The sequence below is a fragment of the Ptychodera flava genome, chromosome 4 (genome assembly GCF_041260155.1).
Source record: "Ptychodera flava strain L36383 chromosome 4, AS_Pfla_20210202, whole genome shotgun sequence".
In the NCBI taxonomy this organism is placed as follows: domain Eukaryota; kingdom Metazoa; phylum Hemichordata; class Enteropneusta; family Ptychoderidae; genus Ptychodera; species Ptychodera flava.
The window spans coordinates 24,394,026-24,538,204 of record NC_091931.1 but is presented as its reverse complement, the minus strand read 5'-3'; the positions used below and the strand labels follow the sequence as shown (position 1 = coordinate 24,538,204).

General features: G+C 39.1%; 6 protein-coding genes and 1 long non-coding RNA gene across 10 annotated transcripts in view; 4 read left to right on the top strand and 3 right to left on the bottom strand.

Annotated features, from left to right (window-relative positions):
- Positions 1–35,034, top strand: part of LOC139131254 (uncharacterized) — a 283,792-nt gene extending 248,758 nt beyond the window's left edge. The window contains exons 2-6 of the mRNA XM_070697240.1: positions 29,698–30,250; positions 30,577–30,720; positions 31,644–32,276; positions 33,439–33,552; positions 34,253–35,034. Coding sequence (XP_070553341.1) covers positions 29,833–30,250; positions 30,577–30,720; positions 31,644–32,276; positions 33,439–33,552; positions 34,253–34,917 — 1,974 coding nt within the window. The 5' untranslated portion in view covers positions 29,698–29,832 and the 3' untranslated portion in view covers positions 34,918–35,034. The remainder of the gene's footprint in view (positions 1–29,697; positions 30,251–30,576; positions 30,721–31,643; positions 32,277–33,438; positions 33,553–34,252) is intronic.
- Positions 1,529–3,543, top strand: LOC139130463 (uncharacterized). The gene is made up of 4 exons (XR_011551863.1): positions 1,529–1,597; positions 2,094–2,165; positions 2,851–2,922; positions 3,470–3,543. It is a non-coding gene; the product is annotated as an uncharacterized lncRNA (long non-coding RNA).
- On the top strand, positions 4,084–8,619 carry LOC139132174 (G-protein coupled receptor GRL101-like). The gene is made up of 3 exons (XM_070698565.1): positions 4,084–4,151; positions 4,714–5,747; positions 8,534–8,619. Exons 1-3 carry the CDS (start codon positions 4,084–4,086, stop codon positions 8,617–8,619), a joined length of 1,188 nt encoding a protein of 395 aa, XP_070554666.1.
- A 19,936-nt stretch (positions 35,035–54,970) lies between the features above and the next one.
- LOC139131250 (sushi, von Willebrand factor type A, EGF and pentraxin domain-containing protein 1-like) lies at positions 54,971–69,994 on the top strand. Of its 3 annotated transcripts, none has more exons than XM_070697237.1 (7): positions 54,975–55,137; positions 59,284–60,404; positions 61,160–61,252; positions 61,777–61,801; positions 62,163–62,267; positions 65,251–65,379; positions 65,656–69,994. In XM_070697237.1, the coding sequence occupies exons 3-7, from the start codon at positions 61,181–61,183 to the stop codon at positions 66,315–66,317; spliced, it is 993 nt and encodes a 330-aa protein (XP_070553338.1). In that variant the 5' UTR covers positions 54,975–55,137; positions 59,284–60,404; positions 61,160–61,180; the 3' UTR covers positions 66,318–69,994. The 3 variants fall into 3 exon arrangements, with proteins under 3 accessions (XP_070553340.1, XP_070553338.1, XP_070553339.1); XM_070697238.1 differs by having other exon boundaries at positions 61,164–61,252; positions 65,656–66,643; XM_070697239.1 differs by lacking the exon at positions 65,251–65,379 and having other exon boundaries at positions 54,971–55,137; positions 65,656–66,643.
- Positions 69,995–70,969: 975 nt separating this feature from the next.
- Positions 70,970–128,658, bottom strand: LOC139131249 (uncharacterized). 2 transcript variants are annotated; one of them, XM_070697234.1, is made up of 7 exons: positions 127,090–128,658; positions 88,845–89,487; positions 88,047–88,148; positions 83,587–87,479; positions 78,284–78,927; positions 77,401–77,520; positions 70,970–72,671 (listed from the first exon to the last, which is right to left on the bottom strand). In XM_070697234.1, the coding sequence occupies exons 5-7, from the start codon at positions 78,831–78,833 to the stop codon at positions 72,181–72,183; spliced, it is 1,161 nt and encodes a 386-aa protein (XP_070553335.1). In that variant the 5' UTR covers positions 78,834–78,927; positions 83,587–87,479; positions 88,047–88,148; positions 88,845–89,487; positions 127,090–128,658; the 3' UTR covers positions 70,970–72,180. Both variants share the same exon structure in this region, with proteins under 2 accessions (XP_070553335.1, XP_070553336.1).
- Positions 100,927–108,649, bottom strand: LOC139132173 (uncharacterized). The gene is made up of 4 exons (XM_070698564.1): positions 108,208–108,649; positions 103,031–103,450; positions 102,261–102,362; positions 100,927–101,703 (listed from the first exon to the last, which is right to left on the bottom strand). Exons 1-4 carry the CDS (start codon positions 108,647–108,649, stop codon positions 101,408–101,410), a joined length of 1,260 nt encoding a protein of 419 aa, XP_070554665.1. The 3' UTR covers positions 100,927–101,407.
- Positions 128,659–136,499: 7,841 nt separating the features above from the next.
- LOC139131248 (uncharacterized) lies at positions 136,500–141,957 on the bottom strand. Its single transcript, XM_070697233.1, has 4 exons — positions 141,355–141,957; positions 139,613–140,260; positions 138,300–138,419; positions 136,500–137,679 (listed from the first exon to the last, which is right to left on the bottom strand). Exons 1-4 carry the CDS (start codon positions 141,791–141,793, stop codon positions 137,027–137,029), a joined length of 1,860 nt encoding a protein of 619 aa, XP_070553334.1. The 5' UTR covers positions 141,794–141,957; the 3' UTR covers positions 136,500–137,026.
- Positions 141,958–144,179: the final 2,222 nt, after the last annotated feature.

Below are 144,179 nucleotides of genomic sequence, written 5' to 3'. Positions count from 1 at the left end.
ACTGTCTATTTCAAAATGCAAGAAGAACACATGATTTGAAGCAAAACGATTGCCTAGAAAAATAAATTGCATATTATTCTTTACCATTGTTTTTCAGAACTTTTTAATTGTCCTAATGACATGTTTAAGTGTCCTGATGCCTACTGTATACCGCTCTATAGGCGATGTGACGGTGTTTTTGACTGTCCACGTGGCTCTGATGAAGAGTACTGCGGTAAGTGATGTAAAGTTGAAGTGGAAAACACGAAATCCTTTGCATTGTGTCATTACGGAGAGCGATTTCCGTCGACCAAAATACCACAAATTATTTGATGCAATGGCGACAACTTTTCAGTATGATTTCATTCGTTTATCAGCTGAGATTTCTTATCTTCCCTGTGAGACGTATATCAGCAGTTGATTTACTGTTTCATTCCCCGGAGAGATTACAATTCTGGCAATCTTTGTTGAAGCGTACATTTAACTTTCTGGTTTAAGTTTTTTATTTCTTCTTTCTACTTCAACCTTCTACTGATAATTAATATATGATGAACCTATTGAATATCAATGGTCCCATTGTCATAATTCTTGCCCCCTTATATTAATTTCTAACTATGAAAATAGATGAATTGTTCCGAGAGATGAGCTGCAACAAAGTAAGTTATTTCACGACAAAAAAGAATGGAAATTGATAAGCATTGTAAGACGTCATCTTAAACAGAGCACGAAGCGCGGGAATTGATGACGTAGTAATCATGTCATTATTCCGTCATCTAAGCCATTTCAAAATATACAGTCGCACAAGCCTTGACGAGTTTGTTTTTCATTATGAACGCAGGAGTTTACCAGTGCCCAGGACATTATCGTTGTCATGGGGAGCAAAACTGTATACTGGTATCTCAGAAATGTGATGGCGTCACACAGTGTCGGCATGGAGATGATGAGCTGCTATGTGGTAAGGCGGTGTAAACTTTGTCTTATCGAAGGGAAGGGGCTGGAGTAGGCCAGACACGAGAAGTGGTCTTATCAAGGGAACTTAGAGCAGCGCAGAAGCTCATATGCCCAATCTGGGGAGTTTCCGTACATTACAATGTCACAACATCTTTCACTTTTCCATTAAAAATGTGACATTTTCCCTTTTCTACCAGGTCTAATCTGCCCCTCGGATTGTACTTGTCATGGATCTGCCATTGATTGTGCGTACCAATCGATGAGTTCCTTTCCGCTGATTACTGGTCAGGACATCAAGAAACTGTGAGTTACCATACCCGTGCACCGTTTTTCTCGGCAGAATTAGTTCAACGCTATTGTTAATTCACTAATTACTTTAGCCCCTTTTTCGACGGATGAATTTTGACTCTCTTTGTGAAATAATCAGCTTAACTTGAACTAATGTTTTGTAAAAACAAATAGCTAATGAGTGAGGTAATGGGTATACTATTCCCACAACGTGCGCTCATGCTGTGTCACAACCAACAAATCTGATCATTGACGCAAAGTTACATCATTAAATTATCATACACTCAGATGCACCGTCTTTTGCCAACAGGAATATGGCCGGAAATGACGTTGAGGTTACGGAAGTCGAGTTCCGCCATTTTCAATTACTGGGAGAACTGTAAGTAGTGGATAGTCTACTCATTACATTTATATTTCATCCCCTCATATTTTCAGATCACCATGTTTTCGAATCACCTTGTCTTCAAATTCCTATGATTTAGAATCGTCTTGTTTTCGAGGCACCATGTTCATGTTTTCAAGTCACTATGTTCTCAAGTTACCATATTTTCATGTTGCCATGTTTTCAAATCACTATATCTTGATGTCACCATGTTGTCAACTCAACAGGATTTCGAATAATTATATTTTCAAGTGGCCATGTGTTAAAGTCATCATGTTTTCAAATCACAACTTTTTCAAGTCACCATCTTTTTAACCATCAATATACTTTTATTCTACTGCTTGTGAATTACTCCAACCAAAGCGTGACATACACTAATTTGCCACGAAACGGAAATGATGACTATTTGACTGGAGCAAAGTAATAACGAATACGTAGGGTATAATTATTTCTGTTTAATGTATAAGTTGTGTCTTTCTAAACTTTTTTTCAGAGATCTTTCAAATAATTCAATAATTGAGATACGCCCAAGACAATTTGAATTCCTGAAAAACCTGTACTTGTTGTAAGTATGCCCATTAATAGGTAGCAGAGCATTTGCACTTCTGAAAAGCTAACTTTAGCTAAATAAGTGTTTATTAAGTGACAAAAGTGGTAACTTTTTAGGACATTCTCATCACTTTTTAGCTTTATCAAATAGATGCATGCTCTCATTGCTTTCCCTAAAATATGTTTAAGTAAACAGTATTAGTATGACAAACCTGCTTCATTGTGTACAGCATGCTCTGTTATTGTCAACACATAAATTCTAGTCCCTACTTTACAGACACACGGACTATGTTGAAAGTTAAATCCACTATATTGTTAAACACTTTGGAGGCGAACAAGATAGCATACATAACAAACAGAACATAAAATGCTAAAGGTACATCGTGACTTACATACCATAAATGGTGAAAAAGAAGGACATTAAAGATATATTTCCTTGTTTCTGTTGGTATGGATTAATCTAAATTTAGGTCACTTCCGTCAAGGATTTTCCCTTGTGGATAATTTCGCGTGAGGTGTTATAGTAATGAATGTTAGAGCAAATTATCGTCAATGGTGTAGCTCAATCTACAATTCTTCTTTGTGTAAATTTTGAACATCAAGACGTGATTTATGGGTTAGGCATCACAAACAACAATACCAACTTTGATTTCAATTAACCACTGTTTGCTAGCTCTGTCCTTAATTTTTATTAATTTTAGAAACCTTGGAGCTAACAAAATATATACTATCGAAGCAAATACATTTTACGGACTGCAAAATCTTCGAATGCTGTAAGTATAAGTCGTCTCGTTTTCAATAAATTTAGATTTTAGCCTTAAGTTAAAGACGTCAACTAGCCGGATTTAAAGATAACTTTGTGATTGAAAACCTGGTTTTCTTGAAGGAATTGTAGGAGCTTACATCAGGCGCCACTTATCAAAGGTCAAATTCTATAAACATCCCTGGCAATAATTATTTGAATGAGAAATAGAATACGATTAACTGATGGAGAATTTTTAGCCAAAAGCCTTCTGAGAAAATTTTACCCGTTTTCTTTAGTAACAAAGAATACAAATTTAGTCAGCCCAAACAGCAGGTCAGCAAAGTGTTGTAGAAATTTTACTTTCTCAGTACTTGTCCCCTGGGCAAATTCTGCCCAGTAGGCATTGGCAGGGTGGCGTTGTCTCAGAACTCTGAGTGTTTATCATTGCTATGAAGCAAACAAATGGCACGAATGTGAGGCCCTTGATATAAACGACATACTTGAATCATTACATCATCCACTATGGCAAATGGCAACAGAACATCTAATTATACATAATTGCATTTTCTTCGCAGAATCTTAACCGGAAACAACATTGCTTTTATTAACGATGGTGCGTTTACAGATCTATATAATCTTCATGCACTGTGAGTAAAAAGATCATCATGTATACTGTTTCTTCAAAATATACTTTAGGGCATCACTACACTATTTTCTTGTCAATAGTTAAATAAACATTAGTATCGGTTTTAATACTAATTCTTAACATGTGCGAATGAGAGTCTTAAATATCAAGCAATCCTACACTCTCATAATAAGTAGTTCATCGTTTTTATTGCGACATTTCAAAAAGTAAAGTGTAACATAACATAACATTTGATTGTATCCTTTTGTTTTGATTTGTTTTCAATTAATCGTTCCCAAACGTTCTCAACGTTTGTAGTACAACATTCTATTCAGAGAATTTGTTGTTCTCAGTCTGGAAGACATGCCTATATTCGAATAAACCACGTGAAACTTAGATCGGATATTTGCTTCGTAAAGATGTTGATTCAAATAAGTAAGGAACTACACATCGGCAAATGCCATGTATCAATTTTCAAATGATAATGTCAAGTTGTAAACTGGTAATTTAATATTTTCAGAGCATTAAAGTTCACACATCTACAATTCTCCCTTCTGCAGGTATATGGCAGGAAATTTGTTCCAGTCTGAAAGTTCTGAGCTGTTTGTACCGTTGACTGGACTCGCTGAACTGTGAGTGTCATGCCACTACTCTCAATGCAGTCATGCTGCCATTATCCTTGGTTTTTAATTGTTTTTATTGAAAGTCAGTAAGAATAAAGGACTGGTATCAATTTCGGGCAATGACTCAATTTCAGTTTCTTGACAATAATAATAATTGTTTTTGTAAAATGGTTTCACACATAGTCTTGGTTACTCAGTCGCCATTCTAAGGTCAAAATCACATTAAAAATCATTAACCGCGTTCTGATAAAAACCTTCACCACCAAACTCTCAACCTAGAATAATTGATCGCATTTTCCTGTAGCTAAAAACACGGAGCATACAATAGAACTGTGCAATCTGCGAAACTAAATGTTAGAAGTGACGTGAACTCTTCAGGTGCGCCGCCGCTGCTTTAGTACAGACTTGGTACTGTTTCTACCATAATAGCCTAATTTTGAGTCTTGGTGGCGTCTCTCTTTAGGTAACCTTTATCACCTCCATATCATATATTGTTTGTTTTGAACTGTTCATTCGCCATCTCTTTCTCATGCGATACTTTTATTATTTGCATACTTTTGTACATTTTCAGATTTACCGATGCTTATAAATACTGCTGCATGGTCAGAAAACATCAAGAAGTGCAAATATGCTCACCGCCTGCTGATGCATTCTCATCATGTGAAGACCTCATGGCCAATCAAGTTTTAAGATGGTCTATCTGGATGCTTGGAATAGCGGCCTTTTTCGGCAACCTCTTCGTCATCGTTTGGCGAATCAAAGAGAAAGACTTGGGAAAAGTTCACACCTTCCTCATTTGGAACCTGGCTGTAGCTGATTTCATGATGGGGATATACATGTTGATAATCGCATCAGTTGACATGAATTACCGCGGTGTTTACGTCACCTATGACGCCTCATGGAGAAGCAGCCCGTTGTGTAGTTTTGCTGGTTTCCTTGCATCGCTGTCGAGTGAGATGTCCGTCTTTTCCCTGACAGTTATTACCTTTGACCGCTTTCTCTTGATAGTTTTTCCTCTGAAGTTCATTCGGATACACCTGAAAACTGCCATCGTAATTGCGGTTGTTGGTTGGATAGCCGTAGCATTCCTTAGCTTTCTGCCTCTTGTAGGTATTCCGTACTTTGGCAATAACTTCTACAGTCGTTCGCCAGTCTGCCTATCTCTCCACCTTACCAACGAACAAACACCCGGATGGATATACTCAGTCGTCATTTTCATCTTCCTTAACTTCCTGTCCTTCATTGCTATATCAATTCTGTATCTGACCATGTACTTGTCTATACGGCGCACAACTTTAGCCACTGGTGTTCAGCTACAGCAGAAAGCCAGAGAAACCGCGGCCATCGCAAAACGAATGACGCTGATAGTGCTGACTGACTTCTTCTGCTGGGTTCCAATCGCTGTGATGGGTATGCTGGCAATGACTGATATAGTCACAATTCCAGGGTCTGTTTATGCTTGGACAGCGGTCTTTATCTTGCCTATTAATTCAGCCATTAACCCGTTCCTTTACACCATATCAGTCATAAAACTGAAGAAAAAGTCACAGCGATCGGTGGTCAATGCAAATCTAGACCTCAGTAATTCGACGAAATATCAAATGGGTGAGTACATTTTATAACTAATTTTTAGTCATATTACATAATTTAGTGAGTATTTGATGAAGAGTAAGTAATCACACCTTTAAAATCCTGGTGTGCCAAACTAGGTTATCGTCGGTTACCTCATGATGGTTGAAAAAAGGTGAAACAAACAAAATGAAATTCAAAGTGACAACAAAATACTGATGTAAAGATCATACTATAACTGGTATCCAACCACATGCATTGTTTAATTTGGATGAGTATCATGACAGGGTTTTTACGAGGATATCTGACTGGGCAATATTTGAAAGTACAGGGAGAGAACACGATGATAAGGGTAAAATTGTCAGAGGGGCTGTCCCCTATCTATGTATGCAATGGTGCAGCCTGGTGCAATCTGAGAGATGTTTTTAATTTTTTACTAAGTAGCGCTGTTAGAACACCCTAAGGGGGGAGCACGAGAGGGGGTCCTTTCTCGTATCGAAATTGTTAGAAATTGATGTGTGCAATGGTGCAATCTGAGAGGTGTTTTAATTTAATTTGCACTCTGTAAACTGTTTGAAAATTACATTGAACACTGATATTTTATTACATTTTTGCATGATCAGTGACAGTGTTTAAGTCATAATATTCAACAACCAAACAATGACAATACATTTTGTAAAAAAGGTTCCCAATTTGCCAGAGATTGGACCAAAGAATATACAGGAAAGGAAAATATGCGACCTTCTTGTGTCATTTCTCCAGCTGCCAGCGTCTGATGATAAGCCTGAATATGTAATGGTTAAATGTAAAAATGATTATTGAACTGACGTTAATTAAAATATATGTTTCTGTGATAATAAAGGATGAATTCACAACAGTTTGGTTTTGTCTTAGATCTTGTAAAAAAATTGAGAAATTGATGTTTGCAATGGTGCAGCCTGGTGTATTCTGAGAGGTGTTCTCATTTTGACTTGTACTAGTAAAACTGTTAGAAGACCAAAAGAGGAGAGCACGAAAGGGGTGTCCCGCTCTCGCATTCAGAATTTTGAGAAATTGATATGTGGAATCTTGCGGCCTGAGAAGTGTTTAAATCTATTTAGTACAAAAAATTAAGTGACCCGCCTTCTTCCTCTCCACATTTTTAGCAAAGCCCCGTAAATAATGACGGCTCCCTTAAAGATAGCCTCTCTCATACATATACCGCGGTATGGAAACAGTTCCCCGAAAGTCATTTGAAATTAAATTCAGTGAAAACAGCTTTGATGTATAACCTAATTACATGTGATATGCAAATGGAGTGATAATCGGTACGTCCTACTCGTCAACTTTTCGCTATAAGAAACACTAATCATGACAAAATTATGTACCCGGAAAGTTCGATCAAATTTAGCGTACTCAGCTTTCATATATGATCTACTTACAAAAGTTAATTAACTATACAAATGAGCTAACTGTCAAACTCAACACAAACTTTCCACAGATCCACAAATAATGACGAAGCTTCCTAAGAAGTCCGATCAAATTATGTGCATTAAGCGTTAATATAAAGTCCCATTACTGAAGTTGTTACATATGCTAATGAGCTAATAATCATTATAATACTTATCAAACTTTTGACATGCATAACACTATGTAGTACACTTTACGTTAAAAGTGCGTTCAATTGCAGTATTTCAGTACACGCAGTTTTTTTGTCAATGAGTAAATCATCAGTATTACACTCATATGATTAGTGTACCTCAAAGTCATATTGGATGAAATGCAGTGCATTCAGTTTTGATATATATTGCCTAAATGATCTCATTTCATGCTGTGGCATTACTGTTGAGTCTAAGCATTATTGCAAAGTCGCATTCGATTTCAACCATTAATTCTTAAGATATCGATTGTATGCCCATAGAATTATATATGAAAATTTGTCTTTGTTTGACAAAGCCTTCAGGGAACTTTTCATGCCAGGTCAATTCACGAACCTACCACAAAAAAAATCTTCGAGTTTCCGTTTGAACGTTTTAGTTATGTGTAGAACAAATATTTATAGTCACAGTAACATACACAAATACTGCAACATGAGTATTTTAGACAAGAGTCATAACATTGACCAACCTAATATCATGCACATGGGCCAAAAATGGTACACTCTTATTTTTAGCTCAAGTGTTCACACACGTTAGCTAATGTTGCAAGGATGTATGTCTACCTGTACTGGATGTACTGGAGCAAAGGTGGTGAAATTTGCTGTATCATCTCTTTAGCAATTTGTATATGTAATGAACTTTTCAAATTAGTGATAACTGGCGAATTTGACCTAACTTGATGAAAGTGCTATGTATACTGATGATAAGGTTATATAAAAGTAATGAAAGACATTTTATTTTCGCGTGAGCTTATTAATGCTTATCATATTCAATAATCTTTCATAGTTTTACATGTAAAGTTCGAAGGGCTTGACCGAAAGCATTTACAGTCACAATATAAAGTGGTGATACAATGACAGCAGTCAAAGAAATGTTGTATTTTCATTTTACCTCATTACATATTCGTATACCTAATGATTTTTTGGAATTTACGTACGGTGATTACTGCTCGTGATGTTGATCATAACAATTTCAGTGAAGTTGCAAACCTGTGGCAAAAGATTCAATTCACAGACAACTTCATTATATATTGGAACAAAGGAGCATCTTTAGTTCATATCTGGTCTATGATGAAATATGACCTCTATACATGAAAATGAGGCCGATCGGATTAAACTGCGTCATCTTGTGAATCATATTTTTAACAATTTACATCGTCTGTTTTTTCCCATTTTGTCTTTCCAGTTTTATTTACATACGAAAAGATGAAAGAAAGAGGACTCATTCCGGATGATTTACGTGTGACGTCATTAGAAAATGGACAGACATGATGTCAATTTATATAAGACTGACAATCAGAGAATGTCGTGTTTGCAAGACCCATGATTATCCGCTCGGGTGACTCTTGCAAGAACTGTTCAATGGCGTTATTACTCGCATTCGGCGGACTCTGAATACATGAGAAGGACATCGTCGGAGGCGTTGTGATCCAAAGTCTCGAATATTTTTGAGACGCCATGTAATTTCCTCTTATTTCCTGGTTGCACAGATCGTTTGTGAACATAAGACAATCCAAGCGTTAGTTCCTTATAAAAAGAAGAAGAAAATCGCAGTCATTTTATATTTATTATTCATATTTGTCAATGTTTAGCATTTTACTACATTTAATATCCGAAACTCCCAAGAGAACAAAGTCTCTGGAGTCACATTATGGGTAAAGGATTTATAATTGTATGACATATTATTGTTTAGTTGCTCGGTTTATCTTAAAGAGAGATATCGACAGCATATTGGCTAACTCTAGACGTTTTTCTCCCGATAATGGTATGCCTTTAAACGAGATTTGATAATGACTCTTGCAAAGCAAAGTTTTCAACGAAGTACACTAACAACGTCAAATCTTTTGAATTCTTCATTAAGTTATTACTAGGTAAGCCTTGCATATTCAGTGAAAAGAACCGTATACTATTCACAAAGTGGTTTCTTGACTTGACCATATCTTGGACAGTCGTAGTCTTCTCTGGCCACATCACCTGTCATTTCACCATGTCTACAAATACCTTGGCTATAATGCATAGGCCATAGGTGTCTTGTAACTTACAAACTTTTAAAGCTTTTTATTTCCTCTTGATCACCTCTTGACGCTTATCGAAACGTTTCTTAAAAGTGAAACTTTAACGAAAATTCCTGATGAACATAAATCGCGCATTGGCCACCGTCAAACGCAGCTTATTGATCAAATGGTAAATTTAGATTGATGAGATTGTAAGTCGATTGATGAGGTTGTGAGTTTAGGCGAGCGGCAGACACACCCATTTTTCACACTTAATGTACCCACCTTACATACGGCCACATCATACATCATTTGAAAGCTTATTATCTCTACTTCAAGAAAATTGACGATGTGGAGCTGCCAAGTAGGGCCATAACCCCCTAATTTGCATAATTCACATGGGTACCCAATTTGCATAAATGTGATATAAAATTAGGAAATCATTGTTAACTACTCTAAACATACTTTTAAACTATTGAGTGATATATCAAATGAAAGGTATTTGCATGTAAAATACAAAATTGATATCCAAAAAGATATTTAAAATGGTTTACTGAAATATTTCATATTAATACTGAAAAAAATATTTAACCCTTTTGAATAACAATATCTTAAAAATTTGAACACATACAGCCACATCATACAGCCACATTATACATCATTTGAAAGCTTAATATCTCTACTTGAAGAAAATAGACAACATTTAGTTGTCAAGTACGGCCGTAGCCCCTAATTTGCATAAGTCCCACGGGTACCCAATTTGCATAAATGCGATTAATATTAGATATTTATTATTCACTACTCGAAAAATACTTTTAAACTATCGAGTGATATATCAAATGAAAGGTATTTGCATGTAGAATACTAAAAAGACATCCAAAATTATATTTAAATTCATTTTACTGAAATATTGTCATATTTATATTGAAAAAATATTTTCCCCTTTTCAATAACAATATTTAAAAAAATTTAATACAAAAAGCCAAATCTTACAGCATCATCATACGTTATTTAAAAGCTTACTATCTCTACTTCAAGAAAATTGACAATGTGGAGCTGTCAGGTACGGACGTGGCCCTTAATTTGCATAATTTACATGGGTACCCTATTTGCATAAATGCGATATAAAATTAGAAATGTATTAACTACTATAAACATTCTTTAAACTATCGAGTGATATATCAAATGAAAGGTATTTGCACGGAGAATACAAAATGGATATCCAAAGAGATATTAAAATGATTTTACTAAAAATTTTTCGTACTAATGTATAACAATATACTTTCCCCTTTTTGATAACGATATTATAATAATTTTAACACATAGAACCGCATCACACAACCACATCAAACGTTATTTGAAAGCATATTATCTCTGCCTCATGATAAAAGACGATATGCAGCTGACAAATAGGGCTGTAATGATTTAATTTGCATAATGCAAACGGGTACCTAATTTTCATGAATACAATATAAAATTACAAAAATCAATTGTAAAGTACTCTAAACTTACTTTTCAACTATCAAGTGATATATCAAATGATAGGTATTTGCATGTAGAATAGAATCATGAACTCCAAACGTGTATTCAAAATATTCTTATTGAATATTTTCAATTAAATCGTAAACGTTTTGACTAGTTTATAATATTCAAAATATTGTGTACTAATAACGAATAATGCTTAAGTTTTGGGGATAAATATCTGAATTTGTTTTGCAATTGATTTTTGTTTATTAAGGATACGAAAACTGGAATATTTTCCTGTCTAATTCCCTAATAGCTGAACAACAAGAATACATAAAACCAATTGGAACTAATTTGGGATAATTGGGTCTTCATATTTTGCAAATTTTCTAAAGCGTGTTTTGTGCTCTATAGTTGAGTGTTGAAATATAACAAGTTACTCTTAAAAACATTAAAGTAAAAAGAAAAGCAGATGAGCTTAAATTTGCAAATTAAACCGACATTACTTCACCATCCAATTATCCCAAATTAGTTCCAATCTTGTTATAAATAGCTGTGTGTTGAATGACCCTTTTGTATTATTGATGTCATTTTTGTTTCAATTTCTCTAGAAATCTTGTTTGATGGAGACATCATTGGTTACTACATCTATTAGACTATATGTTACATCTGTATTTTCAGTTCAGTTATGTGGAATATGTAGACGGAAGGCACCATATTTCATTTATCGTATTTATTGTCATATAATGAAGGAAAAGCAACTCAACACACCGTTCATATCTTCGTTGTTTGCATTTTGTGTATGATATTGTGTATATTGTCAGTGTATATTATGTTTGGCTGTTTTATATTAAGTGTTAATTAGCCATGGCGATTATTCTAGTTAAGAGTAAAACACTAGCACCACTTACAAGTTGGTACATTATGCTAAAAATACAAGTGAACAAAATGACGCCCACCAGGAAAGTTCGTGGGCCGCCCAATTATAAGTGGATGATCCAGTCCAACCTTTCACAGATCAGAATTCACTGACTATTTTCTCAAATAAATCGTGAAGAAATAAACAACATACATCAAAGATACGACTGATTTTACACGGAAAATTGAGACAATAAAAGTTCCGGCCAATGCGACATTGGTAACACTAGACATTGTTTCAATGTACACTAATACAACGCACAATGAACCAATGGAATCAGTCGACAGAGCATTAAATCAGGAAAGATCATCAAATGATTGCATAATCAAACAACAAACAACAAAATACATGATGGCTATGCTGAAAATAATCTTGAAAAACAACACTTTCAAGTCAACAGTGAATTTTACCGTCATGTATTTGGGTGCGGTACGAGATCTCCAGTTTTACCAGAAATTCCCGATATTACATTTCACAAGACAAAATGAGAATAATTCAGCAACACACTGAACAAATATCGCTCTGACTGAGATTCAGAAATGATGTATGATTTTCATTGGAACTCAACACGAGCTTAATGAATTCATATCAAACATGAAAAAATGCATCATACTTTCAAATTTTCGAAAGCTCTTCTCAAGAAATCATATCGTTAGACCTCATTATCTATAAAGGTCATCGGTGGAACAAAGAGGACATTCTCGACTGCAAAACACACACAAAACAAACAGATACATTGCGGTTCACGAAACCAAACGGCAACATTCAAGGGCCTTGTTAAACGCGAAACATTACGATACATTAGAACAATCATGCAACAACAAGGCAATAGAGAATACAAGATATTTTCGAGATAAAAGTAATGAAATGCGACCAAACGATTCTAAATCTTGTTAAATTATTACTAACTTTGGACAATCGGATGACATTTAAATGTTATTAAATTTTCATTAAATTAATTTCAAATTTCCTTGGAATCGTAAATAGTAAAAGGGAACCAAAACATTTTCAGGTCCCCTATATGCTGATCAAAATCTCCAAGTACCCCTCTACAATCTCCCAAAATTTTCGAATTCAACCCGAATTCCTCTGCCTCTCACCGTTATTTCTGAGCGTAGCCTAATCACATACATAAGAAACTGAAATTAAGCGTTACGATGATGCCAAACTTCACAAAACCTACAACAGTCCGATCTCCGATTCAAATGAGCGTACACAAATACAGCCTGAAAGAACAGTAGACATCCTAGCTTCCGTACTTGAACAAACTGAACTTTCACTGGAACAACTCGATTGGTAACACCTACAATCATTCAATCAGTGCACATGTTCCACCAAAAGAAAATGAAGTGCTGATGAAGACAACTCAGTACTCTCAAAAAGTAGCATCAAAGGATCGCAGTGTCACATTAGTCTTGCTACCCCATAGGGCAGAACACGTAGATTAGGGTTGCGTCTCGCCATGGCAAATCAACACTATACATAAAACGGCCAAACATAACATAATATACACTTACAATATACACATGTACCGTACACAAAATTCAAACAACTAAGATATGAACGATTTGCGGAGCTGCTTTCTCTTATTACATGTCACCAATTGTGTCTGCTGTCGAATTAATCTTCCCTGCACAGACCTTTGTTCCTGCCAAGGCAGCAATAACTGTGGCAACCCTTTTACTCATGACAATGCTGGTGAAGAAGAGGATGATGAATTCCTACAATTACTAGATTTACGGGAAATGACATGAATGATTTGGATCATTAATCATGCCATTACTTTGACTGTAGCTTACTCTGACACATTGTTTCAGCTACAAAGCTATATTTCAACAACTACAATAGTGTCTTTCGTGTGGATCTTTTTGTTGCATTGATACTTAAATTAAGTTTTTTAAATACCATTATTAAAAAGAGGAAATATTTATTTCGACAGAAATATGAAAATATTTCCGTAAATTAATTTAAATATCACTTTTGATATCAATTTTGTGTTTTACATGCAAATACCATCACCACAGACCATATATCACTCGATAGTGTAAAAGTGTGTTTAGAATAGTTAACAATGAATTTTCTAATTTCATATCTCATTTCTGCAAATTGCTTACCAGTGTAATTTATGGACATAAAGGGGTACGGCCTTCCTTGATAGCTCCACATTGTCAATTTTCTTCAAGTAGATATAATAAACTTTCAAATGACGTATGATGTGGCTGTATGATAGGACTCTATGTGTTAACATTTTTAAAATACTGTTATTCTAAAGGGGAAAATATTTTTTCCATATAAATATGAAAATATTTCAGTGAAATCAATTTCAATATCTCTTTGAATATTCATTTTGTATTCTACATGTAACTACCTTTCATTAGATATATCACTCGATAGTTTAAACGTATGTTTAGAAAAGTTAACTATAAATCTATAATACTATATCGCATTTATGCAAATTGGGTATGCGTGTTTATTATGCAAATTAGGGGGTTATGGCCCGATTTGGTAGCTCCAAATTGTCAATTTTCGTGAAGTAGAGATAATGAGCTTTCAAATGACGTATGGTGTGGCTGTGTGTTGTTGCTGTATGTGTTAAAATTTTTAAAATATTGTTATTCAATAGGGGAAAATATTGTTTTCCATATAAACATGAAAATATTCCAGTATAATCAATTTCAATATCTCTTTGAATATCCATTTTGTATTCTACATGGAAAGACCTTTTATATCACTCGATAGTTTAAACGTATCGTCAGAGAAGTTAACAATAAATTTCAAATATTATATCGCATTTATGCAAATTGGGTACCCTAGTTAATTATGCAAATTAGGAGGTTATGGCCCTACTTGGCAGCTCCACATCGTCAATTTTCTTAAAGTAGAGATAATAAGCTTTCAAATGACGTATGATGTGGCCGTATGTAAGGTGGTACATTAAACTCCTAAAATAAGGCCCTTTTTGTGGATTCGCCGCTCGCCTAGTTGTTTTCTTGAATGATGACCATTGTCCTATCTTGGATGGTATTTTAATCAAATCATTAAATTAATTTGGTCCAGTGCTTATAAGCCACAAGAATCTTGTAATTTACAAACTTTTAAGGCTTTTGTCACTTTTACCAGTTCTTTACACTAACCGAAAACATTTCTGCTTGATGCTACTTGTATGAATGCTTTCGGTGGAACATGAATCAGGGAATGACTTCTTACACGGCATCTCATTAATCGGGTGTAGTTTTCACTCATTATTTATTATTATTATTCGATGTCACCCTCCAAAGACTTTTGCACAAAAGACACCATGTACAGGCTGAGAAGATCAAGTTTTGTTGATTTCTTTCCTCTCTGTACGTCACCACAAGGAGAAAGTCAAAGTTTTAAAAATCACACATTTGTGGTTGCTTTTATTGTTTCTTATATTATAGAAAATAGATTTGGTAATATCGTTTCAAAAAACGTTAATACACAGTACTGTAAAGGCTGTCTTTTACATTTCCGTTAAATTGAAACGCATCTAATTGCTATTCATTTGTTTTCTCCAATAATGGTCATTTTACCGAGCTCTTCAGAGCTCGATATAAAGAATACTTACAATTAAATGTACTCATTGAGCGAAATGATTAAAACTACGTTTTTGGGGATATTTTCAACATTGACTGAAAAGATTTTCTGTAAACCCACTGTCGGCACGAGATATTTGGTGCCACTTAGCAAATTTCGTTGTGAAATGTATTGGAAAGGGTAACCACTGTGTCCATTGATATATGGTAATTCTTTCAAACACGAGGAACATCTCTGTACGGTCTTTGCCCTGGCTTCACGTGAACATGGAGAAAAAGAAGCTAAAATAATTAGGAGGGTACTTCAAAACAGTTTGTACAATAATAAATCTTCCATCCTTTACGTCGTCAATGTTTCCCTTGAAGCTCTTCGGTGTTACAGCAAGTTCTCTGAATCAGAAGATCACAAATGTCATATATAGAATTTTTACATTGATATTATACATTCTTTCAGCGGGTCATTTTGAGAATGTTTTGTTAATAAGAAGATACACTCGGGTAGCGTGATTCCTGCAAGGAACGCTTGTGTTGGGAGTTTCAAAATGATGCATGAAATGCTATCAAATCATGGGTATATATGGGTAAGCCACGCCATTGCCCAGTCTACGTGACTATGAGCACAGCGCGTGCCTTATTTAAGCACGATCTACGTGCGTATCGACGTCGTGAAAAAGGATTGGCTGGTCCGCCTCAGTGACAAGCACAAAAAGGCAGGTAATGGGAAACCGCCATGTATCGAATCCCGAAATCTGATTGGTTGAACCATGGGACGCTGTCATTGGTTGTTAAATTTTACTTGGAAGTAAAGCTAAAATTATCAGAGTTTCATGTGGCTAGAATTTTACCAAAGATTTAATAATCACACTTACAAGTTTTGAAATATTGGCAGCTACCAGACTAAACTAAAAAGCACGCGACAAAAAAGGACGTACTATGTGCGGACATGCGCAATTAACAACTTCCGGGAGACCAAAAAGTAGCACATTTCAATCGCAATTGGAAATCGCAAAACAACTCACGCAAAATGTAATAAGGGTATCAGCATCCTGTAATAAAATGGTCTACGCATTTTGTTATAAGGATATCAGCATTTTGTAATAAATATTGTTTACGCGATTTGTAATAAGGGTATCAGCGTTTGTAATAAAACGCGTTTTGTAACATTAGTTAACGCATTTGGTAACAATTATAAACACCCACTGATATTGTAGGTATTTCAAAATGCTTTGTGGTTTCTGAATACGTAAAAATGTAATAGCATATAATGATGTCGAGATTATATCTCACTACCAGTGCTAGGTTATCATAATAACGCCAGATAAGGTGTTCTGAGTTCAACTGATTCCCACTATTAGTCCAACAATTATGAGTGTAATTGTTAGTAAAATAATTGTTGACCACTTGCGTTGGTTTCCTTATTTCAAGAGTCAATTCAACTTTCGACACTGTTGCGAAGGGTTCAGAACAAGTGATCACGTACTTCTACCAAATCAACCTCAGCGGGCGTTGTTCGGACAAATATTAAGTCAGTTTAACTTTTTGTGAAACCAAATGTCAGGCAGCTGGAACTACATTAAGGTAACGACTCTGCTCTTTCCCTAAAACACCTTTCAACCCATATTGCCCAGTCAAGACAACAAGGTCACCCCTAAGTGTATTTTTACTTTCAAATACGTGTAGCTGAAAGTTATTCCTATATGTATCTTTACTTGTAAACCAGAAATGGATCGCTTCTGGGCAAATAAATCCATATGTAAATATAACGTGTAAATTGATATAGGTACATCAGTCACATTTACTTTTTCAGATTCTTTATTTTATTCAAGATATCAGCTTACTAGGGAAAACAGGTTCAAACTGTCTTCCATATTAGCTGTCGATCATGATTGGCAATTCTCTACAGATTTATGTTTTATAAAACTGATCGAGTAACGTGATTGCTCATAGCACTGTTCTAACTCTGCACAGTTTATCACTCGTACACATTTTCTATAAAGAGCAGCTGAATATTTTAGACACAATTACCACGCACAGCCGAGTATATTCTTTAAATTTATTTGCACGTCAAAATTAAGGCCGAGATGCACTTTTGTGACAGGAAACTGCATTCTCATTGATCATGCTCTTCATAATCGGACTACCGCTAACTGAAGACATGCTTTACTAGTACCATTTTCACATATATAAAGCGAAATGTCATGACATTTTGTTAGAAAAAGTGAATTTGATATAAAACGGCCGATTAAAGTGGAAAATAAACGTACGAAAGGTTAGTATTCTAAGCAACTTCTATATGTAAGATATGTGTTTCTCTAAAGTTGAATGATAATTTACGGCAATAAGAGGAGAGAAGCACGTTAATAGTCAATGCTGACAGCTGATATTAAAAACATCTACTGAAATAAACACTTACGTGAAGCAGCCAATTAAAATACTGAATGATAATTTATTTTAATCATCTCATAGACAAGGACGAAATAAAGCTCTATCGACAGACCTGCCACTTTTCTTTGTATGTACAAGGTGACAATTCATATCTACTGAGTCATGGTTTTATTTTCTCAGATATATGTCTTTCCCATTGTGTCCTCCTTTGAATCTACGCTATCGCCCAATGGTAAAATTTGTCTAGCCAACGAGCTAGGATAAGCTGCCCTGCAATACTATGATTAAGCTAAATTTGACTCGCTATCCTACTGGTTATACCTGCCAAATATCTGCCATTATGATTAAATTATAACAACCATAGAAAGATAGATAGACAGAGAGACAGACTGACAGACAGACAGACAGATAGATAGATAGATAGATAGATAGATAGATAGATAGATAGATAGATAGATAGATAGATAGATAGATAGATAGATAGATAGATAGATACACAGATATACTCAGGCACACTTTCCTCCCTCCCTCCCTCCCTACCTACCTACAAAGATGCAGAGATACATACATAGGCCTACATACATGAGGGAAAATGCCAAGAGGTTTGACCGGTTAAGAAGGGCTTGACTACGCAGTTTCTGCGTAGTGAAGCGTCATTACGTATTCATGGTGACCCCTGGCCAGCTGTCAATATCTTTGGGGGCTTTTGTCTTTTGGCCTGCTTTGCATATGCGTCGTTGGACACGACCTGCCAATCACCCAGGTAGTCAATTAAACTATTAATTGACTGTTTACCGACCCAATTAACACTATCCAGCAGTATCAGTCATATTTTAATCGCGTGGCCAGGGTGGGCACAACGTAGGAACGCGTGTATTTCTATGTGTACGTTTCACTTGTGGTGTTGTTTGTACCATCGTGCGTTTGAAGTCCTTCTTTCACCTACAGCATTACCTTCAAGGTGACAGGCTTACTATTAATGTTCAGTATCATTGCACCGAGTTCTGCCCACGATGAAAACCACCTGTTTTGCCTACTAATTACTGCCCGTCGCTGCCCGTCCTGAATGTAGCCTATCTATAGCTACAGTAATCACATAAATCATTTATCAGTTTTGATATATACTCCTAAATTGTAAGTTTGATCAAAATCGAGACCACATTCAAGGGCTATGCAGACTGTCCATGTAAGCACACACAGTGACAAGAAGGCGGCAAACACCTACTCACCAAGTACATCGAATCGGCGAAAAGAAGCATAAAAAGCTAGGCTCATCGCCAAAACAAACGCGCCAAGCGCTAACAAAAACCCTTACCAAGCGGCCCTTTTCAGGGCCACCAAATACTCCAAAAAGAGAACTACCAAAAAATACGATAAAATGACATAGAACACACAAACACTTAAAAGAAATAACAAAAATCGTACACATAACAAACAACTGAAACACAACATTAAATACACAATAAACAATCACAGTAACGTAACAGAAAACATGGCCGTGGAAATAAATCAGCTATTTCCAAAGAAAAGCCGACAACTACATGAAATTCAACAACAACCTACCATCGCTCAAACTATGAAACTCTGAAAAATAGTACTAGGCAAAACCTTAAAATTCATTCGGACACCAACAAAACCAAACAGAATAAAACCACCTCAGGATTTCAACAAATAAAGTCGTATAATGTGACTATGCTACATCGTGAGACACAAACAATCGCAACACCAATTCAAAGAAAAGTCAAATTGGACTCCACGAACAACAAAAAAAAACAAAAACTTGAAAGCTATCTGAAGCTGCTAAACTCGCACTTCTAGAGATACCCTTTCAAACAAGGAAACAAAACATGTCGCGTGCCAAAAGAATCGCGATAAACCAGCTTGCAAACAATGGACAAATTTTGGGAATATAACCCTTCGACAAGGGTCGGTTTTTCGTTATTGTCAACACAAACGATTACGTACTCGAATGCGAAAGGCAATTACGTAACACTCAGTATTATACACAACAAGCTAGAACAAACAGTAAACAAAGTAAACGAACTATTAATTAAAATGTACGAGAACAAGCACATCAACCAGGATACTTGTAAGTATCTTGATCCAATAAACATAAAATCCGTACCCCGCAGTGGTACTTATTGCCTAAAAATTCACAAACCTCCGCAAAAATCTAAAAGACACACCAGTCAAAACAAAATTTACCGAAGTAAAGAAATATAGAACAAACAAACCGAACCACCAAACGGACTCACAACGTGACCAAAATTAATATACTTGCCTCGCTAATCGGAAAGCAAGACCACTAAAATGCATTAAAATAAATTTTCACAAACACAAACTAAGGAAAGAATCTACACTGCGACTGATGAGAAACCACACTCGGGTTTCGAAACGCAAGCGTCAAAGGGCGACTCTATCAACTTTGTAACAACATAGGTCCGGCTGCGTCTCGCCATAAGCTTTCCCCACACAAACAAAACATTACCGTACACACTAATCCAAACTTCTCTACAAATATCCAAAGCGAAACAAACATTTCATTAACACAAACAATCGGATAAGAATGTAGGAACACATTTTCGAAACGAATCAAACACAAACTCGACACAAAAACATTTAGGATAGTTAGGTGGGGAGCCTCTTTCACATTTTTTACATCTCGCTATATTGTCTATGATTCTAAAAATAAAGTCATCTGCCACTTTTTCTGTATACGCGGTTTGGCAAAACTCATCTCTTCAATCGAAAGTCGGGCGATTTCATGGTTCTTTGGGGCACTTAAGTGTACGTCGAGCTTAAGGAATGTAGTTACATTCGCGATGTTTATTCGAAAATTATTTATTTCTTCAAGGGCAAATGCACATAATTTATGCTGTTGGAAATACTGGCCGCTCATAAACAAGACAATAAACTCAATATATGTGCATCTTTACTCATATTGTCAAAGTACCACCGACACCCACAAAAACCAAATGGTTCAGTCCAGGTATTTGCAACTCTGCCATCCGACTGGTCAACAGGAAATCAACCATAGGTGTCTTTTGGCACGCGTATACGCCGGTCACCTAGGCGACGGTAATCTGCACCACTTATCACCATCGGGAAGGTACTCCTCCCCATATACCACTGGCGATCCCACCCTCAAGGCACTGCGTCATTCGACCAAGCATTGTTATTGTAATTTCCTGCATAAAATTAACAGCGAGGTCAACCGGTCAAAATCTCTTGGGATTTCCTGGCATGTACATACATAGGCTTACATACATACATACATACATACATACATACATACATACATACATACATACATACATACATACATACATACATACATACATACATACATACATACATACATACATACATACATACATACATACTCAACAGGTCAGACATACTTCCGCTTTAGTAGCTAAACAAGTCAAATCACTAAAAACATCACATTATTCTGACCTTTTTTTCGAGCTAATGGGCTGGAATGTCATGCCTTCCTATAATTTTTCATGAGGAAGGAGAGAGAGACAGAGCGAGAGACAGAGACAGAGAGGGAGAGAGACGGGGGAGTTAAAAAACCCTAAAATTTGAGACAAAATCTCCAAAGGTTTTATTTTCTTCTATTGTCGATCATACATAAACGTACACGAACTTGAGTAGCGTTTACAAAGGCCAAAGAAAGTGTATTCCATATTTTGCGTCCGCGCATAGGGTTTTGTAGATTTCTATCAAATACAAACTAACACGATTGGAACTAATTTGGAATTGGATCTTTATATTTTTCAAATTTCTCAAAAGTGTTGAGTGCAATACAGCTGAATGTTACAATATTGCAAATTACTCATAAAGACAAGTACAGATGAGCTTACATTTGCAGACTAAACCGACAATAGTTTGCTATCCAATTGTCCTTAATTAGTTCCAATCGTGTTAACTCAATATTTTTCAGAATAACGTCAATCAACAGCAATTTCTGATGGCCAAACTTTGCGAGATATTAAAAGAGATAAATGTACAATTGACAAGACCACGCCAAACTATGACTAATTACCAGAAATCAGGTCTATCTTCTTTGTGTATCATATAACACAAGTAGATGGTTGCAGTGTATCATATTGTCACATACACATCGACAAATTATATCAGATATTCATCAAATGAAGGAATATCTGAGTTTATGTTAAATTGTGTGTGGGGGTATCATATTGTCACATATACATCGACAAATTATTTCAAATATTCATCAAATGAAGGAATATCTGAGTTTATGTTAAATTGTGTGGGGGGGTGTATGCGTGTGTGTTTAACCGTTTACCCACCCATCTTTCAGAATTTTTAGGGGACGTGAAACTTGGAATTTAATTACTTTGGCCTTACACCGCTCAACTATAAAAACAGCTACGAAACTACGTGTCCGGATACAACTACTTTCTGTCTCTAGACAGAGATACTGAGTCGATCAGGTGTTCGTCTTTAACGGTTTTTAACCATAAGTTTATAACATCAAAACACACAAAATTTTATATTCGTTCACCTACACGGCAAATCGTCGAAATAATACTTGTAGTTGAAATCGCAAACCTGAAAGAACACTGAAAGAATTCACTGTCAATTTTGAAAACGTTTAAATCAATTTGCGAAGAGCCCAACAACATATTCGCGAAATATGATGGTAAGATAACTTGTCTGACTTAAATTTGTTAAATTATTTGCAAAAGTTTCAGGTCAATTTTAGATAAAACGCTATGAATAACGAATTGCAATGATTTGAATCATCTTGTCTTTTACATTCTATTTACGCCAAAATATGTTTCTGATGATAAACCATCCAAACTTACTAGGAACCAGATCTAACCAAGCATAAACCCAACGTCTATTACTAATAAGACGCTTTATCTCGAGAATCAAACCACTTCCGGTACCATTTTCTACGACGAGACGTCGTACACTGACTATTCCAGGTTTCCCATTGGGATTATAGTTACTTGGTAAGATGTTCATCTGTTTATCTACACACTCGCGGAAACTATACGAAACGTCCCCCAGTCTCTGATAACCGAGACGTATAATATTTTATTTTATGTTATTATATTTATTTTATCTGAGTATCTACATGTTGATTGCTGGTTGTCTACAATACATCAGAAACAATGTCGTTAACCTCTTTAATAAATCAACCGAGTGTGTATACCAATGATTCTTTCAAATATATGACAAAAACCAGTCAAAATCTAGTAGTTACCTGCCTCAGATGATCAGTTAGTAAAAATATGATTCACAGCTATCTAAAATTAAGTCTTTCTAATTTCAAATGGAAGTCAGGGAACGATCAAGTTTTTGTACTTACAGAGTAAACACACACTTTGTAATACAATTCCAAAGTCAATAAAATATCTGTTAATGAAAAATTATTACAAAATGCGTTAACTGTTATTACAAAGTGCGAATTATTACAAATGCTGATACCCTTGTTACATTTTGCGTAGACAATTTTATTACAAAATGCTGATACCCTTGTTACAAAAAAGCGTAGACTGATTTATTACAAAATACTGCAGACGTTATTACAAAATGCGTTAGTTATTACAAAATGCTGATACCCTTATTCCATTTTGCGTAAGTTATTACAAAACACGCCAGTATTACAAAATGCCGCAGCACATCTGTCTTCAACGAAACGCTAAAGATTGGTGAAGTTATGCCTGGTCAGTTAGTAGGAAAGTAAGTACTGCTAGTGAATACTGGTCACTTTACTGGGTGAAGTGTACTTAAAAAGGTATGGAAATCGATCCCAGGGCCTAGGAGTGGCACATGTAAAACAGTGTGTATCTTTGCGTCAGAGGCGGAATAAATCTATTATCCAGGAAATCTTCATGCCAGAAAATCCCGAGAGAGTTTGACCGGTTGACCTCGCTGTTAATTTTATGCAGGAAATTACAATAACGATGCTTGGTCGAATGACGCAGTGCCTTGAGGGTGGGATCGCCAGTGGTATAGGGGGAGGAGTACCTTCCCGATGGTGATAAGTGGTGCGGATTACCGTCGCCTAGGTGACTGGCGTTGCAAATACCTGGACTGAACCCACGCGTGGACTGAACCATTTGGTTTTCTTTGGGTGTCGATGGTACTTTGACAATAAAGTAAAGATGCACAGATATCGAGTTTATTGTCTTGTTTATGAGCGGCCAGTATTTCCAACAGCATAAATTATGTGCATTTGCCCTTGAAGAAATAAATAATTTCGAATAAAACATCGCGAATGTAACCACATTCCTTAAGCTCGACGTACCCCAAAGAACCATGAAATCGCCCGACTTTCGATTGAAGAGATGAGTTTTGCCAAACCGCGTATACAGAAAAAGTGGCAGATGACTTTATTTTTAGAATCATAGACAGTATAGCGAGATGTAAAAAATGTGAAAGAGGCTCCCCATCTAACTATCCTAAATGTTTTTGTGTCGAGTTTGTGTTTGATTCGTTTCGAAAATGTGTTCCTACATTCTTATCCGATTGTGTGTGTTAATAAAAATGTTTGTTTCGCTTTGGATATTTGTAGAGAAGTTTGGATTAGTGTGTACGGTAATGTTTTGTTTGTGTGGGGAAAGCTTATGGCGAGACGCAGCCGGACCTATGTTGTTACAAAAGTTGATAGAGTCGCCCTTTGACGCTTGCGTTTCGAAACCCGGGTGTGGTTTCTCATCAATCGCGGTGTAGATTCTTTCCTTAGTTTGTGTTTGTGAAAATTTATTTTAATGCATTTTAGTGGTCTTGCTTTTCGATTAGCGAGGCAAGTATATTAATTTTTGGTCACGTTGTGTCAGTTGTGAGTCCGTTTGGTGGTTCGGTTTGTTTGTTCTATGTTTCTTTACTTCGGTAAATTTTGTTTTGACTGGTGTGTCTTTTAGATTTTTGCGGAGGTTTGTGAATTTTTAGGCAATAAGTACCACTGGGGGTACGGATTTTATGTTTATTGGATCAAGATACTCACAAGTATCCTGGTTGATGTGCTTGTTCTCGTACATTTTGATTCATAGTTCGTTTACTTTGTTTACTGTTTGTTCTGGCTTGTTGTGTATAATACTGAGTGTTGCGTAATTGCCTTTCGCATTCGAGTACGTAATCGTTTGTGTTGACAATGATGAAAACCCGACCCTTGTCGAGGGTTTTTTTCCCCGAAATTTGTCTATTGTTTGCAAGCTGGTTTATCGCGATTCTTTTAGCACGCGACATGTTTTGTTTCCTTGTTTGAAAGGGTATCTCTAGAAGTGCGAGTTTAGCAGCTTCAGATAGCTTTCAAGTTTTTGGTGTTTGTTGTTTGTGGAGCCCAATTTGACTTTTCTTTGAATTTGTGTTGTTGCGATTGTTTGTGTCTCACGATGTAGCGTAGTCACATTTTACGACTTTATTTGTTGAAATCCTGAGGTGGTTTTATTCTGTTTGGTTTTGTTGGCGTCCGAATTAATTTTAAGGCCTTTGCCTAGTACTATTTTTCGGAGTTTCATAGTTTGAGCGATGATAGGTTGTTGTTGAATTTCATGTTGTTGTCGGCTTTTCTTTGGAAATAGCTGATTTATTCCACGGCCATTTTTTCTGTCACGTTATTTTTATGTGTACGATTTTTGTTATTTCTTTTAAGTGTTTGTGTGTTCTATGTCATTTTATGGGGTTTTTTTTGGTAGTTCTCTTTTGGAGTGTTTGGTGGCCCTGAAAAGGGTCGCTCGGTATGGGTTTTTGTTAGCGCTTGGCGCGTTTGTTTTGGCGATGAGCCTATAGCTTTTTTATGCTTCTTTTCGCCGATTCGATGTGCTTGGTAAATAGGTGTTTGCCGCCTTCTTGTCACTGTGTGCGTACATGGACAGACTGCATAGCCCTTGAATGTGGTCTCGATTTTGATCAAACCATGGAGGTACCTCCATGATCAAACTTACAATTTAGGAGTATATATCAAAACTGATAAATGATTTATGTTTCACATGGGTTCACAAAAAGTTTCGCCCCGGTGTTCATTTTTGCCCAGGAATTCCATCTACCCACCCTTTACAGAGTAGTAAGCTTATGGGGCAAGTAAATATGGATGCGCCGGTGCGATTCAACGATCAACCTGTATATCGCATCGAAAGTCAACAATTTTACGGCACGGACTATGATTTTATAAGTTTATACACAGTCCCTCGTGGATAGAGAGACTGTGGTTTATATAAAAATTATAAGGCGCGGGGTATTATATATTGACTGATTACTGTAGCTATAGATAGGCTACATTCAGGACGGGCAGCGACGGGCAGTAATTAGTAGGCAAAACCACGGTCCCTCCACAGAGGGACCGTGGCAAAACAGGTGGTTTTCACCGTGGGCAGAACTCGGTGCAATGATACTGAACAATAATAGTAAGCCTGTCACCTTGAAGGTAATGCTGTAGGTGAAACAAGTAAGCTTACTTCAAACGCACGATGGTACAAACATTCCTACCTCCATGGTACAAACAACACCATAAGTGAAACGTACACATAGAAATACACGCGTTCCTACGTTGTGCCCACCCGGGCCACGCGATTAAAATATGACTGATACTGCTGGATAGTGTTAATTGGGTCGGTAAACAGTCAATTAATTGTTTAATTGACTACCTGGGTGATTGGCAGGTCGTGTCCAACGACGCATATGCAAAGCAGGCCAAAAGACAAAAGCCCCCAAAGATATTGACAGCTGGCCAGAGGTCACCATGAATACGTAATGACGCTTCACTACGCAGAATCTGCGTAGTCAAGCCCTTCTTAACCGGTCAAACTCTCTCGGCATTTTCCCTCATGTTAATCCCGACTGCTATGTTTGTACGCACATAGAGCCTGTCGACGTTAGGGACACAAAAAACAACACGAGGAACAAACAGGCAGTGGTTTTGAACAAAATCAATGTACCCGGTACTTCACCGATGTCTGTAACTCAGTACATGAAAATATCCGTAGCTTGACGCACTTTGAACATAGCTCGTAACAAGTGACAGCGGAAAGCCCACAGAACTACGTGTACAACTATAACAGCCACTCATGTAGTTGGCGCTCGGTGAAGATTTTTCGATCAACAACTTTGACGGATGATGGACTGACCTTTTCTACTGCAATTGTTATCTCCCTCGATTCAGCACAAAATTTTCGTATGGACTATGATGCTGTGTTTACAGTTGTTACGTAGTGGTAAATCCTAGTCGTATTTACGACTGCTGCGTAAACAGTCACTGAATAAATTTTGCACGCATTTACGAGCACTGGATATTACTACTGTTTTTAATCGAAAACCGTCCGTATACGCACATGACAGTTGTGACAAAAACAACACAAAAAATCTTGCGTAAATTGTTACTGCATTACTTTGACCAAAAAATCACCCAAATGCCGAACGGTGATCATATGAACTCTGCTGCAGGTTTCTGGACTAAACGACCCCAAACCGACCGGGTCCCAGTCAACTGTGCCGGGCTCGACGTCTACTCTATCAGTGTCAACTCAAACTTTCACTCCAGAAAACTTTACCCCACAAACTGGGAATATACTAAATTTACCTTGAAAAAATTTCAAACTTTGTATCGTATTGAAAAAATCTTACCGGGGCCACGGAGCAAATTAAAAAACCAACAAACCCCAACAGAAACAGTGGAATGATCATTAGTGTGCAAGGTCGCTGTATTATATGTCAGGGTGAAAAAATCTAGCTTTGAAATTTCTGGACTGTACAAACGGCGGGGCAGAATTAGACAAGATTACGACCAATGTGTTACCGCCGATGGTACATAACGTACTGTTGATAGCAGGTAGTTCGGTGTCCAGTGAGAACACGATTCCGAATATATCACGGCTGTTGATTTGAGCTGCCTCCGATCGAAAATTTTCAACACAAAGACATGATATCAATAATTTTGCGAGATTATAAGTACCCGCTGTCTTCTCGCCAAATAGCTGTCATCAAGATCATTATGATAGAAGCAATCGACCGCCGAACACCTGCTTGCTGATCTTATACACAACGTGTAAAAATTGATTATTCCTGCTGAGAAATACGACAGCAAATATTGCAATGTGAATTTCTTACTATCTTCCTCGCAATGGTTTTGCATCTGTGTTTATTTTATCACGGTCACTGGACCATTTCTGACGATTTTTACTAACAAAGAATCAGGTCACACTCATCGTGGGAACACATTGCAAAGACGTTCACAAAATTTTCATCACATTCATCACATTACCGTAATCCCCGTTTCAAAGACGTAGGAAATGTATAATGATTTGTTTATCTTGAAAAATCCCGAACTGAAGCCTCTAAATACAAAATGATTTTTCTTCTGAACAACTTCCCGACAACTTTACAATCACACTCTGGTCATCACATGGCGGTTGTAACCGTACATGTGCTGCTGCCAATGGAGAATCAAAAGACTTCAAATCAACAGTCAAAACGTACGGAAAAAGTATCAATATCCAAGCAATGTAAAACAATAATTTTGATAAGGTCAATTTATTGTATATTATAAAAAATCTCCAGACCACTCGGAACAGCGTAAGATTATGATCTCACATATCGAATACTACACTCACACGGTAGGGTAAAAATATGGGAACTCAGATCGTTATATACTGCTTCCGTCAAACGAGTCCGCTTATCTAAAGACGGCAAAAATGGTAAAAAAGACGGTAAAATGACCATAATTATTATTGCTTGTCTCTGTAAATTTTGCAGACTATTCGTTAGTAGCGATATGGAGATAGCAAAATCAGTCACAGACAATCGAGGAAGAACATAAGAGTCTATTAATCTGCGATTTAATTCATCCTAGGTTACCATGAAAGTAAAAAAGGTAATGTTGTGCCCTGGTTGGGAAAGAAAAGTTGATTAAGTTTTCAAAAAAACGTCAGCTAATACTCGAACAATTTAGTAAAAAAAATAGCTCAGAAAAACGTATAGAGAAGAACGACATCACCGATCACGGCGATCTTCAGATCTTTTATCATGTTTCAGTCTGAACGGTCAACATTTGATGCTATAATCTATGTCAAGTGTCTCTTTTTGGTCAAATCCGACAGAGATGAATCAATCACGATTTAGTTTCATCGCCCCGACCCGACAGGAAATAATGAAGCTCATGGGCACCTGTATACATGTAATCGTGGCATGAACGTATACAATGCCCGTCCACTGCATGAGCCATTGACCGTGCATCGCGAGCAAACAACGGTTTTGGATGTCACGAGAGCATTTTTTTCGCAGTCTGTAAGCGGTTGAGTGGTTTGGGTAGGCTGCATACATGTAGATCGGAATCGAGTTGATTTCGGCAGAAAACAGTTAGAAAGTAGTTTTTCGTGCTCCGTCCAAATTGGATCCGCATGTTGCCGGTTTTGTCCATGGTAATCAGCAGAGCTGTGGTGGGAGGCCGTATAACGCCGGGAATACACGTCATCGTACGCAGGGCTATGCCACAACATACTTCTAAAGGCGATCTATCGTAAAATATCGTACTGCAGGTCAACAAAAACATCACCCATTCATAGGCCTACAGGTACACATATCAATGAACAAAAAGGGAGAGGCAATCTGCTTGAAACCATGAAGTAGTCCGTTTGTGTCTGAATTCATTGAGGCGCGTGTTCAATAACCGTTGGTCAAGTTTTTTCGTTCAGTAGTAAGAATCGTTTATTCATTGTTGACATCGTAATCGATCCGATGTACACAACAAATGTTTGATCGTTTGCACCTTTGCGCGTCCCCTCGTGATTGGCAGCTGTTTGAATGCTTTCATCTATTGTTCGTTGGACGCTTCGAACACAGCATCGAAGCAGTTTTGGCATAAAAAATCAACTTAAAATGGAAAAAATGAGAGAATTTCGCCAACAGGGTGATGCCAGAAGTATTCACAAAACGTAATATGTTGGAACAGTGCTTTAATTTACACCATGGTTGTTGAAAGATCCAGATTTTCGGGAGCATTCGTTGACGTTGTTACCATGTGCCACTCATGTTGGATTATGAATCCCCAGGGAGATAGGGGGTATTTATAGACTCCCCCTGCCTTTGTTTCACGCAGTCAGCGATTTCCCAGTTCTGGTGGAAGTCAGTCCACTGCGTGATTTCTCGGTGGAAACGGAGAGTTAATACACTGCCAAAGGCGAAATATTCAAAAATGAGGGACAAGTGCGTAATCTCATACTTGCTTGCAGTGTGGACCATATCTTGGATTAACGTGTCGGGTCAGGAAAACGGTGACCTTTCTTGCTCTCCCGGTTACGGGCTCTGTGAGCAGGAAAACCGCTGTTCGTATACACTCCTCCTGCCGCCCTGGGATGGCCGCCGCTGCTTGCCGACGGGCGAAGCTCTGCAGACGATCTGCACTTCCAGCGGCGGTGGAGAAGAGTGTTCGGAGACGAGGCGGCAGTTACAGGAGGAACTGGCGAAAACTGACAACTTCCAAGGGATTATGGTTGGTCTGCTCTCGCGAATCGATGACTTACAGTATCAGAAACACATCCTGGAACAGGAAGTCGAGAGACAGCGCAATCAGATCTCTGAACTAATCAACAACGGCTGTCAGGCCGGAGAAGGTAAGGTCAATATAACAGACTCGTTTGCTCAAATTTCAAGGTCAACCCCGCAGTATGCACCACACAACTTCCTTGGCCTTCTCACTTGTTGCAGGGATTACTTTCATTCGTATTTTTGTTAACTTGGCCTTTATCAGTAGGAATACATATTAGTCCACGGATATACCATTGCGTGGATAAGAAAGCCCTTCTTACACGTAGATTCCAGTTTGCCCTCACACCACAGTTAGAGTGTACTAGTATTTGGTATTAAACCTCATTACTTTTTGTCATGGGTAGGGAAATAAATCATAACAGGCCAGTGTGTTTGCTCCTTTCTATTTCAGACGTCGCCATAACAGAGGCACCGCATTCTCCTTGTGTGCCCTTTCCGTGTGAAAACGACGCAACTTGCATCGTAGTGGGCGCTGCAGCGTACTCGTGTCTGTGTCCGCAGGATTATACCGGAACGCACTGCGAATCTCCAATCGGTAAGACATAAAGGATTTCTCTGAACCCATCTAGATACGAAGGATCTTTTAATCCGAGAATCAGTCCAAATGCGTCTGACTGATTGTCACAAGGCTGTTTACAAATGAAAGTGTGATTACACAAACGACCTGACAAATATTTATCCCTTGGAGAATGGGTCAGTTCGAGAAATAGCATGAATTTGCGAACACTAGTATCTTGATACACATATTTCCTCATCTTGGCTGTACCGATCATCCATTGATACTTGGGAGTCGAAATACCAAATACCCTAGACGTGTGTTGCCACTGACATGCTTCTGACACGAGATAAATCTGCATTTTTTTTTACAACGTGTAAGCCAAGGGCAATTGGGACGTTTCGAACATTTATGCATCCATCCTTTTCGGAGGAGGTAAAAGTGTTTCTTATCCCAGTGTGTGGCTTGAACAGAAACAGAAATAGCTCTATTATGAATAATGCACGTATGGTTTTGTGTAAACTTGGAAACATTAAGGCAGTATGCGCCTCGAAAGTGAAAGACTTAAGCATTTGCTCAAACTTTCCTCAAGAAATATTTCAGCCATTCTCTTTCAAAATCAAGAATGAAAATCGGGGGTCACAGTGCAAATTTTGATACTAGAGTGACAAATTACTCAAGATTTACCAATATTTGAAGTTCAAATTGGCCGCCGTCCCTGTGTTAACTCTATGGAGAAAAAATATAATATTAGATTTTCGAAAAACTAAGACGGTGAAATTTTTAAAAGTATTTTTCTTACATCAAGTGGTGGATCAGAAAAGAATTTTAAAAGTTTGAGAGTCCAAATATCTGTCCACGAGGCGCATTTTACCCTAATGTAACAGTGATAGCATTAACGTATGCCTCCCAAGTTTTTGACAAAGAATGCCAACATGAAAATTTGATTATTAATATTTCAGACCCGAAGTTTATTTTCAACGGCACTTCGTCAGTCATTGTCAGGGCACAACAACAAGCGGCACAACTTTCAGAGTTCACGTTCTGCCTTTGGATTAAAACCCGAAGTGACGTCACTTATGATGGATACACGGCCCTGGTGCATTATCAAGCCGAGGCCACGGTACCAACGTCGAGAAAGCTGGCCAGTGCAGTTTCGCTGTTCATCGGGCATGCGTGGCAGTACCATGAGAGGGGAGCGGGAGGGGGCTCGTTCCCTGGTAGGATCCCGACCGACGGGGCGTGGCACCACGTTTGCCTCGCCTGGGTCGGGCGTATCGGAACCGGCCGTCGCTGGCTCTACGTCGACGGCACGGGCGTCATTCTCGGCGACGGTCACTTCGAGCACATGCTCGGAGGAGGCGTGGTGTACCTCGGGCATGCGCCGTCCTCCGCTCGAAGGAGCCACAAGTTCATTGGGGAATTGTCTCAGTTCTACATGTACGATGTTAAACTCGACGAGCAAGCAATTGCAGGAATGGTGCATAGCTGTGGCGGAAGTGACGAAGAAGAGGCGTTCTTAAAATGGCCAATTATAGTGAAAGAGAACAGTTATACGTCAGAACATATTGAGGTGCAACCAGCTGATATTTGTCGTAAGTACCGAATTACTTGCATAAGTAGAAAGAGGACAAGAAGCTAATCAAACTGATGTAACGTATTCACCCTGAGTGCCTGTATATTTAACTTTTTTTATCATTACATCCAGCTGTTTTGAAATATCTTTATCACTCTCCATAGGCCAAGGCACAATTGGGTGCCAATGTCATCACTCTGCCAGTCTTTGTATGTCAGTCTATCTGTATGCCCATCCATCCGCCAGTTTTTCTGTATGCCAAGTTTGTTCAAATACATCTGACTAGTATGACTATCATGAGCAAGGTCCATGGAAGCTATTAAATATCGTATGTACACTGATTCAGGTTTGCCAAATGTAATCAAATATGGGCAAACAGGGGTGATCAAAATATGATATATACAAATTATAGTGAAATCTACAACTTTGTATTTTGGGCAATTTTTCCCATTCTTGGTTAAAAAATTGTTTTTCAAAAACTACTCGCCTGATAGCTTTGATATTTGGTATACAGGTTCCTACAGATTAACTTAATATGATGTGTTGAAATTTTGGTGACATCTTCATTTTTTTATTTTTGGCCAATTTTTGCCATTTTGGTTAAGAATTGGTTTCTGTAAAACTGCTAGTCTGATAGCATTGGTATTTGGTATACAGGTTCCTAGGGTTTATCTTGATGTGATATATTGAAATAATGATAGAATCTTCAATTTTGTATTTCTGCAACTATTTTCGCCATTTTTGACCAGGCCATCCTGAAATGAATTAGCAAAGATAGCAACTTTCTTCATCAACATATGTGTCACAAAGAGTTATTCTCTTCATAACAAAGGGGAGCTATATTGGCTGTTAGGTTGCTTGTTACTTCAAAACCACTGGTCAGACAGCTTTGATATTTGGTACACGAGTCCCTTAGGCTGGCCTTAGTGAGATAATGTCATATAGTTTGAATATACCTAATTTTGTGTTTTGGGCAATTTTTGCCATATCTTATGTGTAATAGGGGTCTGTAAGGATGAACCATACTGAAACAATTCTTCTGTCATAAGAATATTGCAAAAGGATCTCTACACTTGCTATATCTGGTATTATGGTATGAATGTCCTCTATACCTTCCATGTCTATAGTAGCCTCAGGGACATTGGCCCTATGTTTTATTTTGTTTTGTTTTCTACTTTTAGGCCGGCCTGGTTGTGGCCTGGAAACCTGTATGGTGGGCGGAGCATGTCTTGAAAATGTGGGTGCCGATGGTGAAACGTGCATCTGTGCAAATCTAGAGGGATCATGTCCTGCAGGTTTGTTCAACTCTTTTGCCCTTCAGTTCAGTGCCAGTGTCAAGTGGAAAACTTTATAGTATCTAGGTCACAAAATGATGAAAATGGTGAAAGTTAAGGTAGCCGTAACACGTGTGATATATTGCTGTCTCTTTCAGTCTGATACGCAGTGATCACATAAAGTTATTCATTTACTCACTGTTCGGAACAGTTGTTTGTTTCATGATGCAGAGAGGATACCAGGGCTTATCTTCAGAGTTTGAATGTATCACGAACACATCGACTCCTTCGGCACCGCGAACATGCTTTGTCAATTGATGAATGGTGTCCATTATAGGTGTCATTCCGGACTCTTTTAACATAGAAATGTTATATACTTTCTTAAATGCTATATACAAAATGACTATCACCATCATAATTATCATTATCGTCGTCAACACTGTCAGCATCATCGTCGTCATCATCATCGTCATCATCATCATCATCACCATCTTTTTCTTCTTCCTCTTCTTCTTTGTTGTCATCATCATGGTCATGATCATCGTCACAATCATCTCTGGTTACGACAAGGCAATTCTTATAGTTTTGGTTTTCGTCGCACCCACAAATGGGCCTAAACAGCACGGTTTGATGGGGTCATATTAAACTATGTACTTTCAAATGTCAACTCAACCACACTCTCACTTTGTTATGTCAAATAATCCACGGATTCTCTTTTCAGACCAAACGTCATCAAAGTACGTACTTGACAGGTCGTCCAGAGTTTCACTGTCGCATGCTGGAGTGGCTAGAAATTTATCAGCCGTAACATTTTGTCTGTGGACGAAAACAGCCACCACTGGTAACAGCGTCAGCACAATATTTGAGTTTGAGACCTCGGGTAGCGGTGATGCCAACAGCATAAAGAGCGTCTACATCGATCACAGTCGGTTCCTTGTTACGAATTACAACAGCGAGCAACATCGAGGCTACTCACGCATAGGATCTGGCTCTGGTCGGGTAAACGATGGCTCGTGGCACTTTCTCTGCGTCACAGGAACACTGTCTGATGTGGCCTCCTTTCACATATATCGAGACGGCATCCAGCTCACAAGAAGTCTGTTCCGACAGGAGCTGCGGCTGTTCGGCGCGGGAACGGTGAGGTTAGGGTTTAGTCCGATAAAGCCCGACTATTATGCTTTCCGAGGTGATGTGTACGGATTTCAAATGTGGCCGTTAGATCTCAGTGAAAACCGCCACCAAATGTTTAACATGTTCAGACAGTGCGGACGATACACTACAGAGGGCGCTGTCATCAACTGGGCCGACTTCAAGTCTGACAACAACAACTTTCATGGCTCAGATGTAGAGTTTGAAGCAGCAGACATATGCCTGCGTGAAAATTAGAGTTCGTCCGAGAGGTATTTTAACACGCTTTTTACTCTGAAATTGAAAGACTTACAACTTTCGTCACTATCTGAGAAACTGCATGACATCACGGACAATAAATAGCGTCCAAGCCTTTCCGTTGCCTCTGTCTCGTTATATGTTTTGCCAGAATGAATGCCAGTTGCAAAATCCAAAGTAGTACATGTGTTGCTGCATTTGTATTAGAATGTGACATGCTTTTTTATCATATTTGAAGACAAGCCACAGAAGGTATTAGCCACCGCAAAGTTTAGCTCTCGCTAACTTTAACTCATATCTGTTAATGTTCATGTTTATCATGTTGGATTAAATTTCGAAAAGCTGTGCCTGGCATCCGTGATAAGTTCTTACAATTACAGCATTAAAATAATTTAACAAGTTACGAAGAGCACACCAGTCCGAACACGTAGTAGGTAAAGTCCCAGTCAAAAGACAGCTCTTGCTGACGTGTAGGCGAGTAATTTGTGAGATTGAGGCTCATCGCATAACTGAGTAAATTTTACAAAATGGGGGTACAGCATAACAACTCACAAATACATTACAACGACGACTGTGCATGCGAAATCTTTAACGAAAATATTATGGAATTTCGCTCGGCCATTCCGGAGGGTAGATGACAGTCCATCGAAAAAGTTATTACTCAAAAGGCTCATTCGTGCCGTAGAAAATGAGATGTATCTATCCCAAAGATATTGCACGTCCCATGTAGTTGTAAAAGTCGTTGTTTTACAAGACAGTATTTAAGTACACGCTTGTTCTCTTTGGGAGCGCAAGTACATTTGATATTTTATTGACTGCAATTTCATGAGAGATAGAGACAGAGACAGACAGACAGAGATAGCACATTCGAACAGCATTCTCGGCTGTGAAGAGCGCCATCTTTCTTTGTGTATGACATTTCTAAACTTCAAAAAAACGCGATTCAACAGTGTTGGTACTCGATGCCACATATGCGTATGTTTTTAAATTAATGATTATTGGGGTAACCGTGACCCAATCACATTTTCGAACGGCTTGTTGTCGCATCTGAAAACTTCACCTGAAAGTCTGTTTTGGTTAACAAACGGGTACAGTACCGACAGTGGTGAAACAGTGTAAAACACGCGTTCTGTTTTAAGTATCTCACGTAACGAACTGAAATTTCAGAACCCACCCGTCTATGTCTCTCGAAAGTAAGAGGGTCAGGTCCTAAATAACACAAATTTGAAAACATATTCCTTCCCCTAAAAAGCAAGAGGGTCTATGAACTTAATGCGTATTTAAGAAATTGGAGAACCCATTCGTTTATATATAAAAAAGCAAGAGGGGCCATTGGCTGAATGCGTATTAAAGGTATACAGTCACCTGTAATTTAAATATGCCCATATATGGTCAAAAGGGCGTTCTTTGGTATTCAAAATGCCCATGTGAGGGCGCTGTTTTTAAAAGGCGGCCACCCGCTTAAAATCTGTGATAGGCTAGATTTTCTCTTCCCGTGGTAACTGTGGCAAAATTGGAACAGGTGACAGTATACCTTTAACGAAGTAAAATTTGAGAACCCATCCGTCTCATGTTTCCAAAAAGGCAGGGGAGCCTTCTGATGGAAGTACCTATCAATAAACAATCACATTCAGATACATGGCACAGAAATTTAGCCTACAAGCCCTAGAAATGATACAGGATGCTCTTTATCGACGCGAGACACTCCCAGAAGACAAGGCAACTTAAAGAATTGTCGCTGAACGTGACAATGGCGACCCGCTAGGAAGATGATAGCTGCATCACATAAATTGTGGAGTGACGTACAACGCCCTCTCGTCTATTAGTCGTCACGGGCAGGTGTTTTTCCTGCCACAGAATACATTCATGCGAAACATGAAACGAAATTGAGCACTGAGATTGAGCACTTGAGAATCGCTTTATTGTGCCAAATAATGCCGTTCAATCTTCGCTTCCCAGACGTGAACATCATACACAAACTGGCGGTCGAGGATGCCTCATGTATCCTTTTTTCCGATGACTAAATAGCACGGTCAGTGAAGTCATCCATACAGAGCAAAATGGATACTCCACTTGTCATTGTATTCTGTTGAAACTTAATGCATAATTTAACTGCAATGAGATATCACAACTGCTTCGCGTGGTAAATTTAAACTTTAGTGCGTTACTGATTGCTTGCTGATAGTGTTACACTAGATAATATTTTATCTAAGGTAGCATGTGTCACGTCGCGGAGACAAACTTTCGCTTAGATTTTTGCACTGTGTTTTGCTAGTCCGTTGTTTATGTCGATCGTTTTAAAACATGTAGAGCAATTTTCATCGTCATAATTTTTGTCACATTCGAAAGTTTGATTTTTCAACATAGGAAACAGCGATCTTTTGAATTTCAACTATCGACGAATTTGAGAAAAATTGTTTCTCGAATCCCAAAATCTGCACGATTACCTCGATTTGTATTCTTTATTATGAAAGAGAATGGTTCTAAGTTTTCTTGAGCAAAGTCATGGGCAAAAGTCAATAACATCCGGGGCTTTTTGAGGTGCAAATTACGTTCTTATCCTTATCTTCTTATATGAAGATCTGACCGTCAGCATCTTTCTTATATGTGTCCATACCAATCCATTTTTTATTGTTACACAACAAATAGAACATTCAAATTCTACCCTTTAACCTCTGTACATTTTTGTGACGCACATGTACATTGCATAGTTATTGGCTTCCGTCGCTAAATCATAAAAGGTACCTTTAGAGCAATCAATCTCTGACATGAATAGCGAATAGTAAAAATAAATTTAAGTAAGATGGTAATGTTCTGTACATATCAAGAAAATGTTCATAACTGGTCAAGAGCGTTTATAAATATTTTGCAGTAGTTTGTTTTGTTCGTGTTGCTGTTAGCTGGTACAATTGTCATTAGCATGGAAAAGAAATTACCATACTAAGTTATCTGCTACAGCATGACCTAAGTCCGTGATCAATTTTTGTTGCTAGAAGTATGGTCAAGAGCCATCTGCCGAATATGACTCAGATTGCTTCTTGAGAATGGAAGGTAGGCAGCAGGAAACTATACCTCGGTGATTTTCCACCTTTCGAGCAGAAGTCATTTCATTTTGCATTATCAGAACCATCTTATGAAAAAAGCCTGTAACGCGATTGGAACTAATTCCGGAGAACTGGATCTTCGTATTGATCAAATTTCTCAAACGTTTCAGGTGCCTTATAGCTGAATGTTGCACTACAACACAAAACAAGCGTGTCACTTATAAAGAAAAGCAGATGAGCTTACATTTGCAGATTAAACCGGCATTACTTCGCTATCCAATTATCCCAAATTAGTTCCAATCGTGTTTTGTCTAGAGTTCTTGTTTTATGGGATACGATCGTTTTTGGAATCGTGAAGTCAACCTTGTTGACCCTCAACACACAGTCGACTAGCCCATTTTCCAGTATCGAATCATATGGCAGTCTGGTCTTTCTATCCACGAAAGAGATATCGAGCCATTAGACGCACGGAAAACACCAACAACGCTACCAGTCACACGCTACGCTTTCGCCTTACTTGCTTCATGTATAGAGTATACGACTCGTGTTAAAGAACGCCTTTACAAAAATTGAACTTACAAAACAACACCGCAGGAAAAATGGAATCACAAAGTATCTTTCGGAGGAGGTCACTAAAAACCTTGGAAATGACCGTGGCAATATGCAGCAGTGAAAGAAAATCTAAACATTCAACTTGTGAATTTTTCGTCCTGTATGACCGTCATTGCATGACCTTCAGGCGCTGACGTAGTTTGCGCTTTCTTCTCCTTGTTTCGCGGTTTGTTGGTTGATCGATTTTTTAGAAATATCATCCAGTTTTGTTGCAAATTCATTCTGAGATGGTGCCTTGCGACCCAAGGGATCGCTGTTTCCCCGGCTCGTTCACGTCGCACTGTCGTAACTGGTCACTTTAAAATGCACCGTGACGCAGACTCAGACGACCTATTAAAGCTCCATAAGCTGTATCTTTTGGCTATTTTTTCAGAACTTTTGTTTTGTCGTTTCCCTACACTTTCTGCATTTAATCCCTAAACTGTAATTTAATTTCAAGTATTTAGCATATCAACACAACCTATATGAGTATAATCTCCATTGTTATTGTTGAAAATTGTATTCAAGTCCGGACTAGAATTCATTTGTAAACAATAAACAATGATCACTACACACATATATGCTGTGTTGACAAAAAAAAATACTCGAAATTTCAGCATGACAAACGGATTAGGGTCAGACACGGTAGTTGATACAAAAGCAGAATACTGAAAAACTTGCCACAAGTTACAGCTTATGTCCCTTTAACAGCGATTGAGGTTTTTTGATCGAGAAACAATAATCTCTATAATTAATCCGCAGGCCATGAAATGGTAGCATTTAAAACCATTATAAAGACTGCGAAGTGCTATACTTTAATTTGATGTTAACTGAAATGGGGAATATAAGTATGTTATGGTGATATGATAAGGCCAATTTAAAATATGTTTCCTATAGTATAACCCGATTTACGCCTAAAAACCCGCCGACCCAAGAAATTTTTGCACATTTTCTAAAAATTAAATAAATTCTCAAAAGTTTGCCGTATGTTATGAGTCCCAGTCACAAAAATATAAAAAACATTTTCTCCGACCTACCAACCCTAAGTTGAATTTTCGCAGGCGTATTGCAAGCAACACACTTTATTTTTATTTGGCCCAGATAAATAAAACAGGAGCGCGTTACGTAGTGCTTGTAAAGTGACTATTTTTGTCGCTATAAAAAAGAGAAATGCATCGCTCGAACGCTATCTGAGATGGTGCAAAACCTACTGAAAATTATTCATGTCGGCAAAAAAATACCCTGCTCATTGTGTCCCTACATTCGTTCGACGACTGAGGGCGCCACATCCCATTCCTCCATCAATTTACATATCAGAATGATCATCGCTATACCTGTCACTGTAAACAAGTGAAAGCGCAATGAAATACGATCAAATATTTAACGAGTATGAAACCAAAAATATGGAAAAGGTTGTGAAAAAACGACGTGAAAGAACAATTCAGCAGATTCTCTTAAAAATAGAACAGCCTCATCAATCAGAACATGACAGTTTAGTGAACGTACGGCGTATGTTTTGAACAAGGTCACCATATATAATATGAAGGGGCCTCAGTTATTTCTATCTTTTCATGTAATGGGTACTGAGATCAACACAAAGGCATCGTGTTGGACACTTGCGCACCACACTCCATTCCTAAATTGAACCGTCTCTCATGAATTATCATTTGTAACACTCTGAGCAGAAGTGCAGGCTTCAAACTTCAAGGCTGGTGGCTTTGCTAGCCTGAACCGGATAAAACAAAGTGCTCCTTTAACATATTACAACTGATCAAATGACAAAACAATAAATAAGGCGTGCAATGTACACGATTTCGTCAGTTAAGGGACCCTTTCCGAGTTTTGAATGGCGCACGTACGAGGCAACGTAATTCGGATTAGTCCAGTAGTCTACGTGTTATATTTACTGACATTATCCCCTCCCATTGAAGACGTACGTAACACGATTGTTTCTATGTCAAGATGATTGCGAAAGGAAATATTTGATTTCAACAATAATTTGAAGGAAAGGTTGATTAGTAATAATTATGATTTCGAGCAGTTGAAACAAAATCTATATTACAAGAGCTTAAGAAGAGAGCATGTACAGGTTTTTAAAGCTCGGCGTCCTCAAGATTATCCAATGTTTTTTCTAGTTGTGTTGTACACACCCTGTGTCACGATCGGCCCTCCTGTGAAATGTACGGCAGGTGGTTTTAGTTTTATCTGACTTCAGTTTGACTTCAAGTAGAGTGTGCCTGGGTGACAGCCTCGGACTCTCGATTGCAAATTTTAAATTTTACGATTCTCTTCTGTTCTACCACTTGTGAAGGCTCATTTTAAGGTAGAACGCACCTCGGGGACAGACATTCGTACTCTCAAACTTTAACAGTTCTCTTCTGATATACCACATGCGGGGGTTCATTTTAAAGCTCTTGGTGTAAGAAAACTTTTCACTGGCTTAGTTTTTTGAAATTCGAAAATTTTATTTTTCTCCATAGAGTTAACACAGGGATGGCGGCCATTTTGAATTTCAAATATCGGTCAATGTTGGGTAATTTGTTTCTCTAGTACCAAACTTTGCACGGTGACCCCTGATTTTTATTCTTGATTTTGAAAGAGAATGGTTGAAAGATTCCTTGAGGAAAGTTTGAGCAAAAGTTTAAGTCTTTCACTTCGAGGTGCTTATTACCTTAAAGCTCCTGGAGTAAGAAAATGTTTCGCCATCTCAGTTTTTTGGAAAATAGAAAATTTCATTTTTCCCTATAGACTTTACATAGGGATGGCGGCCATTTTGAATTTCAAATATCGGTCAATGTTGGGTAATTTGTTTCTCTAGTACCAAACTTTGCACGGTGACCCCTGATTTGTATTCTTGATTTGTTTAGAGAATTGTTGAAAGTTTTATTGATGAAAGTTTGAGCAAACGTTTAAGTCTCCCCTTTCGAGGCGCATTCTACCTTAAAAATGCTGCTCAGAACACGGTCCGGTGTTCATGAAACAAATCGTGTTAGAAAAAAGAAATATCAAATGCGTGATTTACTATTATAGTTGACACTTGCTGGTATAATAATTCTGATTCCACTCGGTAGCTCGGCTTCGGGTAATCTTCTTTTTAACGGTTCAGTGACATCTGATGTTTAGCCTCGGGATATCAAAACACTTTATAGCGTCTACTTGTCGAGCGCCAAGCTATTGAAATTTACAGCTGGCAATCTGGGACTGTCGCGTCAGTGATTCGTTCAGTGCCCAGTGTGCTTGGCGGGGCTGAGGTACAGCAGTGCGATGGCTTTAAGAGGCTCTATACGTATATTAATGTACAAAAAAATGCTGGTATGTGTTGTCGACGATATAACCGGTCATGATCATGAAAATTAATGTAAAAAGGAAGTCATCCGCCTAAGATGCAAGTGGTGTAAATCCATTAGAGAAATCTGTCGCAAACACTTTCGCCGTGGAGATCCCGGACATTAAAGTGATAATTTACGGGTAAAATCCATATTGCTTACAAACTAAGTTTATGGGCAGAGTGCCATGGCGCATGTGCCGCCAAGTTTAAAGCCGGGGGGGGGTCCTATGAAAACAGAAGGCAGTGAGTGATCAGGTTGAAATATAAGGAAACACGAGGATTTTTGACAGTGAGTTTCAAGCACCACTTAAAGTAGTACGCAACTCGAAAATGAAAAAACTTCAACTTTTGCTTCAAATTTTCCTTGAGTAAACATTTTAATCACAATTCGCTTTTGAAAACAAGAATAAAATTCAGGGATCATCGTGCCTAATTTGGTACTATATAAACAAACTACCAAATACTGTCCAACTCTTGAAATTCAAAATGGCTGGCAGTCCTCTCTTAACTCCATGGGTGGGGGAATGCTAGTTTCGATTTCCACAAGAATGAGACTGTGAAAATTTTATTTACTGCATGCACGCATGAGCTTAGAAATGAGCCCTTACAAGTGCTAGACCAAAGATGTATGGTAACAGTTTGAGACTCCGAATATCTGTCCCCGAGGCGCAATCTGCCTTAACAGTGGAAAGAAAAGTATGTGTACTATGTAGCTTTGGCGATGTTTGTCTGTTCCAAGGTCTTACTTAATGCAGAGTCCTGAACACTTGAAATTCCTTTCTCACTGTTAACTGTACCAACAAAAGAAAGTCAAGTTATTTCGGGATTCATTTGTGTCGTCTCGTTCTGTCACGTGAATGGTAGTAATGTTTACTTTGTGAACAGTCAACATTTTTCTACAAAGTCACCCAAGCATTTTCACGGAAAGGACACACTTTCAGCCGAACAAATACGAGTACTGCGACAAAGAAGGATTCCTCACGTGTATATAGAGAATTGTGCTGTATACAACTCTGTATTTTTGCCCCCGTATACCACCTACAAATCCAGCTGTTCTGGAAAACTGTTGGTGAAATGGCTCATTCCAGGCCGGAATGTACAAACCTTGGGAACAACACGTGCACCGTTGGAATGCCTTTGCACTTGTCCGAATAAATCACTTACTGGTTATGAGTTGAAATCTTTCATATGTGTCGTAATGATGCTTCGGATGTGTATGTATGTATGTATGTATGTATATATATATATATATATATATATATATATATATATATATATATATATCGTATACGAGTGTTTTCGCGGAGTCGTACAACTTCGAGCCGAAGGCAAAAAAACGAGTTTGAGTCGGAATTAATCATGAAACTCATGATATTTATTTCTCAATTTCTTGTATTGCCTTTGCCGAGAAGAAACGGGATTGATTGATTGATTGATTGATTGATTGATTGATTGATTGATTGATTGATTGATTGATTGATTGATTGATTGATGTCGAGGTGACCTACGGACAGGCAATTCATATACAGGCTCCTCAAAAACTATCAAGAAACAAGGACAGTATATGACAGAATACGGAAAAACAAAACATTCACAAGCACAGTGAATTTTTAAATGCTAACAATCTAGAGCAAGTTAAACTTAACGTTAAAATTCCACTCTGAACTTTTTAAACTCACTAAAAAGGTCAGTTTCTTTGAAACATTGCCACCATGCAGTTATGGCCATATAAAATCCCCAAGATGTCGCATTCCAGCCGCTGAGCCAATGTGCACGTATTTCAACTGTTCCCTTTATAGTCTACAATCTCCCATCGGCAACGAGATATATAAACAATCCTAAAAGAAATTATGAGGGATTTGGCGATGCATATGCGGTGTAATTCATGTCAAGCACATGAAGTGTCTTGCGTCGTATCTTACAAGAAGCACTGTACCTCATGACACATCACATGTACGCAGCAATATTCAGATTCCACGTGATAAAGTGTCACATATATTACAAATATGATTATGTGACAGAATTCTTCTAAAGAAGGTCAGCATAGATGGCGAGGGTACTTACTGCCAAGGAACTGATGCAACGCGACAAAACAAATGTCAGGTGGCTTGGGAGTGTTATTTACGACTACAGATGAGCGACAGACGAAAAGTCAAGCTAAACTAGAATCCGGCAGGTTTGCGAAAGCGATCGATGCTACTTGATCTCTCCGTGATCCAATACGTAATCTTTTTTGCTTTCTTTTTACAGATTTCTTTGACAACTCTCCTGCACTTTACGTACACTCAATACTGTCACGTGATGTAAGAGATGATCGGAAACATTTGCATGCAATGCAATGACTGAAGTTAGGTAATTTATGAAATATTCATTTCTGCATGATCATCCCACTGGCTGGACAGACGACAGTCTTGTCTTGTTGCGTTCACAAGGATGCGCCCATGCGCTGTACGAATACACTAATAACTGATCAGAGATATGACAGTAAGCAGGCCATTGATACATTATCAGGGCTTCACAAAAATAGAAACTTGTATGGACACATTTCCTACTAAGCTTACTTTTCTACAAATGGAGCCAGAGTGACGAACTGATCAACAGAAATGCCCATGGTATTGCATAAAGGCTTACAAAGCCTCGGCGTGTTTCCTGACGTTGGTTGAATATGTATTTCCTCTGTGAGGCAAGAAGGTGACTCTAGCAAGGCGGCGGTATGTACTTAAAGCGCCATCAGTTCTAGAAGCACTGACATCAGAGATGAATTATTGTTCATCGTGTGTCATTTTACTACTTCATGAACTTTGAAGTGAATCAGATACAAAATAGGATGGGTAAATTCAGGCTAACGTATTTCCGCATATAGTCACTGAACTAGCTAGACTACAGGGTCAATTTACATACAGCAAATTGCGAAGAAGTGATCACTTCGCGCATTTTTCGTCAGCGGTTTTTTGAGATAACTGATCAGGACAAATAGTTTGTTCTTGAAATCACGCATGATTTCGGATTTCACCGCTAATGTCAGAATAACGTAGAGTCATACCAAGTGTACTGATCTCTTCAACCTCAAATAAATCAAACAGTAAACGCTCACCTTTTTTTAACACTTCCACTGTTGAAAATTAAGATAAAATAGAGACGAGCTTCAAAGTGCGCTGTCAGCCTTCTCCGTCGTCGTGCTCAGAATCTTTAATTCTAGTATTCATCCCAGAGCACAAGTGTCTCGATTGATCATTCGACAAATCGACTGGCTAGTATTTTCACGGCAAACAAGAACACAGCTGTTTCAAATGCTTTAAGAGTGACATTCGCATTATCGTATATTGTATATCGTCATCTACTGACACAACTTTGTTGCTAAATTTAAGGGTATACGACTTTTTCAGGTCGATATCAAATCGATAATTATAAATGATGATGATGATGATGATGACGATGATGATGATGATGATGACGATGATGCGTGATGATGTTGATGATGATGATGATGATGATGATGATGATGATGATGATGGTGATTATGATAATGATGATAATGGTAGTGGTGGTGGTGCTTCTGCTGCTTATTATCATTACGATGATGATGATGATGATGATGATGATGATGATGATGATGATGATGATGATGATGATGATGATGATGATGATGATGATGATGATGATGATGAGAATTATCATCATCATCATCATCGTCATCATCAGGATAATGATGATGATCATAATCATGATCATACTCAGGAGCACGCGCCATCGTGGCAAAATGGTATTTAGGCCTAAGGTAGTATGCACCTCGAAAGTGAAAGACTTAAACTTTTGCTCTAACTTTCCTCAAGGAATCTTTCAATCATTCTCTTTCAAATTCAAGAATAAAAATAGGGGTCACCATGCAAATTTTGGTACTAGAGAAACAAATTACCCAAGATTTACCGATATTAGAAATTCAAAATGGCCGCCATCCTTGTGTTAACTCTATGGAGAAAAATAAAAATTTTCGAATTTCGAAAAACTAAACCGGTGAAAAGTTTTCTTTCACCAAGAGCTTTAAAATGAACCTCCACATGTAGTATATCAGAAGAGAATTGTAAAAGTTTGAGAGTCCGAATGTCTGTCCACGAGGTGCGTTCTACCTTAAGGTACTGGGAATTAAATTTAGGCTAGTGAAAATGGTGAACATAAGTGTTCCCTCATGAAACATTACCATTAATTTCGAAAGTTAACACAAAGGAAAATCCGTAATTGATGTTAATTATTTAACACCATATCAACATCCTTATTCTCCCGACTAACGATTGTCTATCCCGCATTTTAACCGTGAAGATGCGGTGCCAAGTTTTATAAGATACGTTTGTGAAATGTCCATAGAGTTCAATAAAATTCTCGTATGCAAATCACGTTTTAATTTATTCAGGCGTCAATAGCCTTTGTTCCTGTAAGAAGAAGGAGCGAAATACTCGACTAGGGATTCGCATTGTGATCTCCGATTTGCTAAGTGCAAAGTTCCTCTGTTTACAAAAGGGAGACAACTCTATACTACGATCAGTGTGATAAATTCGACGCCAAACACTGGGAAGTTAACTTTATCGTTACAAGGGTTAAAGTTCAGTACAGAAATCTTCAGAGTTAACAGCAAGTAAAACAAAGTTCACATCAATGTTGGAGATTGAGGTCTGCTAACTCTCAGATAGGCCTCGCAGACGGTTAATAACTGGCATGGTGCAATCAGGTTCGAGTGCATTCCCTCGAGTTGCGTGTACGTCACAATCCTGTTTTCCTTTCCGTTGGGACGACCTGATTCAAAAAAGGTTACACATCTTGCGCTCTTCTTTGTACATCAGCTGGCTTTTGTCCCTAAAGGATTGTGGCTGATAGGAAAAGCCTCGTCGATAAGCGTGAATGGTGTTCAACTCTCCCTAAATCACGAGATACACATCTAGGCGCCCCTACATGAATGCGCCTCCCCAGTGCGTTCTACCTCTTTTGTTACCTCGTTTCCTGGCTGTAAAAGTCAATTCCGCTGAGTCAGAAAGCAATTCAATTCCGAGATGAATAGGCTTGATCAATAAATATTGAACATGAAAGTATACACGTGGGTCAATCAGGTGATTCTAATTGACTAAAATTGAAGTCTCTAGTGGCTTTGATAGACGAGATTAAGTATTGAATGTAGTGCCATTACTGTTGCTGTTGACCGACACCTTTTATGTCTTTTTATCACATGATATACTCACTTATTTTCAAAGAGAATTTCGTACAACACCTCGGGAAAATATAACGGTGCTTTAAGAATTCCAATGAACTATTTTAGACTGAATCTCGGTCATCACCTTAAACCCATGTTGGTTTTTTCTTCGGTTTTAAAATTCTCGCTCCTTTTGAGTTGATTTCTCCTCCTTGCAACTGGATGCAATTGTGCGTCCCTCCTTGACTGTGTAAGAGAATGCGGTGATGCGTTCCTGCTTGACTCTGGAAGAGGGTACCCCTCGGAAACTTTCCCAAACCTACGGCCTCTGCGAGCGCCCTGCGATACCTGGTGCTCATCATGTTGTAAATGTACGGGTTGATGGCCGAGTTGGCGTTGATGAAATAGTCGCCGACCTGGTGGAGGCAGCCGTTCCATGCGGGTAGACTGATCAAGCCCAGGTAGTTGGCCAGGAATTCGACCGTCTCCGTGAACATGTAGGGAAGTAGGCAGACGCCAGAGACGACGGCGGTCACCCAGCAGAGCACGGCAACTTTGTGTTCCTTGGATGCCGTGGTCGCCCGCAGTGTCGCCGCAACAGTTCTCGATTCCTGCATTTTGCGGATCACCAGGCTGTAGAAGACAAACATGACGGTGCTGACCAGCAGGAAATTGAAGATTGGCAGATACTGCCCGAAAAAGGCCATCGGTGGGCTGTCGAGGGACAGGCATCCGTATCCGAGAAACAGAAAGCACAAAACAGCGGAGAAAATCCAAACAACGCAAACGGTGAGCGCCGTGTATCTCTTGCTTTGCAGCGACCTCGTCAAACGGGAAAACGGTTTGCAGATGACTAAAAACCGTTCGACGCTGATCACCAGAAGGGTGTGCAAAGAGACCATGTATGCAGTGGCGAAAATGGCCGAAGTAATGCAGCGAGTGGTGAATTCTAGTAGCACGCAATTGCCGGGCTCCACTAAAACACATATAGCCTCAGCGAGTGTTCGTGTGAGCACCAGAAGGTCACTGACGGCGAGGTTCACCAGAAGGACATTAGTGACGGTTCGCATCGAACGAATTCGAATAACGACGAATATCACAGTCATGTTGCCTAAGATGCCTAGTAAACAGATACTCAGCAGGATAAGACTGTCCGGTACATCGCTTATCCATGCGGAGACACACCAAGTCAGGGGCTGAGTCGAGTTGTCCAAGGATTTGTCAAGTGACGAATTCGCAGTCGAAAAATTACGGTGTGACATGATGTTCGGAGCTGGAATCCGGACGAAGGATGATATTTCTGTGAGAGAGAGGGGATCGTCACCGAGTTCGGTCACAGATTATCACTCTGTCGCTGTGCGAACGCTACAGTCAGGTATAACCCCAGAGTGCTCGAAATTGCAAACTGTTCATCTGCCCACCTACGTGTCCAGGCATCGAACTCGAAAGTAGTTTGTGTTACACAACACTTTGAACAGTTTAAGTGTGGTGAGTGAAAGCGCCGCCGGCCGGCGTGCCGAGCTCAGAATCTAAAATAGGGCAGCCGATTATTGAAAGGGTTTCCAAACCCCTGTGTAAATCAGACCAGTTGCACATATTGCGAGAATGATTTAACAGAACCCGGTGAACTTAATTCTGACCTAGCGGCGTTGAAAAATAATCTCGTTCAAAGCACAGTCGCTCCACCGACTGTGTTCGAAGAGATTGATATTCGCCACGTACGGAATGCCTTGTATACATCTTTGAGAATGCCTTTCAAATGCCTATACATTTGCATAAATCAAACGATTTAACCTCGAGTGAGAGGGGTTGCAGTTTGTAACAATGTGGAAAGACACACAAACGTGTTCAACTTTTTTACGGCGAAGAATCATGTGAAACGTGGTCGACGTTTTTACAGTGTAGAACCGAGTCAACGATCCTTGCCTTTTTTGTTAACATTTTCGGATCATTTTTCCGGCGATAGTAAATATCGCCTATATTTTTACATGTCATTTAGGCAGAAAAAGCATGCACCATATGTTAATAATACTGGCTGTTACTTTCGTTGCATTTACCATTTGTTATACTCAAAATGGTAAAATGCCGAGTGTTCATTTTGAAAAACAACCTGCATATTTGTAATGCCTGTTGTTACTCTTGACGACTGAATTCAGCTTGGTGAACTACCCATTGGCCTACGACAACATTGCATATTGTAACGCGAAATTGTACACAGCGCATTATGTTTTCAAGGTCAATTCTGTGTATTTGAACGTGCTGTAGGGAGAAGAAGAACGTAATTGGATTGTTATAAAAAACAGCCACAGCTATTATACTATCCCTGTAACTTAAAATCTAACTTCCTCTCAGAGCAACCACACCGTCCCTCTCAGTGAGCACTGGTATATTGTCTCCCGTACACATATGCAAGCGCCCATAGACACTGACAGGTTAATTAAGGGACCGTTCAGTTAGTACGGCCGGGGCGGTGAAATCAGGATCACCACCTTAATTTTGGAATTCAAAACGGAGGTGTCATCATTTTTTCCAAGCACTTAGGGGTCCTCGTGTGACAAGTACTCACCTTGTTTAACATTCTGGCAGGGGTTAGACAGACTGACGCTGTCATGTCCAATTGAAGTAGTTTATACTTGCACGATAGGTTCCTCGTAATCTAGTAAGTGGTTTCCCTTTTGACGAAATCACCAACATTTATGTCAGGGCTGAGCGTCAAGGGGAATTGTGTTATTGCAATGGAGCGCTGTTGTCTTTCAAACTCTTAATTATTGATCATTACAAAAATGGTAACAGATGTATGTAGTTTGATACTTTGCGTACGATTTCGACACCCGTAATGTCACTTTGAAATCACACGCTCACAATTAGGGAGCATTCGTTTTTTTACGGGGAGGGGGATCGATCGGTGGAAATCCGGGGATTGACTTTTACAAAACCGTTTTAAGGAGTGGTCAAATTTTACAATCAATTATATCGGAAGGTCAAATTTTACGACGGTTTGTACGGAGTTATGGCAAGAAAACCAACAGAATTTAGCGAAAAGTTTATAAAACAGAATACGAACATGACTTTATTTTGTCTGAACAGCTGATAACAAGAAGGACAGAGGACTTTTGTTCACAAAAATAAAATTTTAACGTTGATCATGAGAAATAAGTGTCATGCCATGTTACGATATAACTTTTGTAACACTTTGAATACTGGACAAATAGCTCCGATTTTTTTAAAATATGGTGTTACATAAAGTGTTTGCAAAGATTCTTGGACATTGTAATTACATACGTTTAAACAGTCAGGATTAACAAATATGAATAAGATCACCAATAGACAAGTCCTTTTTAATCAGTTATTCTGATGACTCACTTTGACTGACTGTCAAATTCACAGAGGTAAACTGCGTCTTTCGTACTGCTCGGTTCTGATGAGTACCTTTGAGTGATGACGATTCATTCGCAAGTCGGAGGACAATGGTGTGCCAGTGACTGTGTATCAGTATCAGATGAGATATTTGGACCATATAGATGCTCCTATATTTGTCTCACGGAGTATGAAAAAACTATGAACATTTTTCCAATTTCAAACTAGCAATATATGCCTATTCATAGACTTTGATAATTGATATGAATCTACTTGGTAAGAATAGGGTGGTTACAAGTACATATGGGTACAAGAAATTTGTCTTTGGAGTTCCACCAAAACTGTTGACACACTATACATGTAAGCCTATGAGCAAACAATGAACAATTTTTTTCCAATATAAAACTGACAACATCTGTGCAATTATAGACGTTTGGTTTGATAATTGATATAAATGTACTTGATTAGACTAGGGTGGTTACATGTGCATATGTGTACAAGAATTTTTTTATTTTGGAATTATAAAACTGAAATGTTGGTTCACTATACATTGTAGTGTATGGGGAAACTACGAACAATATTTTTGAATGTAGAAGCAGCTAAATCTATGTATTTATAGACACTCAATAGTTGATATTAATGAAGTTGATTAGACTTGGGTGGCTACGGGTGCATGTGTGTACAAGAAATAAGATTCTGGAATTTCGCTGAAATGTTGATTCACTATACACAATGTAAGCTATGAAGAAACTATGAATACTTTTTTCAATACAAAACTAGCTAAATCTGTGTATTTATAGATGTTTGAATATTGATATTAATGTAAGTAATTAGACTAGGGTGGTTACAAGCGCATATGTGTGCAAGAAATTTTATTTTGAAATTTCACCCAAGTGATTATTTGTAAAGGTCAAAAAGTATTCTTTGCAAGTTCAAAGGTCAAATGGAAATTATATGTCAATTAAGATATTATTGATACGGACTGTGACACGAAGGGGAGGGTCACTGTCGTTTGCTCATGAAGATTTGAGAAGGGTCACCTTTTTTCCTTGCAAACACTTTTGAAAGGTCACTATTTTTCACCCCAGGGCCTTAGGATGCAAGGGGTCAATTAATCAAATCAGATGAAAATTTGGGGGATCACATTTTACAATTGATGAATTGGTGGGGGTCAAATTTTATAACTTAATTAGGAGGGGGCTTTTTGCATTTCATTTGTAGCTTAAGTTCCATCTACCGACCCCTCCCTGTAAAAATGAATGCTTCCTTATATTGGCTTTGTACGTATGATGGTACATGTACCTATACGTTGTGATTAGGATTTCAAGCTCTTTGGTCCGAGAGGCAACATCTGCAAAAAAGAAGACATGAGAGCAGGTGGCTACCCTCGTCTAGTAAGCCAACCATGTCGCTTGGAGGAGCAGAGCAGTCACCTTGAAAAAAATCTGTCAAACGTTAGGTGAAATTACATTTTTGTAGGACTCATGGGCGCCGTATAGCTCGAGTTTTATGCTTCAAGGTTTGGTCTCTCTGACAACAACGTATACTTTATACTCGACAGTGTATCGTGTGTGAATGACCGCAACTTCGCCTGCCAAGAGACCCACGCCGACCTAAGCATGCCGTGTGGATCAGACGATTGAATGACTGTCACCGGCCTGGTAATAGCATAGCATCGTCAGGAATACGCTAACTTGGCAGTAATAAAGTGTCGCCATGGTTTCATGCGAAAACTGTCACCATTTCAATCACTCAGTTTTCATTAACCTGTTCACATACACAGTGCCTCTGACTGACTGTGTGTGGTCCAATCGCAGACCATTACATTCCAAGACCTTTTTAATTCAAAATAATGCTAATCTCACGAGGAAAAGTGTATCTGCTTTGACTGTTTACCTGAATTCAGATACTACGCATCAGCCTATTCAAACAAGCTACGGAATGACATGATCATGTATTAGTCATGAACATTGCATTTCACTTAGGGCAGGTTCTGTAAGGGCTTGTTTTCAACCGGGGCTATTGAATAAGCCGCAAGATGTGTTCCTATACACAAGTGCAGACACGTCTAATAGATAAGGTGACTTAGTGAGTGTTAAGTGAAAAAAATTGAGTATCTCATCATCAGGGTGATTCTTTCTAAGGTTCAGTCAGCCGTGAAAGTAACTTTCAGTGACCATTCACATCTAAGAGGGTGTCTGAAAACCCCTGCAAAATCGTATTCAGCTATTTCATGTTGAGTAACTTAGATAACTGGCCCGCCACTTTCGCAGGGGTGGTTTCTACGAGGTCATAGGGTCAACTGATCTTCCTGTCACGACATAAAGCACTACGGGCGCCTTGACTGAAATTATATATCAGTCATTATATTTTCTACACTGATCAGGGAAGCCACCGATTACATAAAAGTGCAAGTTTTTCTGGCTGCGTTAACCCTTCAAGGACACAGTTATCAAAAAATCGGCGCTAAATATTTTGCTTTGCAACTGGTTAACATTAAGCGACCGACTTGGCCGGTAAAATCTGTCTGTAGAGGTAATAAAAAGGCATGTAGGGAACATTTGAAATGTATGCCTAGGTATATGGATTTAGGGGTCGCAGAATGACTGGTGAGTGCTACCGAACATCACTAAACAAGTGGGTCCTAACCCTGGCTAGCATTTTGTTCAGATGGAGAAAGTCAGTTGGATAAGAGGGACGAAATATTTGATATTAATTGCCAAGTCAATCGCGTCAATGTAGAATAAATCTAGAATATCCGATGAGATATTTACTCAACTGATACAAGCTACAAAACCGATTTGATGCTAACACAGTCAGTTATCTTATTTGAAACACATTCCTGATGTATAGTTAGGCCAGCACAAGCCATCAATGATCCAAGGCACAGCAGACTGTCGACCTTGCGCCTACATCAACCAAGTGTACCGCTTTTGCCGCCTGGATAGCTCTTTGCATACGGGGACTCGGATTGTTATAATACGCATCGACGCTTTGCAACGTATGAAAGCTTTCCTTTGAAGAGGACAGAAATCAAGGTGAAAAACTACTATCACGTCACAGGCGTTGACGTAAGCTAGCTGTCCAAACCATCGGCGGGAATCCACTCTGACTATACGAATTCTGAATATCTGCAAAAGACTATATGCAAAGAAGAAACCACAGCTCACCTGAAGCTCAATTACGTGCTTCGGCGCCATCGGTAATTTTGTATGAATAACTATGTGAATAATTAATACTAAAGGTGTCGTAATGAGCATACGTTAACCTTAGATAAGCAACATATTATACGATACACAGAGTTGTACATATAATATATTCCTGAGAAACATTCTGCCATACGGTAATGGTGTAAAATGTTATGGAGGTTGTTACTTAAGGTAGAACGCTTTCAAATTTTTAGCAATTCTCTTCTGATCTACCACTTGTGGGCGCTCATTTTAAAGTTATTTTTAAAAGAAAAGTTTTCACCGTCTCACTTTTTCGAAAATTGTATTTTCCCCATAGAGTTAATACAGTAATGGCGGCCTTTTTTTGAATTTCAAATATCGGGAAAGCTTAGGTAATTTGTTTCTCTAGTTCAAAATTTTGCAAGGTGATCCATGATTTTTATTCTTGCTTTTATAAATTGGTAAGAGAATGGTCTAAAGTTTCGCTGCCCAAAGTTTGAGCAAAAGTTTAAGTCTTTCACTTTCGAGGCGCATAGTGCCTTAAGGTAGTTCGCGCCTTGAAAGTGAAAGACTTAAACTTTTGCTCAAATTTTCCTTGATGAATCTTTCGACTATTCTTTTTCAAAATCAAGAATAAAAATGGAGGGGTCACTGTGAAAATTTTAGTACTAGAGAAACAAATAACTCAAGATTTACCGACATTTAAAATTCAAAATGGCCGCCATCCCTGCGTAAATTCTATGGAGAAAAATAAAATTTTCGAATTTCGAAAAATTAAGCCGGTGAAAAGTTTTCTTACACCAAGAGCTTTAAAATGAAGCCCCACAAGTGGCAGATCAGAAGATATTTGAAAACGTTTGAGAGTCCAAATTTGTGTCTCCGAGGTGCGTTCTTTCTTAAAGGGACTTTCGGGTGATTAAATAAAAATTGCTTCTAATCAGGTTCTTCACTTCAGCCGTTCTAAAATACATCCGTGCCATTCTGTATGCATTACCTTATGCTTCATTTGATGGGAAAACCCGCGTCTGGTAATAAACATCATTTGGGACCGAATTCAAATAACTCAATGTAACGTACGGTATTGGAGAACATAAATCATTTTTAGATATCTATTCAGTGGCGATGTAATCAGCGATTAAAAGGTCACAGTAATTCATGCTATTTACAACGTTTACTAATAATTTATCGATACATACGCGTGATTTGCTTCGGCGGCTCGACAGAGTTGCGTTTCATCTCGTATACTGCACGGATTGCGGGCTTTTAGCTATTTACCGGGATAAAATACAACATATGCCTTTGAACGACTGCGAATATACAATGTTACTTATCGAAAATAACGTAGAGTTAATACGTTTTCTTGTCCGTGTTTTTAGAAAAGTTGGAGATGAACATCGGCAAGAGCATGAAAACATCTAAAAATATAGAGAAAGGATAAACACTGAACAATATAGAGGGGAGAATTGTCACCGGAGGAAGTGTGCCTATTCCCGACCTCAAATGCTATCTTAGTAAATAGCATGAATTACTGTGACCTTTTAATCGCTGAAGGTAAGCATTGATCATGAAAATATTAATTTCTTCTGAAAGTCAACGAAGCTACAAAAAAGTACACAGAAAATAATAAAAAATTCTTTGAGTAAACTTATCATTGCATAAAGACATTATATAATGATGATTCATCGAATAAATGAGTTTTAACTTTAATTTAACGAACACGACATTCTATAGATATCGCTCGTTTGCAGGTGAACTTTCTCACAATATGAAATGCTATCTTAGTCCGGGTCGGGCTTTGTACTCCAACCCGTTAATACTTGTAACTGTTACGATATTTGTTCGAGTGGAGTTCGGGGCGATGGGGATTTCGAATTCGGTGGTGGTGGTTATTAAGGTGAAGTACTACGAATTACGTCAAAATTAAGTTGTGGTGTCATTTTCTTGAAACTTTGCACAAATATTCTTGGAAGTTGTGCAAGTGCAAAAATAAAATAAAAAATGGGGGTCACCACGCTCGTTTCCATGGAAACGGACGTTAAAATGGCGTCGTTAGAAATAAATAAAAATGATATAATTCACTTAAACTAAAGAAAGCAATTATAAAAAGCTTAGAAAATGAATTAATTTTAATAAATACCAAGATTTAAGATCCATATCTATCGAATGTATAGTTTTCATGATGTTTGTAAAGAGATTTTTACATAAATATCGATTACAAAATGACGATATCGAAATTATATCACTACATAATTTTTGAACTTTCTTCCTGTCGCTTTGAATGGTGTCATTTTGACCAAACTTGGCGAATAAAATCCTGACATAATACCATTTAGTTACACTTTAATAAAAGGGTGTCACCACGCTACTTTTTACAATATCTCCAGGTGAATGGGTAATATGCGCCATGTAAATGGGAGAGAAATGTTAATTTTGTCGCTCATATTGAATAAAAACCAGCTTCCTAGGGGTCAAAATATGACAAGGTTATAGGTCACATGTATTTCTAAGAGACTGGGTCAAAAATTAGGTAAAAGCGCAATTTCAACAATGACAGGTGATGTGAAATACATGCGCCACAAAGTAACCCATTTGCGACAGGCTGGAGCTAAATCTGCGCAGAAACGTTCTAAAGCGTGTGCGCGTCCAAATTCGTCGTGGTGGTTATTAAAGCCTGTAAGCAATGCATATGTTACATTTCGAAACTCTTGTTTGTAAACGATTCGAAAGCTCCTTTCCAGTTATTACATCACATAGTTTACATAAATTTAGGATTAGGATCGACCATTTTTGTTTCCGAAAAACGAAAGAACTGTCTCTTTTCTCTTACGCGTACTCTACGATATTTGAAAGAAGATGCTCTTTACGCTACCCATGATAGATCCCCTCGAATTCCTTTCGGTCGTTCGACACTAAATGACTAACATTAAGTTAACACTGATGGGAAGAATATATTGCAGTCATTGTAACCTTTATTGACCCCCATTAATTGAAGTCAGAAGTTGCCCACACAGTCACATATCCCTTCATTTCCCAAAGCAAATTATGATTTCAATTACTTCCATTTTCCCTGATGAAATCTGCCTTAAATTTGCGAGGAAAGTTAAGTTTCTGGAGTGTTTTGCTGTAACCTATTCCAAGACAGCATCCCTTCAAACAATCCCACGTGTACGTCCGTATATGATTATGTGTATGTCCGGCATTGCTCCGAAGTGGCTATTTTGTTTAATGATAAGCAAAATACGGCCTAATGGCGGCCGTTCATAGCACACTTTAATTGCTTCAATTTGTTCCTGTCACTCTTTTATTTGTGAAGTATTATCCAGGGATAAAGTTCGATCTTACGAAATTAAAACAGGCTCTTTCTCCAGTCGGAAATCAATTTCACTTTACAGCACGCAAGTGTGCTGCTAGGCGCTGCGTAGAGATCGTATAAATGCCAAGTGTAGATCTCAGCTGTGTTCTGACAGCGATGACGCGTTGGTTTCTGATTAGTCTTTGAGGAGACCAGCTCTCCGTAAGATAAATAAGAAGAACGCTCATTCTCTAAATATCAGTAGTCAACAGTAGTTACTGAGCACGAAAAAACTAGCAGATTTGCATAATCTTGTATGGTGTATTTTATGACGGCTGTTGGGTGGTGTTTGCATACAGCGGGTTTTCTCGTAAAACATGAAATGTTTCACAAAGTTACTGAACACTTTGCGCATAGGTCACTGTACATTTAACTCCGGTAAAAACAATTAATAATTACTAGCAAAGCCGCCGAGGGATAAATTGGGTGTTGAATTTATCTGTTAGACAAGAATTTACAAATATGTATCTCAAGGAAACAAACCTCGAACTCAAATAAATTCCCGATGTGTGGTGCGATTTGTCAAGTATATACTGTATGTACACTCAAACGTTGGAATTACTGTCAGTGGATGGCAAAAACTGTGTTGATTTTTACCTTATCCACACTGTCTAGGTGTGTGGAACCGACTGAGGATACATTTATCGACCTCTCTAAAGCGTGTCGATAGAAACTAAACATAACCTAACAGTATTAAAGAGGCACTCCCACTTGGTAACATTTTTAAAACACATTTTTTTTAATGTCAACGGTCGATATTTGACGTGGCGACTGCGCGCGGATCGCGAGATATCGATAAAAACATGTCCTCAAAAAAGTAAATTTTGAATTCCGGTGGCCCACCTAACTTCAGCTTCCGAACATCGAACGTTCGGCACTGGGGCCATTGTCAACTAAGCTATGGAGTACGAGTCTACGCTAACGCTGCTGTGCCACAGTACCACTCGCGTCGGTGACCGGTCATGCCCTGTGGGGGAAAGCCAAGTCTTACTGACTCGGAGAAAAACGGAAAACAAAGTCTGCTGATTCCACCAGAATTCGCATAGGTGACTAGCACAGATACGTGCGGTTGATACATAGCGGCCGCCTCGTGGTATGCACTCATACTGTTGCGCTCGTAGTTAGGGGAATTACGAGTTGAGAGGTACCAGTCTGGATCGTAATGCTTTCAGTAACTGAAGCTGACACACCAAGATGTAGATTGTAACACAACCTTGTACTTTATTGCAAGATGGCGACCGTGTCGTTCACTGTCAACGGTCTGATCTCAAGTCTCAGTCTCTCCCTAGTCTAAGCTCTCTACAAAGTTAAATACATCTTCAAACTTACATAATTACAAAAGTTATCACGTGGTAATTTTCCCGCTAGTCTTTGATTGTTTCTTAAGATTAAATAAGATCACACCATGGAATATCCCGTTCTCGATTGTTCTCAATGAAATCTTAACCAATAATTAATTAAACTATCACACTATCTCTTATCTGCTTCTCGTACGATCTGAGTCAATGACCTTCACACGCCTTGGCCACGTGAGGGACGCTTCGAGATAAAATCTCTACAGGGAGGGCGTTACAATACCACGCGGCGGCCGCTATGTATCGAACCACGCGTAACCGTGTGGCAGACGACAAAATGTAGTCATCAGAGGCGGCTAATATTTTACACGCAAAAACTGACATCTATGTGGTATTGGTTAAAAATATAATAGAACTGACTGAGAATAATGAAACCGACAAAAACTAAGGAGAATTTTTAAAAAAACTTACCTAAAGTGAAGGCATGATGCTGTATGTAAAGTCTTCGCAGAGGGAGGTAAAATTGCGTCGTTCGAACTTATTAAGGACTCCCTAGAATATCGTCAATCAGCACAACAACACACCGTCGGGGGATTTCGGGAATCGGGTCATAATCAGAAACGATCGTAAAACTTCGGGATGTGAAAAATAAATCGGGAAATGACATGTTTTTATCGATATCTCGCGATCCACGCGCAGTCGCCACGTCAAATATCGACCGTTGGCATTGAAAAATGTGTTTTAAAAATGTTACCAAGCGGGAGTGCCTCTTTAAAGTAAGGAAAATATTATATTCTATCTGAGAATGTTCCCTTTTCGGTACTATGCACATAGACGTACAGGAGATGCAGATATTATAATTTTGTTCCACAAAAAACGCTGATTAACACTAATTTTACATTAAAAATCCTTACATACATTTATCCTACAGATTATAACAGTAAGAAAAAACAAAGCAGTTTAGGTTCTGCTCATGACGTCTTTTACGTCAGAGGACAGCACAAATATTCATTTATATCTATTTTTACCATTTGTTTTTATCCTGTATAGGCTTTGGTGGAATCGTAAACTTCAATGTCGGAACGATAGACTCTCCTGGTTTGTACTCAACATCGAGAGAGAGAGAGAGAGAGAGAGAGAGAGAGAGAGAGAGAGAGAGAGAGAGAGAGAGAGAGAGAGACGGGAGGGAAGGATTGGCACCTTATTCGCTGTTTGATGAGACCGCGGTCACAATAGCAGTTACGAATCCGTCTCCGCGCCTTCTACAGAATATGGAAACGAAGCTCTTTTTACCCATATAGATTGATAGATGGAGTCACTATAAATAGGCTTGTTTTGGATAGCTACCAGACTTCCGAAGCACAAAAGTCGCCATAATTAGACAACTAATGCATCTTTTCAGGATCAATCACAGATCGGTATTTCTGTAAACAGAACCGAGGCAATCATGGATAGTGTGTACGTTTAATCTCCGGATATCGTCGATTTAATGAGCATGCCAGTTGGCGTCGTTTAGAGGTGACAATAAGGTTCAACCATCCTGTCGTAGTCAGTTAGATAGTCAGAATAACTTCAAAGGACTGTGCGGCATCGGATTGGATTTAGCAGACGACCAAAAACCAACAGATTGAAGATCAAAGTTTCGACGTATTTAGAACTGAAATACTCAGTAATGGCTAGTAATTTCCTATTAGGGCATTGAGTGAGGAAACACAAAAAGACTGAGCGCTAACCGTGTTAGCCGATATTATTGATCTGCAGCATATGGTTAGTCATACAACTTTTAAATAGTAAATCTTTTTTGATGAGAGCGACAAAAGTGAATATTTAAAGGTATACTGTCACCTGTTCCAATTTTGCCACAGTTACCATGGCAAGAGAAAATCTAACCAATCACAGATTTTAAGCGGGTGGCCACTTTTTAAAAACAGCGCCCTCACACAGGCATTTTGAATGGCAAGGAACACCCCTTTGACCATATATGGGCATATTTAGATTACAAGTGACTGTATACCTTTAGTAACACGTCTGTTGGGAACTGATAAATAGATGGATCCGAATTGCCATGTTTTCGATTTAAACACATGACCCAACGGCGCACGCTCATTACTTCATCATCGGGGTTTTCCTGAGCACCGTTTGATGGGAAGAAAGTTGCTACTGCTAAAAAGGTGAGTTGACGCCGCATTATTGTAAAAGTAGATCCAGGTCCTGCCATTTGAAGCTCTCGATTTTCACCGCTAACCTCTGAGTATCGACAAATGGTGGTTTTACTCTCGCCACACCTTAGATTTCTGTACTTCCACGGATGTACAATGCAAAAAGATATAAGGTTTCGTTTTAAAAAGTTCAATGTACAGGCAATGAGCAACTATTGACTAGATTCCGTATCTAATTTGCATGTGGTACGATTCTTTAACATGCAAGAGTAGAACTTAATTTCTCTTTATGTGTATTTAGACAATTGATAACACGGTCGGTAATCCGCCGGAAGAATAAGCCGTGAGGCAGAGTTATTTCAAATGATCTTTTATAAAACATGAAGACGATAAAAATCAGTGTAAATGACGCGGGAAATATCTCTCAGAGGACAATTTTTTGCTGAATTTATTCAGAAAATATTTGAAGATAATATCAATTGTTTGTAGTCAGCAAATAATTAAAGGGACGTGTCGTCAGAACTGCGCCTCGGCGACTTTCTTGTTTACAAAAAATGTATAGCACGAGATCTAGACGCATCACGTCGACATAGCAGCAACATCAAATTTTAGGATGTATATTATGACAAACGTGTTTAAACTTTCGTCAATCACCGGCGCACCCTGCCTATAGTATTTACTTTAGTGGTATGGGTCCCATATGACCTTTGACAATAGTTCCGACGACCCCCTCCTTTTAAGAGGTATTTTCGTTCGATTTCTGTCAGGCAGAGTTTCCACATGTCATCATGTCTCATGGACACTTTCTAGTTTTGGCACTGTATGTGGTGTGCATCTCAGCCAACTGTGACGCAATCATCGTGAGTATTTTAAAAGTATTTATCCATTGAGGTAACGTTTGCTCCCGCCCAAATTGTTACCTTCACTGATTTCTCATTATGGATTTATTTATAAAGTGCATGTTTATTTTCGTTTACGGCTCACCTCCTTGTTTAGGTTCATCCAGGGCCCCTACTCTCATATTGTCCACCTATTTGTATACATTTTGATCTTCTTGTCCATCGGGGAGAATGCAAAAGAAGTAAAGAGCTGATTTGGAACGGTCAAAGTGACTCGTTTCATTGTATAAATGTATCGTCTGATTTAAATCTCTAATAAGATGCTCGTTTCATCGTACCAAGGGTCATGAATATAGCGACGAGATGAAAATATGTGATTTCGTTGAGTGAAGAAATATCAATGCATTGTCACTATTTATAAATGATGAGACATTAAAATGTCGACATTATCAAAATAGTGTTCATCTCACTGTTATCTCTCTCTCTCTCTCTCTCTCTCTCTCTCTCTCTCTCTCTCTCTCTCTCTCTCTCTCTCTCCAAACAAGAACAACATGGATGACTGCGATCCAGGTGAGTAGTTGAAAACGTTGTCATAATATTATGTATGTAATTTATGGTCATCACTGTTTACTAATACAAAAGTACCATAAAACAACGACATGGTCTTCAAACAATACTATGTACAGTGATTTTGCGAGTTTCTTCATATCATTTTTTCTTCTCCGTCTTCTCACACTTTGATATGAAGTCTTGTCTCTGTTTTCTAATACTTTTAATCTTTGAAAAAAAAATTCTACGGCCATCAATGATCGAAAAATTTATGTCGAACGTTTTCACAATTTAACTCGATCCAGGCCATTGTACGGTAATATCAAGAAGGTAAGCCAAGCTTTTATCTGCAAATCTAAATTTCTTGTTGAATCTGATACAGTGGTGTGTACCCCTCCGTGCGAAAACGGTGGAGTCTGCGTCCTCGACGCGAACATACCCCAATGCGCATGCTTGGAAGGATTTACTGGACTTCAATGCGAGTCAGGTAAGAACACCGTTGCATAAGAAATAATCCTTGCAATCTTTGCTTTTTACATTATAATATTTTGCAGGCATTATCACATTCTACATTTCCTATTTTGTTGAAAGAGCGCCAGATTGAAATTTGTGCTTCATTCGTTCACGTACCTGTGAAGGCTCAGTGAGTTCAAACTCACGCGCATTTTACTGAACATGTACACACACTGTTACAGACTAGACTTACAGTTAAGGTAGTATGCACCTCGAAAATGAAAGACTTAAACTTTTGCTCAAACTATCGAATCCTTAATGAAACTTTCAGCCGCTCTCTTACCAAATCAAGAATAAAAGTCGGGGGTCACCATGCAAATGTTGTTATTAGAGAAACAAATAACTCAAGATTTACCAATATTTAAAATTCAAAATGGCCGCCATCCTTGTGTTAACTCTATGGAGAAAAAAAATAAATATTCGATTATCGAAAAACTAAGCCAGGGATAAGTTTTCTTACTCCAAGAGCTTTAAAATGAACCCCCACAAGTGGTATATCAGAAAAGAATTGTAAAATTTTGAGAGTCCAAATATCTGTTCCCGAGGCGCGTTCTAGTCACATGAAACAATATACCAGAATTTCGACGTAACATTATATATGTAACTATTGTCAGCTTCAAAGAAAGTTCCTCTTGTTGTCCTAACCATATTATCTACCACTATTAAATATATGGCCGGGGAAAAAATTCAGAATCATTTTACATGTATAATTTTCGACTGTTTGTTCACTTTCTGTGAATTGTACATGCTATTATTAAATCTCAGAGAAAGTAAATGTTTTGTATTGGAGTTAAATTTTATTTGTTGCCCCAGCCTTTTTCAGCTAACTTAATGAATTATCGATTGACAAGTTTGGGAGCTCGTCTACGACCGTATATAAACTGTTTAGTTAGTAAACAGTGTGCTCTCTATGATTCATACAGATCGATCAAAACACTTTTGATCAACCATCTTGATTCGAGCATCAAGTGTGCAGTGTTTACAATCTGTAGAATCGGTACCAAAATTGCCTTTTCCACCAACGTTATTTCGAATATTTCCATACACTGTTTGTCACTGAAGCAAAGGCAATTGCTTCACTCATCAGCAAGGTTTAATGAATGCATGAGAGAGAGAGAGAGAGAGAGAGAGGAGGAGAGAGAGAGAGAGAGGAGAGAGAGAGAGAGAGAGAGAGAGAGAGAGAGAGACAGAGAGACAGAGAGAGAGAGAGAGAGAGAGAGAGAGAGAGAGAGAGAGAGAGAGCCGAAGCAGATACCGCTTAATGTCTACAATTAACTAAAGCAGAAGTCAGAAGTCAAGAATCATATTTGTACGAGTGAGCCATAAAAGACAACACAGAATGCTATTCGAGCAATAAATCACACCTAGAGACCTTATACCCTGAGAGTTTGACCAGTTCACGACATATATGAACGATTAGTATACCGTCGCTGGGTATGATTTATGCTATTATATCATAACTGCATATTGAAAGTCTGGCTTGGAACGTCAAAAAAGGATTTTTGCTCTTGCCGAGAGCTCGCGAGTGTGCCAGCAGTGCTATATCGCGAATATAGCAAGGTTATTTATTGTAACGTCTCGACCAATCAGATAGCTGTATTTGCACCATCACTATACTGGTATAATATAATTTTCAATATTTCCCGCCGTAGTTATTTCTGGCGGCAGCTAAACAGTCTTCATTGAACTCAGATGACTAGTACTTGCGATATCAGGAATATTAAAGTGAGCTGTGGTGATCATATCGTCGTCATCAAATCGACTCAAGAATGCAAACAGAATGATGTGGTGTCTAGAACATAGATAGCTCTCCACCAAATAGTAAAGACAGAAAGAGATTGCTTGGCGACATCGAGTGCAAATGATAATCTTTGAGTTTCCGCCAGGTACAGATTTTTTGATGTCAAGTGTGAGCCGCTGTGTCAGCCGGCTGCAATCAGAAATGGCCTACAAAAGGAGGCAAATCCAACAGTCTACTTGTAGGCGACAGAACCCATTAAGGTAGAATACGAGAAAACATGCGTCGCGTAGGCAGTTCCAAAGAAACCATTCTACGCCGATCTTCTGGATTTGTTGGAAGATCTGGCCGACACGATTTATGTCGGTAGGCTTGGAAACAGCTGTTTTAAATAGCAGCAACAGCTAATTCTTAAGGCAATTCTTATCATCCGTGAACATATGAAGTGGTGATACGCGGCAATGTAGGGGCCGCTGCACCCAGTATATTATTTTTAACTCAAAGTTTGATCCGGAAGTCTTTCATCGTTGAGATGTGAATTCCTTCGGAATAAAACGTGAATTGGATTTTTTTTTCACTATTTGACACGCCGTCACGTACATGCAGCTTTTTCAACGCCCGTTTGTCTTTTGTTCCTTCATTTAGTTTTTGCTGTGACATCAGCGTTACTGTATGACTAAATCAAATTTAAATATGAATGATAATATATCGGTACATATACCGCAAAGTACACACACCTATATACCTGTAAAACTAATTTTACATTTAATAAGCTTCCCCTTTTAGAGCTTAACTAACTTTTACTGGGAGTGACTCGGTACAAATTAAGTGAGTGAAACCTATACTGGACGAGAGGGTGTGTTTTGTAGTAAGTGATTCATGGCAACGACAGGTGGTCAAATTATGAGAGTGAATCGAAAAATTGATACTTCTCATTGCGGCACAGTTAGTCCGACGCTGGGTCATTTCAAAATTGACAGCATGTATAGGGTCGGTCACTACTGTGTCTTCTGGCCATCCTTAACATATGCCATTATGTATATTCTGCTTCTAGAGTGCACCTATACTCGAGACAGAAATGATTTAATTCAGTATTTCTCAGTCACATTCGATAGACCGATAGACCAAACCACATTCCCGTTATCATCTCTCTCTCTCTCTCTCTCTCTCTCTCTCTCTCTCTCTCTCTCTCTCTCTCTCTCTCTCTCTCTCTCTCCAGAGATTATGTCCGTGCCCCTACCTTGCAGCTCCGATCCGTGCAGCAATGACGCTGAATGCATCGACGGCGACGACAATAACTACGAGTGCATATGTTCTGCGGGATTTTCTGGTCAAAACTGTGAGATAGGCACGTTTTATCATTATATGAGCTATTCAACGAGTCTCGCACCTTTGAGACAGGAATAAGTAAACGATATTCTGCAGTTGTATATGTCTGTCTGTCTGTCTGTCTGTCTGTCTGTCTGTCTGTCTGTCTGTATGTATGTATGTATGTATGTATGTATGTATGTATGTATGTATGTATGTATGTATGTATGTATGTAGACAGCTTGTATACGCAAACATATATTGTTGGCTGTCTCTACACAGTCTCTGATCTTTATTTCCCTGTCGCGTCCTTTAGATACTTTCGCATTGAAGATGGTATTCAACGGAACGAACAAGGTAAAATATCCAGCACGATTACCAACTCTCGACAGTGGCTTTACCCTGTGTTTGTGGATGGCCAGTTCGAGCGACAGTCCGTTTTATTTAGCTGAGGTTCTGTTCAGCTACAGCGGTGCAGATAGCGTACCATCCGCGTCAGGGGAGGAGGCGGCTGGATTCTTTCTAAACGCCCAGTCCGTCTATTACATCAAAACCCACGGCTTCACTTCCCAGTATTCCCTACATACTTACGGATACCTTCCCAGAAACGGAGACTGGCATCACGTCTGCTTGTCGTGGAACCCGTCACAAAACGGTGCCATCTGGATTTACGTCGACGGCAATGAACAGTTTGTCGGCGACAGCAACAAACATGTTATCCTTGGCGGCGACGTCTACCTGGGCTACGTACCCGGTGACGTGCTTTTCTCCACCGGGTCGATTTTACAGTATGACGGGGCGATAACCAGACTGAACTTGTGGGACACAGCAATGAGCAGTGGGGATATAAATAACCTGAGGTGCGGAAGAAACGAAGGTAACCTCGTTAAGTGGTCGGCGTTCTTTGGTGAAGAGACGAACCTGCAAAATGTACGAATTGAAGACGAAGAAGATGTTTGCAGCGAAGGGGCGCCTTAAAAACAATTCCGACCTAACAGTAACCACACACTGCGAGTATGCTATAGGCCGTGCTGGTTGCACAACGCGCCTGTATTAAAGTGTGTTGGTTCAAAATTATCAGGCACAGTCAGTCTCTAAAACATGAATTTATCTAGGGTTATTCCACGACAACTTTGCTGTATTTACGAAAAACAAAACACGCGATTGCACCAATTTAATGTCAATGCACACAGTAACTTTGACTTTTCAAGTAATGTTACCGTATAACGATAGCATTTTTTCTATGTTGTTGTTGATCAACTTTGTCACGTCACATTATAGTGGAATAAATGTATTGCACGAGAAACAGGATGTGGTGGTTTAAGGGTTTACGTAGTTCTTGCATGGGAAGAGTCAAAACTATACCGTCAGTGACACTTGGCTCACATTTGGTTCAATGTGGCAGGCCAGAGTGAGTACACTTAACTAAGTTTACCCCTGGGAACATGAATAACAAGTTTCAAAGAAATCGGACGAGCGATTTCAGAAAAAAATGATTTTTTGACCAAAAATGGGGAAAATTGTCCCCAAAACTACAAATGCGAAAATTTCACCACCATTTAAAGACACTCAACTAAGGTTGCCTCTAGGCACATGCGTACTAAGTTTCAAAGCAATCAGAATAGTTAATTCAGAGAAAATGATTTTTTTGACCAAAAATGAGAAAAATTGGCCCAATATGAAAATTTCATCACAATTTAAGCAAATCCGACAGAAAACAACCCTTGGATCAAGAGTATCAAGTTCCAAAGCAATCAAACGAGACCTGAGGGAGAAGATTTTGACCAAAAGTGGGAAAATTGCCCCCAAAGTACAAATATGAAATTTTCACCACAATTCGAACAAATCTGACAGAGGTCTACCCTAGGATCATGCATACCAAGTTTCAAGGCAATGGAACAACTGCTTTTGGAGAAGGTTTTTTGACCAAAAATTGGAAAAATGCCCCAAAATTCAACTTTCAAAATTTAATTCACCACAGTTTGAACAAATCCAACCAAAGTGACTATAAAGAAGCTGCATGCCAAGTTTCAACCAAATCTGACCTTTGGTTACAGAGTTTAAGCAATTTGCTGGATTTCCCCTGTTTTACCTCATTGGCATATTTTTGGCACTGACATGTTCATTTTAACAAATTCACATCACCCCGAAAGTACACCTGTACACCAAATACTGAGACGGTAGATGCTGCGGTTTTGGAGTGTTTGATGTGGACGAACATACATACATACATACATACATACATACATACATACATACATACATACATACATACATACACACACACCATACATACATACATACATACATACATACATACATACATACATACATACATACATACATACATACATACATACATACATACATACATACATACAGACAGACAGACAGACAGACAGACAGACAGACAGACGACAGAGGCTGTCGACATCATATAAGTTCTCTTTGGCATATACGCATATTATACATATGTGAGCTAACAGTGCAGTATTGTTACGGCGAGACAACAACTTTTGAGTTTCCTCGGTGAGAGTCGTTCGAAGTATTTCCTCCCTAATGGCACATTTGTCTCAAATATTTCTCCAATGGTTTCACATACGATCTGTCTCGTGCAACGCAGGCCTCAGAAAACTAGATTTATGTAGGAAAAGAAATTTCGTCATAACTCTTACTCGAAGTGAACTTTTTGGAAAGTCGTTTTGCCATGACTTTGACTGCCGATAATTCCGTTGAGAAAAAAGCTGCACCCCACCCCCACCTCCTCAAACTTGGCTCGACCGTCAGTTGCGCAGTCGACAGGGCGTTGCGCAGTTAGAGCTGAAGGGAGACGCCAGTTCACATACGCGAGCCACAGGCTAGAATACTATACGTAAAATGACATATTAGCGATTGTCTGCAATGCCAGATCTACAAAGACACCTGCCTAAACGTAGACTATGATTGTTCTATGATTAAATTGCCTCAAATACCATCAGATCAAAACAAAGGCGTTTGACCATAGACAGAAGGCTACAGCATGCCTAGAATGTTACATAAAATCCTGGAATGTGACATGACAACAAATATTTGTGATACTTTTTAAATGGTATGGAACTATATATACGCCTGAAATAAACTAAATGCTCATTCATTGAAGACAATTTGCATTAATTTGACGCCGAATGTCTAATGAAGTTATAATGTTATAAAAATGACTGAACGGCTGAATAATCGTATAGTAGACCGCTGTATATTTAAAATGTGAGTGACAAAATTATGTGCAGTGACCTTTTGTTGCCTTGCCATGATAGAAATGAGATGCAAATTGCTATTGATTATGATGAAATTTTGGAGACAGGCGAACTACCAGCAACAGTGCTGAATTGAAAGCGTTACATTATAAACGCAATGTTTTAATGGTATGTGTAAAATATAGAAATGCAATTACCATGATTTATTAGATTTTGAATTGTACATTTCTGGTACCGTGCTCTCTGTTATAGGAACGTCGCTAGCCACCGGCACAGTGGATCACAAAATATAAGTCAGGTGAACTACATACCTATTCTACATTGTATTCCCGATCAGGCAATTTTTACATTTTACGGCTCAACAGTCGTAAACGTTTTGCTCAAACTCTCCTGATGGAAAATTCAGCGATTTTCTTTCAAAATCGAGAATAAATATCAAGCATTGGGGAAGGAATGACCAACACTCTACTTATATTTGTAATTCAGTATAGCTGCTATGCTCTGGAAATAACTTTGGTTACTACTTAGGCTTTAATAGACCACACAAGAGCGTCTTAAAATATGGATTGACCCCAAAACTGTCCCTTAGGCGCAATCTACCTTTAAACATCGTGTGGATTTACTATTTTGCCTTCTCTTTCAGAACCAACAAATCTCATTTAAAAAGTGATTTTCATGCCCAACTTTTTTTAATCACGATACAGTAAAGGATGAACCCACTGAAAAATAAAAAATATATTGCGCAGAACTGCACGCATGTGTTCGACGCCACATATTTTTACGACGCGCGTCGTAAACTGCGGTGGCACACTTCCTCCGCATACGATGTCGTCTGCAGTTTGTAGAGCCGTAAAATCCTTAGTTAAGGTCTAAAAATAAATTCAGCTGGGTCAATGAGGTCAGTTTCAACCATTTGAAGAGTTGCCAGAAAGGCGATCTTACAGAGTATGAATTCCTGGCTACATTTTGCCAAAATAGAGAAATATGAGCACGGGGACCTACCCAAAATACCGTGTTTATAAAAATTGTAAGACAACTGCTTATAGTAAACTGTTCTGAAAATTTGACAAAGTGTACACTACTAAAAGGTTGTCACATCAATCAAATGAAACGCTAAACCCATATTTTTTCTTGTAATTTTAGCAAATTCAGTAAAAAATAAATTATTCAATTCGTTCACTCATTTTTCTTTTAAATTTAAAATCCTTACTTTGTGAGGTTTCTTTGTATATGCACGATGAGAATGTGACATTTTCATTCACTGAACTACTTGCAATGGCTTGTATGCTGTTTTTTATGATTATGATTTTTGTGAAAAACAGTGAATTTCAATAGTTTTATTTAAAGTCAATCAAGATGACACAACTTGTTTTCCAATTTTTGATAACTTTGGAACTTCCTCATTAAAGATTATTAGATTGCATGTACTTTCAATTCATCCGATCGCTCATCCATAATCCTCTCATGTACGTTCCCGCCAAAACGCTGTGTTTATTCCCATCCTAAATTTACACTGCCTTTGGGCTGGCGTGAAGGACCCCAAGGTTCTATATCTGTTAATTCGCAATGGGAACTCCGGGCGTTGCTAAGTCATAATTATAGACCGCTGTACAATCATGTCTTGCCATACATATGGCAATGACCACAAAATGCTACTTGAATCCCCTATTTCACACCCCTCTCCCACCCTCGCATGTAGACATCCTTTGAGATCGCCTGTCTTACACTTTTAATCAAATTCCATCCATGTAAACCTTGTGTTGTCCATGCAACACTACCAAGCAACAAGTCAGCCGAAAGAGACGATTCTAAGAGCATGCTCATGTCCCGATTAACATACTGATAGGCTGTTTTTGCTACATTGCCATTCCCGGCAAGTCGACGACTTATCCGGAATCAATTTTATTTTCCACTTGGTCAGAGGCTGTGTCATTTACTTAAAGAGCAAAGACTATCTGTACTCAGATTGAATGAGGTCGTTACGGTCGCGACTAAACCAAATCAACGTGTGTTCAAGGTCTTTGACCAGAAGAAAGCTGAAGAAGCAAGTGCCAAACAACCCCGCATAGATTGAAGGTTTGTGTTTGTGAGAAACATGAGGATTCTTGATCATTTTAATGAATCTCAGTCATTAGGGTGTGCCCCGCATGACAGGCTCTCTCTCTCTCTCTCTCTCTCTCTCTCTCTCTCTCTCTCTCTCTCTCTCTCTCTCTCTCTCTCTCTCATATACAAGCTAACTACATACTCAGTTTGTGTATACATGTTTGTATATATATATATATATATATATATATATATATATATATATATATATCTATATATATTTATATATATACATAAATCTAAACCAAAATTATTGACTCATTGAGTACAAATTTCTTTTCGCACACTAGAGTTTATTGAAAGCACTTTATCAATTTTAATGAATCTCAGTCACTAACATGTTTTCTTGCTCGCGATACAAATTTCATCGAAATAGTTATAATTCTATGGTTCAATGTCAAGCACTAAAGGAATTTCTTCAAATCTTGTAAGCTTATTAAGCTTTGTGGTACGCCATGGCATAAAATAAAATTTGTGGCATCTACAGTGTCGTCGGTTTGCGTGTCAAGTGCAAGAACAACTGTGAGAGTGATTGATGTCACGAAGCAAAGGCAAAGAGCCAAAGAAAATCTACAAGGGAAGGGTGTGATAAGAAAACGTCAGAGTTACTTCAGCTGAATTCACGGCGTGCTGTTTATAGTAGGTGCTGTCATCTTGAAAAGGAACGACAAGTTCAATGCCAGCATTCGAACCTAAAGTTAATCTGGCTTTGCAGAACTGAAATCAGCCCATTCGATGATAGCGCCCTCTGTTGTGTAATGACCACAAACTCTGTTTATGCGTACTTTGATAATGTTTCCGCGTAGGTCCATTCGCCGAGGGTGAAATCAGTACAAATCTGCGACACATATCGTCCAACTCTTCTGCAGTTGCAAACGCTACATAAGCTATGATCTAAAAAAACCTTTTGGATCTTTTAGCTTTGTGGTTTTAAAGATTACAGGTATAGAGATGCACGCCCTCGATCTTCCGATGTGAAAAGTACAGAAGTGACATGACCCACTTTTCAATTATTTCATAACCAAAGTATCCGCGTTACAGCTCACAATTCTTTACATAATTAACACAGGTGGCCTTGGCAGATTCGCTCTCATGAAGTTTTAAATTATATCTCGCCATTTAAACTACTTTGTCGCTATTGGAAATTGGTTGCAAAACATACCTTGGGATGGGAGTGACACATAGGCTAAATGCAGGAGCTCCATTCATACCTACTACATGTAGTTCGTAACGATATTCTGTTTCTCTGACATGATGGTGCTTGAAGTTGTAAGTTTGTTTAAGTTTTATAGAAGAAAAGAATTTTCAGGATATTTCTCGGTCGGAGTCTAATTTTCCCGCATGCATATGTCAGCTGCTTCAACCGCGTCAGCTGATGAGCCGAGAAACTCAATATTGCCATACTGGAACTTTGCCCACTGGATGATAGCGCTCTCTGTAATGTATCGTCCACATAGCCTGAACATGTCATACAGTTGGTGCCAGTTTTCGCTTAAATCTGCCGGCTACATGTGAAATCCGTACACATCACCTCGGAAAGCATAATGGTCGGGCTTCATCGGACTGAACCCTAACCTCACCGTCCCCATGGCGTGCAGCTGCAACTCCTGTCGGTAAAGACTTCTCGTGATCTGGATTCCGTCTCTATATATGTGAAAGGAGGCCTCGTCAGACAGTGTTCCTGTCACGCAGAGAAGGTGCCACGAGCCATCGTTTACTCGACCAGGACCCGACCCTATGCGCGAAGAGACCTGGTGTTGCTCGTCGTCGTATTTTGTAACAAGGAGATAACTGTGATCGATGTAGACGCTCTTTATGTTGCTGGCGTCACTGCTACCCGATGCCTCAAACTCAAATATTGTGGTGACTGAGTTACCAGTGGTGGCCGTTTTCGTCCACAGACAAAATGTAAAGGCCGATAAGTTTCTGGTAACTCCAGCGTTCGACAGTGACACTCTTGACGTACTTCCAAGTACGTATTTTGATGAAGTTTGGTCTGAAATGTGAATTTACGGGAAGTTTATTTGTATGACATGATAAGCACAGAGTACATGTCTGTGGGCTATTGAGTTGGTATTAGTAAGTATTTGACCACGGTCCTTTATGTTTACATATCAGCTTTGCCTAGACCCTATTCGTCGCTTTCGGCCTTTGTCAGTGGGGTCGGAGGCACGGAGGCCGTAAGCGACGTATAGGGTCTAAGCAACAGCTTTCTAAACTGTACTGTAATAATACAGTCTTAATAATAAATCCGACGCCAAAATCAAACTAACAGAATTGCCTTCTCGTGACCTGCCATGATGCTGATGATGATGATGGTCGTGGTTGTGGTCGTGATCATGACGAAATTATGACATGGTAATGTTAGGGAGCCGTCATTATTTACGGCCTGGGGGGGGTCGGAGGAATTGCTTTCGAAACTCCAAAATTTCGAGTAACCCCCCCCCCTGCCAACCATGACGTGTTTGAGTAACCCCCCCCTCCCTGCTACAGAAAATTTGAGTGACCCCCCCCCCCAAAAAAAAAAAAAAAAATTGGGAAAGTTAAATATCTATACAGTAAAATGGATTGCTGCTGCGACGGGCCCTGATTAAACCCTGTGGAATAGGTCTTTGTCGGAAGGAGGTTCCAATTGCTGTGGCAGGGGCTGATGTACAGGTCTGTATCCAGTGCTCTGGTGACATGCAGTTATTCTGTAGGATTTTTTTTCAAGAGGGGGAAGATGTGGTGCGAAAGCACCACAAGAGACCGCATAAGCGGTCGCGGGGGGAGGTCAGGAGGGGGGTGTCCCCCCTCCTGCCATTGGAGCTTTTGAAAAATAGAGGTTAAAATGGTGTTATTTGGTGGCACTTGGGGAGTATTTTTTTCGTATAAAAAACTCAAAGGAAAATAAATCTGAGATAGTATTCCAAAACTTATATTTCAGTTCACTGATTTCAACTACATTTTTTGAAACCGAAAAAATAGCGACAGACATACATTTATTCACATTTATATTATTATTATTTTCCTGCAATAAAAGATGGGTTTGTTGTCAAGGTATTCATCTGGTTTTAAACTTTATAGCATCAGAATATCAGAATAAGCTTGCTTTACACATTTTCCCTTATCGGTAACCTATACAATGTAGAATATAGAAAGCAGACATTTCTCATTAATGATCAGGCAAGTATATCAATCTTTAATCAGGAAATACTGAAAAATGTACTCAGTACTAGCCTCTAACATAAGGCTTGCCACGTCGAATAGCTGATCATTCTCGTCTGAAGATCACAATAACGTGAAACACATAGTGTAATGAGATTTTAGTTTCTACTTGAAACCACCTGTATTATGATTTATAAATATATATATGTATATATTATGTGTGTGTGTGTGTGTGTGCACAAATACCGGGTATGAATATACATATCTTTACTATTATTGTTGTATTAATTCGTAACTCCACTAAATGCTTCAATACATGTCAACAAAATGAGTAGCCCCCCTTTCTTGTTCTCCACTTTTGAGCAACCCCCCCCCTTGTAGCTTTCGATTTTTTGAGTGACCCCCCTCAGATTCCTCCGACCCCCCCCCAGGCCATAAATAATGACGGCTCCCTTATGTCGGTCCGATGGTCATCTTAGTTCAAATGGAGAGAAATTATCAATTGAAATATTTTGAACTTCGGGATGACGATTGTAACGATAGAAAAAGAGCCAATCAACAAATTGACACTACTTGTTTACAGTGCCTAAGGAATCGATATATTCATGTTACAATCTGAAGGGACAACCCTAGTATTCTCTCTTTATCGTGTAGCAGACAAATGACACGAATAGTGTATACACAAATGACTCAGAGTTTGATGTACCCGTCGCGCATGACTCTTGCCCAAAAAGAGACAGTCATGCTTACTACTACCTTGGCTCTGTATCACCCCTATTTGTAACAATCAACCCTATTTGTAACAAAACTTAATTTTCAAAAAAACTTTGCCGTATATGTTGAAATATTAATAAAATATGCATATTTGTATGTTTGAGGGCAATTTTCTGTTTTTTTCCATGTCGAAACTCATTTTTTTCCCGAAAATGCTCGTTAGATTGAATTTCGTTGTGCAGGTTCCTAGGGATAAAAGGCCTACTCGTAAGATATAATCAAGTCGTGCAGATACATGCCAAAAGTTTGTTTCGTGGCAACTTTCACCAATTTCGGTCAAAAATGATTAAAATCTTGTTTTGACGTGTCAACCCTATTTGTAACAATCAACCCTATTTGTAACAAAAGTTAACACCATATAGGTTTAGTATGATTTCGGTCAGAAAACAAGATTTTTAACATTTTTGACCGAAATTGGTGAAAATTGCCCCAAAACAAACCTTTGGCATGTATCTGCACAAATCGATTATATCTTACGAGTAGGCCTCTTATACTAGGCAACCTGCACAACGAAAGTTAACACTTTCACCGCGGGAGGGCGCATTCTGCGCCAATGGCCAGACTGCGGGAGGCGCGTAAACGCGCCAAGAACATACGCGTTCGTACGTTGGCTTTGTCTGATCTACATCATGTTTGTTGACTATTTCCTCAAGCCTAGCTAAGCGTACGAGGTAGAGGTCAAACCTTAATGAGCATGCGCACCAAATTTGTAAACAAATGCCGCCATACTCGCTCATTTCTCCGCCGTAATTTGTGACGATCGTGTGATCAGTTGTTGTTTTTCTGTCAGGAGATATTTAAAAATGGCGACGCGGGCACAGTTTAACACCGACTAAGCCCTTTAGCATGTTTTTCTAGACAGTGATAGTGGAATTGTCAGTGATCGTGAAACTGAACTCGACGGAGATAGCGGAAGTCAAATTTCAAATTACAACTTTAATACCGAACTTGAATATGTTCCCAAACCAGTTGAGCAAAGACAGACATTGTAAGCAAGACAGGAAGGTAGGCCAGCTGAGCATGCTGAGAGAAAAGTGCGACAAAAGGTCTGTGAACGACGTCACAAACGTTGATGGTGTATCCTCTGGATGTTGTACGATATCAATCCATCAATGACAATTACACATCGGACTATCTACCAGTATATAAGCTTATATATAATATAGCTCTCTTTTGAATGTCAGATAATACCTGTTGTTCGAAGATGAACTTGTAATAAATATGCATATTAACCTCATTTATGTGGGAAATCTTTTAGCGTATGTGTTCCCCCTACTGATTTAGAGTTAATAAAATGTAAGTAGTAATTTTTAAAGTGTTGCACTGAAAAAAAATACATTTATATATTGAAATAACAAAAAATGCAACATTTTTTGAATTTTTTGTGTAAAATCCAATATGGCCGCCGTGATCACGTGACCTTCTAGGTGTGTCACATGACCTTTTGTTCATTTTTATGATGCTCTGTCATATTGCAATACTCACTGAAAAAATTGTCCCGCATACTCGTATAATTACAAAGATACAGCTTATGCATGTAAATCAATATTTATAAGGCCGTATTTCCATAGAAAACTACGCACAGGAATGCACGTATAAAAATTAATTACGCAGTGAAAGTGTTAATCTAATGAGCATTTTCGGAAAAAATGAGTTTCGAAAAGGAAAAAATAAAAATTGCCCCAAAACATACTAATATGTATATTTCATCAAGATTTCATCAATTACCGCCAAGTTGTTTTTAAAATTAGGTTTTGTTACAAATAGGGTTGATTGTTACAAATAGGGTTGACATGTCACCGCTATTTGTAACAATCAACCCGATTTGTAACAAAAGCAGTTTCGGAAAAATGAGTTTTGACAAGGAAAAAAAAGAAAATTGCCCCAAACATACAAATATGCATATTTTATTAATAATTCAACAAATACGGCAAAGTTTTTTTGAAAATTAAGTTTTGTTTCAAATAGGGTTGATTGTTACAAATAGGGGGGATACAGGCTTAAACGTTTTCAATATCTTCAGGTTTAGAAGTTTAAAGGTTTCCACTGACAATGAACGAGGGTGGAGGCAAAGATTGGGTAGCTGACGTTAAACCACAGAGTAACATTGACAGAGTGGCAACACTTGCATGCCTTTTGTTCCATGGTCGTCTCGGTAGACTATTGGCTTTTCATATTAAAATGAGCTTCAAAGGTGTTAAACTTTTTGAAGGCTTTGTTTGTGGTTGATAATTACACGAGATTATGCGAAACATACGACGAGATGGCATCGTACTGCCAGTCGCGTAGCAACCATAGTTACTTTGTGAGCTCTCAGGCCAGAAACACTGCTTCACGCCAATCAAAACATAACACGCCAGCAGTTTCATAACATGTCCTTTCTTGACGCACATGTAAAAGACGGTATGACTGACCGTAAACCATTGAGTAAAACCAGACAGTATCGATAAAAGACTTTCAAATTTGGTTCAAACACACTCATTATATATTCATAAAAATATGAGAGGAATTTTTAAAACGGTAAAACCCACTTTCCTGAAGCTCAAAACACTCCCGTTTTTGCCAGCACATCAATTCCGATCAGCACCACACGACAACAACAACACAAACTTTGTCGAACATACTTTCGCTTAACAATTGGTGAAAATCCGAAATTTACCGAAGGGTGCATGGTCGGCACTCTTCGGAAAAGAGAGCCAAGAGCTTCGTGAGGCGAGGCAAACATGGATTGCTTACGTAACCGCTTCACGCCTTAAACAATAGGTGTTGCCACTCTGTTTATGTTACTCTGTGGTTAAACAAACCTGCAGGACACGTATTCTCTAGATTTGCACAGATGCACGTTTCACCATTGATACCTTGACTCTGATTTTCCAGACAGGCGCCTCCAACCATACAGGATTCGAGGCGACAACCTGGCCGGCCTGAAAGCAAGAAAAACACGTTTTTTAAGGTAAATTAAAGTTTGGCTGAGTGAAAGTCTACAGGTCATAGGTTACACACCTCAATTATTTTCTTTGCACGAGCTTTGCATGGAGTTATAGCATGAGAAGATCTTCTCTGCTACCTCCATGGCTGCATCATTACATGCGTAACATGCGGAATTTTATCTTACAGTATATTTCGTTACTCAACGAATTTGTTGTTGGCATGACATGATGACGCACAGGGTGAGCCCATGGGACATGACCGCTCACCGACGCGAGTTGTACTGCTGTGGCAAACAGCAGCGTCAGCATAGACTCGTACTCCATAGCTTAGTTGACAATGGCCCCAGTGCCGAACGTGCTATGTTCGGAAGCTGAATTCAGTTGGGCCACAGGAATTCAAACTTTAACTTTTTTGAGGACATGTTTTTATCGATATCTCGCGATCCGCGCGCAGTCGCCATGTCAAATATCGACCATTGGCATTGAAAAAATGTGTTTTAAAAATGTTACCAAGTGGGAGTGCCTCTTTAAGGAAGTGTCGTTGCTTTTTATGACAAATAAATAAAACATTTAGGGCCTGCATTCAATAAATATGTCCGGTATATATGCGTCACAATATGTGTGTGTTTCTTTGAAAGGACTTCGAATCGGAGATAAAATGTACACATAATAATACAAGGTATCAAAAAACCATTTACTTTTTCCGTGTACTTTGTTATGAAATGGTGTCAGACAAAGGTGTGACTCCTTCACTTACCACACACGTCGGTGACTTCCTTTATAATATTAACAGCCATATATCTGTTTTCCCGTATTATCGTCGGCCAATGAATAAGGGCGCCCGCAACGTCATTTCCGCTACAATTTTGCACCATCCAGGCTATTACCTGCTCATCAAGTTTGACGTCAAACATGTAAAACTCGGTCATTTCCCCGATGAAGGGCTTGTGCACATCCAAACTGTGAGTTGCCCGTCCCAAATAAACCGTGCCTCCGCCCGCCATATGCTCGTAATGAAGGTCACCGAGAATAACGCCTGTACCGTCGACGTAGATCCACGTACGACCGGTTCCGATCCGTCCAACCCACGCGTGACACACGTGATGCCACAGTCCGTCATCGAGAGGAGATATCAGATTCCGAAATCGACCCTGTGTGTATAATTCACCTGCCCTGTATTGCCTGATATGACCGATGGAAAACGTCATTCCATGGCTGAAATACCTGGACGTTGACGGCGACTCATCCGCCTGGTAATGTACTAGTGCCGTAAATTCGTCGTATATGACGTCATCCCTTGTCCTCATCCAGACGCAAAAAGTATACTCCGAGAGAGTATGAGCCGTGCCATTTGTCTTGTGAAGGTTACCGTCGAACTGCCGTTAAAGATGAATTTGGGGTCTGCAATGAAATACACAAATCTTAGAGCAAAACTCCAATGGTGTCCAATCCATGCCAAAATTACTACTTTGATTTTACAACACAACATGCCATTCCGAATTCTATTTTACAATTCAACATGCTATTTCACAACACAACATGCCATTCCGAAGTCTATTTTACAATTCAACATGCTCTTCTGAATTTCATTTGACAACACAACATGCTCTTCCGAATTTCATTTGAAAACACATCATGCCATTCCAAATCCTATTTTACAACTCAACATGCTCTTCCGAATTTCATTTGACAACACATCATGCCATTCCAAATCCTATTTTACAACTCAACATGCTCTTCCGAATTTCATTTGACAACACATCATGCCATTCCAAATCCTATTTTACAACTCAACATGCTCTTCCGAATTTCATTTGACAACACAACATGCCATTCCAAATCCTATTTTACAACTCAACATGCTCTTCTGAATTTCATTTGACAACACATCATGCCATTCCAAATCCTACTTCACAATTCAACATCCCATTCTAAACCTAGCTCTGCGGAGCAGGGCAGTGTTACTGGCTATCGAACAAGATTCAAAATGGCGGACGCGAAATGGTCCCCTCGCACAGAGAGAGAAATGCGAACTTTGCACAAGTCTAAAAACGCAGCTTAGCACATTGTGTATCTAAACAAGATGAGCGTGCTCGAAAACTAGGATCGATCACGATTTTAAATTAAAAATTGTCTGTTTTTGGAAAAGAAACTGCGCGCTGCAATCAGCAGTTTTGTCTATTGTGCACCGTGCGTGGGAGGCTTATCGTGAAAGACCGAGATTTACTATATGGCGCATCTGATACGGATATGGTCCCATCGCATAGAGAGATGAAAGTGGGCTTTGTGTAAGTTCAAAAGCACAGCTTAGCTCATCGTGCATCAAGACAAGTTGAGCGTGCTCAAAATAGGAGATCGATCACGATTTTGGGTGAAAAAAATTAAACCGATTGTTTTCGGTGGAGAAACTGCGCGTTCAAACCAGTGGTTGGTTTTGCCTATGGCGGTCAGCAGGGCTGTGGTGGGAGGCCTTTAGCCGGCAAGGGGTGGACCATTGGGGAGTGGAAAATTTTCGAAAAAAAAAATTCCCCACAAATTTCAATAAAAATAATCAGCCAAAGAAACTTGAGAAAAACAGATGACGCACTTAGGTAAAAGAAAAAAAAATCCGTCAAAAGTTACTTTCTGAAACATTTTTATTTTAGTCTGCATCAGATATACTATGATTCTTTGGCCAAGAAGGGGGGGAGGGGAGATCTGAAGGGTATAATCGTGGCCAGTAAATGAAGTAACTTTTTTATTTTATAACTTTTTGTTCTGTTTATCATATTTTTTCTTTCACTGAAGTTTGGCATCGTAAAGTAATTCGAGATATAAGATAATATAAAAATCATATCTGTGATATCGATTGTTAACAACTGTATTGTGGGTCTTTACACTATGATTAATTAACAAGAATTCAACAATTTAGGCAGCTTCCATCGGTACATAAAATGGGAAATATTCACCAACCTTATGACAAACAATCAGTTTCTTTGTATTTCACTATTCAACGAAACTGATTTCCATTGTAATGTTCTAAACTTTATTTTACAATTAAGGGAGCGTTCAGTTTTTACGGCCTGGGGGGGCGGCAAAATCTTTTCGCCGGTGTTCAAAAAAATACAGACCCCCCTGCATTTTTTGTGAAAAAAAGATGACCCCCCCTTTGTCAGACGAAAAAAATTGATGATCCCCCCCCTGAAAAATAACAAAAACCCATATGTCAAATTTACCCGCATGGTTTGGATTTGAACTCCGGTACGCGGCGCACTTTATTCGTGTAGCAGAGGTGCCAGTGCACAAACTTCTCAGCCACATCCATTGAAACGTCTGTTAATTAGGATGACTGTAAGGCAATTTTTAACTTCATTTCCATAGACAACTCATGTCCATGGACATTGTATAAAGTAAACTTTATTGGAGTGGTTCGCCAAAGGCAGCCCTGTGGTTAAGAGGGTCATAGGCCATTGCATAAAGTCAACTTTATTCTAGTGGGCCACCAAAGGTGGCCCGCCGGTAAAGAGGGTCGATCATGGCTATTGCATAAAGTAAACTTTACTGGACAGGGCCGCTGAAGGCGCGCGGCCATTACCATTATTCAGTGCGTGATCCCAGGGGTCCCTCAAAAATGTTTCTAATACAAGCCGCGGCTTCAATTGGGAATTTTACAGTAAGATTGCTGTGGGGTATTACATAAAGTCAATTTATTGTAGTGGTCCGCCGCAGGCGGCCCGCCGGTAAAGAGGGTCGGATCATGGCCATTGCATGAAGTAAACCTAATTGGAGTGGGCCGCCAAAGGCGTCTGCCCGTTAAGAGGGTCATGGGTAATACATAATGTATATATATTATAGTGGGCCGCCGAAGGCGGCCCGCCGGTAAAGAGGGTCGATCATGGCCATGGCATAAAGTGAACTTTATGTTGGTATTATGTTTTGAAAATGTGGTGACCCCCCTTTCCTACCAGTGAAAAAGCGATGACCCCCCCCCCCTTTGTGGATTCCAAAATTACGATGACCCCCCTGGATTTTGCCGGGCCCCCCCCCCGGCCGTAAAAACTGAACGGTCCCTAAACATTACAAATCGCGCAGTTTCTCCACCAAAAACAATCGGTTTTTTCACCCAAAATCGTGATCGATCTCCTATTTTGAGCACGCTCAACTTGTCTAGATGCACGATGAGCTAAGCTGTGCTTTTGAACTTACACAAAGCCCACTTTCATCTCTCTATGCGATGGGACCATATGAGGACCATATCCGTATCAGATGCGCCATATAGTAAATCTCGGTCTTTCACGATAAGCCTCCCACGCACGGTGCACAATAGACAAAACTGCTGATTGCAGCGCGCAGTTTCTTTTCCAAAAAACAGACAATTTTTAATTTAAAATCGTGATCGATCCTAGTTTTCGAGCACGCTCATCTTGTTTAGATACACAATGTGCTAAGCTGCGTTTTTAGACTTGTGCAAAGTTCGCATTTCTCTCTCTGTGCGAGGGGACCATTTCGCGTCCGCCATTTTGAATCTTGTTCGATAGCCAGTAACACTGCCCTGCTCCGCAGAGCTAGGTTTAGAATGGGATGTTGAATTGTGAAATAGGATTTGGAATGGCATGATGTGTTGTCAAATGAAATTCAGAAGAGCATGTTGAGTTGTAAAATAGGATTTGGAATGGCATGATGTGTTGTGTTGTCAAATGAAATTCGGAAGAGCATGTTGAGTTGTAAAATAGGATTTGGAATGGCATGTTGTGTTGTCAAATGAAATTCGGAAGAGCATGTTGTGTTGTCAAATGAAATTCAGAAGAGCATGTTGAATTGTAAAATAGACTTCGGAATGGCATGTTGTGTTGTGAAATAGCATGTTGAATTGTAAAATAGAATTCGGAATGGCATGTTGTGTTGTGAAATAGCATGTTGAATTGTAAAATAGAATTCGGAATGGCATGTTGTGTTGTGAAATAGCATGTTGAATTGTAAAATAGAATTCGGAATGGCATGTTGTGTTGTAAAATCAAAGTAGTAATTTTGGCATGGATTGGACATACTCCAGTCACTCAAAAGTACTTTTGAATATTGAAGATATCCCCTACAGTATTTGAATAGGACCACGTAACTTTTCTGCCTAGAAATCTTCGTTTACAAATGTTCTAATATATCTGCTGTGTGCGTGATTTAGAATCGCTTATATCAACTACCTTTCAAAAATTTGCGAGAACAAGTTGCAAAGAATTTAATGACACTGGCAAAACCTACTGCCCTTCCATCCCAAAGAGGGTCAGCGCGTACCCTCACCCCCGTAGTACCTTGGTTACCAGAATAACCAAGCCGCCTGGACTAGGAAACAAACCCTATACGTATCAGATATGGGTTTATTTTGCTACCTTGAGTGCAAAAGGAAACTAACGCACTATCACATAAACAGATTTGTTTTAAAAACACTTTAATGAATGAACGCATAATTGTGACGTGATCTAAATGTTTTGATGGGCACATCTTGAAAATGTAAATCTGCATTAGTTGCAACTTGAGAACTGTTTTCCGTTATTTTTATGCTACTCATTAATAATATTCGCTGGACCATCTCCTAAACCTCTTCGAAATACGAAGTGTACAGCATATCTACACATCCTAGTGTCTGATGTTTTCGGACAACTGGACATTAGTCAGGGAAAAAGTTTCATTTTTTCAATTTACTATTATATCAAATTGTAAAGTGTAGTTTTAGTCACGAAGATTCTTTCTATTTCAAAATTCCCGGAGGAAATGACGTCACTATTCCTGTTGTTCGAATCTTATCAAAACTCACAGCTACCGCCCTCAATACATGTGAACACCTATATATATCGAGGCACAAAACGAAAAGTAGCATGACAGAGGTGTCAATAACACAGGCGCTCGCTGGCTGGGTAGTCTCTCAAATCGATCCCTCAGTCGATGTGCCCGCCACTGCAAACTAAATAGCTCTCGGTATATCGACTAAGGGATCGATAGCTCGAGCAGAAAGTCGATCGATTTAGCAGACTGTCCAGCTAACGAGCGCCTGTGGTCAATAACGAGATGGTCGTGATCAGACCATACCTTCGATCTCAAGGTCAGTCGCATCGTTTTGGCATAATGAACATTTAGTTTTCAGGTCGCTCAATTCTGCCCGCATTTGGCCCGTTTCAGCTGTTATTCGCTGATTTTCAGCCGTCAAAATTTCCAGACGATTTGCCTGTTCCGCCACAGTTCGCTCCAAAGCTTCTACCCTCTCCAGTTGTGTCTGTGTTGCTTTATTTATCTCGGACATTTTAACAACCGTCTCTTCCAGGCCATCGCAATCATCGGAGTCAGTTTGCAGGAGGAAAGTGTACGCACAAGTACTGTCTCGCACACACCGTTGCTGGTAGTCGAAACATCGTCCTCCTCTGCCGAGTGTCGTAGGCTGGCCAAGTACAGCGGGCAATAAACAACAGCTGAATACCAGAATGGCGCAAAACCCAAAATGCAATGAATTCAAACAGGTATAAGACGACATTTTCGTTGTCAACTAACAGTACGTTGTTGTTGTCAGTGTGTTGTGTAGGGGGCTTTGGTGTTGTGCCAGTAAAAGTACCAGTCACGTGACAATCTTACTTGAATGCCGCATGTCATACATACAATGTTTTCAGGAATATTGAAATCACACAAAAGCAGCTTACTAAATTTCTTTTGATAAATAACCAGCTCCGGAGCCACAAAGGACAGGACAAAGGCTATTGAATATCCGCTCCGAGGTCGCTGAGACGAGATGTGACCTCTTTAATGATTTGGTCACGCCGCATACGTTTCGACCATATAACAATATCGGTCATCTCGAAGACTTGTTAGGTATGCGCAAAACTCCCATTGCTGGTACCCCTGTGCATGAAATGAAGTCGGGTCGCTGGAAACGGTAGAGTGGTAATACGTTACTACAACCGTCAGGGGAAATAATAGACTGCTGACAGCCGGAGTTGCTTCCGCATGCAGTTTTGGTCTTTCAAGTTGTTTTGCTCAAAATATAGAACGGTGAGAAATCGTTGCGTTCAGTGGCTACGGTACTTTTCAACCCGAAATAAAACATCTATTTCGTAGTTTTGACCCCCAAATGTAAAAAGTAATTATATCATACGTTTATATTAATTTTCGAAGATTTTTATAAAACTGAATACCTGAATGGCGAAAATGGTATGATCGATGACGTCATATTGGTATTGTGGTATCTGCTGATGCCCTTAACGTATAAATTCTCCTTTGTTCTGAACCAAAAAGTAAGCGCTTTCGACAATTTCATAAAATCTCGACAGACGGGTACTGCTCGTTCGATTTGGTATGACCGCCGGGGGCGTTTAAGTACCCATGCATTTCCTATTGAAGACTGTGAGACATAAAACCAAAGTCATATTCTTGTTTGTTTCAAATTTTATGTGAATGCGTTTAGATTCTTTTTATTCTATCAATTTTCCCAATTTCTTTTATTTCATTTTGTATTAGTCCCAAAGAATATTTTTTTATTTTTTAGCTCAAAATCATGAAAACAGCATGAAATTACTATATTTATTTTTATTTATTCTCCTTCACGGAATTAGCGATTTTTCGGCTCCGACTCTTCTTGCGCTACAGGGCGAAAAAAGGCGGGCGAGAATTTTACTTCTACAGCAAGCTGAAAATTTCCCAAGTTGGAAGACAGGGAAGGATTGAGGCTCAGCTGTGTTGGAGTTTGCCGATAGGGAGGGTGCAAGCAGAGAGGGATGCGTGGAGTTATTTTTATGAGGAGACCGCAGCGAGGATTTGTTGTTTGTGAACCAGGTGTCGGGAAGGTTTTCCATTATAATGGTTTAGGCGAAACCGAGTACGAGGGAGCGGGACATTTTAAAATTGTAGCATGACACAGTTTCCAACGACTTTCAATATTATAGCATTGCACGTTTACATCAGAATCAAAATAGCATGTGTATATGAGAAAACTCCCATGATATTTCGTAGACGGCTTTGTTAAACTTTGCTAATCCTAATTGAAGGTGATTGCAGTCTACACATTATTGCTATTGATGTACAGAAGTTGATTGTACCATGATAGTACTATGACTTTTCTCATCGCCACTCCCGTAAAAACATTGTAGAAAAATCGATCAGCCTCCCCTATTTATCCTATTCAACATCTCCCCTGTCCGTGAAAAAATAACACTTCAAACGAAATTTCGATTCATTACGCGGGGGAGGGTAGGAGAAACAGGGGGAGCGTGACCTTTCAGAAAGTTACAGTTGGAGTACCCAGGAGGAAAGCTTTATACTGGTGCTGCAGAACGGCCACTCTGCATAGTTAGAGCTCTAGAAAACAAATCAATATTAATGTCACTGCAGAATAACAAAATCATGAACAGAGAGGCAGGCATCAGTGTAAATAGAAGATTAATCGCATCTTCTAATTGTAGGAAAGGATAAACAACTCGGTGTGATAAGCGTAATTAGTAATTTTATTCAAAAATTAAACTTCAACTCCTGATGCCAACTGAGATCAAAAACCGAGAAAAAAGCAGTTGCAAATGGGTGACAACATTTCTCCGGACCATATCAACGTTGTAAAAGTGCATGTTCATTTGCCTTTCGAGCTTGTTGACCTAACCAGCAGAGAATGTAATTTTCTAAGCTCTATTATCTGTATTGTTGCGGGGGAAATGAATCAATCAACACATGATGATACAAAAATTAGTTTTAAAAGATCCTAAAGGGACAAAGTCGCCTATTTTTTCATGAATTTTGTTTGATACGAGATACTACTTAATTATTGTTGACATGTTGAAAGATACTGAATGAATGGGTGACACTCCATATATTCGACCCCGGTTTTAAACACGATACATGAAACCATGGCGAAAAAGACTTAATGGTCATGACCATTAATTCATTTATTGCCATGGTTTCACTTAATTTGCCTGAAATCGGGGTCGAATATACATAAGTGGTTTATTTACCCGATGTGAAAAAGTCAGTACATGACACATGAACTCGAGAGGGAGAAAATAACAAAGTAGAGGGTAAATGGGGGGTCGGGAAATAGCTTACAGCTAGTCTAGCCCAAACCGCGTCATGGTAGCTTGTCTGAAAAAACAGAGTTAGCAAGCAGGCTAATGATAATAATGACAAATTGTTCTTTAAATAAAAATATATATGCATGGTCACCCATTCATTCAGTATCTTTCAACATGTCAGACAATATAAGTAGTATCTCATATCATACAAACAAAATTCATGAAAAATGGGCGACTTTGTCCCTTAAAAAAAACCTTCAACTTGTAACTAATAGCGGGGAAAAAGAGTCTGGTGCATGTCTTTACGTTTCCTTGAGGCAGACGTCTGCCGGTAAGGTCGCGACAGAGGTGCCAACTGCAGCGTCTAAGAACATAGACCAGGACACCAGTGCGCCATCAGTGTAGTATTCTCCGCACCTCCTCGACATCAGATAGATCTCCGAGCCTTCACTGCTGAGGTCGCGACTCCAAAACTGAAAGCCGTACACCTCTGCGGAGATACTCCGTGTGTCCGGGGACCAGCCAGGCTGATCGTCTCGAGGCCGCGCATCGTCACAGCTTGACTTAAGTATGGCGTGGTGATCATCATACCGTCTTTGTAGATGCGCAGGATGGTATTTAGGTCTCCGGTGAGTTCGCCGACTATGCAGACGTGGTGCCATCGGTTGTCCGTCACCTTCGAGGGATCCAGCGTGAGGTAGGAGTACCAGCTGTGACGGTTTCCGCCGTACGTTTGTACGACCAGGCTGAAGCCAAGAAATTCGATATTCTGAATGGTGTTATTCTCGGTAGATGTCGGCGTGGTTATACTGAACAGGGTACCACTGGATGAGGAAATCTTCAACCACATACAAATGCTCAAACTATCGATTTGGGTGACTCTGTCGTTCACATTCACGTCCACTCTGGACGAGCCATCGAACTGCAGTTTTCTTCCCTCTGTTGTAGAGAATATAATGAGATGTCATAAGCATTCATTGAACAACAGACGATTTCCGAAGAAGAATACGCTCAAAATTATATTGACACACACTCGTAATTATTTGGAATGATAAAACATACCAGAACTAAAATATTCCGAAAATAGAGCCACGACTTAACTAGATATTCATCCGGCCATCGAATGAGAGCCCCGCAAAGCAGTCTGGGGACCGAGACTGTATACGATTTAACATGATTTAACATTAGTAGTGGAAGATGATGATGATGATGATGATGATGATGAGATGATGATGGTGGTGGTGGGGTGGTGGTGGTGGTGGTGATCATTATGATGCGAAACAATGATGTGACACATCTCGTTTACAGAATGATTATCTCTTTCCACAAATAGTGAAGAGCGTCTTTACGAAATAAACGTGACTGTATTAAAGCGCTTAATTAGGATACGTCTTGTTATGTCAATGAAACGCACAGCTGCCATGTCAGAAGACTCCACTTCATTCATTTGCATTTGCTCCAGTGTACCTTAAATGTTAGGCTGCATGTATGATTTCAACAGCTTACCTGATTGACACGACGTTTGTGACGGGCATGAACATTGACCCACGGGGTCATAGATGCAAGCACCTTCCGTCATACAATCAGAGTCTTCACAATCTCCGTTGGCTGTGAACAGAAGTACGTATACTTGACGTGAAAGGCATTTTTGCAGTATATGCATGAAGTAGTATGGAAAAGGGAATGAATAAAATATTATTACTTCCGACCATTTATTTCACTCATATTTATTCTTTCATTCGTTTGTTGGTTAATTCATTCATTCGTTCAGTCAGTTACTCGGTCATTTGTCCAATCGATTTGTACAGGATTGTTGGTACAATTGCGGACAATCATCAAACGAGTAAATCACGGTTCTATGGTGCATGGTGTGGCCATTGATGGGAACCTTGACCATTTATTACACTTCGTTACCAAGACCCTAATTGTGAGATGACAGAGTATTTTGTCAAACGATTCATAACACTTTGTCACGACTGGTACTGCCTCATGGTCCCGTTGTATGCTTTGCTCTCGGTAGAGTAGACTATCGACAGTCCTTTCCTTTGTGCTTTTACTGTCTCGTAGTGTAGTCTCTCGCACATACGACGGTGCGGGGAATCGTGGGCGTAGCGCTGAAGGTGCGAGCTGGGGCAATCCGAGTGCGAAGCACGAGGCGGTATGCTTTCGCACCCCTCCCCCGCCACCGTCGTATGTGCGTCATACTACACCAATAAGAGACAGAAAAGGCACAAGGGACTGTCGACAGTAATTGGTAGGACTCACTGTTTAAAGTGTAAACCAAAAAACTCAAGCGCAACTTACAGCAAATATCTTTTTGTCTTCCCACGGTTTTCTCTCGCTCTGCATTTCCTCCGAACATCGCCGACCATCCAACCACGTTGCCCTCCGTCGCGTCGGCGCACTCTTTGGCGAACGCGGTTATTTCATCCATGTCGAGGTGTCTGTCCACATGTTGAACAGCGCCATCTCACCAACGAAGCCAACGGCCTGAGGATAATCAATGTCCGTTGTGAAGCCGAGGTAAAGTGTACCGTTTCCCAGCAACGTCTCCGTGTGTCCATCGCTAATAGCTTTGCCGGTGCCATCGACGTACAACCATCGGCGGCCTTTGCCAATTCTACCGACCCATGCCATGCACACGTGGTGCCAATGACCGTCTCGGGGTACACGCTTGGAAAGGGTTGACATGCCGCTACCCCAGAGTCGGTACTCCCTCAATTGCTCGATGAAGAAAGTGACAGCGTACGAGGTGGAGTGAGAAGTCGCACGGGAAGAAAAGGGAGATTGGTAGTGCACGAGCACCGTGTTGTCGTCATAGGTCATGCCAGCCACTGTCTTCATCCAAAAACACCAGGTCATTTCGGCCAACTCTTGGATGGGTTAGATTCATCCAGATAAGTTATCGACGAATTCCCATCAAAAAGAAGTTTAGCTTCCTTTGGCGCTGCAAAAAGAATAAACCGAAAAACATCATCAATGAAACATTTATATCATTGTCGTAACGAGACAAATCCGTCATATGAGTATCTTTGTTAACATCTTAGGCGTCGATTAAAGTTGTTGTTCACCAAAAGCGTGTATCGATGCTTCGCCGTTAATATGGCGCTAAAAGTATGCAATCTTCAGTTGCGTTATTTGTCCACTAAATTAGATTTGACACTGACACAGACATACACCCTGGAATGGCTTTGACACAGACACTCTGGATCGGCTTTGATACAGAGAAGCCAATGGACCAGGAAAGTTGGTAGGAGTCCGAAGCAAGGCTGTAAATCATACTCAGAGTCAACAACAATTATTTTTAAATACAAGTAGAAATAGGAGTCTATGAAAAATAACGTGATCAATTACCCTCTTGAACGAATGTTTTAACAGTGACAGAGAAGATTACATATTTCTATCATATGATATCCTTTAGGCTGTATATTTACACTGCGTTTGTCCAAAGATGAGTTTATCAACGAAACTCATTCGGCTAAATGAGAGCGCTGTGTCAACCGTATGCCTGTAATTAAGGATCCCATTTCACCAACAAATTGTGTGAAATGACAACCGTTTAAACTCGTTATGGCGGTTTACTTCGTGCTCCTTGAAACACAATCCGTTTTTTTGGGTTTTTTTTGTTTGTTTTTTTTTGGGTTTTTTTGCTGACTATGCACGATACAATTGATGGCAGATCGGTAGCAGTTAGTATCAGTGCTTTACCTGCTAGCGTACAAAAGTTTGTCATTTTGGTGTCGAGGTGTTAGTAGAGCAGATAAGTGTGGTATTTTGGCAAAATATTTTGTTTTCTGATACAAGCATGAAACTTTGCAGGCCCAGCAATGGTGTATCACTTCGTAACAAAACAACGCAAGCCACCAGAAAATCCAAGATGGCGGCCGTATGGCAGCCATTTTCCATTATGGCTGCAAAGCAAATATTTTAAGGTATAATAAGCACAATTTATGACCGATCTCAGTGGTTTCTGTGTCAAATTGTATGTTTTATGTGCCTGAGGCTGTTTTTTGCAGGTCTTAAGGCATATTTTGTGCTATTGTCCACCCAAGATGGCGGCCGTATGGCGGCCATTTTTCAATATGGCTTCCATGCAAATCCATATACTAGATTTTTAAGGCATAAAATGCACAATTTAGTACCCATTTAAGGTGGTTTTTGTGTCAAAATGTATGTTTTTATGTGCCTGAGACTACTTTTTCATGTTTTAAATGTATATTTTTTTGATTGTGAAATCCAAGACTGCGGCTGCATGGCAATTGACGGCTTCCAAACGTATCGATATACTATATTTGTGACATAAAAAGCACAGTTTATTGCCGTTTAGGTGGGTTTTGTATGAAATCTTATGTTCTTTATGCGCCTCAGACAGTTCTTACAGGTTTAAAGGCATATTTTTTATTTTGAAATCCAAGGCGGCGGCTGCATGGCAATTGTGGGCTTCCAAGCAAGTCAATATATTACATTTATGACATAAAAAGCACAGCTTATTGCCGTTTAAGTGGTTTTTGTATGAGATCTTATGTTCTTTGTGTGCCTTAGACAGTTCTTACAGGTTTAAAGGTATATTTTTTATTTTGAAATCCAAGGCGGCGGCTGCATGGCAATTGTGGGCTTCCAAGCAAGTCAATATATTACATTTATGACATAAAAAGCACAGCTTATTGCCGTTTAAGTGGTTTTTGTATGAGATATTATGTTCTTTGTGTGCCTTAGACAGTTATTACAGGTTTAAAGGCATATTTCGTGATTTTGTTCATCTAAGATGACGGCCGTGTGGTGGCCGCCATTTTCCAATATAACTTCTAAACAAATCCATATACCATATTTTAAGTTATAAAATACAGAATTAATTACCAATTTAAGTGAATTTAGTATGAAATTGTATGTTTTTATGTACCTGAGATTGTTCTTTCACGTTTTAAGGTATACTTTGTAAGTCCGTTCATCTCTTAATGGAAAACATACAAATTTTAACTATTGAACTAGCACTCATGGAACCATAGCCAACTTTCAAAAATACCGTCAAGGACACACTGTGCTCATATTCGGTTTGAATTGGTCCATTCAAGAAATATTTAAACCAGAAAAACAAGAAAGACAAAAGCAAATAAGGTCTCCAACTTAGGTACTGGAGGTCATCTTTAGGAACATGCATATAAACTTATATAGCAATGGGACAAGCAGACCCTAAATACATAAGCAAATTTAAATGTCAACAAAAAAATAGACAGAGAAGGCTTGATAAAAAGAAAAGGTGGGAGTGGGGAAAAATGTACAAGGGATCTGGTAAAAAGTAATGCTACCTCATCAATCTTCTAGACCCTACTCCCTCCTGAATATCAAATGTTCCACCCCTTGGTATTACATAAGGCCAGATGGCAGGAAATGTATTTACAACCTTGGGGATTTTTTAATTAATGCTATGAGTGCTATCATTCGAATGTAAACAGCACTTAAATTAGTTCAGATGGTGAAATGCCTTCCACTGTGAGGGTGATTACGACATATGGAATTATCCTGGATCCAAATTTCTCATCAGTTCTTGTGTGTCTTACATGCAAAAGTTACAAAAATTGGTCCGCAATGAAAAAATTAAATCAGCTTTGTTTTCTGGATCAAAGTTTCCTACAAATGATACCAAAATAATCGCAATCATACCAATCCATAATCCAATAACACTAGGTCAGAATTTGTAAGACAATAGTTGTAAACATAGACACAAAACAGCACAGAACAGACAGTAAATAGACGGTACACAAACAAAGTCAAATTCATGAAAGAAAAATATATGGACCTCTTGCCAAAAGACCAAGAAGTGATGTCAGGGTTTCGAAAATAGTAAGCGCATCCTGCCCCACATGTGGCACCCGCCATATATCAATCTGTAAGTCAGATAGGTAGTGGTCACTAACTAAGGTCCAATGTCACCGATGCCATCAGCGATCATTTGTCGAAGAGAGATTTGTATTTATCTACCAGCTTGCTATACCTGTCAAAAAAGCGCCTGAATATAGAGACAAGTCTTGCTCTGGTGTAACCTTGATTTAACAGTTTGTAAGAGAGATGGCCATGTCTCTCTACAAAATCACCATATGAACTGCATGCTCTTGCATATCGAATAAGCTGGGAAATGTATACCCCATAAGCTGATGAGAGTGGAATATTACTTATGAGGTAATACCTAAAGTTGAAATCATCTCTCTTGTCATAAGGCCTGGTAGAAAGGTGACCATTAGAGTCAAATTCAAGTAAAATGTCCAGATATGAAGCAGAAGAGGCCGTTTCTGTAGTTTCTTTAATCTCCGATTCTGGAGGATAAATCATAGCGAGATAGTCACTGAATTCAGAGTTATTCATTGACATCGTCTATGTATCTAAATGTTAAGTTGAAAGTTCTAGCTACAGAGACCTTCTTCTGTTTGATTAGGTTCTGGATAAATTCTGCCTCGTATGAGAACAGAAAAAGTCGGCAAGTAAGGGATCACAGTTAATGCCCATAGGAATTCCTATACACTGTTGGAAAATGTGTCCTCCAAATTCAACAAATATGTTGTCAATGAGGAAATCAAGTATACTGATAATGTCTTTCTCGGTATAAAAACACTCTAGCGTTAGTTATATTTTTCACAAAATATGTAGAATTATACCCTAATACCACATATTTGTAACGGCGTGAGCCGTTTTTGTAGAAAAATGCTTGGTTGATGATGTTTTCTAGCGTTCTTTCAATTATCATGTGATATTGTGGTATACAATGTGGAAAAATCGAAAGTTTTAATAATAATAATAATAATAATAATATTTATTGCTTTAAAAACGCCTTCCATGTAAAAGACATCTCAAGGCGCATTACATTTCAGTTATAAAAAATACAGCAATGAAAATGGTTAAAAATCACACAAGTAACTCTCTTTAAAAAGGTAAGTTTTTAAATGAGACTTAAAAACGTTAAAATTATCAACACATCGGAGTTTTGATGGTAGCCTGTTCCACAGCCGCGGAGCACAAACAGAAAAAGACCGATCTCCGTAAAACACAGTGTTAGCGATCGGCTGGTGTAAACTGATCGCTGCACCATCAGCAGTCGACCGAAGTGATCGCTCCAGATTACGAACGCGTATGAGCTCTTTTATGTATCTCGGGGCCGTGTCGTTTAAAACCTTGAACGTTAAGCATAAAATTTTAAACTCTGTTCGCTTATAAATAGGTAGCCAGTGTAAACTACGTAGTACTGGTTGAATAGAATCTGCTTTCTTTATTTTCAATACAAGACGTGCAGCTGAATTTTGTATAAGTTGTAACTTCCTGATTTGATAATTCGGAAGGCCAAACATTAAACTATTACAGTAATCGAGTCTTGATGTAACAAACGCATGTACTAATTTTTCTGCAGAACTTGTATCAAGAAGATTACGGATTTTTCCAATTTTCCATAAAGCAAATGAAGCAGACTTACATAAATTTGTGATATGAGCTGACATAGATGCTGTTGCATCAAGTGTAACACCAAGATCACGAACTACAGGGGATGAATGAACGCTAACTCCCCCAACCCGCAGACTACAAGCACGTGGTTGACCTCCATCACTAAATTTCGACGAGAATCTAATCACCTCAGTCTTGCCATCATTCAGTGCCAACAAGTTTGCACACATCCACTGTCTGATTTCTTCGATACAGTTCTCAATTTTAGCTGTCGGTGTGGAGACACGAGAGCAAGTAATGTACAGTTGGGAGTCGTCAGCATAGAACATGGATTCTAAACCATGCTTTTCTATGATGTCCTCAAGGGGTGCTGTATACAAACTAAAAAGCACAGGTCCAATGACAGATCCCTGAGGAACACCACAGTCAAGCGACTGTGCTGTTGACACCACCGACCCAACACACACCCTCATTGTCCTGTCACTTAGATAGGAAATGATCCATTGTAAAACAGTACCGTCAATTCTGAACCTGCAACGTAACCTGTGTATTAAAATGTTATGGTCGATGGTGTCAAAAGCAGCAGAGAGATCCAGGAGAATTGCAATGACATCACTTCGCCGATCTAGAGCACGCAGCACATCATTGTGCACTCGAAGGAGAGCAGTTTCAGTGCTGTGACCCTCTCGGTAAGCAGACTGACACTTCGCATATAAATTATTATTACATAAATATGAATTAATTTGAAGAAAAGCTGCCTTTTCAATTAATTTCGAAATAATTGATGTTATTTTGAAACAGATCTTGATTTCAAATTTTCCAAGAGTTCCTTCGAATTTTTTAATATCCACATTTGATTTATACCACTCCGAGAAAAGACAACATCACAGTATGCTTGAAGTCCCCGTTTAACAGTACAAAGAACAGAAATCAGAATCTTCGATAACTCTGTTGTTGAACATTTTGAAGATCCTGCGATAAACCTAGCTTTGTAAGGTGTTTTGTGGAGCTTTGGTATCCAGTATAAGCTAGGCAACGTATTATGGTCATCCTTTGTTGTAATATTAAAATTATCCATGAATGACTTATGGTTTGCCAAAATTTCAGATTTGTTGAACATTGATTGTCTGTAAGTGGAGTTGGTGGAGGTCTTAGTTCCAGCAAGTTCGTCTATAAGACATTCAAAATAATACTTCTCTATATCAGCAGGGACGACAACATATTTGTCATGGATATCATTCAAACACTTAACAGCATCAGGATCTTTAAATAGGGTCTTCTGCAAACGTGTGATTTTAGTCGACCAATACGGCCACGAACTATTTTCCTCACAGATTTGACCCATTCTGACAGTGTATCTAGCTCTACATCCTCCCTTTTAGCCCATTTTCTAGCATATTCTTCAACAGGGTCCGTAATGATCTTAAAATTATAGTTCCAGTTGATCCTGCGAGGTTCTCTGAACTTGGGTCCACAAGATAATATCTTACGAAGGTGGTGATGTTCAACCAAGTTCAGATCACCAGTGATGACATGGCCAACTGGAGTATATTGAAGGGAGATATAGAGCAGTCACAGGATGCTGGTGTTTGAAGGAATTCATCAATGTTTAAGTGCCGCAATGCCTTATTGCAATTGAATATTTTATTGGAGATTATCTTGGTGTACCGATATGACAGAATAGGTACAGACTGGTTCTTAAAGTATACAGGTATAGTTGATGTAACCTTTTTGTTGTGAAGTATATTGCTGATATTAATGGCATAAATTCCCTTGTTAGTAAATGGAAGATGTATGAAATGACGATGATCATCAGTCATAGGTTCAGCACGAGCAGGCTTGTATAGTCTGTATAGTGCAATATCAGCAATAATACTGACCAGTCTGTACTGTTGTTTGTTCGGATCTGTCAAAGACAATCCCAATGTATAGGCATGCAACCCTCTCAAGTCCTTGATGGAAAGAGCAAATAATGAAGTACGAATGTGATGGAGACCTAAAGGCTTCTGTAATAAAAGAAGCATTTCATGAAATTTGTCATGGCAGTTGGAGGTAGATGTATTCAATTTAGGCCGATGGTAATGCGTGTGTCCATGACTACGTCTTCTACGGACAGAAGAGTCGAAGAGGCCCATCACATTCACTTCTGAACAACCAGGACTTGAGAGATTGCCTATATCTTTGATGTTGTCATTACAACGATAAGGCATTGCGGTACCTAACTGTCTAATCCAGTGGTATTCTCTCTGCCTACGGAATGGTGAACTAAGTGTGGGGCTGTTGGTTGGATGGTATATTTTTTCAAGAATACAGACTCGCATGGACAAAGTGGAATGATCGTCTTGGTTAAAATGCTTATAAAGTTGCACGTCCAAAGATCGATTCACTCCACTGCGATGTCCGTTCATTCTAGATCGTAAGCTGTTTCCTGTTTCACCAACATAAATGAGCCCACACAAAGAACACTCAATTCCATAGATTACGTTTTTGGTAGTGCAATTCAGAGGTTCCAGACATTTGGTAGAATAGGTCTTCCCTGTCAAACTACTACTGAACTGTTCTGTAGTGATGAGCATACTGCAAGTTTTGCAGTTTTTAATACCACATTTTGTAATGGTACGTGTATAATCACAAGCTGGAGATGACTTTAAACAGTCAGTCAGTGGCAATTTGCAGGTTTAATTGTCCGGAAGCTTTCTCCATTTCTGTGATAAAAATTGCCCTCTGATAGCACGCATGAGGTCTTAGTAACATCCCGAAGGATAATCCGAGGGACACACGGTTTTTAGCTACTGTGTCCCGTGTAGCTGGTCGGGACCTTGTTAACCCAGGCGACGTCCCAGCCGGTATGAATATATCTCTTATACAGTCATTCATTATCATGTACAAATACCAGTTGGATGATGCCCTCGGGGACGATATGTCCACCAGCAGGAGCATCGACCTGGTCATAGTAAAATAATCGCAATCATACCAATCCATAATCCAATAACACATAACAAAATAAAATATGACAAAATTATGTTCACAGCCTTTCAACTCTCTTACAACATATCCTGGGTTGGTTTGGTCATTTAAGGTCACAAACTGAGAAAATTAACTAAAATACACAAATTTGGGGGTTTCCCAACACTTTGAGCAGAAAATTATCTCCCTTGGGACTTTTATACCAAATTACAAAGCTATCAGACAAGTAATTTTGAGAACGAGTTTTCTTAACCAAAAATTACAAAATTGTCTTAAAATACAAATTTGTGTATTTCAGGACAATTTCCACATATCTAACTATTGTCATCTCTGGACATCTGTGTACCAAATATAAACGCTGTCTGTCCAGGTGCTTTCAAAAGAAATACTTTTTACGATTTTTGACCAAAAATGACAAAAATTGTCCGAAAATTTTAATTTTCCCAATTTTTGTCGTAATTTCAACAAATTAGAAGAGTAACACCCTCGCAAACATCCAACCTAAATTTGAGAGCGATTGGGCTGGCGGTTTCAGAGAAGACGAATTTTTACTGAAAATGATGAGAAAAATCACCCAAAATTTCAGCAAAATACAAAATTAAAGATATCTTCACGATATTCATAAAACTGTATAAGATTCACCTAAGGTGAACACAAATTTCAAAGCAATCAAACAGCGGTTCTTGAGTTATTAATTCTTGACCATTTTCACATTTTGTAAGCTCATTTGCATAATTTTGGCAATGCAGACTTCATTTGTACAAAATCCCATCTATAGCCCAGGATGCATCTACACACCAAATATCAAGCTGAAAGGTGCACCGGTTTTGCGAGGTTTTTATGTTTACGGACATACAATACATACATACACACATACACACATATACACACATACACACATACACACATACACACATACACACATACATACATACATACATACATACATACATACATACATACATACATACATACATACATACATACATACATACATAGACGCCATCGACTTCACCTTATACGATAACCTCATATTGGTATATATACCAAATGTGAGCTAAAAAAGTGTTTGGTACTTTTCCAGACCAAATACTAAAACTTTATTTTGTCAACATTAACGTGATATTATTTTAGGCAGAACAACTTCAAAGTACGGTATTGTGCAAATCAGACCAATGCGAAAACACCCACACCAACACGCACATTCTCTATTATACAGCCACATTTTGTCAACTCTTGAAAACTTTCAGCAATAGGAGATGGAGATGTCCTATAGATGCACCAAGTATCACCTTGTTATGCCCATCCCAAGTCTCTTGGTGTAGGTCTGTTTGGCAAATTATACAATTTCCTGTCCCCATATATGACCTGCCTGATATGCGGGTAAGCCTAATTCACGTGCCACCTGCCAGGAGCCACGCGCCGAGTTCACAATGCACGATTAGGGACCGTTTATTGAAATCACACAAAAGCAGCTTACTAAATTTCTTTGATAAATAACCAGCTCCGGAGCCACAAAGGACAGGACAAAGGCTATTGAATATCCTCTCCGAGGTCGCTGAGACGAGATGTGACACTCTTAATGATTTGGTCACGCCGCATACGTTTCGACCACATAACAATATCGGTCATCTCGAAGACTTGTTATGTATGAGCAAAACTCCCAGTGCTGGTACCCCTGTGCATGAAATGAAATCGGGTTGCTGGAAACGGTAGAGTGGTAATACGTTACTACAACCGTCAGGGGAAATAATAGACTGCTGACAGCCGGAGTTGCTTCCGCATGCAGTTTTGGTCTTTCAAGTTGTTTTGCTCAAAATATAGAACGGTGAGAAATCGTTGCGTTCAGTGGCTACGGTACTTTTCAACCGAAATAAAACATCTATTTCGTAGTTTTGACCCCAAAATATAAAAATTAATTATATTATAAGTTTGAACTTTGTTAATTTTCGAAGATTTTTATAAAACTGAATACCCGAATGGCTAAAATGGTATGATCGATGACGTCATATTGGTATTGTGGTATCTGCTGATACCCTTAACGTATAAATTCTCCTTTGTTCTGAACCAAAAAGTAAGCGCTTTCGACAATTTCATAAAATCTCGACAGACGGGTACTGCTCGTTCGATTTGGTATGACCGCCGGGGGCGTTTAAGTACCCATGCATTTCCTATTGAAGACTGTGAGACATAAAACCAAAGTCCTATTCTTGTTTGTTTCAAATTTTATGTGAATGCGTTTAGATTCTTTTTATTCTATCAATTTTCCCAATTTCTTTTATTTCATTTTGTATTAGTCCCCAAGAATATTTTTTTTTATTTTTTAGCTCAAAATCATGAAAACAGCATGAAATTACTATATTTATTTTTATTTATTCTCCTTCACGGAATTAGCGATTTTTCGGCTCCGACTCTTCTTGCGCTACAGGGCGAAAAAAGGCGGGCGAGAATTTTACTTCTACAGCAAGCTGAAAATTTCCCAAGTTGGAAGACAGGGAAGGATTGAGGCTCAGCTGTGTTGGAGTTTGCCGATAGGGAGGGTGCAAGCAGAGAGGGATGCGTGGAGTTATTTTTATGAGGAGACCGCAGCGAGGATTTGTTGTTTGTGAACCAGGTGTCGGGAAGGTTTTCCATTTAATGGTTGAGGCAAAACCGAGTACGAGGGAGCGGGACATTTTAAAATTGTAGCATGACACAGTTTCCAACGACTTTCAATATTATAGCATTGCACGTTTACATCAGAATCAAAATAGCATGTGTATATGAGAAAACTCCCATGATATTTCGTAGACGGCTTTGTTAAACTTTGCTAATCCTAATTGAAGGTGATTGCAGTCTACACATTATTGCTATTGATGTACAGAAGTTGATTGTACCATGATAGTGCTATGACTTTTCTCATCGCCACTCCCGTAAAAACATAATGAAGAAAAATCGATCAGCCTCCCCTATTTATCCTATTCAACATCTCCCCTGTCCGTGAAAAAATAACACTTCAAACGAAATTTCGATTCATTACGCGGGGGAGGGTAGGAGAAACAGGGGGAGCGTGACCTATAAGAAAGTTACAGTTGGAGTACCCAGGAGGAAAGCTTTATACTAGTGCTGCAGAACGGCCACTCTGCATAGTTAGAGCTCTAGAAAACAAATCAATATTAATGTCACTGCAGAATAACAAAATCATGAACAGAGAGGCAGGCATCAGTGTAAATAGAAGATTAATCGCATCTTCTAATTGTAGGAAAGGATAAACAACTCGGTGTGATAAGCGTAATTAGTAATTTTATTCAAAAATTAAACTTCAACTCCTGATGCCAACTGAGATCAAAAACCGAGAAAAAAGCAGTTGCAAATGGGTGACAACATTTCTCCGGACCATATCAACGTTGTAAAAGTGCATGTTCATTTGCCTTTCGAGCTTGTTGACCTAACCAGCAGAGAATGTAATTTTCTAAGCTCTATTATCTGTATTGTTGCGGGGGAAATGAATCAATCAACACATGATGATACAAAAATTAGTTTTAAAAGATCCTAAAGGGACAAAGTCGCCTATTTTTTCATGAATTTTGTTTGATACGAGATACTACTCAATTATTGTTTGACATGTTGAAAGAGGCTGATTGAATGGGTGACAAGCCACATATTCGACCCCGGTTTTAGACACGATACATGAAACCATGGCGAAAAAGACTTAATGGTCATGATCATTAATTCATTTTCCTCATGGTTTCACTTAATTTGCCTGAAATCGGGGTCGAATATACATAAGTGGTTTATTTACCCGATGTGAAAAAGTCAGTTACATGACACATGAACTCGAGAGGGAGAAAATAACAAAGTAGAGGGTAAATGGGGGGTCGGGAAATAGCTTACAGCTAGTCTAGCCCAAACCGCGTCATGGTAGCTTGTCTGAAAAAACAGAGTTAGCAAGCAGGCTAATGATAATAATGACAAATAGTTCTTTAATAAAAATATATGCATGGTCACCCATTCATTCAGTATCTTTCAACATGTCAGACATTATAAATAGTGTCTCATATCAAACAAAATTCAGGAAAAAATGGGCGACTTTGTCACTTTAAAAACCACCAGCTTGTATCTAATGGTGGGAAAAAGAGTCTGGTGCATGTCTTTACGTTTCCTTGAGGCAGACGTCTGCCGGTAAGGTCGCAACAGAGGTGCCAACGGCAGCGTCTAAGAACATAGACCAGGACACCAGTGCGCCATAAGTGTAGTATTCTCCGCACCTCCTCGACATCAGATAAATCTCCGAGCCTTCACTGCTGAGGTCGCGACTCCAAAACTGAAAGCCGTACACCTCGGCGGAGATGCTCTGTGTGTCCGGGACCCAGCCAGGCTGATCGTCTCGAGGCCGCGCATCGTCACAGCTTGACTTAAGTATGGCGTGGTGATCATCATACCGTCTTTGTAGATGCGCAGGATGGTATTTAGGTCTCCGGTGAGTTCGCCGACTATGCAGACGTGGTGCCATCGGTGTCCGTCACCTTCGAGGGATCCAGCGTAAGGTAGGAGTACCAGCTGTGACGGTTTCCGCCGTACGTTTGTACGACCAGGCTGAAGCCAAGAAATTCGATATTCTGAATGGTGTTATTCTCGGTAGATGTCGGCGTGGTTATACTGAACAGGGTACCACTGGATGAGGAAATCTTTAACCACAAACAAATGCTCAAACTATCGATTTGGGTGACTCTGTCGTTCACATTCACGTCCACTCTCGACGAGCCATCGAACTGTAGTTTTCTTCCCTCTATAGAGAATAAATGAGATGTCATAAAGCATTCATTGAACAACAGACGATTCCGAAGAAGAATACGCTAAAGATGATATTGACACACTCGTAATTATTTGAAGGGATAAAACATGCCAAAACTAAAATATTCCGAAAATAGAGCCACGACTTAACCAGACATTCATCCGGCCATCGAATAAGAGCCCCACAGAGCAGTCTTGGGACCGAGACTGTATACGATTTAACATGATTTAACATTTAGTAGTGGAAGATGATGATGATGATGATGATGATGATGATGATGATGATGGTGGTGGTGGTGGTGGTGGTGGTGGTGATCATGATGATGCGAAACAATGATGTGACAAATCTCGTTTACAGAATGATTATCTCTTTCCACAATAGTGAGCATCTTTACGAAATAAACTTGACTGGTATTAAAGCGCTTTATTAGGATACGTCTTGTTATGTCAATGAAACGCACAGCTGCCATGTCAGAAGACTCCACTTCATTCATTTTTTTTGCTCCAGTGTACCTTATATGTTAGGCCGCGTGTATGATTTCAACAGCTTACCTGTTTGACACGACGTTTGTGACGGACATGAACACTGGCCCACGGGAGCATCGATGCAAGCACCTTCCGTCATACAATCAACGTCTTCACAATCTCCGTTGGCTGTAAATAAGAAGTACGTACTTGACGTGAAAGGCATTTTTGCAGTATATGGCATGAAGTAGTATGGAAAACGGAATGAATAACATATTATTCCTTCCGACCATTTATTTCACTCATATTTATTCTATTCATTCGTTTGTTGGTCAATTCATTCATTCGTTCAGTCAGTTACTCGGTCATTTGTCCAATCGATTTATACAGGATTGTTGGTATATGTGCGGACAATCATCAAACGAGTAAAAAACGGTTCTACGGTGTTGGCCATTGATTGGAACCTTGACCATTTATTACACTTCGTTATCAAAGACCCTAATTGTGAGATGACAGGAGTATTTCGTCAAACGAAACAACACTTTGTTATGACTGATACTGCCTCTTGGTCCCGTAGTATGCTTTGCTCTCGGTAGGAGAGACTGTCGACAGTCCCTTGTGCTTTTGCTGTCTGGTATTGCGGTCTCTCGCACATACGACGCGCGGGGAATCGTGGGCGAGCTGTGGCAATCCGAGTGCGAAGCACGAGGCAGTATGCTTTCGCTATCCCCCTGCCACCGTCGTATGTGCGAAATAGTACACCAATACAGAAAAGGCACAAGAGACTGTCGACAGTCTAGTCTATCGGTAGGACTCACTGTTTTAATGTGTAAACCAGAAACTCAAGCGCAACTTACAGCAAAAGTCTTTTTGTCTTTCCACGGTTTTCTCTCGCTCTGCATTTCCTCCGAACATCGCCGACCATCCAACCACGTTGCCTTCCGTCGCGTCGCCGCACTCTTTGGCGAACGCGGCGATTTCATCCATGTTGAGATGTCTGTCCCACATGTTGAACAGCGCCATCTCACCAACGAAGCCAACGGTCTGACGAAAGTCAATGTCCGGTCTGAAGCCGAGGTAAAGCGTCCCGTTTCCCAGCAACGTCTCCAAGTGCCCATCGCTAAGGGTTATGCCGGTGCCATCGACGTACAACCATCGACGGCCTTGGCCAATTCTGCCGACCCATGCGATGCACACGTGGTGCCAATGACCGTCTCGGGGTACACGCTTGGAAAGGGTTGACATGCCGCTACCCAGAGTCGGTACTCCCTCAATTGCTCGATGAAGAAAGTGACGGCATATGAGATGGAGTAAGAAGTCGCACGGGAAGAAAAGGGGGATTGGTAGTGCACGAGCACCGTGTTGTCGTCATAGGTCATGCCGGCCACTGTCTTCATCCAAAAACACCAGGTCATTTCGGCCAACTCTTGGATGGGGTTAGATTCATCCAGATAAGTTATCGACGAATTCCCATCAAAAAAAAGTTTAGTTTCCTTTGGCGCTGCTAAAAGAATAAACCGAAAAACATCATCAATAAATCAGTTATATCATTGTCGTAACGGGACAAACCCGTCATATGAGCATCTTTGTCAACATCTTAGGCGTCGATTAAAATTGTTGTTCACCAAAAGTGTGTATCGATACTTCGTCGTTAATATGGCACTAAAAACATGCAATCTTAAGTTGCGTTATTTGTCCACTAAATTAGCTGTGACACAGTCATAGAGACACCCTGGAATGGCTTTGACACAGATACTCTGGATCGGCTTTGACAAGGAGAAGCCAATCGACCAGGACAGTTGGTAGGAGTCCGAAGCAAGGCTGTAAATCATATTTCAGAGTCAACAACAATTATTTTTAAATAAAAGTAGAAATAGGAGTTTATGGAAAATAATGTGATCGATTAACCCTGTCAAGCGAATGTTTTAACAATGACAGAGAAGATTACATATTTCTATCATATGAACTCCCTTAGGCTGTATATCTACACCATGTTTGTCCAAAGATGAGTTTATCAACGAAACTCTTTCGGCTAAATGAGAGCGCTGTGTCAACCGTATGCCTGTAATTAAGGATCCCATTTCACCAACAAATTGTGTGAAATGACAACCGTTTAAACTCGTTATGGCGGTTTACTTTGTGCTCCTTGAAACGCAATCTGTTTTTTTGGGTTTTTTTTGTTTGTTTTTTTTTGGGTTTTTTTGCTGACTATGCACGATGCAAATGATGGCCGATCGGTAGCAGTTAGTATCAGTGCTTTACCTGCTAGTGTACAAAAGTTTGTCATTTTGGTGTGGAGGCGTTATACGTTAGTAAAACAGATAAGTGTGGTATTTTGGCAAAATGTTTCATTTTATGATACAAGCATGAAACTTTGCAGGCCCAGCAATGGTGTATCACTTCGTAACAAAACAACGCAAGCCACCAGAAAATCCAAGATGGCGGCCGTATGGCAGCCATTTTCCATTATGGCTGCAAAGCAAATATTTTAAGGTATAATAAGCACAATTTATGACCGATCTCAGTGGTTTCTGTGTCAAATTGTATGTTTTATGTGCCTGAGGCTGTTTTTTGCAGGTCTTAAGGCATATTTTGTGCTATTGTCCACCCAAGATGGCGGCCGTATGGCGGCCATTTTTCAATATGGCTTCCATGCAAATCCATATACTAGATTTTAAGGCATAAAATGCACAATTTAGTACCCATTTAAGTTGGTTTTTGTGTCAATTTGTATGTTTTTTATGTGCCTGAGACTACTATTGCATGTTTAAATGTATATTTTTTATTTTGAAATCCAAGGCGGCGGCTGCATGGCAATTGTGGGCTTCCAAGCAAGTCAATATATTACATTTATGACATAAAAAGCACAGCTTATTGCCGTTTAAGTGGTTTTTGTATGAGATATTATGTTCTTTATGCGCCTCAGACAGTTCTTACAGGTTTAAAGGCATATTTTTTGATTTTGAAATCGAAGACGGCGGCTGCATGGCAATTGTGGGCTTCCAAGCAAATCGATATACTATTTATGACATAAAAAGCACAGTTTATTGCCGTTTAAGTGGTTTTTGTATGAAATCTTATGTTCTTTATGTGCCTCAGACAGTTCTTACAGGTTTAAAGGCATATTTTTGATTTTGAAATCGAAGACGGCAGCTGCATGGCAATTGTGGGCTTCCAAGCAAATCGATATACTATTTATGACATAAAAAGCACAGTTTATTGCCGTTTAAGTGGTTTTTGTATGAAATCTTATGTTATTATGTGCCTCAGACAGTTCTGAAAGGTTTAAAGGCATATTTTATGATTTTGTTCATCTAAGATGACGGCCGTATGGTGGCCATTTTCCAATAGAACTTCTAAGCAAATCCATATGTACTATATTTTAAGTTATAAAATGCAGAATTCATTACCGATTTAAGTGAATTTAGTATGAAATTGTATGTTTTTATGTACCTGAGATTGTTCTTTCACGTTTTAAGGTATACTTTGTAATTCCGTTCATCTCTTAATGGAAAACATACAAACTTTAACTATTGAACTAGCACTCATGGAACCATAACCATTTTTCAAAAATACCGTCAAGGACACACTGTGCTCATATTCGGTTTGAATTGGTCCATTCAAGAAATATTTAAACCAGAAAAACAAGAAAGACAAAAGCAAATAAGGTCTCCAACTTAGGTACTGGAGGTCATCTTTAGGAACATGCATATAAACTTATATAGCAATGGGACAAGCAGATCCTAAATACATAAGCAAATTTAAATGTCAACAAAAAAATAGACAGAGAAGGCTTGATAAAAAGAAAAGGTGGGAAAAGTGGGGAAAAATGTACAAGGGATCTGGTAAAAAGTAATGCTACCTCATCAATCGTCTAGACCCTACTCCCTCCTAAATATCAAATGTTCCACCCCTTGGTATTACATAAGGCCAGATGGCAGGAAATGTATTTACAACCTTGGGGATTTTTTAATTAATGCTATGAGTGCTATCATTCGAATGTAAACAGCACTTAAATTAGTTTCAGATGGTGAAATGCCTTCCACTGTGAGGGTGATTACGACATATGGAATTATCCTGGATCCAAATTTCTCATCAGTTCTTGTGTGTCTTACATGCAAAAGTTACAAAATTGGTCCGCAATGAAAAAATTTAAATCAGCTTTGTTTTCTGGATCAAAGTTCCTACAAATTGATACCAAAATAATCGCAATCATACCAATCCATAATCCAATAACACTAGGTCAGAATTTGTAAGACAATAGTTGTATACATAGACACAAAACAGCGCAGAACAGACAGTAAATAGACGGTACACAAACAAAGTCAAATTCATGAAAGAAAAATATATGGACCTCTTGCCAAAAGACCAAGAAGTGATGTCAGGGTTTCGAAAATAGTAAGCGCATCCTGCCCCACATGTGGCACCGCCATATATCAATCTGTAAGTCAGATAGGTAGTGGTCACTAACTAAGGTCCAATGTCACCGATGCCATCAGCGATCATTTGTCGAAGAGAGATTTTGTATTTATCTACCAGCTTGCTATACCTGTCAAAAAAGCGCCTGAATATAGAGACAAGTCTTGCTCTGGTGTAACCTTGATTTAACAGTTTGTAAGAGAGATGGCCATGTCTCTCTACAAAATCACCATATGAACTGCATGCTCTTGCATATCGAATAAGCTGGGAAATGTATACCCATAAGCTGATGAGAGTGGAATATTACTTATGAGGTAATACCTAAAGTTGAAATCATCTCTCTTGTCATAAGGCCTGGTAGAAAGGTGACCATTAGAGTCAAATTCAAGTAAAATGTCCAGATATGAAGCAGAAGAGGCCGTTTCTGTAGTTTCTTTAATCTCCGATTCTGGAGGAGAAATCATAGCGAGATAGTCACTGAATTCAGAGTTATTCATTGACATCGTCTATGTATCTAAATGTTAAGTTGAAAGTTCTCGCTACAGAGACCTTCGTCTGTTTGATTAGGTTCTGGATAAATTCTGCCTCGTATGAGAACAGAAAAAAGTCGGCAAGTAAGGGATCACAGTTAATGCCCATAGGAATTCCTATACACTGTTGGAAAATGTGTCCTCCAAATTCAACAAATATGTTGTCAATGAGGAAATCAAGTATACTGATAATGTCTTTCTCGGTATAAAACACTCTAGCGTTAGTTATATTTTTCACAAAATATGTAGAATTATACCCTAATACCACATATTTGTAACGGCGTGAGCCGTTTTTGTAGAAAAATGCTTGGTTGATGATGTTTTTCTAGCGTTCTTTCAATTTATCATGTGATATTGTGGTATACAATGTGGAAAAATCGAAAGTTTTAATAATAATAATAATAATAATAATAATAATAATAATAATAATATTTATTGCTTTAAAAACGCCTTCCATGTAAAAGACATCTCAAGGCGCATTACATTTCAGTTATAAAAAATACAGCAATGAAAATGGTTAAAAATCACACAAGTAACTCTCTTTAAAAAGGTAAGTTTTTAAATGAGACTTAAAAACGTTAAAATTATCAACACATCGGAGTTTTGATGGTAGCCTGTTCCACAGCCGCGGAGCACAAACAGAAAAAGACCGATCTCCGTAAAACACAGTGTTAGCGATCGGCTGGTGTAAACTGATCGCTGCACCATCAGCAGTCGACCGAAGTGATCGCTCCAGATTACGAACGCGTATGAGCTCTTTTATGTATCTCGGGGCCGTGTCGTTTAAACCTTGAACGTTAAGCAAAAAATTTTAAACTCTGTTCGCTTATAAATAGGTAGCCAGTGTAAACTACGTAGTACTGGTTGAATAGAATCTGCTTTCTTTATTTTCAATACAAGACGTGCAGCTGAATTTTGTATAAGTTGTAACTTCCTGATTTGATAATTCGGAAGGCCAAACATTAAACTATTACAGTAATCGAGTCTTGATGTAACAAACGCATGTACTAATTTTTCTGCAGAACTTGTATCAAGAAGATTACGGATTTTTCCAATTTTCCATAAAGCAAATGAAGCAGACTTACATAAATTTGTGATATGAGCTGACATAGATGCTGTTGCATCAAGTGTAACACCAAGATCACGAACTACAGGGGATGAATGAACGCTAACTCCCCCAACCCACAGACTACAAGCACGTGGTTGACCTCCATCACTGAATTTCGACGAGAATCTAATCACCTCAGTCTTGCCATCATTCAGTGCCAACAAGTTTGCAGACATCCACTGTCTGATTTCTTCGATACAGTTCTCAATTTTAGCTGTCGGTGTGGAGACACGAGAGCAAGTAATGTACAGTTGGGAGTCGTCAGCATAGAACATGGATTCTAAACCATGCTTTTCTATGATGTCCTCAAGGGGTGCTGTATACAAACTAAAAAGCACAGGTCCAATGACAGATCCCTGAGGAACACCACAGTCAAGCGACTGTGCTGTTGACACCACCGACCCAACACACACCCTCATTGTCCTGTCACTTAGATAGGAAATGATCCATTGTAAAACAGTACCGTCAATTCTGAACCTGCAACGTAACCTGTGTATTAAAATGTTATGGTCGATGGTGTCAAAAGCAACAGAGAGATCCAGGAGAATTGCAATGACATCACTTCGCCGATCTAGAGCACGCAGCACATCATTGTGCACTCGAAGGAGAGCAGTTTCAGTGCTGTGACCCTCTCGGTAAGCAGACTGACACTTCGCATATAAATTATTATTACATAAATATGAATTAATTTGAAGAAAAGCTGCCTTTTCAATTAATTTCGAAATAATTGATGTTATTTTTGAAACAGATCTTGATTTCAAATTTTCCAAGAGTTCCTTCGAATTTTTAATATCCACATTTGATTTATACCACTCCGAGAAAAGACAACATCACAGTATGCTTGAAGTCCCCGTTTAACAGTACAAAGAACAGAAGTCAGAATCTTCGATAACTCTGTTGTTGAACATTTTGAAGATCCTGCGATAAACCTAGCTTTGTAAGGTGTTTTGTGGAGCTTTGGTATCCAGTATAAGCTAGGCAACGTATTATGGTCATCCTTTGTTGTATTATTAAAATTATCCATGAATGACTTATGGTTTGCCAAAATTTCAGATTTGTGAACATTGATTGTCTGTAAGTGGAGTTGGTGGAGGTCTTAGTTCCAGCAAGTTCGTCTATAAGACATTCAAAATAATACTTCTCTATATCAGCAGGGACGACAACATATTTGTCATGGATATCATTCAAACACTTAACAGCATCAGGATCTTTAAATAGGGTCTTCTGCAAACGTGTGATTTTAGTCGACCAATACGGCCACGAACTATTTTCCTCACAGATTTGACCCATTCTGACAGTGTATCTAGCTCTACATCCTCCCTTTTAGCCCATTTTCTAGCATATTCTTCAACAGGGTCCGTAATGATCTTAAAATTATAGTTCCAGTTGATCCTGCGAGGTTCTCTGAACTTGGGTCCACAAGATAATATCTTACGAAGGTGGTGATGTTCAACCAAGTTCAGATCACCAGTGATGACATGGCCAACTGGAGTATATTTGAAGGGAGATATAGAGCAGTCACAGGATGCTGGTGTTTGAAGGAATTCATCAATTTTTAAGTGCCGCAATGCCTTATTGTAATTGAATATTTTATTGGAGATTATCTTGGTGTATCGATATGACAGAATAGGTACAGACTGGTTCTTAAAGTGTAAAGGTATAGTTGATGTACCTTTCTGTTGTGAAGTATATTGCTGATATTAATGGCATCAATTCTTTTGTTAGTAAATGGAAATGTATGAAATGACGATGATCATCAGTCATAGGTTCAGCACGAACAGGCTTGTATAGTCTGTATAGTGCTATATTAGCAATAATACTGACCAGTCTGTACAGTTGTTTGTTCGGATCTGTCAAGGACAATCCCAATGCATAGCCATGCAACCCTCTCAAGTCCTTGATGGAAAGAGCAAATAATGAAGTACGAATGTGATGGAGACCTAAAGGCTTCTGTAATAAAAGAAGCATTTCATGAAATTTGTCATGGCAGTTGGAGGTAGATGTATTCAATTTAGGCCGATGGTAACGCCTATGTCCATGACTACGTCTTCTACGGACAGAAGACTCGAAGAGGCCCATCACATTCACTTCTGAACAACCAGGACTTGAGAGATTGCCTATATCTTTGATGTTGTCATTACAACGATAAGGCATTGCGTTACCTAACTGTCTAATCCAGTGGTATTCTCTCTGTCTACGGAATGGTGAACTAAGTGTGGGGCTGTTGGTTGGATGGTATATTTTTTCAAGAATACGGACACGCATAGACAAAGTGGAGTGATCGTCTTGGTTAAAATGCTTATAAAGTTGCACGTCCAAAGATCGATTCACTCCACTGCGATGTCCGTTCATTCTAGATCGTAAGCTGTTTCCTGTTTCACCAACATAAATGAGCCCACACAAAGAACACTCAATTCCATAGATTACGTTTTTGGTAGTGCAATTCAGAGGTTCCAGACATTTGGTAGAATAGGTCTTCCCTGTCAAACTACTACTGAACTGTTCTTTAGTGATGAGCATACTGCAAGTTTTGCAGTTTTTAATACCACACTTTGTAATGGAACCTGTATAATCACAAGCTGGAGATGACTTTAAACAGTCAGTCAGTGGCAATTTGCAGGTTTAATTGTCCGGAAGCTTTCTCCATTTCTGTGATAAAAATTGCCCTCTGATAGCACGCATGAGGTCTTAGTAACATCCCGAAGGATAATCCGAGGGACACACGGTTTTTGAGCTACTGTGTCCCGTGTAGCTGGTCGGGACCTTGTTAACCCGGGCGACGTCCCAGCCGGTATGAATATATCTCTTATACAGTCATTCATTATCATGTACAAATACCAGTTGGATGATGCCCTCGGGGACGATATGTCCACCAGCAGGAGCATCGACCTGGTCATAGTAAAATAATCGCAATCATACCAATCCATAATCCAATAACACATAACAAAATAAAATATGACAAAATTATGTTCACAGCCTTTCAAACTCTCTTACAACATATCCTGGGTTGGTTTGGTCATTTAAGGTCACAAACTGAGAAAATTAACTAAAATACACAAATTTGGGGGTTTCCCAACACTTTGAGCAGAAAATTTATCTCCCTTGGGACTTTTATACCAAATTACAAAGCTATCAGACAAGTAATTTTGAGAACGAGTTTTCTTAACCAAAAATTACAAAATTGTCTTAAAATACAAATTTGTGTATTTCAGGACAATTTCCACATATCTAACTATTGTCATCTCTGGACATCTGTGTACCAAATATAAACGCTGTCTGTCCAGGGGCTTTCAAAAGAAAATACTTTTTACGATTTTTTGACCAAAAATGACAAAAATTGTCCGAAAATTTTAATTTTCCAATTTTTGTCGTAATTTCAACAAATTAGAAGAGTAACACCCTCGCAAACATCCAACCTAAATTTGAGAGCGATTGGGCTGGCGGTTCAGAGAAGACGATATTTTACTGAAAATGATGAGAAAAATCACCAAAAATTTCAGCAAAAATACAAAATTAAAGATATCTTCACGATATTCATAAAACTGTATAAGATTCACCTAAGGTGAACACAAATTTTCAAAGCAATCAAACAGCGGTTCTTGAGTTATTAATTCTTGACCATTTTCACATTTTGTAAGCTCATTTGCATAATTTTGGCAATGCAGACTTCATTTGTACAAAATCCCATCTATAGCCCAGGATGCATCTACACACCAAATATCAAGCTGAAAGGTGCACCGGTTTGCGAGGTTTTTTATGTTTACGGACATACAATACATACATACACACATACACACATATACACACATACACACATACACACATACACACATACATACATACATACATACATACATACATACATACATACATACATACATACGCCATCGACTTCAGCTTATACGATAACCTCATATTGGTATACCAAATGTGAGCTAAAAAAGTGTTTGGTACTTTTCCAGACCAAATACTAAAACTTTATTTTGTCAACATTAACGTGATATTAGTTTAGGCAGAACAACTTCAAAGTACTGTGCAAATCAGACCACTGCGATAACACCCACACCAACCGACACGTTCTCTATTATACAGCCACATTTTGTCAACTCTTGACAACTTTCAGCAATAGGAGATGGAGCTGTCCTATAGATGCACCAAGTGTCACCTTGTTATGCCCATCCCAAGTCTCTTGGTGTAGGTCTGTTTGGCAAATTATACAATTTCCTGTCCCCATATATGACCTGCCTGATATGCGGGTAAGCCTAATTCACGTGCCACCTGCCAGGAGCCACGCGCCGAGTTCACAATGCACGATTAGGGACCGTTCAGTTTTTACGGCCGGGGGGGGGGGCGGCAAAATCCAGGGGGGGTCATCATAATTTTGGAATCCGCAAAGGGGGGTCATCGCTTTTTCACTGGTAGGAAAGGGGGGGTCACCACATTTTCAAAAACATAATACCAACAATAAAGTTCACTTTATGCCATGGCCATGATCGACCCTCTTTACGGCGGGCCGCCTTCGGCGGCCCACTACAATAAATATACATTATGTATTACCCATGACCCTCTTAACGGGCAGACGCCTTTGGCGGCCCACTCCAATTAGGTTTACTTCATGCGATGGCCATGATTGACCCTCTTTACAGGCGGGCCGCCTGCGGCAGCCCACTACAATAAATTGACTTAATGTAATACCCCACGGCAATCTTAATGGCCGCACGCCTTCAGCAGCCCTGTCCAGTAAAGTTTACTTTATGCAATAGCCATGATCGACCCTCTTACCGGCGGGCCACCTTTGGTGGCCCACTAGAATAAAGTTGACTTTACGTAATGGCCCATGACCGTCTTAACCAGAGGGCTACCTTTGGCGAACCACTCCAATAAAGTTTACTTTATACAATGTCCATGGATATAAGTTGTCTATGGAAATAAAGTTAAAAATTGCCTTACAGTCGTCCTAATTAACAGACGTTTCAATGGATGTGGCTGAGAAGTTTGTGCACTGGCATCTCTGCTACACGAATAAAGTGCGCCGCGTACCGTAGTTCAAATCCAAACCATGCGGGTAAATTTGACATATGGGTTTTGGTTATTTTTCAGCGGGGGGGGGGGGGGGGTCATCAAATTTTTTCGTCTGACAAAGGGGGGTCATCTTTATTTCACGAAAAATGCAGGGGGGTCTATATTTTTTTGAACACCGGCGACAAGATTTTGCCGGCCCCCCTCCCCAGGCCGTAAAAACTGAACGCTCCCTTAGCATGTTAAGCTAGAAATAGGTGCACTTTCACCCCAATTCACTTTATCGATTCATCTTCACTGTTAAATCACATTTAATAGACGCCTTGTATGTGCATAAAGTAGTGACCTGCGATATGTGTGTTCACGAATTCAACATGTGCTGGCCGGTAAGGGACTGGAAAAAAATTATAGGGAGGGAGGGCGAATTTTTCAAAATGATGCTGAGAAAAGTGACTCTCCCCAATTGTTATGCCGTCCCTGTACGTGCTATAGTCAACATCAATAATATTTTATTTGACAAATATTTACTAATTCATAATGTGACGCCTCATCCACCAAATAGGAAGGCTGTTGCACTAATATACTGGCAAATAAGTTAAATTCAGGTCAAAGGTCATCCTGGTTACTTGATATTTTTGCTGTACACTTTCCTCCCATGATGGCCGTCCAGCAAATCATCAGACCTATAGCCATATTGGCTAGGTCAAATGTCATCCTGGTCGCTTGATATTTTAGCAGAAATCTTAGTTAACATAATCATCTCCGTCCAGTAAACTTGAGACCTCCACCTCTGTTAGCTAGCCTATAATTTATAGATGTGCATAATTAGTGAGGTACAGGATGATTTAAGGGTTGAAGGTTAGTATCTCATACCAGTCACAGTTCGATAGACACCAACCGTATTTGACTCTTACGTAGGATAAGCCACAGCTTAGTTGCAGAGGGGAGATAGTTCAGGTCAAAGGTCATAAATTCTCAAAAATAATATTGTAAAAATCTTCTTAACATTATCATGGCTTAAGACCTAGATACTTGAAATATAGCAACCTTACCATATGGTATATAAAATTAATGTACAGAACTTTGATCAATTTTTAATGTTACAATTTTACGCGCAGTGTGATTTTGAAAAATACTGTCCCTCCCTCCCTATAATTTCTCTCGAGTCCCTTTCTGCATATGCCCCTTAACGTAGAATTCGTAAACACACATTCGCTGGTCACCAGTTCATACATTAAGAAGGCGGCGTTGAAGCCCGAATGTTGATTTATCCATGAAAATGAATCAATGTGCTCGTGTCTAGCGGCATGTGGCATGCAGCACGTGAAATAGGCTTACCCTGATATGCATCACGTTTGGCATGTTGTATGAGTGTCAACTGAATTGGAGGAATTAAATTGCATAATTATTGCTGCTTGCAAATAGGTCCAATCTTGCATCGCTCATATGTATAGCTATGCTTGATCTACAACACAAACATTCAACAATCTTTTCTGAAACTGCAAGACCCTCATCATTGACTAATGCCGGTTGTTGAGTGAGTGTTCTAAAGGTGTCAGAGATATCCTGAAAGACATTCCATGTGTACCATGCATATTTCTTTCCCTTCCCTCAGCAAGCAGATACAGTATGGAAACAGGAAATGAGGGCAACTTCACACCTTGTTTCTACCTTTCTTAGTGATATAGTATGGATAGTAGATCAATGTTGTTTCACGACAACGGCAAACATGGTACGACACCTGTGAATCAATAGTGCTTTGACTATGGCAAGCCAAGTGTTGCAAAATTCAAAAAAACACATTTTTGTGTTCTAAGTTTTCATGTTTATGTTCTTAAAATGTATATTCATGTTCATAAAAACCATGTTCATGTCTTAAAATGTATGTTTATATTCTTAAATTGTACGTTTATGTTCATGAAAACCATGTTTATGTTCCTAAATTGTATGTTCATGTTCATAAAAACCATGTTCATGTTCTTAAAATGTATGTTTATATTCTTAAATTGTACATTTATGTTCATAAAAACCATGTTTATGTTCTTAAATTGTATGTTCATGTTCATAAAAACCATGTTTATGTTCTTAAATTGTATGTTTATATTCTTAAATTGTATGTTTATGTTCATAAAAACCATGCTGTTATTCAAACTTTCATGCTTATGTTCATGAAGGTCATTTGTTTGTTCATTGAACAAATTTTATGTTCATTAAAACACTGCTTATGTCCATATCTCCCTGTTAACACTGAGGGCGCTCTGGAGTTAGCAGCACGAGACAGCTATGGCGGCGGCACAGGCGTGATGTTTTCTGGGTAGTTTCTATAAGTGTAGTTCTACGTTTCGACGTTCTCTTCCGTAGCCTAATCACCAAGGTAAGAAACAGAATTATCCGGCCTGCCAAGAAAACTGCACGTTCTTGTCGAAAAATAAACACAAATCCTTCATTGAGTTACCTAGTTAGATGCGGAAGGATCTCGGCTGTCCAAAAAACACACTCATGTCACGATAAAATGAAAACTTCAGGAGAAATCTGCCGCGTTTTGACAACATCGGCGTTTCTGATGGCCACCGTTGTAATAACGCAACTCATTAACATAATGGACGGTGTCTGCACATAGAAAGTGGTGCATCTCAGTCTGATGCCGTTGATGGCGTTGCTCACGGACCAATCAGCGATGCGGACGGCGTACAATTATGATAATGAGTTGCGTTATTACAACGTTGGACGCCAGAAATGCCTAGTTTGTCAAAACACGGCAGATTTCTCCTAAAGTTGTCATTTTATCGTGACATGAGAGTGTTTTTTGGACAGTAGAGAGCCTTCCGCGTCGAACGAGGCAACTGACTGTAGGATTCGTGTTTATTTTTCGACTAGAACGGGCAGTTTTCTTGGCAGGCCGGATAATTCTGTTTCTTACCTTGGTGATTAGGCTACGGAAGAGAACGTCGAAACGTAGAATAAACTACACTTATAGAAACTACCCAGAAAACATCACGCCTGTGGGCGGCGGACATCAGCAAGTTACACCGCATACAGCGAGAAAAGTGGGCTTTACGTGTGTTTAAAAGCAAAGCTTAGCACATCGTGGATCTAGACAAGTAGAGCGTGCTCGAAAACGGAGATCGATTACAAGTTTGTGCTAAATATCGCGTGTTCTCGGCGGAGAAACTGCACGCTCTCATTCGGAGGCGCAACCAGCGGTTTAACGTTGTAAATGTCTACGTACTTTCAAAGTCCAAAGTCAAAGGCTCAGGGCTGTGTGGTTACTAAATATCGGCGGAGAAACTGCACGCACACCTACAGTCACCTATGGTTGGTCTATTCCGCTCAGCGTCTATGCCCGTGTGTACATCTCCTTCTCAGGCATATGTACACACGTCTAGACGCCGAGTGGAATATTCCGACCAAAGGTGACTGTGCTGCACGCTCTCCGACTCGGGGCAAAACCACCGGTTTGCCTATGGCATTTTGGCAGTCCAAAGTCAAAGACTTAGGGTTGTTGTGGCTGTGGGAGGCACTCTGGTTAAAATCTGATGTAGAGAATGGTCCGTTACTAGTGAGAAGAGGACCGAACAAAAACAGACCTAAGGGACCGTTCAGTTTTTACGACCCGGGGGGGGGACTGGCAAAATCCTATACTTTATGTATTACCCATGATCCTCTTAACGGGCAGACGCCTTTGGCGGCCCACTCTAATTAGGTTTACTTCATGCAATGGCCATGATCGACCCTCTATACCGGCGGGCCGCCTGCGGCGGCCCACTACAATAAATTGACTTTATTGTAATACCCATGACCATCTTAACGGCCGGACGCCTTCAGCGGCCCTGCATGTTCAGTAAAGTTTACTTCGTGCAATGGCCATGATCGACCCTCTTTTTACCAGCGGGCCACCTTTGGTTGCCCATGAGAATAAAGTTGACTTTACGTAATGGCCCATGACCGTCTTAACCGAAGGGCTGCCTTTGGCGAACCACTCCAATAAAGTTTACTTTATACAATGTCCATGGACATAAGTTGTCTATGGAAATGAAGTTAAAATTGCCTTACAGTCGTCCTAATTAACAGACGTTTGCATGGATGTGGCTGAGAAGTTTGTGCACTGGCATCTCTGCTACACGAATCAAGTGTGCCGCGTACCGGAGTTAAAATCCAAACCGTGCGGGTAAATTTGACATATGGGTTTTGGTTATTTTTTAGCGGGGGAGGGGGGGGGTCATCAATTTTTTTCGTCTGACAAAGGGGGGTCATCATTTGTGAAAAACAGTTCTGTTTGCCAGAGACTGAAGACAAATGAATATACAGGAACGGAAAAGCTGTGACCTAGCTTCTTGCGTCATTTCTCCAGCTGCCAGCTTCTAATAAAAAGCCGGAATATGGTATGTTTATCTGTCAAAATGGTCATTGAACTGAGGTACATTAAAACATGTTTCTGTGATAATAAAGGATGAATTCACAACAGTTCAGTTTTGTCTCGATCCTGTGAAAATTTTGAGAAATTGATGTGCGCCACGATGCAGTGAAGTGCAATCCGAGAGGTTTCTTAATATTTTCAATTTAAATTTTGTCTTTTACCCAGTAAAACTGTTAGAAGACCCAAGGGGGAGAGCACGAGAGGGGGGTCCTCCCCCTCTCGCAGTGAAAATTTTGAGAAATGGATGTGTGCAAATGTGCAATCTCAGATGTGTTTCAATTTATTTCGCACAAAGAAATTGAGATACCCCGCCACATTTTGAGTAATGCCCCCCTGAAGTTTTCAATTTTTTAGTGACCCCTAACCCCCTCACATTCCTCCGAATACATGGCGAGACACCGGTGAATCGATAGTGCTTTGACCCGGTATGTGATCCAGTGTGTGGTGTCATATTATAATCAACATGACCAAGCATCGATGTAAGTTCTCAGGGAAGATGTTATTTGTGGTCAGAGAAACAAGGCTCTCACATTCTATTTCATTATATTGTTGTTCCTCACTTTTTCATTGTTAACTTGTTCATCTTTATAACATATTTATATTGAGAGAATTAATATATTGGTTTTAACACTAGTTTATTGACTCCTGTCTTGTGTTTTAAATTTTAACAATTTACAGAAGTCAAATAGTCCCCTTTAGATAGTGCCTATGCCATTGAGATATTGCAACAGAAATCCTCCAATGTGATTTCTTGGGTCAGAAAAGAGAAGGAAAACATTGAGTGTACTGAGGTGTAAAGTAGACCTATGTAGTGCATGCTTATATCATAAGTGCTGGGGAAAAAACATAAGAATTGCTTGTGGTAAAAACATTTGCGCCGCCTATGGCGGCGCGCCGGCAAAGAATACATGAGAATAAGGTTCCCAAATTTTGCGAATTTCTGATGCATTGTGACAATTTTTTTTTCACTTCTGTTTGTTATGACAATTTTTTCTCAGGCCATGACAGGATCATTTTTTTTTCTTCTATCTCACCTGGTGACAAATTTATTTTCTCAAAATCCTCCATGCCCCCCCAGAAATCAAATGGTTCTCCCTTTATCGTATTAGGGTATTTTGTTGTGTGGTCCTCCCCTCACTTGTGACAGACCCATCTCTACATCGGATCAGAGTGCCTCCCACAGCCCTGAGTCTTTGACTTTGGACTTCGAAAGTGCGTAGACATTTAGGCCTACAACGTTAAACCGCTGGTTGCGCCTCCGAATGAGAGTGTGCAGTTTCTCCGCCGAGAACAGCCGTATTTAGTACAAACTTGTGATCGATTTCCGTTTTCGAGCACGCTCTACTTGTCTAGATCCACGATGTGCTAAGCTTTGCTTTTAAGCACACGTAAAGCCCACTTTTCTCGCTGTATGCGGTGTAACTTGCTGATGTCCGCCGCCATAGCTGTCTCGTGCTGCTAACTCCAGAGCGCCCTCAGTGTTAACAGGGAGATATGGACATAAGCAGTGTTTTAATGAACATAAAATTTGTTCAATGAACAAACAAATGACCTTCATGAACATAAGCATGAAAGTTTGAATAACAGCATGGTTTTAATGAACATAAACATACAATTTAAGAATATAAACATACAATTTAAGAACATAAACATGGTTTTTATGAACATAAATGTACAATTTAAGAATATAAACATACATTTAAGAACATGAACATGGTTTTTATGAACCTGAATATACAGTTTAAGAACATAAACATGATTTTTATGAACATAAACATACAATTTAAGAATATAAACATACATTTTAAGAACATAAACATGGTTTTTATGAACATAAACATAAATTTTTTGAACACAAACATGAAAACTTAGAACACAAAAATGTGTTTTTGAATTTTGCAACACTTGGCTTGCCATATTTGACCCTTGTCAAGTTATCTGGGTTCCCAGAAATACGGTTTTATGTTTGTGTAATTCGTGTTAACAGTGTTTCGCAGACCAAAGTGGCGGTCCCTTCATCAGTCGTTCGAATGGTTTTGCATCCCCGCATATTTACTTTGACGGTAGCCATTGTTAATCAAACAGAGATGCTAAAATTGTTATGCTCTGGTCTGACTGTTGCGTGATTTGATGCTCAGACCGTCCATTTAAACTGCCCTCGTGTTTGATTTTTGTTTGAAAGAGGATGACTTTTATGTTTTATTCCTTTATATGCTGTGATAGTTTTTCTGGAAAAATTGTCGCCAGTGTTTGATTGCCCTATTCTCCAGTTTCTTATCAAAGTTGCTACGTCATTACTCTTATTTTTATCAATGAGGTACAGTAAAAATATTGACCAAACAGCAAAACCAGGCGAAAAACAAAAGGAAAAGAGCTTTTTAACAAAATTCATGGAATCTGCAAAAAAGCAAGGTAAGCTAGCTTTCAAAGGCAAGAAAAACTAATCCTCTCTTCTCTCAAAAAACCCTAACAGCCTTTATAAATGTCACCATAACCTCCAAACAGAGAGCTACCGTGTCATTAAACCATGTGTCCGGCTCCGCACACATAACGACGTAAAAACAAATAGAAAATTAAACAAACGAAAAAACAGCTTCTTAAACAAACAAAGAAAGTAAAAACACCAAAAATGTCAAAAAATTACAAGAATTTCGCAAAAACAAATGCAAGGTTAAACAAAAACAAGAAATGAGAGAGAACCTCAGATTCATCAAAAACCTTTACTTTCGAATTAAATGTTAATGACTGTTGAATCAAAGCATTAAGCAAAGGCGTGAAATATATTCCTATTCCAAAATGCTCACAAAGATAAACTCTCGTACAAGATATTCACATATTGATGCGCATCATGATATTGAGTCACCAGTATATCATGAGAAAAAATCAATCAATCAGACATCCGTTCGAAGATAAGTCCACATGGACACCACTGACAAAATGATAACCCCAAACTGGAAAAATGTCTGGAAGCAACTAAGATCATTATATAGGGGAAATTCCTTACTTTTCTGAACAATATGTCAAAAAATAAACAAATCACATTAAAGGTCTCGATAAAGGAAGAGACATAGCAATTGTGAATACAATAGAAAACATTAAGGAAAGTAAAAGAAAGCTTCAAATATAAGCTATTATTGTAAAGCAACACAGGGCGACATTAACAATGCGGTGGACATAGAAGAAATTTGAAAACATGTGCGACAAAAAATTATTGAGAAGGCAACTTACAGCTTCCTCTATCACGCCACCAAAATATGCACACCACGATGGTATCTTCTACCAAAATACACCCCCCCCCCCCCCTGGAAGGAACATCTTTATCGGATACCGTATCCAGCAAACAAACCAAATCTCGGAATTTCTAGGCTGTTTCATAAAAACAATAGCCCAAAGACAATAAAAAAGGTTTCTTTAACGAGCTAGAATTAATAGTCGCGCCAGCGGCTTACTGACTACGCATGCGCATATTCATAATATACTATGCGAGTAACCGGAAGTGTACCCTACTTTCATGGGCGCCGCCATGTTTTTTTGAATACTCGTAAATAAATAAATACGAAACGTGCAAATTATTATTTTATAACATGCCATTTATAAACTATTCTCTTTTATTAGCAAGTAAGTATTATTATCCACCTAGTCGCTGATACAAAATATCGTTAATATCACGCATAAAAAATAGAACATAGGGAGAAAACTGTCGTGCATATGAACGGAGGGGGGAGCATACGCAAAGAATGCTGGGACTGAATTTTAGAAAAGTGCCCCCTGTGTCAATAACTAGATTTAAAAATTGCCTATTTTTAGACGGAACACTATAGCTTTCAGCTTGCAAGTGGAAGGTGGGCAGTGCTGTTACCATTGCAATGATAATGATTGCATAATACGTCCCTTGTTTAACGCAATAGGCTGTTATCATGGTAAAACTTGCCAATTTTGTCCAACATTTTTACACATTACAGAAAATCTATACCTGCACTGCTGCAGGGTTTGACGTCGTGTACGTACGTGAACTGCTTTCATCAGAGGGAAACTGGGCATAGTTGTCATATAAAGGTATATGAAGTAACAATTAATTATATTTTATTATGAATCAATACAAATAACATTGCCAATCTTAACCCCTGGCGCGACACCAAGGGCTGAGCCCTATATAATATTAAAAATACCAGAAAACCCTATTTTGATAACATTAGACGTGGTATAAATGTACACAAAAATGCTATAAAAGGAAGCCATAAATGCAATGATCGTGGTGATGGCCTGTAAAACACCACCAACCAAAAAAAAAAAAAATGTCAAAAAAACAAAAAAAAACTGCATGAAAGCCTTACTGTCGATTATTCTCAAACAAAATATATTTGAGTTCAACAGAGAATACTAAAACAAATCTGTGGACGCAGAATAGGCTCACCAGCCTCACCAGAAATAACTGATATTAGGTTCCATGCAATGAAGAAAATTGTATTAAATTTCACCTTGGATCAAATATTCCTATGGAAACATTTCAGAGACGCCATTTTGACTATTTACACAGGAATAGAATGTGAACTTCTAACATTTGTCAAGGAGTGCAACATTCTGCACCCTACATTCAAATTCACATTTGAACATTCTATCGACAAAATCCCATACCTTGACTTAGTGGTTTCACAGGTCAGAGATAAAATTGAGCAAATAGGCTCCATTTTAAAACCCACACAAACTCAACTGACACGTTCCAATATTTTTTAAGAAGTTCCTGCCACCCAAACAACACTTTCAAAGCCTTTATTAAAGGTGAATTCTTTACGTATGCTCATACGTGCAACAATAATATGGACTTCATAAAAAGAGTCAATATCTTCACACGGAAACATCAACTACGATATTACTGAAAAAAGAAATATATTTTTATCAGAAAAAGGTTAAGGAACGTCAACTATACTTCATTGACAAAACCTGTCCACAAAACGACCTTTAGTCCATTCATCAAAACCATCCTGATCAAACAATATTTACAGAATTTTGGTATGTCGTAAAGATGTCAAAAATAGCAAAAAGGTGGTTGAGAGGTGAAAATCTTTTATTACAAATTTTAGCTTATGACACATTAAATGTACTTTTCGAACTGTAATTTACTGGCAGAGCAATTTTCTGATTCAATGGTGGACAATATCACAAAATAAATAACAGATACAGACTCAACATAGTTGAAAACATGGGTCTAGCCACCGAAATTGTTAAATTCAGATGATAATCTCCTAAATCATCAAAGATTTCATGTTTCCGGAAGTTGATTTGGCGGCCATGTTGAAAAATGGCCGACATATCGAATTTCTGCATGGCTAATGATTTCGTCCTAAAGAATGACCTAAAATATGCCAACATGCTAATTTTCATACTTGTGCCACAATTTGAAATATTTTCTCACTTATCCGATCTACAATGTGTGTTTCGCCTATAGGTGGGGTTACCGAATCACTGCGGCACTGGTCTCGTCTCCCAGCGTTTTGTGTTTCCAGCTGAGCTAAAGACCGCTGAAACTGTAAATTTCGTTTATTCACAATTTTTTCGAAAATTATCATCGGCGTTCACCGATTTCTCTTTGGAATTTTGTGTTCGTATCTGTTAGGGATGGAACATTAGATCTTGGGAGGGGATGGTCAAAAACAGAAAAAAATTCAAAGCAAAAAAATTAGGACAAAAATCTTCAAACTAGTTTGAAAAATAAAAAATAAAATCAGAACGCTAAAAAATGATAAATCTGACAGTTTAGTTAAGAAAAAAATTAGCACATCATGACTCACTTGGAATTTCTTTTTCGAAAATTTACCATTGTAAAAAAATATTCACAATCTGATTGTGATCACCCCCACCGCCCAAGATCTAACATCCTTTACTACTCAAGATGTAAGACTCAAAACTGGTACGGTCACTTCCGGTGTTTGACTTGCAAAATCGTCAACTACCAATCGTCAGACCAACCTTGTAACTTATGTTGATTTTCTTGCAAACTGTTTTGACAAGAAACTACAAGCTGATAGCACTGACTTCTGTAAGGCTTTTGAATCTGTTAATCATAGACTATTAGTTTACAAACTAGAACGTTATGGTTTTTCTGGTGAAGTTCTACAGTTGTTAAAATCATATTTAAGTAACCGTCAACAAAGAGTAGTTGTTGATAGTCGCTTTTCCGAGAAGTGCCAAGTATCATCGGGTGTATCCCAGGAATCACTACTTAGCCCTCTGTTATTCAGTATTTATATAAATGATTTACCAGGTATTTGTATAGATTCACAATGTCTCTTATATGCAGACGATGCCAAAAATCTTTAGACCTATTAAAATTATTTCAGATTGTTTAAAACTTCAAGAAGATGTTGATGGAGTCGCCATCTGGTGTCGATCTTGGAAACTTGATTTAAATGTCAAAAAGTGTTCTGTGATCTCTTTTACCAATAGAGGGTTTTAATTGATTTTGACGATTTGATTTAGAAACCATTCTTAATAGACATCAAAAAGTGAAAGATTTGGGAGTTCTCAGCTTTAACCTCAAATCTAAGTTTTTCAGATCATATTTCTTTTACTGTACAGTAAATAAATCTTTTAGAATGTTTGGTTTTATAAAACGAAACTCTCAAAATTTTACTCAGGTTCAAACTTTTTAAATATCTTTATACTTCTCTTGTAAAGAGCTGTCTCGAGTATGTTCTGTTGTCTGGAACCCTTGGCAAAATCAGATATGGAATTACTCGAAAATGTTCGAGTAAAATAAGGCAGCAAATGACAAAATTCAATAATAAATGAAGCACAAAGTTTTCAACATATAAAACATCCAAAACAAGCGACAATGTTATGCGTTAACCGTGCAAATACAACAAATAATATGAAAAATTTCAAACAATAACAAATCTGCACAACAGACACGACACTGGAAAGAACAACATAAAGAAAGGCAATAAAGCAATCAATGCAGAGGCATAGATTCGATAAAAGAAGGAATGCGTAATAGACTTTCAAATTATTACAAGTGAACATTATAAAGTAATCAGTTCCTGCTTAGGATTATCATCCTAACGTTTATGCTTGGGTGCTGGGTTCGAGCCCAGGTAGCAGTATTGGTTGTTGTGTAAACCTGTGTAACTAAAAAGTAACACTTCTCTCCCTGTCCATTAATCAACGTGGATAGAGAAATAGTATACTAAAGAAAAGATAGAAAGAAGTGAAGATAGTAAAAAAATGGGACCCTTCTTTTCAATCATTTCCCCCTAGGTTTCCAAGCCCCCATTCCTAACTCTTATCCCCAAAATAATTTATCGCCCCTTTTAGAACGTAACCCTTGACCTCATTTCCATAAGTACGCACATCTTTGACGTCATCAGTTTGTGGCTATACCACTTGTAAAATGCTGCCCAGCTAACCCCAATTCCTGGTCCCCACTGTGCTTCATACGACACAAAAACTAAGCAGTCGGAAATTGTAACAGTGATTTGAAGAAAGTGCAAATTTATATTATTTTAACACTATTACTTAGTCAGTGCCGCAATTACGGGACGTCTGTGTTTTGTGTATGGCGATTTTGACGTCATCAGTTTGTGGCTATACCACTTGTAAAATGATGCCGAGATTTTGCCCCATGACCACCACCATCTTACTTCAACTCGATCATGTTTAAAAATCAGACATCTATAGTATGCTCATTGGAGTTGCCATACTCGCAGAGTAGCACTATGTAGAATTGAGTGACAATAAATCTACTTTTGTGACAGATTTCGGACAGTATTTAGAACTGTGAAGTGCGTGCCCGAGGGGGTACGTGTTACTCTCTCGTCTCTGCAGTACAATCAGAGAGACTGAATGAGTGTTGGTGTCTTGAACTGCTAACTCATCGATATTACATAACAAAGCCTTAGGCTAAATTGCAACAATTGGCACTACACACTACACCGCGGCAAATCCCTGCATGTTTAGACAAGTGAAGTTCAGCTTAGAGGTAGCTACCTCCATGAGTTTAGGTTGTAGCGCTGGATGCATTTCAATTAAATATCCACGTTACCAATACATATTCTGAACAACAAGCGCTTGGCTCACTCATATTTGTCTCTTGCCAAAAATTCGCTTATAAGCGATACTACAGTGTTCGAATGCTCACTTATTCCATTTCTCCATATTCACCCTAGGAGGGTGACAAGCTGTCAAATCTGTGTCTATCTTTCCCTAAGTGATTCTAGTATGCGCATTTTATAACGCATATTGCAAGTGCACAGTCGCTGCATCGTGGTGGGTGCTGCGGAGTAATCGCAGCTGTTTCCGCGTCAGTGTTTCCGTAAGGGAGCCGTCATTATTTACGGCCTGGGGGGTCTGGAGGAATTTCATCGGAAACTCCGAAATTTCCGAAACCCGAAATTTCGAGTAACCCGACCCCCTTGCCAACCATGATGAATTTAAGTACCCCCTCTCTAACTCAGAAATTTTGACTGACCTCCTCACTTAGAAGAGTTAAATACCAATACATGTATTTGTAAAATTTACAAAAATACAGCAATAGTAAAGACCTTTCAAATCCTGATGTACCCTGCTAGATTATCATCGGTTATCTCATGACGGTTGAAAAAGGTGAAACCAACAAAATGAAATTCAAAGTGACAACAAAATACAGATACAAAAGCTCACGCTAAAACCAGTATCCAACCATACAGTATTGTTTACTTTGGATGACAGGGTTTCACTGAGAAATGTGACCGGGCAGAATTTGGAAGTACATGGGGAGAACACACGAGAGGCTGAAGGGGGAGTGTCAGAAGGGGTGTCCCCTATCTTGCGTGGAAAATTTTAGAAATTGATGTGTGCAATGGCGAAGTCTGGCTTCAATCTGAGAGGTGTAATAATGATTTATTTTTTTTTACAAGTAAAACTGTTAGAACAGCCCAAGGGAGAGAGCACGAGAGGGAGTGTCCCCCTCTCGCATCGAAAACTTTTAGAAATTGATATGTGCAATGGTGCAATTTGAGAGGTATTTCAATTTATTTTGCACCAAAAATTAAGTAACCCCTTTTGAGTAAATGACCCCGTCACATTTCTCCGACCCCCAGGCCGTAAATAATGACGGCTCCCTAAGATTATACTGGTACTCGCTACTTATCACTAATATTTAAGACGTGAAGAATTCAGACATTCGCTAAAGTCGTAAATGTCAGATATAATTTTCTACAGCCGAATTTGAATCTTGACAAGACTATAATTTGTCAATAAAGCTAGTGCATACTCATCACTGTATGCAAGCCTAATATCATGGCATTGCAAAATACTTCAGAAAGATAGATAAAAAAATTTTCTTCTCTCGAACAACGGTGATTAATTGTGTTAACTCGTTTACAGCTCTTGTATAATGACATCAAGACAGAGGGAGACCAATAGTAAGATGTATGTTATCAACTGTACCTTCGATCTCCAGTTCGGATTCCGAGATGTTTTGGCATAATGAACATTTAGTTTTCAGGTCGCTCAGTTCCTCCCGCATTTTGTTGGTTTCGGTTGTTATTCGCTGATTTTCAGCCGTCAAAGTTTCCAGCCGATTTGCCTGTTCCGCCACAGTTCGCTCCAAAGCTTCTACCCTCTCCAGTTGTGTCTGTGTTGCTGTATTGACCTCAGACATTTTAACCACCGTCTCTTCCAGGCCATCGCAATCATCGGAGTCAGTTTGCAGGAGGAAAGTGTACGCACAAGTACTGTCTCGCACACACCGTTGCTGGTAGTCGAAACATCGTCCTTCTCTTCCAAGTGACGTAGGCTGGCCAAGTACAGCGGATAATACACAACAGCTGAATACCAGAATGGCGTAAAACCGAAAACGCAATGCATTCAAACAGGTATTAGACGACATTTTCGTCTCTAACCGTATGTTGTTGTTGTCAGAGTGTTGTGTAGTGCTTGGAAGTACCAGTCATGTGACAATCTTACTTGAATGCCGCGTGTCATATACCGTGCCACTTTACTGTTGATTTAAGCCTACTTGATGCCGTCAGAAATTCTGCTTGTATGAAGACAAAACAGGCCCTGCCAAGGGTAATAAATGAGAGCTAACGATTGGCAAAAATTGAGACACAAGATACAGGTTTTTCAGGACGACCATTACACTTGCATGTGAATCGCACACGTTTCTTCTAAAGGTACACACACAATTTGTTGATAAGCCAGACCACGGTCCCTCTATCACCGGTAATTGAGGGACCGTGGCCAGACATTGAAGTTGCTGACTCATTTAATCATTGGGTAGAACACAGTGTGCCAGTTTATGACCTCTCTACAACTGCGCCAATTTGGCATTAAAACTGATCATCATTAAAGATTCGAAAGCTGTAGGGTACGTTTGTAAATATACAATAATGACAAATATTTAATTTTATGAACAGTATTTACAATCAAAAATATATAATTTTTTACACTCTTGCTATTGCTGATAATGCCTTGTGTCCCTGTGACTAAACAAGATACTTTGATGAGATACAAATAGATATTAGAAAATTCGACTAACATCTACGGTCATCTCGAAGACGTGTTATGTATGCGCAAAACTCCCAGTGCTGGTACCCCTGTGCATGAAATGAAATCGGGTCGCTGGAAACGGTAGAGTGGTAATACGTTACTACAACCGTCAGGGGAAATAATAGACTGCTGACAGCCGGAGTTGCTTCCGCATGCAGTTTTGGTCTTTCAAGTTGTTTTGCTCAAAATATAGAACGGTGAGAAATCGTTGCGTTCAGTGGCTACGGTACTTTTCAACCGAAATAAAACATTTATTTCGTAGTTTTGACCCCCAAATATAAAAAGTAATTATAGCATACGTTTATGTTAATTTTCGAAGATTTTTATAAAACTGAATACCTGAATGGCTAAAATGGTATGATCGATGACGACATATTGGTGTTGTGATGTCTGCTGATACCCTTCACGTATAAATTCTCCTTCGTTCTGAACCAAAAAGTGAGCGCTTTCGACAATTTCATAAAATCTCGATTTGGTATGACCGCCGGGGGCGTTTAAGCACCCATGCATTCCTATTGAAGACTGTGAGTCATAAAAACAAAAGTGCTATTCTTGTTTGTTTCAAATTTTGTGTGAATGCATTTAGATCCTTTTTATTCAATCAATTTTCCCAATTTCTGTTATTTCATTTTGTATTAGTCCGCCAGAATATTTTTTTTATTTTTTAGCTCAAAATCATGAAATTGCTATATTTATTTTGATTTATTTTCCTTCACGGAATTAGCGATTTTTCGGCGTGGAGCCGACTCTTCTTGCGCTACAGGGCGAAAAAAGGCGGGCGAGAATTTTACTTCTACAGCAAGCTGAAAATTTCCCCAGTTGGAAGACAGGGAATGATTGAGGCTCAGCTGTGTTGGAGTTTGCCGATAGGGGGGTGCAAGCAGAGAGGGATGCATGAATTTATTTTTATGTGGAGACCGCAGCGATGTGACAGGTGTCGGGGAGGTTTTCCATCAGAATGGTTTAGGCGAAAGCGCGTACGAGGGAGTGGTACATTTTAAAAACGTAGCAAGAAACAGTTTCCTACGACTTTCAATGTTAAGCATTGCACGTTTACATCAGAATCAAAATAGCATGTGTATATGAGAAAACTCCCATGATATTTCGTAGACGAGTTTGTTGGCTAATCCTAATTGAAGGTGATTGCAGTCTACACATTCTTGCTATGGATGTACGGACGTTGATAGTACCATGATAGTACCATGACTTTTCTCATCGCCACTCCCGTAAAAAAACATTGTAGAAAAATCGATCAGCCTCCCCTATTTATCCTATTCAACATCTCCCCTGTCCGTGAAAAAATAACACTTCAAACGAAATTTCGATTCATTACGCGGGGAGGGTAGGAGAAACAGGGGGAGCGTGACCTTTCAGAAAGTTACAGTTGGAGTACCCAGGAGGATAGCTTTATACTGGTGCTGCAGAACGGCCACTCTGCATAGTTAGAGCTCTAGAAAACAAATCAATATATATCAGAATAACAAAATCATGAACAGAGGCAGGCATCAGTGTAAACAGAAGCTTAATCGCATCTTCTATTTGTAGGAAAGGATAAATAACTCGGTGTGATAAGCGTAATTAGTAATATTATTGAAAAATTAAACTTCAACTCCTGATATCAACTGAGATCAAAAACCGAGAAAAAAGCAGTTGTAAATGGGTGACAATATTTCTCCGGACAATATCAACGCGTTTGTACAAGTGTATTGATGGAGATTTCACTTGACGCAATCAACAGCATGGTAGGCTGAACACTTAAATATTACAACGATGATGATGACGATGATGATGATGATGATGATGATGATGATGATGATGATTATGATGATGATGATGATGATGATAATGATGATGATGATGATGATGATGATGATGATGATGATGATGATAATGATGATGATAATGATGATGATGATGATGATGATGATATTATGATGATAATGATGATTATGATTATGAAAAGGGGGACGAGGAGGATGAAGAAGAGGAGTACGACGATGACCATAATGATGATGATGATGATGATGATGATGATGATGATGATGATGATGATTATGCAAAACCTTGGTGACATTCCTGAAGAGAAACTCCGCTAAAATTAAAGTCTTTCACACAACATGTTTCTGTGAAAACATTTCATATTTCATCGGGCATTTGAAAAACACAAAAAAATATTTGAATGAAACTGTAAATAGAAATTAAATATTTATTTGCCATCCCGTCACTTTGAGGAGAACACTGGTTGTTCCGAACAAATATAAACTTCTCTCAGTCTTATCTGAAAAGGATGCGAGTGCAATGTGTATGAATGTAGCGTTAAGCGTACGGCGCTGGGAATATGCGATTTGTAATTTATTTAAGACCGCGTTCAAAAGAGTGGTGGGGCGGAGGAATTAGGGGGGATTCGAAAATTCTGGGGTAGTCGAGGGGGAGACTTGAAAGTTTCGCTTTGTCTATAGTAGGGGACCTGAAAATATTTTGGCTCCCATATTTTGATATCATCCAATTGTTCTAATGTTAGTAACAATTAAACAAATCTAGAACCATTTTGTCGCATTTCATGACCTTAATCTAAAAAAAAATCAAATATATGAATGCCATTAAATTTCCGTAAAAACAACAAGTTTCCCCTGTAATGGCTGGGGCAGGAGCTGCAACTGTTGATAATTTTTTTCAATATTTCTATGCAATGTATCAAGTACAGTTTCTTGGTGTCTCTCAACAACATGCTGAAAGACACATTCCGTTTGTCAACAAAGCCCGTTTGTCTAAATATTGGTGATAATTGAATTAGAGTTCAGACTGAAAGTTATTTGTCAATGATACAAATGCACGGTACACGTAGGCTATGTTGGCAAGCTGAATACTGGGCAGGTCAACTTGCTTTAGAGGGTAGAACAAGAACGCAGCTGTATAAAATGAACAAAAACATTGTCAGAATACAAAGTTAGTACAGCCACTGCCCTGCTACTGCAGTGTCATTGTCACTGTATACCGGCAGTGACAATGATAGCTCTGACTCTGATTTAGTTAAAGATGAGTTTGGGTCATAGGACACTCAATTGACAATGAAACATACATGTACTTATACACAAGATAAGGCCAGAGAGCAACACACAGAAGACTAGGAGACTAATAGAATCTCACACCCCCAAGGACATGGGATCAGATTTCTCACACTCGTTGGGGATATTTTGTCTTACACGAGCTTCAGGCGAGTGTGAGACAAAATATCCCAACGAGTGTGAGAAATCTGATCCCAGGTCCTTGGTGTGTGAGATTCTTTTTCTCACATGACCACAAAATGCATAAAATTCACATTGGACACGTACAACATTATCCAAATCGTGACAACTCGGTCGTCTGCCACTGTACTCTGGCCTGCTTACTTTGTAGTTCTAGTCCGTGTTACTGGTCGTGCCATTGGATAACATTTTGCGCGTGGAACGAAACAGACTGTTTATCATCCAATCAGAGCCCGTGTAATATTTACTGCAGAGTGTGGGACGATTTCTGAGAGTGTAGGATCGATTTTTCCCACACCGTCGATGCCGCACTCCCAGCGACCAGGAATGTGAGAATTAACAGTTACAATGGATTCTTGAATTCTGGCATATGAGAATAATTAGAGAAAATAGATGGGGTCAACATGCTTGATCTGATACAAATGTACGATGAAAAGACACATTTTTTCTTAAATCACTTAAAATTAATATATAAAGTCAACTGATGCATTTAAAAATGAATCAATTTAAGAACTTGCCTTAGGGCTGTAGTTCTACAACCTGCTGATAAGAGGTATCGTCGAACATCTGCGTGCAGAACTACACAGTACAAGTTTATTTTTACTTTGCGTGCATTCCTAATAAATATTCGGCTTTATAATAATTTGAGGGGGGACTCAAGTTGAAAATTATTGATCATATTGATCATATTTTTGAGGGTATTGAGGGGGTATGAAAAAATAAAATTTCAATCGCGATTCCTCCAGCCCCGCCCCTTTTTTTGAACGCAGCCTAAGATTATAAGGTTAAATATCTCAAAAATACACTGTTCACCTAGCCAGCGAAAACTTAATTTTCCAAACTCATTGCAGGGAAAATGAATCAAGCAACATGACAATCAAAGATCTCACAATCTTCCGCTTGTTATAATGGTGAACAAGTGTCTTGCGTATAACTTAACATTTCTTTGAGGCTCCGTCTGCTGGTAATGTCGCTACAGCGCTACCGACGGCAGCATCAGAAAATCTAGAACAGGATACCAGTGCACCATCAGTGTAATATTCCCGCATCTCCGCATGGGTCGTAAACCGATCGGTGTCATAGTACCGTCATAGTAAACTACCAAAAGTCTATTGCCTGGCTCGCAGCAGTTCTGTGTCTGTGTCTGATACGTCTCAGCCCTGCTACAAATTGCATTTTACACCCACACATGTGTGTGATTAGAATGACTTCCAAATGTCAATATGACTTCAAATGCGTAATTTTAAAGATAATTCATGATTTATATAGACACTAGCCTCCCATTGTTAATTCTGTGCTCAGCCCTGATTTTGTATAATTTTTCCAATTTCAGATATTAAATTTGATGAAAACCCCAGCAAACAACAGGGACACGACACGCAAATCAACAATGGCTTACGTAGAGGTTTCTACAGTCAAACGTGTGTACGTATTATTTCTGCTTCTCAGTGGTGATATACACGTTAATCCTGGGCCAACTAGATATCCTTGCGGATATTGCTCCCGGCCTGTGAGAAATAACCAATACGGGCTCCTCTGTTCAGAGTGCAACTTGTGGCTTCACACAAAATGCGAACGAATACCTGATAGTGAATATATTCGTCTTTGGAACTCTCCGACTGAAACGTGGACATGTTCAAAATGCTCATTACCCATCTATCTGACTCCTTCTTCCGTCATGAACAACTAGCTACAACTCAGACAGAACCGTTGATGTCCCCTGATAGTCCCCCACCAAATGAACAATTTTCTAATCGTCATTGTGGCCTTAAAATTTACCATCAGAATGCGCGTAGCATCTGCTCTAAACTCAATGACCTGAACCTGCACTTTAGTGATAACACATGGAATATAATAACTCTGACCGAAACTTGGCTCAATCCGACGATATTTGACTCTGAAATTCTCACAGGTAATTACAGATTATTTCGCAGAGATAGGCAAGACACGACAGGGAAGAGTAAAAGAAAGGGTGGTGGTGTATTGATTGCAACGAGGGACGATTTAAACGCAATACGTAGAACAGACACACTTTATTAATTCATAAACTTCAGTCATATGGTATAGGTGGTAATCTGTTAACCTGGCTTTCCACATATCTTCAATGTCGTTTACAAAGGGTAGCTTTTGACGGGGAACTGTCATCATGGGGACATGTCACATCAGGTGTACCCCAAGGGTCTATTCTGGGTCCGCTCCTCTTTGTACTTTATATCAATGACATGTCTGAATGCATGAACCATGCAAATTTATCTTTGTATGCTGACGATTCCAAGTTATTTATGGCCATTACTGATATGTCCGATTGCATCAAACTACAACAAGATATCAACCAGGTTGTGAAGTGGACGAGCAAATGGAAGTTGTCATTAAATGTTAAAAAATGTTCATGTATTTCATTCACTTTGAAAAAAAACGTCAAAATATTTCCTTACAGATGTGCTAAGCAAACTATCTTGACTCGCACCAACTTTGTAAAAGACCTTGGTGTATTTTAACAAGTAAACTTAACTGGAGTATGCACATTAACCATGTTGTTTCAAAGGCTTTTAATATGCTTGGATTTATCAAGCGTTCTTGTACATTTTTTAATAGCATCAAAGTTTTACATACATTGTATGTCTACGTCAGAAGCCACGTTGAATACTGCTCACCCGTCTGGTCCCCTCATCAATTATATTTAATAAAGAAATTAGAAAGAGTCCAAATAAAATTTATCAAGTATCTTTGTTTCCATTCATCGATGGCTTACTAAAGGGCTCTGTATAGTAACCTATGTTATGAATTTCGCCTTCCCACATTGGAGAACAGGCGAAAATTTTTAGATACTCTTTTTCTTTATAAAATCCTTCACTCAGTTTATAGTGTACCAGATGTTCTTGCACAGATTCATTTTAACGTTCCTGCTTTTACATTGCGTCGTGATGTTCTTTTAGACCAGTGTCAGCACGTACGAATATCTTGAAACACTCATTTTTATCACGATCTCAGATATATTTTAATTATATCTGTAACAAGCAAAAATTTAGATATTTTTAATAACTTCAGTAATTTTCCTCATGGATTATGTAAGATCCTTTTTTCTGAATGATTGCTTTTATCTGGATGTTTTTCTGTGTGTCTTTCGCTGTGTTGCTGTTTTTTGGTTATTTCTTATGTGAATTCTCCTGTCTGTTTGTTTACGTTGTAACTGTTATATATTTTTCGTTTTTGTATTATATTTTTATTTTCAACGAACCTGTTATTGGGGCAACCTGTTGATTCGAGATTAATAAAATAATAAAATAAAAAATAAATAGCAGCTAATATTACTTGAAAAATGTCCCTATGACTACAAAGCGTCCGTTATGCGGTAGGTGTTGTCAGACTTGAGTTTAATCGCCTCTCTTACCGGACATTTAGCATGGGGACCACTTTGAGGTCTTCAGAGACGTCCCATGTCACCGTTCAAATTTAAAATCTGCAATTAACACGGTTGGAACTAATTTGGGATAATTATATTTGTTTTGCATTTCAAATATGGTTCAAGTCCCTCCAAACTACCTACATTACACTGTCGAAGGGTCAAGCCAGGGAAAGCCAGCGTTGTTGGATCCTTCAACGTTGAGGAAGAACTGTGAATATTTATTCTGCGGAAAGTTTGCCCGTCGCCCTACTGCGAAATAGAAAGTAAATGGGCGACGGTGGTCTAAATAATTTGACCGATCATCGATCACGGAAGTAGTGTTTAATTCCGAACGTGATGCGTATGAAACGTATGAAACGCGAGCAGTTTTTACGTAACTGTTTTGGCACAGACGGTAGCTTTTCACAATCGTGAAAGACAACGTGAAAACAGTTATTCTAATGATCCTAGTTTTACAAGTGAAAAGGACCAACCACAATGGAAGCCAAATCCGTTACGGAATGATATCCATCGAAGGACAATAGTTTCTATACAGCGACAGGGTCTTTAAATGGTCACAACATGGAAATACACATGATCATAAGGAAACTGAAAAGAATAAAGTATAAAATGTCATGATATGTTCAATGTCAGTCTTGATATTGGAAAGTTGATTTGCTTTTACGTGCAGCCAATGCAAGCCGTTCACAGTTCACAAGATGCTGTTGATAAAGCAGCATATACATGATGTGTTTTTTTATTTCAAGATATGACTCAGGCAGAAATTTCACCAAATTGCCAATCTTGTATCAATTAAATGTGTTGTCAGTTTGATTTGAAACAGTGATAAAAAGATACAAAATACTGTGTCAATAAGCTAATAAATCATCGCTGAGTTTTGCTGTCTTTTGGCCATAGTTTGATTGTTGCATGCGAGTTCATGAAGATCACGAGAATAATATAATCTAGTGATTTAGAGAGATTTACGTTTTCGAAAACTGATCACTGTCTTGACTGTGTGCACTTACACGTCGTCAATCGAGTGGCCAGTTGTGAAGTGTTACAGATCGCTCCGTCTGTAATTGCGGTCACTTTGATTTTGATGTCATACCCTAGTGCGATTTTTCTAGTCTTTGTTTGAATTTGTAACGTACAGCATAGAACTGCCGAATGACGAATTTGTTGACCTCACAAAATGTCACTGTCCATGCACTGAAGCAATGTGCACAAAACAGACATGTCTCGCGCTAATTTCTTTATCGTCCTTTCAATTAATTTGACCAGCGAACACTAAATTATTACGGCAGTGTCAATTTCTAATTGATTCGATGATTTATTATTTTTTCTGGACGTCTTGATACGGGTACTAACCACCAAATCTTCTTTCGAACTGTTGTGAACACAGTCGAATGAATTTTGGATTATATTCTGTACGTCTCCTTTCCCAATAGTCCTGAACCAGACTATCCGTCTTCCGCTGTCTTGAGCAAGCGGTTAACAATCGCTCCTGACAACAGTTTAAAACTGTGAACTTTAAGTTGTCAAGGCCTTATGTTACTAAAAGGCGAAGAAGAGCTCGAGTAATCACACAGAAAAACATGCACCGCGCATCACTTATTACCATTGTCTTGTACTGTTTATTCAACTGATACTTACAACAAGCTAATTATAATATCGTTCAGATGAACATGGTTCATTTCAGTAAGGTCCATCGACTCGTTAACAAACTTACATTACACTGATTTATATTCCAAGGTCTGTGGTCTTTCTCCTTACTACTTTACGTAATTGGATGATTAAAGTTTCAGAACATTTTTTCAAAAATATTTTCGGAAAAATTTCCGAATGCTATGTACAGTTCCTCTGACGTCAATCCGAACGTGATAAAATATCACGATCATTCATTTATGTGTCGCGATAATTCGCGGCAAGTAATGTCTTCTCAGCCTGAGTCTCATATCCAGCGTAAATCAAAGTACTCCAAAATACTTCTTACGAGAAGATACTAGTATTCTTATCATATTCGCAGCGTAAGACGGCGACATTGCCCATTTGGATATGATTCTAAAAATATACAAGAGGAATGTAACGACGCTGAGGCCAAGCATAGGACTTATATTCTATTTCTCTGATAGTGATAAAAATTTTAAGTTGATTCCAATTTTATATTTGAAAAGAACTTAAGCATACCACCGGTCGAACACTAATTTTCCTGCACGCATATGTCTGCTGCTTCGACTCCTACAGCCGAGCCATGAAAGTTGTCGTTGTCAGACCGGAAGTCGGCCCAGTTGACGACAGCGCCCTCTGTAATGTATTGTCCGCACAGTCTGAACATGTAATACATCTGGTGCCAGTTTTCACTCAAATCTACTGGCCACATGTGAAATCCGTACATATCACCTTGGAAATCACCGTTGGGCTTCATCGGACTAGATCCTAATGTAACCGTTCCCATGCCGTAAAGCCACAACTCCTGTCGGTACACACTTGTGCTGATCTTGATTCCATTGTGATATATGTGAAAGGACGCCTCATCAGACAGTGTTCCCGACACACAGAGAAAGTGCCACAAGCCATTGTTTGCCCCGCTATATATGTACGATGAGGTTTGATGTCGGTCATCATTGTATTTAGTAACAACAAGCTGATGGTGATCAACGAAGATGCTTTTTATTTTATTGGTATCATTGCTACCGGAGGCCTCAAACTCAAATAATGTGGTGAAATAGTAACGAGTGGTAGCGGTTTTCGCCCACAGACAAAATGTAAAAGCTGATAAGTTTCTAGCCACTCCAGCGTGCGACAGTGAAACTCTGGATGATCTGTCAAGTATGTATTTTGATGAAGTCTGGTCTGAAAAGTGAAATCGTGGAGAGATCATTAGTTTGATATAATAACTAAAGACGACGTACTGGGTACAGAATGATCGCGGTTTAAGGATATGATATCAGCCTTCTCAATCGTACTAAAAAAAGTTTGACAGTGTGGTAATATCGACGGGAAACGGAAAGTATCGGGTTTGCAATCTCGTAACCAGAATCGATTGTGATGAAGATCGTGAGGAGGGGAGGACAAAAGAGATATACAATTACATATATGTTGTTGATGGTCATTTATGTGTAGCTCTTTAGAGAATGTGTCAAATATTTTAGTTTTGGAAAGAATTCGGCATTGTGTCGCTAGTGATAGAGGCTGTCCAAAAATTCACATCGTCTGTTCGTGATACCGAAGGAATCGACGTGGAATCTGAAGAACAGCCATGGTATCTTCCTTTCATCATGAAGAAAAATCAAATATGTCGAACAGAGTACACAAACTTGAGCTTCATTTGTGACTACGACGTACATGACCTTTTCAGTGAAAGAGACAGTCATGCCTTTATCTTTTAAATATCAAGTCTTCATCATTTTAGAGTTTAGATACTGTAAAGGTTCCAACTCATATTGAACAGAGGGAGAAAAAGTTAAACACACCTGCAGGACACGTATTCCCGAAATTTGCGCAGATGCACGTATCACCATTCGCTCCTGGACTCAGGTTTTCCAGACAAGCACCTCGTACCATACAGGTTTCAAGACGACAACCGGGCCGGTCTGAAAGTTAAAACAACTAAATTTTCGCACATACCTAGCGGGCTTTGCTTGAGAAAACGTATATAGTCTAATACATCGTAAACCTTTCACCTATGAGTTTGTCTTTTCAAGATTAAGAACTTCCCTCACACAGAAAGCACTTTCACTCCAATCAAGATTGAACTCGTATTGCCAACCGAACGCTCTGAGTCAAGATTTTCTACGTTCTTAGTATAAACTGTCTTCCACACACATTTGATGAAAATGATTTTCCGTTCTAAAGGTCGTAGCACAAATTTTAAGTGAAATCATCTAAGTCTGTGATATCATTCGCTGTGCACTGTACAGTCCAAACATGGAATTTCATATTAAGCGCGATAGCGTTGACCATTTACAGTTACTGTAACGATAATATGCATTAGACGAGCGACGATTTTTAGTTGCAATTTTTCAAGGTTGTCAAACCACAGGGGGCTGAGGCTCCTTGTTTGTTTCTTTGTTTATTACTTATGTATGACTATTTCCATATACAATAAATATCCAATAGGAGATGTATTTGTATTAATGTTTGTCAATAAAGAACGATGTTTGTTTGCTTGTTTGTTTGTTTGTTTGTTTGTTTTTGTTTGTTTGTGTGATTCTTTGCAAATATAGTCAATACGTACATGATACTTTTAAAAGTTTCTAATCCAATCAAACATATATGAAACACAGCATACCCTGCCTTTGCCGTGATATGTTTGTCCACCACTCTGTCTGAACACTCGCCTTTTCAAATGACTCACAAAGGGATGCATGTCTTGAGCAAACTGGCAAGGAGAGATGCATCTCTTTGTGAGTTGTGAGAAAGGGTAAGTGATCAGAGAGAGAGAGTGGTGGACACACTTGAGTGCTAATACTCCTCATGGCTGGATATGCCTCATTTTGTATATGTTGAATTGTATTAGAAACTTTCAAAAGTATCATATATCGACTATATTTGTAAGCAAACACAAACAAACAAAAAACAAAAAACAAATATTCAAACAACAAACAATTGCTCTTTATTGACAAACATGAATACAAACACAACTCTTTATTGGTTCTTTATTGTATATGAAAATAATCATACATAAATAATAAACACGCATAAACAACAACAAACGAACAAACAGGGAGTCTGAGCGCCCGTGCACCCCACCTCCCTGTGATCAAACACGTAAGTTTCAACTTACAACAAATATCGACCTGATGTATCTCAATATGTTCCGGCGTATAACGCTCCTCGTTCACTATAGTTGGCCATCTGAACAATGTTCCTTCTTCGTCACTTCCGCTACAGCCACGCACCATTCCTCTAATCATTTGCTCGTCCAATCTAACATTGTACATGTAAAACTGCGACATTTCCCCGATGAACCGATAGGTCCTCTGAAAGCGGAGAAAGGGCGCATGCCCAAGATATACTACACCCCCTCCCAGCGTGAGTTCGTAACCACCGTCGCCGCGAATACCGCCCGTTCCGTCGACGTACACCCAGCGACGGCCATATCCAATAGGTCCGTACCAAGCGAAGCAAACGTGGTGCCACATTCCGTCGGTAGGGATCGTATCGCCGAGTGGTCCCCCTCCCCCTAACCCATTATAGGACTGCCCCGCATACCCGATGAATAGCGAAGCTGCATCGGCCAGCTGTACGTCGGTCGGCGTTGGTACCGTGGCCTCGGCTTGATAGTGCACAAGTGCTGTGAATTCATCATACATGGTACCACTCCTGGTTTTAATCCACAGGCAGAAAGTGAACTCTGAAAGTGGTGGCGCTGATCCGGTGCCATTTCGATCGATTGTAACAGACGAACTGCCGTTAAAAATAAACTTCGGGTCTGAAATCAAAATAACAAAATTCCTCAGTATAGGGGAATATCTTACCAGCATAGTATGCATTACGGTTGATTTTCGAGTCAGGAGTTTTTGAATGCCAGGACTATCTGAAGTCAGGGGAATTCTATACATGTTAGGGATTGTAGATTTGCAGTATGTGCCAGTATGATACACGGGACAAAGATACGGGGACGCAACATCGCTCTCCACCATGACGGAAAAAGGCACTTATAGTCGTCCAATCAAAATATATTATTAATTCTGAAATATGACTTTTATTAATGAAAATAGTTCAGTAATTGATTCGGGTCGGGCTTTCTTTCCCCTCTGCAATGCTAGAAAAAACGAACGGGTTCAACCGGGTTGAGTTTCCCTTTGGCCCCATGAGAAGGTCCCTGGAACACTCTGGAAACGTCGTTTACGGTGTTTCAAACGAGTGAAGTTCACCGTGAAGGTAGATACCTCCATGAGTTCACGGTGTAGCACTGGATGTATTTCAACTAAATATTCACGTTTATATACATTCTATACCACGAGGAGTAGCTGGACTCAGTCATGTGCCGATCTGCAATAAAAGAATGCCCACCAAAATTCGCCTAAGCGACACTGCAGCTGCAATGTTCGAATGCTTACTTTTCCCATTTCTTCCCACACGCACATATTCACTCTAGGGGGATGACAGACCTTCAAGTATGCGCTTTTATAACTTAGTATGCGCCCTTCACAACGGGCATAGTGAAGAAAATTGCTTCGTGGAGGGCGCTTAGCAGTAATCTTAGCTGTTTCCGCAAGATTATCCTGGTACTTATTGCTAATCTCTAATATTTAAGACGTGAGGAATTCAGTCATTCAGTACATTGTAAAATGCCCGATGTAACTTTTAACAGCTGAATTTGAGCCTTGACAAAACGTACATTTATCCGTAGAGCTAAACTCATACTTGTACAAAATAATTAAGAAAGAAAAAGAATGAAATCTTCTTCTTTTTGTTGTCAAGAGCAAAGATGATTACAAGTGTTAACACAACTTACAGCTACTGTATAATGATATTGAGGCTTAGCAGTGTCAATGGCAAGATCTATGTTGTCAACTGTACCTTCGATCTCCAGTTCGGATTCTCCGTTTTGGCATAATGAACATTTAGTTTTCAGGTCGCTCAATTCTTCCCGCATTTGGTCCGTTTCAGCTGTTATTCGCTGATTTTCAGCCGTCAAAGTTTCCAGCCGATTTGCCTGTTCCGCCACAGTTCGCTCCAAAGCTTCTACCCTCTCCAGTTGTGTCTGTGTTGCTGTATTGACCTCAGACATTTTAACCAGCGTCTCTTCCAGGCCATCGCAATGATCGGAGTCAGTTTGCAGGAGGAAAGTGTACGCACAAGTACTGTCTCGCACACACCGTTGCTGGTAGTCGAAACATCGTCCTCCTCTGCCGAGTGTCGTTGAATGGGCAAGTACAGCGGGCAATAAGCCACAGATGAATACCAGAATGGCGTAAAACCGAAAACGCAATGCATTCAAACAGGCGTGAGACGACATTTTGGTCACCTATCTTGTTGTTGTTCTTCCTATTGTGTGTAGTGTATTGTAGTGTAGTGGGCGTGGTTGTGTATTGAGAAGATTCAGTCACATGACTATCTCATTTGATCGCCGCGTGCTCGTCTGAAATATTGTCAGTGTAATTATTACGTGCTATGTCTGGATGTGGGACTGAGAGATTTGTTACCTTTCGCATGGTGCCCACTAAGTAAAGAACTTGTTAACAGGACCACCAAATAACAATGATGTTGACACAGTATTCAGACAGGGTCTGGTCACGCATGATATCTACATGTACTGGGCATGATACGACGAGTTGACATTTCAATTGTACGCAAACAAAACAACTGTGTAAAGGTGTCTTCACGAATGCCGGCATCGAAGGAGGAAGTACAACACCTGGCAGCATGTAACATCCTAATTATTCCCGTTGGGAGACCCGGCCCTTAGCCACGATACATAGACCCGTGAAGTTCCTATCGGCGAGACATTACAAAAGTACGATTCTAGTTTTCTTTCAGCTTTTGTTGGATGTACATTGCTTTTTACATTAACTTTTTATCAATCAAACTTTTGAAGCCCCCCAGTTTTTCTTGCAAGTCCTCCTAGTATGATTTCATTTGGAGGTCACGGTTAAAACCCCATGAAATTGCAATGTAATATAGTTTATTCACATAATTATCAGAAATTTCTCTATCGGAATAGATAGCAATAGACAATCAATCAGTTTTTAAGGTGTAATTTCAGCACACACCTAGAATTAATGACCGTTTGTGATACGGTATCTCCAAGCATTATACCTCAGATGAATTACGTTTCAGCGATGGCAGATCCAACTTTTTGATTGAAAATACCCGAAAATGTACCACACCATTGTAGATTTATTCGTGTCTCCCAATTTAGTGATAAGATGTACTTTTTTCCGACATTTCATGTTACGCGAAAATTTTAACGGCATTTAACCTAAATACAAATCAAATTCGTGAACTGTAACAATTTTTTTGTGTATTAATAACTTACCGGTTAACGAAAATACCTACAATTGTAGCAATGTTTTTACAGTTGTCACATAAATATCAAGTGTCCATGGTAGTGAGTAGGTGCATATGCTGAGTAGCATCATTTTTGCAGCAGAGCTCCGTTTGTTCTTTAAGCTTATGTGTCTAAATTTTGTTAAAATTGTCGAAAACAAATCAAAGATAAGATTTTTTTCTCTGTTGTTTTATGGACTTAATAGCTATTTGGTGTCCCTTTCTTTCCCATATAATAATCCCATGTCACAATTCAATTTCAAATCTACAATATTTGTTTTGCATTTCAAATATGGTTGAAGCCCCTCCAAACCATAAATGTTACACCGTCTATGGGTCTAGTCAGGGAAAATTACTGTTGTTGGATCAATCCACGGTGAGGAAGAGCTGTGTATGTCCTTTCACGGAAAGTTTGCCCGTCGCAGCCCCGCGAAATAGTAGGTGCGCGCATGGAGTCTTTTGGTATCTCCATGATGCGCGTCAGCGCTCTAGCTAAACTGGCCGATCATCGGACGCGGAAGCAGTTTTAAAGTCCGAATTTCAGGAATTTGATACTTACGCAACGCGGGCAGTTTCTTAGTAATTCTCTTGACACAGACAGTAGCTTTTCACAATAAGCGAAACAGACATCGTGAAAATAGTCATTCAAATGATCTGATTTTTACGTGAAAGGGGTAAGCCACAATGCAAGCCAAATCCGTTACGTAATCATATCCATCGAAGGACAGTTGTTTCAATAGCTCTTTTACCGGTTCCAAGATGCAAGGCGCTAGGGTATACACAATCTGATTAAAATCAGATGTAGAGTACGGCGACGTCTACTTACGCGGTAGTGAGAGGCGACAGCAAGAGAATACCGCGTAAGTAAAGACATCGCGGTACTCTGCATCTGATTTTAATCAGATTGGGGTATAAGCTTACACAGCTTACTCAGAACTTTTTAGCCGTAGGGTAAACGCTGGGTATGTTACTCAAAGAACACTCTGGCAGGTAACACAACAACAGATTTATATTTTCGTCGCCAATAGATACAAAATACACAAGTTATTTTTTTTTTGGAATTGCATATTTGTGTCATTCTTGTGGAATAATCCGTTTTACAACACAAAAATCAGTATATTTTGTTGTTTTTATTGTCAATAAAGTGTTTGATACAGCCACAGTAAAGCATTATGGGATAACTGGAAAAGGTCTATTACAGCCGAAGGAACTGCAAATGGTCACAACATGGAACTGAGGTAGACACAATACAAAGAAAGGGAAACGAATATAGTGTCAAATGAATAATGACTAGGCAGACGAGGGGTTTCTAAAGTTGAGGGCGCACTATGCCTGCCTATAATTTCACAAAGAAA

Excerpts from the sequence above, each read along its gene's own strand:
- LOC139132174 (XM_070698565.1), top strand. The coding sequence starts at position 4,084 with ATGGCAGGAAATTTGTTCCAGTCTGAAAGTTCTGAGCTGTTTGTACCG. Across the intron at positions 4,152-4,713 it reads TTGACTGGACTCGCTGAACT|ATTTACCGATGCTTATAAAT; the intron begins GTGAGTGTCATG and ends GTACATTTTCAG. Across the intron at positions 5,748-8,533 it reads TTCGACGAAATATCAAATGG|TTTTATTTACATACGAAAAG; the intron begins GTGAGTACATTT and ends TTGTCTTTCCAG.
- LOC139131248 (XM_070697233.1), bottom strand. The coding sequence starts at position 141,793 with ATGTCGTCTCACGCCTGTTTGAATGCATTGCGTTTTCGGTTTTACGCC. Across the intron at positions 138,420-139,612 it reads ACATCAGGTCGATATTTGTT|ACCGGCCCGGTTGTCGTCTT; the intron begins GTAAGTTGAAAC and ends TTTAACTTTCAG. Across the intron at positions 137,680-138,299 it reads CGGGAATACGTGTCCTGCAG|ACCAGACTTCATCAAAATAC; the intron begins GTGTGTTTAACT and ends TTCACTTTTCAG.
- LOC139132173 (XM_070698564.1), bottom strand. The coding sequence starts at position 108,649 with ATGAGGGTGTGTGTTGGGTCGGTGGTGTCAACAGCACAGTCGCTTGAC. Across the intron at positions 103,451-108,207 it reads AGCTCATATCACAAATTTAT|CAATTGAGGGAGTACCGACT; the intron begins GTAAGTCTGCTT and ends TTCTTCATCGAG. Across the intron at positions 101,704-102,260 it reads ACAAACGTCGTGTCAAACAG|AGGGAAGAAAACTACAGTTC; the intron begins GTAAGCTGTTGA and ends TATTCTCTATAG.
- LOC139131249 (XM_070697234.1), bottom strand. The coding sequence starts at position 78,833 with ATGAGGACAAGGGATGACGTCATATACGACGAATTTACGGCACTAGTA. Across the intron at positions 77,521-78,283 it reads GGAAGTCACCGACGTGTGTG|GCCGGCCAGGTTGTCGCCTC; the intron begins GTAAGTGAAGGA and ends TCTTGCTTTCAG. Across the intron at positions 72,672-77,400 it reads AGAGAATACGTGTCCTGCAG|ACCAAACTTCATCAAAATAC; the intron begins GTTTGTTTAACC and ends TTCACATTTCAG.
- LOC139131250 (XM_070697237.1), top strand. The coding sequence starts at position 61,181 with ATGTCTCATGGACACTTTCTAGTTTTGGCACTGTATGTGGTGTGCATC. Across the intron at positions 61,802-62,162 it reads CATGGATGACTGCGATCCAG|TGGTGTGTACCCCTCCGTGC; the intron begins GTGAGTAGTTGA and ends AATCTGATACAG. Across the intron at positions 65,380-65,655 it reads TGGTCAAAACTGTGAGATAG|ATACTTTCGCATTGAAGATG; the intron begins GCACGTTTTATC and ends CGCGTCCTTTAG.